Source organism: Hemiscyllium ocellatum, chromosome 20 (assembly GCF_020745735.1).
Source record: "Hemiscyllium ocellatum isolate sHemOce1 chromosome 20, sHemOce1.pat.X.cur, whole genome shotgun sequence".
NCBI lineage: Eukaryota > Metazoa > Chordata > Chondrichthyes > Orectolobiformes > Hemiscylliidae > Hemiscyllium > Hemiscyllium ocellatum.
In genome coordinates, this window is record NC_083420.1 from 1,317,030 (window position 1) to 1,461,208 (window position 144,179).

The window sequence follows — 144,179 nt, forward strand, 5'->3', positions numbered from 1 at the left end:
CTTCCTAACCTGCAATCTTCTTCCTGACCTCCTCCCCACCCCCACTCCGGCCTATCACCCTCACCTTAACCTCCTTCCACCTATCGCATTTCCAACGCTCCTCCCACAAGTCCCTCCTCCCCACCTTTTATCTTAGCCTGCTTGGCACACTCTCCTCATTCCTGAAGAAGGGCTCATGTCCGAAACGTCGATTCTCCTGCTCCTTGGATGCTGCCTGACCTGCTGCGCTTTTACAGCAACACATTTTCAGCTGTGTTTATTGAAAGTTGTGTTTCAGGTTCCTGGATATTAGAAGTCCTTTTCTGGATCTTTTGTATTTTAGAAGCCCCTGTTTCAGGATCTTGTATATATTAGAAGCCAGTGTTTCTGGGTCCTGTGTATGTTGGAAGCCCATATTTCAGGATCCTGTATATGTGATTTTTGAGACGATTTGTAACTCAGTTTGTAAGTTTGCTGAGCTGGCAGATTTGTTTTCAGACGTTTCATCACCCATGCTCGGTAACATCATCCGGTGAGCCTCCGGTGAAGCACTAGTATTCTGTCCCGCTTTCTGTTCGTGTATCTTGGTCTATATCATTTCCGGTTCTTTTGCTCAGAGGTTGGAAAATGGGGTCCAAATCAATGTGTTTATTGATGGAATTCCAGTTTGAATGCTAGGCATCTAGGAATTCCCATACATGTCTCTGTTTAGCCTGTCCTCGGATGGATGTGTTGTCCCAGTCGAAGTGATGTCCTTCTTTATCCGTCTGTAAGGATACTAGTGATAGTGGGTCATGTCTTTTGGTGGCTAGTTGGTGTTCGTGTATCCTGGTGGCGAGTTTTCTGCCTGTTTGTCCGATGTAGTGTTTGTTGCAGTCCTTGCATGGTATTTTGGAAATGACATTAGTTTTGCTGGTTGTTGGGAAAGGGTCCTTTAGGTTTCATCAGGAGCTGTTTCAGTGTGGTGGTAGGTTTGTGGACCATAATGATGCCAAGGTGTCGGAGTAGTCTGGTCATCTCTGAAATGTCTTTGATGTATGGTAGTGTGGCTAGAGGTAGTGGGCGTGTTGTGTCTACTTGTTTGGACTTGTTGTTTTAGAATCGGCGGACTTTTATCAGATATCCCTTCTTCTTGAATACGCTGTATAGGTACTTTTCTTCTGCTCGTAGTTCCTGGAAGCGGGTGTATATATTGAAATCCTGTGTTCCTGAAGCCTGTGTATATTTGAAGCATGTGTTTCTGGAACCGATGTATATTTTAATTCTGCATTTCTGAAGCCCGTGTATAGATTGGAATCCTGTGTTTCTGGAGCCTGTGTATATTTGAATCCTGTGTTTCTGGTGCCTGTGTGTATATTTGAATCGGGTGTTTCTGAAGCCGTGGTATATATTGGAATCCTGTGTTTCTGGAGCCTGTGCATATATTGGAATCTGGTGTATATTTGAAGCCTGTTCATAATGTGTTTCTAGAGCCTGTGCATACATTGGACTCCTGTATATATTTGAAACCTGTGTTTCTGGAGCCTGTGCATATATTCTAATCCTGTGTTTCTGGAGTCTGTGTATATTTGAGGCCTGTGTTTCTGGAGCTTGTGCATCTATTGGAATCCTGTGTTTCTGGAGCCTGTGTAATTTTGAATCCAGTGCGTTTCTGGTGCCTGTGTATATTTGAATCCTGCGTGTTTCTGGAGAACGTGTATATTTGAATCCTGCATGCTTCTGGAGCCTGTGTGTATTTGAATTCTGTGCATTTCTGCAGCCTGTGTATATTTGAATCCTGTGTGTTTCTGGAGCCTGTGTATATTTGAAGACTGTGTTTTTGGAGCCTGTGTAGATTTGAATCCTGTATATTTGGAGCCTGCGTATATATTAGAATCTTGTGTTTATGGAGCCTGTGTATATTTGAATTCTGTCTTTTTGGAGCCTGTGTATATTTCAAGCTTGTGTTTTTGGAGCCTGTGCATATATTGGAATCCCATGTTTCTGGAGCCTGTGTATATTTGAATCCTGTATATATTTGAAGTTTGTAATTCTGGAGCCTGTGCATATATTGGAATCCTGTGTTTTTGGAGCCTGTGTATATTTGAAGCCTGTGCATAATGTGTTTCTAGAGCCTGTGCATACATTGGAATCCTGTATATATTTGAAGCCTGTGTTTCTGGAGCCTGTGCATATATTGTAATCCTGTGTTTCTGTAACCTATGTATATTGGTATCCTGTATATGAATCATTTGTTTCTGGAGCCTGTGCATATATTGGAATCCTGTGTTTCTGGAGCCGGTGCATGTTTGGATCCTGTGTTTTTGGAGCCTGTGTATATTTGAATCCTGTGTTTCTGGAGTCTAGGTATATTCGTATCCTGTTTCTGGAGCGTGTACATATATCTGGAACCTGTGTATCTTCGAATGTTGTGTACATTTGGTTCCTGTTTGTATTTGAATCCTGTGTGATTTTGGAGCCGGTCTATATTTGAATCCTGTGTGTTTCTGGAGCCTGTGTATATTTGAATCCTGTGTGTTTTTGGAGCCCATGTATATTTGAATCCTGTGTGTTTCTGGAGCCTGTGTATATTTGAATCCTGTGTGTTTCTGGAGTCTGTGTATATTTGAATCCTATGTGTTTTTGGAACCTGTGTATATTTGAAGCCAGTGTATATTTGTACCCTGTGTTTCGGGAGCCTGTGTATATTTGAATCCTGCGTGTTTCTGGAGCCTGTGTATATTTGAATCCTGTGTGTTTCTGGAGCCTGTGTATAGTTGAATCCTGTGTGTTTCTGGAGCCTGTGTATATTTGAATCCTGTGTTTCTCGAGCCTGTGTATATTTGAAGACTGTGTTTTTGGAGCCTGTGAACATATTGGAATCCTGTATTTCTGAAGCCTGTGTATATATTAGAATCCTGTGTTTTTGGAGCCTGTGTATATTTGAATCCTGTGTTTCTGGAGCCTGTGCACATAGAACATAGAAAAATACAGCGCAGTACAGGCCCTTCGGCCCTTGATGTTGCGCCGATCCAAGCCCACCTAACCTACACTAGCCCACTATCCTCCATATGCCTATCCAATTCCCATTTAAATGCCCATAAAGAGGAAGAGTCCACCACTGCTACTGGCAGGGCATTCCATGAACTCACAACTCGCTGAGTAAAGAATCTACCCCTAACATCTGTCCTATACCTACCACCCCTTAATTTAAAGCAATGCCCCCTCATAACAGCTGACTCCATATGTGGAAAAAGGTTCTCATGGTCAACCCTATCTAAACCCCTAATCATCGTGTATATTTGAATGATATGTATTTGGAGCCTGCGTATGTATTAGAATCCTGTGTTTCTGGAGCCTGTGTATAATGGAATCATGTCTTTTTGGAGCCTGTGTATATTTGAAGCCTGCGGTTTTGGAGCCTGTGGATATATTCGAATCCTATGTTTCTGAAGCCTGTGTATATTTGAATCCTGTGTATATTAGAAGCCTGTGGTTTTGGAGCCTGTACATATATTGGAATCCTGTGTTTTTGGAGCCTGTGTATATTTGAATCCTGTGTGTTTCTGGAGTCTGTGTATATTTGAATCCTGTGTATATTAGAAGCCTGTGGTTTTGGAGCCTGTACATATATTGGAATCCTGTGTTTTTGGAGCCTGTGTATATTTGAATCCTGTGTGTTTCTGGAGTCTGTGTATATTTGAATCCTGTGTATAGTCAAATCCTGTGTTTCTGGAGCCTGTATATATTTGAATCCTGCGTGTTTCTGGAGCCTGTTTATATTTGAATCCTGTGTGTTTCTGGAACCTGTGTATATTTGAAGACTGTATTTTTGGAGCCTGTGTATATTTGAATCCTGTGTATATTTGAAGCCTGTGTTCTGGAGCCTGTACATATATTTGGGACCTGTGTATATTTGAATCTTGTGTATATTCAAATCCTGGGTATGTTTGGAGCCTGTGTATAAATTTGAATCCTGTGTGTTTTTGGAGCCTGTGTATATTTGAAGACTGTCTTTTTGGAACCTGTGTATATTTGAATCCTGTTTTTGGAGCCTGTGTATATTTGAATCCTGCGTGTTTCGGGAGTCTGTGTATATTTTAATCCTGTGTATAGTCAAATCCTGTGTTTCTGGAGCCTGTATATATTTGAATCCTGCATGTTTCTGGAGCCTGTTTATTTTTGAATCCTGTGTGTTTCTGGATCCTGTGTATTATATTTCCCTCCCCTCCCCTATCAGCATTCCGCAAGGACCACTCCCTTCGTGACTCCCTTGTCAGATCCACACCCCCCACCAACCCAACCTCCACCCCGGCACCTTCCCCTGCAACTGCAGGAAATGTAAAACTTGCGCCCACACCTCCACACTCACTTCCCTCCAAGGCCCCAAGGGATCCTTCCATATCCGCCACAAGTTCACCTGTACCTCCACACACATCATCTATTGCATCCGCTGCACCCGATGTGGCCTCCTCTATATTGGTGAGACAGGCCGCTTACTTGCGGAACGCTTCAGAGAACACCTCTGGGCCGCCCGAACCAACCAACCCAATCACCCCGTGGCTCAACACTTTAACTCCCCCTCCCACTCCACCGAGGACATGCAGGTCCTTGGACTCCTCCACCGGCAGAACACAACTACACGACGGCTGGAGGAGGAGCGCCTCATCTTCCGCCTGGGAACCCTCCAACCACAAGGTATGAATTCAGATTTCTCCAGCTTCCTCATTTCCCCTCCCCCCACCTTGTCTCAGTCGGTTCCCTCAACTCAGCACCGCCCTCCTAACCTGCAATCCTCTTCCTGACCTCTCCGCCCCCACCCCACTCCGGCCTATCACCCTCACCTTGACCTCCTTCCACCTATCCCACCTCCATCGCCCCTCCCCCTAGTCCCTCCTCCCTACCTTTTATCTCAGCCGGCTTGGCTCTCTCTCTCTTATTCCTGATGAAGGGCTTATGCTCGAAACGTCGAATTCTCTATTCCTGAGATGCTGCCTAACCTGCTGTGCTTTGACCAGCAACACATTTGCAGCTGTGATCTCCAGCATCTGCAGACCTCATTTTTTACTCGAATATTTTTGAACCCTGTGTGTTTTTGGAGCTGGTGTATATTTGAATCCTGCATGTTTCTGAAGCCTGTTTATATTTGAATCCTGTGTGTTTCTGGAGCTTGTCTATATTTGAATCCTGCGTGTTTCGGGAGTCTGTATATATTTGACTCCTACTTGTTTCTGGAGCCCGTGTATATGTGAATTCTGTGCATTTCTAGAGCCTGTGTAAATTTGAATCCTGTGTGTTTCCGGACACTGTGTATATTTGAATCCAGCGTGTTTCTGGAACCCGTGTATATATGAATCCTGTGTGTTTCTGTAGCCCGTGTATATTTGAATTCTGTGCATTTCTGGAGCCTGTGTACATTGAATCATGAGTGTTTCTGGAGCCTGTGTATATTTGAAGACTGTGTGTTTGGAGCCTGTGTATATTTGAATCCTGTGTTTTTGGAGCCTGTGTACATGTGAATCCTTTGTTTCCAGAGCCTGTGTGTATTTGAATCCTGTGTGTTTTTTGAGCCCGTGTTTATTTAAATCCTGTGTGTTTTTGGAGCCTGTGTATATTTGAATCCTGCGTGTTTCTGGAGTCTGTGTATCTTTGAATCCTGTGTGCTTCTGGAGCCCATGTATATTTGAATCCTGTGTGTTTTTGGAGCCTGTGTATTTTTTTTTGTAGATATTTTTATTGAAATTTAACATTTTTGCAAATTTACAAAATAAACAAAACTCTCAAATACAAACATTGATGTACAATTAAATCATATATACAATAGTCATAATTTAACAAAGAAAAGAGAAAGAAAGAAAACAAAAAGAGAAAAAAAAGAAACGAAAAAAGAAAAAAAAACTCAACTTTCTACTAATCTAACCTATAAGTAACCAGAGTGTATACCTAAGTCTCTTACATGCTCGGAATGTATAAACATCAAATATAATAAAACCCGTATTCGCGCAGGATTCCTCTCCCAAGGGGCCCTGGAGCAGCCCGGTCTGAAATCTTCACTAAATAAAAGCCCTTGTTAGGATAGCCAAAATATCTGCATTTATATAATTCAAAAAGGGCTGCCATATTTTATAAAATAACTCAGTCTTTCGGTGCACCATATTTGTGAGGAAGTCAAGGGGGATATATTCCATAATTAATCTGTGCCAATTTGAAAGTCCAGGGGGGCCCTCAGCCACCCAGTTCACCAAAATATTTTTCCTTGCACAGAAAGAGAGAATAGAAAATAGTCTCTTCCCATGCATATCCAGAGATGAGAGGTTCGAAAAGCCCAAAAGGAGAGATACAGGGTCCACCCTAATTTCCGTTCCTAAAATTTCTGTCAGGGTATTTGCCACTTTAGTCCAGTATCTGCGGATTTTCTGACAAGTCCACAGACAATGTGCAAGAGTATGGAGCCTGTGTATATGTGAATCCTGTGTATATTTGAGTCCTGTGTAAATTTGAATCCTGTGTGTTTCTGGAGCCTGTGTATATTTGAATCCTGTGTATATTTGAATGCTGGGTGTTGTTGGAGCCTGTGTATATTTGAATCCTGTGTGTTTTTATTTGAATTCTGTGTGTTTCTGGATTCTGTGTATATTTGAATCCTGTGTATATTTGAATCCTGGGTGTTGTTGGAGCCTGTGTATATTTGAATCCTGTGTATATTTGAATCCTGTGTATATTTGAATCCTGTGTGTTTCTGGATCCTGTGTATATTTGAATCCTGTGTGTTGTTGGATCCTGTGTATATTTGAATCCTGGGTGTTGTTGGATCCTGTGTATATTTGAATCCTGTGTATATTTGAATCCTGGGTGTTGTTGGAGCCTGTGTATATTTGAATCATGTGTGTTTTTATTTGAATCCTGTGTATATTTGAATCCTGTGTTTCTGGATCCTGTGTATATTTGAATCCTGGGTGTTGTTGGATCCTGTGTATATTTGAATCCTGGGTGTTGTTGGAGCCTGTGTATATTTGAATCCTGTGTATATTTGAATCCTGTGTATATTTGGATCCTGGGTGTTGTTGGAGCCTGTGTATATTTGAATCCTGTGTATATTTGAATCCTGTGTATATTTGAATCCTGGGTGTTGTTGGATCCTGTGTATATTTGAATCCTGGGTGTTGTTGGAGCCTGTGTATATTTGAATCCTGTGTATATTTGAATCCTGTGTGTTGTTGGATCCTGTGTATATTTGAATCCTGTGTGTTGTTGGAGCCTGTGTATATTTGAATCCTGGGTGTTGTTGGATCCTGTGTATATTTGAATCCTGGGTGTTGTTGGATCCTGTGTATATTTGAATCCTGGGTGTTGTTGGAGCCTGTGTATATTTGAATCCTGGGTGTTGTTGGAGCCTGTGTATATTTGAATCCTGGGTGTTGTTGGAGCCTGTCTCTCGGTTGCTGTGTTCTCTGAGGGGTGACTGGCTCATGGCCCCTGCCCGGGGCGATGCTCGTGAGGCGTTACCGAGTGACTGACGGCACTGACAGGAAACGGCGGCTTCAGCGGCACCAGAGTTACTCACCGAACACCGGAGCGGGAGATCGGCAGCGGCGGCAGCATGCAGTGGGATCGGTCCCCCTCTTCGAAGAGCAGGACCGCCGGTGAGTGAGAGACAGACAGCGGGGGGTGGGGGAGAGTGACTGTGGGTCCATGGCGCCTCCCGCGCCTGGCGAGGAGCCGCAGAAGGTTCTGGACTGCGGCCGCCCACCGGCCCGGGGCCTCCGAGCAGCGGCAGCGGCTTTAACAGTGTGGGACAGCCCGGCCCAGGGAGGGAAACCCGGGCTGTGATATCCCCAAAACCCCTCTCCCCTGAGTATGGTCAAACTGAGTGTTACCGACAAGGAGCTGCCTGCACTCCACTTCACATAGTACCTCAGGTCAATTATCTTTCCCTCAGTTCAGAACTACTTGGTCGATCTTCGGTTTATTTTTAAATTAAAGGAAGAGAGTAAATCAGTGTGAGACAACATGAAAGAGAGATTTTGCGGTTCGTGGTGAACACAGAACTCCCCGACACTTATCTCGAGTTTCAAACCAGTTTTACTTAAGAACGTTGTTGGAGTCAGACCAGAACAACACCCTGCTCAGGGGATCTGAAACTTGGATGGCAAACATGATTTAATTTGTTTCCACGCTGACCGTGTACGCCAGAATGTCTATATAATGCTAAATCTATATTGAATGCGAAATAAAGGCGAGGAACAAAATGTGTGATTGAAACACAAACACTTTTCTAAATCTCTGAAGATAACTAACTCCCGCACTTTTACTAAAGTTAATTTTCAGTGCCAGGTTTGGCAGTAAGAAAAACTTAACATGAGGTTGAAGTTTTGCTTAGTTGCAAACAGACAAGCTTAGGCATTTTTCGGCATGTTTAGAGTTTGTCTATTGTGTAATTACTGCAAATTCATGCCTCTTTGGGAATTGCGTGTTGAGTGTCTCAGCATGACTTTTATGGTGAACCTGGAGATGTGGACATGATTTGGAGAGGCTGGTGTTGAACTGGGGTGTACAAAATTAAAAATCACACAACACCAGGTTAGAGTCCAACAGGTTTATTTGGAAGCACTAGCTTTCAGAGCGGTGCTTCTTCATCAGGTGATTTTGAAGAATAAGATTGTAAGACACAGAATTTATATCAAAAGTTTACAGTGTGATATAACTGAAATTATATATTGAAAAAGACCTGGATTGTTTGTTAAGTCTCTCATCTTTTAGAATGACCATGCTGGTTTCAGTTCTTTTACACGTAAATCGCAAAACTTTTTAAAAATGTTACATTCTCAAGTGAACTTTAAGAATTGGTGTCATGTTGGCCCGGATAATGTATTGAAGGTGTTAACTTCCCTGTGTGAGGCTGTCTGTGCCGCAATGGTCAGACTGATTCTAATCAAAAAAACAGATTCACAGAATTTTACATGGATTCATGCAGTTTTTGAGCAAAGTAAAATGTAACTCTGCAAGTACAAATTCACCCCACAAATTTGTGTGTATGTGTACATGTGGGTATGTGTGTGGGAGCGTATGTGTGAGCGTATGAGAGAGGGTTTGCGTGAGTGTGTGTGTCTGCCCCTGTGTGTGTGTGTGTGTAGTGCACTGGGGTCACCTGTGGTGAACCCAAGGTCCCTGTTGACGCCATTCCCATGGGTACCGGACTTGGCTATCAGCCTCTGCTCGGCCACTTTTCGTTATGGCCTGCCTTGAAGTCTGCCTTGGAGGACGGTCATCCGAAGGTCCGAGGTTGTGGAGATGTGGAGCAATTTTTAACTCTGAAATGCAATAAAAAGTTTTCCATATTACTAATTAGTAACTCAGTGTTATTTGTTCCCATTTTCCCATCACAAAATTTGAATTAATCAATTGCAGTTATATGCTGTTTTGTATGCATATGATTTGGAAGAAAATGCTTTTTAGTCATAGAGTCAAACACATGGAAACAGACCCTTCGGTCCATCCAGTCCATGCCGAACATAATTGCAAATTGAACAAGTGCCACCTGCCTCTTCCTGGCCCATATCCCTCCAAATCTTTCCCATTCATGTATTTCTCCAGAAATCTTTTAAAAGTTTTAATTGTATCCACATCCACCACTTTCTCAGAAAGTTCATTAAATGTTAACAACAGTTTGATCAGGGAATTTTAGAAATTTGTAATATGGTTGCCTTTTTCAGACATTAGTTTGAAAAAGCAGTGCATTTTAAGATTTTTGCACTAAATGAACAGTACTACATGAAATGTAGTATGGAAAATTTTACTACATGCTTACAACTCAAGAAATGCACTTTTCAATCTTTTAAAATGAAAGTAAAACTCCCTCCAAACACTCCCAGTTCAGACATAGTGCTGGGCTAGGTACAGAGTAAAGCGCTTTCTACTCTTTTAACCTAGAAGTGAATGAAGGTAAATTTCCCTCGACACCATACCTGTCAAACACTGTTGGGGTAGGAACAACAAAGGGTAAAAGTACAGAGTTAACTTTCCCCTAATGTTTGAACTCAAAATAATCTAAAACTTCCCCTCAGCTCTGTCCCTTTTAATGATTTCTGAGACAGGGAGAACAAAGGGTTAAAATATAGAGAAAAAATTTCTTTTACTCAATCAAACCGAAAATAAAATTCCTCTAACATTGACGCCATCAATTATATCTGGGACAGGGACAACTGGGACTTAAAAACTCCTTGGTTCTTTCAGGGAGTCACAAGAATCGAAATGCATATTCAAAAAAGTTGAAAGGAAACTTATATAGAACAGAAACTAAATAAATTAAAATATAATTTTCTAGGCTAATGAGACACTAAAGCCCTACAGTACCCATCGGTCTCGAAAGGCCTTGACTGTGCCAGTGAACATGGTGTGCTCCCTCTCCAGGGACACCCAAACATGGACATAACCACAAAAGAGGGGCATACAGTCCGGAATGATGACGTCATCCCCGGCCCACTGCCTAGATGTGTGTTAGTAGCCTTTGCCAGGCTCAGGAGCAAAACCATGAGAAGTTCTTTAGACTTATCTGCTACTACCTGCACTGGGTACCTGTAGATCAGGAGAGCGGGGCTGAAGTAGAACTAAAGTTTAAGCAGCAGCCCCTTCAAAAAACTGAAAGAGGGCTCCAAATTCAGCATATGCATGGAAAACGGTCTCCTGCAGTCTACAGAACATCACATAATTCGGCACCCTGTGAATTTAGTCAACCTACAGTTGCATGGGACCACTGCATGAAGCACTGTCCACTCCAAATCTTTGATGTAAGAGGGGAGGGCCCTTTCATTAGAGGGTCCTCAACTTAGATCTCCGCAACTGAAGGGCAACACGGCATACCAAGGCACGTCTGTGTCCTGATGAAGAGGTAATGCTCGAAATGTTGACTCCCCTGCTCTTCGGATGCTGCCTGACGGCATGTGCTTTTTCAGTGCCACACTTTTTGACACTGACGATGTAGCAGTGGTATATGTGCAGCCACAGCCAATACCTGTAATGTCTCCATGCTGTTTGAAGGGGCACTGGGTAAAATTGACTGGGAGATGAGCCTAGCAGGAAAGATAGTAGAACAGCAATGGGAGTAATTCAGGAGACACAGCAGAGATTCATCCCAAGGAAATCGAAGCATGGTTCAAGCAGGATGTGGCAACCATGGCTAACTAGGGAAGTCAGGGACTGCATAAAATCAAAAGAGATAGCATATAATATGGCAAAGGACATTGGGAAACCAGAGGATTGGGAAGTTTACAAAGAGCAACAGAAGGCAACAAAAAATAATAAGAAGGGAGAAGATTAAATATGATTGTAAGCTAGCCGGTAATATAAAGGAAGACTGTAAGAGTCCCTTTAGATATTGGGCCCCTGGAACTGACACTGGAGAGATAGTAGTGGGGAACAAGGACATGGCTCAGAAACTGAATAATTACTTCCTGTCGGTCTTCATGGTGAAAGACACGAGTAATACCCCAAAAATTTAAGAGAGTGAAGTGACAGAGCTGAGTATGATGGCCATCACCAAGGAGCAGGTGATGGAAGAACTGAATGGCCTGAAGGTGGATAAATCATCTGGACTAGATGAACTACACCCCAGAGTTCGAAGGGAGATAGTGAAGAGACAGGGGAGGCATTAGTGGTGATCTTTCGGGAATCACTATTCTCAGGATAGGTCCCAAAGGACTGGAAAATTGCTAATGTGACACCCTGTTTAAAAAGGGAATAAGCTGAAAATGTGTTGCTGGAAAAGTGCAGCAGCACATTTTCAGCTCTGATCTCCAGCAACTGCAGTCCTCACTTTCTCCTAAAAAGGGAATAAGGCAAGCGTCAGAAAATTTCAGATTAGTCTAACCTTGGTTGTGGGTAAGATACAGGAATCCGTGGTGAAGGATGAGATTTATGAATTCTTGAAGGTATATAGTCAAATAGGGCAATGTCAGCATGGTTTCATCAAGGGCAGGTCATACCTTACAAATCTGCTGGAATTCTTTTGAGGAAGGGACAACTTTTTCACACAGAGGGTGGTACGAGTATGGAATGAGCTGCCAGAGGAAGTGGTGGAGGCTGGTACAATTGCAACATTTAAGAGGCATTTGGATGGTTATTTGAATAGGAAGGGTTTGGAGGGATATGGGCCAGGTGCTGGCAGGTGGGACTAGATTAGATTGGGATATCTGGTTGGCATAGACGGGTTGGACCGAAGGGTCTGTTTCCATGCTGTGCATCTCTATGACTCTAAGTAACGAGCAAGTTAGACCAAGGAGAGCCAATGGATGTTATCTACCTGAACTTCAAGAAGGCCTTGGACAAGATGCTACACAGGAGACTATTGAGTAAGATAAGGGCTCATGGTGTCAGAGGCAAGGTGCTAGCATTGATTGAAGCTTGGCTGTCTGCCAGAAACAGAGCGGGGACAAATGGGTCCTTCTCAGGATGGCAGCCTGTGACAAGTGGTGTTCTGCAAGGCTCAGTGTTGGGACCACAGCTTTTTACTTTATACATTAACGATCGAGATGAAGGAACTGAGGGCATTCTGGCTAAGTTTGCAGAAGATGCAAAGATAGAGGGACAGGTAATATTGAGAAGGCGGGGAGGCTGCAGAAGGACTTGGACAGGTTAGGAGAGTGGACAGGGAAGTGGCAGATGGAGTACAATGTAGGAAAGTGTGAGGTCATGCACTTTGGTAGAAAAAATAGAGGCATGGACTATTTTCTAAATGGGGAGAAAATGCAGAAGTCTGAAATGGAAAGAAATTTGTGAGGTCTAGTCCTATCAAGGTAAATTTGCAGGTTGAGTCAGTAGTTAGGAAAGCAAGAGTTAAAAAGCATGGTGCTGGAAAAGCACAGCCTGTCAGGCAGCATGCAAGGAGCAGGCGAGTCGACATTTTGAGCATAACCTGCACTGGTTTCTTTCTACACGTTAGGAAGGCAAATGCAATGATGGCATTTATTTTGAGAGGACTTGAATATGAAAGCAGGGATATACTTCTGAGGCTCTGTAAGGCTCTGGTCAGACCGCATTTGGAGTTTTGTATATAGTTTTGGGCCCCATGTTTCAGAAAGGATGAACTGGCCCAGCAGGTATTCAGAGGAGGTTCATGAGAATGCTGGCAGGAATGAAAAGCTTAACATATGAGGAATGTTTGAGGATTTTGGGTTTATACTCAATGGAATTCAGAAGGGTGAGGGTGGATCTAAGTGAAATATGCAGAGTACGGAATGGCCTGGAGAGAGTAGATGTTGGGAAAATGTTTCCATTGATAGGAGAGACAAGGACCCAAGGGCATAGCCTGGGTGTAAAGGGAAGTCTTTTTAGAACAAAGATAAGGAGAAACTTCTTCAGCCAGAGAAAGGTGAATCTGTGGAAACCATTGCCACAGAAGGTTTTGGAGGCCAGATCATTGAGTATATTGAAGATGGAGATAGATAAGTTCTAGACGGCTGAGGGGATTAAAGGCTACAAGGCAAAAGCAGGAAACTAAAGTTGCAAAACCTATCAGCTACGATTGAGGGGTGGAGCAGACTTGATGGGCTGAATGGCCTGAATTCTGTTCCTGTGTCTTATGCTGTTAGATTTCCATGAGACGGCTCAGATTGTGGGGCACTGCATCACAACCGAGAGTCCATGGTGCAGAGCCAGTGTCGAATTCCAGACAAACAGGTCACTTCATCGAGAAGCCTACCACACACCTGAGCTGCTCGGAATTTATGTGAAGTGTAAACTTTGTCCGTCAAGCTGTGTTTGGCTCTGGTCACAAACCAGATGCTGACATTCCCTTGGCCAACCATGAAGGTGTCATCCAGGCTTCTCCTCCACCATTCAGCACATCCCCGACTCTAGTCAGCCCAGTGTCCTGAGCTCTCTCCTCCCTTGGTCAGCATAACCCACACTGGAGAAGGAACCTGTCTTCGAGGAACCTCTTAGTAGAACCACCACTCTTGTAGGGAGAGAGCTTTGGTGTGAACTGACCATGCCCTTGACTTCGATCCGGTCCAAGTTGAGAGCAAGCAATTCCCGGAAAAAGATCCGAGAGCGTACCACTCGAGAACAGGAACTGCATGTCATAGTTGAGGTCATCAGATTGCGCCACCTTAGAGGAAGCTTGACATAATGGTGTTACTGAAAGGTCTGAAGGTGGAACGTTGCAACCTGTAAGGCTCACCAGCACCTGACCCCCCTCTTCAAGTGACTTGGTGTTGCCTTTTGATGCAGACAGTCCATCTGCCAAGGACTAACTAGAAGTTACGACCATTTACTCCAGTTGATCCTCATGGAGGATGCCACAGGGTAGACCTCCTGACACTCACATATCCTCCATAAGGCAGCTGGGTAGGTCAGTCATAATGCTGTTAACGGCTGAGTAGTAAAATAATTATAGGAAAACTGAAGTATTGTTTCAGTCGTTATATTTTACACAGACCTATTTTTATTTCCTGCAGTAGATAGCAGAACAACAGAATGGACTAGTCAGACATGCAGAACATTGGCATTTGAATCCTGAAAAGTGTGAAATAATGAATTTTGGCAGGACAAACGAGGCATGGAAATTAACAATGAGTGCTAATACCTTGGGAAGTACTGGAGATCAGAGGGAGCTTTGGTATACACATCCATAGAGCCAGCAGGGTTGGTGGATTGAATGGTTCAGAAGCATATAGGATACTTGCCTTTATTGGTTGAGGCATTGAATACAAGAGCAGAAAGGTTATGATGGAAGTGTTTTAGATGTTAGCTAGACCTCAAATGTAGTACTTGGTGTGGTTCTGCGTGCTGCATTATAGGAAGAATGTGTTTGCATTGGAGAGGAAGTCTTGCTTACTTCCATGCATTCAATCCCACTCTTATTCTCTCGTATTGCCCTGTATTGTCCAATGTCCAATTACATGTCATTTCTGCCATTCTTATATTTTTATCTAGGTCATCAACCCATCTGTCATTTAGGGAATGAAATCTGTTGTCAGATCTGGTCTTGCCTACACGTGACTTCAGGTCCATAGCAGTGTGGCTGGTGCTTAAATGCTGTCTGAAATGCCAAGCAAAACACAGTTATGTCAAACTACTAAAAAATTTGAAATGAAGTGAAACCAACGGACAGCCAACATTAAACTAAGCACCGGAAATGACAATGGCAAACCTAGTCCTGACAACCTTGACGTTGAGAGAGGTTCTCACACACTGGTCAAGCAACAGTCTGATATACTCATGCTCACAGAATCTTATCTTGCACATTGTGTCCCAGATGCCAGTATTCCTATCCCTGGGTATGTCAATGATGGAAGAGCCCAGCATATCAGTGCAAAGGAGGCTGAAAACATTGCAGCAATCTTCAGCCAGAAGTGCCAAATGTGCAATTGGTCTCAGCTTATTCTTGAAGTTCCCAGCATCTTTGATTGGTTTGGAATACTCTATCCCATATTAAGAAATGGCTGGAGGTACTGCATACTGCAAAGGCTATAGGACCTGACAACATTTCAGCAGCAAGACTGAAGATCTGTGCGCTCGAACTAGCCACAACCATAGCTAAACTGTTCAAGTACAGCTGAAACACTGGTATCTACCTGAGAATGTGGAAAATTGCCCACAAAGTGCAGGATAAATCTAGTGTGGTCAATTGCTACTCCATCAATCTACTCCACATAATCAACAAAACCATAGAAAGAAGACAAAACCAGAAATTGCTGGAAAAACGCTGGTCTGGTAGCTTCTGTGGAGAGAAATCAGAGTTAACATTTTGGGTTCAGTGACTCTTCCTCATAACTGATGATAGCTGGGAAAATGTCAGAACATAGGGAGGGGCTAAGGAGTAAACGATAGGTGGAGATAGAGCCCCATGGGAGAGAAGAACAGTTGGATAGAAAAAGGAGTAGATAACGATCATGCTGAAAGGTAGCCAACTGTGCTACCGAGCAGCATTTGCAAAGGTGTAACTTTTTCACTGATGCTCGGTTTGTGTTCCTTCATTGTAGCTAGGCTCAGTACATCTTGGTCTAAACATGGATGAAATTATTATACACTCATTCATTGCCAAACCTTGACCACCCGCCACCTGGAGGAAGAACACCTCATCTTCTGCCTTAGGACCCTGCAACCACCCGGTATTAACATGGATTTCACCAGTTTCCTTATTTCCCCATCCCCACCTTATCCCAGTCCCAAGCCTCCAACTGAACACTGCCCTCTTGACCAGTCCATCGTCTTTCCCATCTATCCACTCCACCCTCCTCTCTAACCTGTCACCTTCTCCCCTACCTTCGTCCACCTGTTGCATTTTCAGCTACTTCCCCACAGCCCACCCTCCCTCCCAATTATCTCTCAGCCCCCTGGCCCACAAGCCTCATTCCTGATGAAGGGCTTATGCCCAAAACATCGATTCTCCTGCTCCTCAGATGCTGCCTGACCTGCTGTGCTTTTCCAGCATCACACTCTCAACTCTGATCTCCAGCATCTGCAGTCCTCACTTTCTCCTGAGAGTATTATACTCCTGCGATGGGGTGAAAATGATTGCCCTTGGCATTGTGGCCATGTTTAATTGAGTGCAGCATCAAGTAGCTGTAGCAAAACTGGAGTCAGTGTGAATCAGTGAAAAGTATCCACCGTTTAGGGCTATACTTGGCACAAAGGTAGATGGTTGTAGTTTATCTCAGTAGCACCACATCATTGTAGAAGTTCCACAGAATAGGTATTTTCTGAACAATCTGTTCAGAGGTTTTATGACACATCTTTGGAGTCCTGGAGGCAAGTCCTGAGTGGAAGCAGCGAAGCCTTGAGTTCTGAAGCCTGGCGGCCACAAACGCAGTGGAAAAGATCTATAACTTGAGTACTTTGAAGACATACTTCAAAACTCTGTGTTCTGATGTTCGTCCTTTTATTATTACTATTTCAATTCTGCAGCAACATTTAAAGTATCTGGAGCAAACTTACATCCAGAACCTCAACCTGAAATACAAATTTTCTTAAAACTCACTAATTTAAAGGATCTATACCGTGGTGCTCTGTACCTAAGATGGTGCTGAGAGGCAATTTTACAAACCTTTCAGTGCACTCATTCAAGTGCACGTGACAATAAAATCTCCTCATATTTATTTTCTTTGAATGTCATTTCCAACTGTTACACAATGCATGACACCTGACTTCAACATCTTGGAGTTGATGTTGACCAGAAACCCAACTAGAATAGCAATGGAAATATTGTGATTCCAAGAGCAGGTCAGATGCTGGGAATTATACAGGCGCCCCGATTCATGAGGCAAGGAAGGGATGGGAGGGTGAAGGAACCTTAGATGACAAGAGATGTAGAACATCTCATCCAGAAGAGTAAGGAAGCTTACTTAAGTCTAAGGACAGGGCTCTAGAGAGTTACAAGATAGCCAAAAAGGAACTGAAGAATGGACTTTGGAGAGCTAGAAGGGGACATGAAAAAGCCTTGGCAAATAGGATTAAGGAAAATCCCAAGGCATTCTACACTTATGCGAGAAGCAGTATGATGGCCAGAATAAGGGTAGGGCTGAAAATGTGTTGCTGGAAAAGCGCAGCAGGTCAGGCAGCATCCAAGGAGCAGGAACTTCCTGAAGAAGGGCTCATGCCCGAAACGTCGATTCTCCTGCTCCTTGGATGCTGCCTGACCTGCTGCACTTTTCCAACAACACATTTTCAGCTCTGATCTCCAGCATCTGCAGTCCTCACTTTCTCCTAGAATAAGGGTAGGACCAATCGGGGATCGTGGAGGGAATTTGTGCCTGAATTTGGAGGATGTAGGGGAGATCCTTAAAGAATACTTTGCTTCGGTGTGAAACAGGCTCGATATGCTCAAACAGGTTGGTGTTAAGAAGGATGATATGCTGGAAATATTGAATAAAACTGGATAGAGAAGTCCTCTGCGCCAGACGAGATATACCCAAGGTTACTATGGGAAGTGAGGAAAGAGATTGCTGAATCTTTGGCAATGATCTTTTCGTCCTCACTGTCCAGTAGAGTAGCATCAGACAATCGGGGGGTGGCAACTGTTACTCTCTTGTTCAAGAAAGGCAGTAGGGATAACCCTGGGAATTACTGACCAGTCAGTCTTAGGTCAGTGGTGGGCAAGTTATTGGAGAGGATTCTGAGAGACAGGATTTATGATTATTTGGAAAAGCATAGTTTGATTAGAGATCATCAGCATTGCTTTGTCATGCCTCACCAGCCTTATTGAATTCGCTGAGAATGTAATGAAGGTAGAGCAGGCTTATTCAAAAGGTAAGGAAACATGGGACACAGGGAACTTTGGCTGTCTGGATACAGAATTGGTTAATCTGTAGAAAACAGAGGGAGGTAGAAGATGGAAAGTATTCAACCTGGAGCGCGGTGATCAGTGGTTATCCAAGGGATCTGTTCTGGGACCTCTGCTCTTTGTGATTTTTTTTTTAAATGACTTGGCTGAGCAAGTGGAAGGGTAGGTTACTAAGTTTGCCAATGACTTAAAGGTTGGTGGAGTTGTGGATAGTGTGGAGGGCTGTTGTAGCTTGCATTGGAACATTGACAGGATGCAGAGCTGGGCTGAGAAGAGGCTTCAGATGGACTTCAACTTGGAAAAGTGTGAAGTCATTCATTTTGGAAGGTTGAATTTGAATGCAGATTACAGGGTTAAAGGCAGGATTCTTGGCAGTGTGGAGGAATAAAAGCATCTTGGGGTCCATGTCCATAGATCCCTCAAAGTTGCCACCCAAGTTGATAAGGTTGTTAAGAAGGCATATGATGTGTTGGCTTTCATTAACAGAGGAATTGAGTTTAAGAGTTGCGAGATCATGCTGCTGCTCTCTCAAGCCCTGGTTAGACCACACTTGGAATATTGTATTCAGTTCTAGTCACCTCATTATAGGAAGGATGTGGAAGCTTTCGAGAGGGTGCAGAGGAGATTTCCCAGGATGCTGCCCGGACTGGAGGGCATATCTTATGGAGAAAGGTTGTGGTTGAGCGAGCTAAGGCTTTTCTTCTTGGAGCGAAGGAAGATGAGACGTTGCTTGATAGAGGTGTACAAGGTGATGAAAGGCATAGATAAGAGTGGATAGCCAGAAATTGTTTTTCTAGGCATTAATTTTCAGGTGATTGACGGAAGGTTAAACAGAGAATGGTGAGTGCATGGAATTCACTGCCAGCAGTGGTAGTAGAGTCCGACGCATTAGGGACATGTAAGCAACTCTTAAAGATACTAAAGTGGATGATACTAAAATGAAGGGTATATAGGTTAGTTTGATCTTAGAGTAGGATAAAAGCTCAGCACAACATTGAGGGTTGAAGTGTCTTTAGTATTCTATGTGCTATGTAACTCTCCTTTTTTCTCCTCTATCCTGTGCACTGTCTGCAAAGTACTCTTCAGAAGTTTGATGAAATATACTGCAACTGCCTGGATAGTCACAGCTCCAGTAACACTTTACAAAACAACAAACCAAAACAGTGAGAACAGCTTAGAATTTAGCTTTGAGGACAAAGGGATTAATTAATAAAAGGAAAAGAATATGAGAATAAGCTTGCAGAGAACTTAAAAACGGATTGTACATGTTTCTATAGATATGTGGAGAGAAAAATAAATTGGTGAAGACTAATGTGGGTCCCTTACTGTCAGGACCAGGAGAATTTATGATGTGGAACAAAGAAATGATTGACCAAGCAAATACAAACTTCGGTTCTGTGCTCACAAAGGAGGGTGCAAGTAACATCACTAAACTGTTGGGAAGCATTGCGTTTAGTGCAAAGGAGGAACCAATGGAAATAAGTATTTGTAGGGAAATGATGTTGGGGAAATTGATGGGATTGGAGACCGACAAATCTCTCCGCCTGATAATCTACATCAGAATACTTACTTAATGAAGTAACTGTGGCAATAGTGCATGCCTTTGTGCTTTCCTGATATCATTCATGGACAAAATGCTCAAGTCTGTGATAAAAGATTTAATAGAACATTAGGAAAACATTGCCAGGCTTGGACAGAGTCAGCATGGATTTGCAGAAGGGAAATAATGCTTGACAAATCTGCTGGAATTTTTCAAGGATGTAACTAAGAGTTGATGAGGGGAAGCCACTAGCTATTGGTTTATTTGAACTTTCAGAAGTGCCACACAACAGATTAGGTATAAAATTAGACCATAAGACCATAAGATATAGGAGCAGAAATTAGACCATTTGACCTAGCAAGTCTGCTCCACCAACCAATCGTGGCTGATAGGTTTTTTAACCTCATTTTTCTGCTTTTACCCCATAATCCTTGATCCCTTTGACAAACAATAACTTATCTATCTTTGTTTTAAATATACTCAATGACCTGGCCCCAACAGCCTTCTGTGGTAATGAATTCCACAGATTCACACTCTCTGGCTGAAGAAGTTTCTCCTTATCTCAGTTCTAAAAGGTCTTCCCTTCACTCCAAGGCTGTGCTCTTGGGACCTTGTCTCTCCTGCCAATGGAAACATCTTTCCAACTTGCATGGCATTGAGATGGATAGGAAACTGGCTGGCAAACAGGAAATATAGAGTGGAAATAAACAAGTCTTTTTCTGAACGGCTAGCAGTGACTAATGAGAGCTTGGAACCCAGGTGGTCACAATATTTATTACTGATTCAGATGAGCAAACAAAATGTAATATTTCAAAATTTGTGAATGACATAAAGCTGGGTGGGAGAGGGAGCTAGATGCAGAGATGCTTTGATGTGATTTGGACAAATTGGCTGAGGGGGGAGATGTATGGCAGATGCAGTATAATGTGTCTAAATGTGAGATTATCCACTTTGGTAGCAAAAACAGGAGGCAAGTTATATCCCATGCTGAAGGTAAGCATGCAGGTCCAGCAGGTGGAAAAGAAGGCAAACGGGTATGTTGGCCTTTGTGGTGAGAAGATTTAAGTTTTGGAGCAGGGATGTCTTACTGCAGTTATTTCGGGCCTTGGTGAGACCAGGCCGACTCTGTGCAGTTTTGGTCTCCTTATCTGAGGGAGAATACTTTTGCGATGGAGTGAGTGCAGTGAATATGCACCAGACTGTTTCCTGGGATGGCAGGATTGACATTTAAGGTGATTTGAAATCTGTTAGGATTATGTTTACTGTACTTCAGAAGAGTAAGGGGGAAATCTCATAAAAACCTATAAAATTCAAACAGGACCAGACAGAGTAAATGCAGAAAAGATGTTCCAGATGACCAGGGGAGTCTAGAACCAGGGATCACAATAAAAGGATAAGGAGTAGAGCTTTTAGGGCTGAGATAGGGAGAAATTAGATTAGATTAGATTAGATTACTTACAGTGTGGAAACAGGCCCTTCGGCCCAACAAGTCCACACCGACCCGCCGAAGCGCAACCCAACCATACCCCTACATATACCCCTTACCTAACACTACGGGCAATTTAGCATGGCCAATTCACCTGACCCAGAGGTGAATGGGTCTTGACCCAGAGAGTGGTGAGCCAATGGAATTCACTTGCACAGAGCAGTCAAGGCCAAAACATGGAATGATTTCAGGAAGGAGTGGATATACCTCTTCAAGCTGAAAGAATCAATGGATCTGGAGGGGGCGGGTTGGGGGTGGGGTGAGGGGGGCAAGCAGGAGTAAACCATTGAGTTGGATGGTTAGCCATGATCATAATGAATGGCAGAACAAGCTTGCAGCGACAAATGGCCTCTTTCTGTTCCTGTTTCCTATATTTCTAAATTGCTTAACACCATCCAGGACCAGGCAGCCTGCTTGACTGGCACCCATTCTACCAACTTGAACATTCACTTCCTTTTGGATGTAGGTTTGCTCACTGAGCTGAAAGGTTCATTTTCTGTGACATCACCAACCCAAAGAAACCTAAATGTATAAATAGAAAGCAGGAATTTTCAGCATTGCTTCACATGAAATCCACTGAAGATGTTAGCTAGCAAGGTAACAAATGTCTGCAAATGAACCTTTCAGCTCAGCGAGCAAGCCTACATCCAAAACCTCAACCTGAGCTACAAAACTTCTCAAAACTCGCTGTTCACTTCCTTCTCTGAGCATCAGTATGCCCCATTTACAAGGTGCAGTATAGAAATTCACCAAGGTTCCTTTGAGAGCACCTTTCAGACCCATGGTCACTACTACCTCAAAGGTCAAGGGCAGCAAGTACATGGGATCAGTACAACCCACAATTTTCCCTCCAAATTGCACACAATCTTGACTTGGCAGTATGCCACTGTTTCCTCACTGTTGCTCGGTCAGAATTTCAGAACACGCAGTGTTCACCTACACCACATGAGCTGCTGCAATTCAAGAATGCTGTTCTTTCCACTTCATGGATAATTAGTGATGATCAATAAATGCTACATTAAAATGCTCATATCCCATGGACAAATATGAAAAAGAAATCCAGCAAGCGTTGCAGGATATGCACATCAGAAACTTGGCTGATCGAGCACCTGGCTTAGATGTGATATACTTTTTCTTTTTCCATCTCCTCATCTATGTGATGAAATAGCTTGCTGCTGCAAATGTGTTGCTGGTCAAAGCACAGCAGGTTAGGCAGCATCTCAGGAATAGAGAATTCGACGTTTCGAGCATAAGCCCTTCATCAGGAATAGCTTGCCTATATTCGGAAACAGGAAAAACTCTGCCAGGTCTGGTAACATCTGTGGCGAGAAAGCAGAGTTAACATTTCGGGTCCAGTGATGCTTCCTCAGAACCCTGCTTCAAACAGGACTTTCAGCACTTTCAGGATTTTTTGCTGATTTTCATTGTAAGCTTGCTGACAGGTAAAATGCAAAAGGACTGTCAGCTCTGACGAAAAGTGCTTCTGAATGAAGGGAATGTTTTAGAACTATTCTTAAACTGCTTAATATTTATTTAAATTGGATTCTGGGAGCCTGGAGTTGGTGAGTGTTCAATGGCATCCATCTTTAAAACAATGTAAAAACAGGCCTTTGTGATCTTTAATATTAATGTTATCCACTTAACTGGTGTTTCACTTTGAATGAATAACTCATTGGCATCAATAAATTATCATTTTAATTTATATAATTTATTTTCTAATACATTTTGTTTTAACTTCATTGTAGGTTTCTTCCTTTCTCTCAACCCACTCTTGCGTGAATTGCCTAGTTATCAATCGCTAATTCGAAGGGCTTCAACTGGAAAAAGTTCAACCAGACGGAAAAGCAGTGCCCCCAGTTATTTGTTTACTTCACTAACTCACAGAAGAGCTGGCTCAGATGTGTGCGAACAGAACATTGGGCCATTGCGAGAAATGCCCCTTAGCATTGAGGAGAAGAAGCGAATCAGGTTAGACTGTCTAGATTGCTGCATGGAAAACATTGCATTTGAATATAGATAAAGCACTAATTAGTTAATGGACATGGTAATTTTTTTGATGCACTGAAGTCAAGCATAATAGGGAAGGTGGGACCTGTACAAGAAGAACACATCTAAAACATTGTTCCCCATCCAAAGCCCCAGCATTAAGGGTGTCCCAGTCAATATGGGTAAGTTAAAATCACCCACGACAATAATCCTGTTATTGTTACATCTGTCTAGAATGTACATATCTCTTCCTCTATCCTCCTCTGCACCTACGCTGGTGGGGCAGCAATATCTTGGCAGGGAGGTTTTGATCGTGCCACTTGGGAGGGTTGAAACTAGTGTGGCAGGGGGTGGGAACTGGAGTAGCGGATCACAGAGTCCTAGAGCTGTGCAGCATGGAAACAGAGCCTTCAGTCCATCTTGTCCATGTTGACCAGATATCCTAAATTAATCTAGTCCCATTTTCCAGAATTTGGCCCATATCCCACAAAATACTTCCTGTTCATAAACCCATCCAAATGCCTTTGAAATGTTTTAATTGTGCCAGCCTTCACCACTTCCTCTGGCAGCTCATTTCATACTCACACCACCCTCTGCATGAAAAAGTTGCTCCTTAGCTACCTTTAAATCTTTCCCCTTGCACCTTAAACCTACGCCTCTAGATTTGGATTTTCCTATCTCGGGGAAAGACCTTGGCTATTTACCCCACCAATGCCCATCATGATTTTATAATGATGGGCCTTATTCATAAGTATCCAAAAACTACAAAGGTCACCCCTCAGCCTCTGCTGCTCCAAGGAAAATAGCCCCAGCTTATTCAGCCCCTACCTATAGCTCAAAGCTTCCAACCCTGACAGCAGCTCTGTAAGTCTTTTCTGAACTCTTTCATGTTTCACAACATCCTACCTCCAGCAGGTCAGTAACTATAGATCCTGGGTAAGAGCGTGAGACTCAGGCAAGTATAGGTAAGAGTAAAAGCAGTCAGAGAGAGATTGCTGAGCTCAGCAGAACTTGAGATTTGGACTGTATTTGTTTCAATGCAACAAGTATAACAGTAAAATAGATGAATTTGGAGCCTGGATTAAGCATGCAATAATGTTGCTATCACAGAGACATGGTTGAAGGAGGGACAGGATTGCCAGCTTAACATTATGGGACATAAATGTATTTGATGAGACAGAGATGGAAGGAAAAGAGGTAGAGGAGTTGCATTACTGGTTATAGGGCATATCACAGCTGTGTTGAGGGAGCATACCCTGGAGAGATCTTTCAGCATGATATTATAGGTAGACTAAGGTATAGGAAGGGGCAATCGCAACGTTGGAATTATGTACAGACTGCCCAGCTGTCAGTGGGAGATGGAGGAAGAGATATGTAGTCAGATTCTGGAAATAACAGGATTGTTGTGGTGGGTGATTGTTAACCTCCTCCATGTTGACTACAACTCCCTTACTACTGGCCTTGAATGGGGAGCAGTTTGTTAGATGTGTCCAGGAAAACCTTTTGAAGCAGTATGTGGATATTCCGATAAGGGAGGGGGCCATACTGGACCTGGTGTTGGGAAATGAGGTTGGCCAAGTATCACTGGGGGAGGTTTTTGGGAGCAGTGACCATAATTCTATAAGTTTTTGGATACTTATGAATAAGGACAAAGCTCGACCTTGGATGAAGGGGTTAATTTGGGAGAGGGCCACCTATAATCAATTGGCATGACATAGGAGGTATAGTTGTTCGGATCTTTTACCGAGGTTTCACACATGAGATGCAATTCGCACACACCAACTTCTGCAAACAGTTAAAGTTTATTAAAGCCTGTACAAGCTAGGTGACTCCCTTTGGCCCTCTTCGCAGGCATACTAAGTCAAGTCAAAGTGAGGCCCTGAACAAACAAAACACATATCCTTTATACAGATCAGTTGGCCATACTTACAGATGCTCTGGCCACTCCCCCATAGTCACATGCCACTCAACACAACTCACAGTCACACGTTCCCCCAGGTACCACGGTAGGATGAGATCATCCTCGGAGATAATGCAAATACTAATGCCCTAATCCTGGAGAATCGTTATGCAGACGATTTCCTGACTCAGTGATTGCCCAAGACAATGCAGGTGCGACATACCTGGCTTCAGGGAATGGCTGAATGGAAGATATTGAATGACAGTTTAATTTGATAATAGTAGGAGAGTAGTAGCAAATGATGCTACTAATTGGAGTGGGGGTCATTCATGAATGTCATCTCCACCCACTTCCAGAATGTTCACTCAGTGCAGTTTAACTCTTTAATATTACATCAATGTCCAGAGGGATATTTCAATTTAATCTTTTGACATTACATAGTTAGTAATTTGTAGCTAACAGCAAAATTGAAGATCTGATTGACAGCAGAATATTGATCAGTTGGGCCAGCGGGCTGAGGAGTGACAGATGGAGTTTAATTTAGATAACTGTGAGGTGCTGCATTTTGGAAATGCAAATCAGGACAGGACTTGTACACTTAATGGTAAGATCCTCCGGAGTTTTTCTGAACAAAAAGACCTTGGAGTACAGGATCATAGTTCCTTGAAACTGGAGTCCCAGGTAGACATGATAGTGAAGAAGGCATTTGCTGTGCTTGCCTTTATTGGTCAGAGCATTGAGGATAGAACATAGAACGGTGGCACAGTGGTTAGCACTGCTGCCTCACAGCACCGGAGACCCGGGTTCAATTCCTGCCTCAGGCAACTGTCTGTGTGGAGTTTGCACATTCTCCCCGTGTCTGTGTGGGTTTCTTCCGGGTGCTCCGGTTTCCTCCCACAGTCCAAAAATGTGCAGGTTAGGTGAATTGGCCATGCTAAATTGCCCGAAGTATTAGGTGAAAGGGTAAATGTAGGGGAATGGGTCTGGGTGGGTTGCTCTTCGGAGGGTCGGTGTGGACTTGTTGTGTCAAAGGGCCTGTTTCCACACTGTAAGTAATCTAATCTAATTACAGCACAGTACATGCCCTTCGACCCTCTGTTGCGCCGACCTGCGAAACCAATCTGAAGCCCATCTAACCTACACTATTCAATTATCATCCATATATTTATCCAATGACCATTTAAATGTCCTTAAAGTTGGCAAGTCTGCTACTGTTGCAGGCAGGGTGTTCCAAGCCCCTACTAATCTGAGTAAAGAAACTACCTTTAATAATCTTTCTGGAGAAATAAACTGTATCTATCACCCCTCAATTTAAAACTATGTCCCCTCGTGATAGTCATCACTAGCTGAGGAAAAAGGCTCTCACTTTCCACCCTATCTAACCCTCTGATCATCTTATATGTCTCAATTAAGTCACCTCTCAACTTTTTTCTCTTGAACGAAAACAGCCACCAGTCCCTCAGTCTTTCCCCATAAGACAATCCGTCCATTCCAGACAACATGCTAGTAAATCTCCTCTGAACCCTTTCCAAAGCTTCCACGTCCTTCCTATAATGTAGTGACCCCAGAACTGTACGCAATATTCCAAGTGCGGCAACACTAGAGTTTTGTACAGCTACAGGATGACCTCATGGTTCCAAAACTCAATCACTCTACCAATAAAAGCTAACACACCATATGCCTTCTTAACAACCCTACCAACCAGGGATGTGTGTACATGAACACTGAGATTTCCCTGCTTATCTGCACTACCAAGAATCTTTCCATTAGCCCAGTACGATGTATTCCTGTTGCTCCTTCCTAAATTAATCACCTCACACTTTCCCGCATTAAACTCCATTTGCCACCTCTCAGCCCAGCTCTGCGGCTTATCTATGTCCCTCTGTAACCTGCGACATCCTTTGGGACTATCCAGAAATCCTGCGAACTTAGAGTTATCCACAAATTTACTAACCCATCCTCTATGCCCTCATCCAGGTCATTTATAAAAATGATGGCGAGCAGTGGACCCAAAACAGATCTTTGCAGTACACCACTAATAACCGAGCTCCAGGATGAATATTTCCCATCAACCACCACCTTCTGTCTTCTTTCAGCTAGCCAATTTCTGATCCAAACCATCAAATCACCCTCAATCCCATGCCTCTGTATGTGGTGCAATAGCCTACCGTGGGGAACCTTTACAAACCCCTTACTGAAATCCATATACACCACATCAACCACTTTACCCTCATCCACCTGTTTGATCACCTTTTCAAAGAACTCAGTAAGGTTTGTGAGGCACGATCTACTCTTCACAAAACCGTGTTGACTATCCCTAATCAAATTATTCCATTCTAGATGATTATAAATCCTACCTCTTATAATACTTTCCCAAAACTTTACCCACAACCGAAGTGAGGCTCAATGGCCTATAATTACCAGGGTTGTCTCTACACCCCTTCTTGAACAAGGGAACAACATTTGCTATCCTCCAGTCTTCTGGCACTATTCCTGTAGACAATGTCAACATAAAGATCAAAGCCAAAGGCTCTGCAATCTCCTCCCTGGCTTCCCAGAGAATCCATGGATAAATCCCATCCAGCCCAGGGGACTTATCTATTTTCACACTTTCCAGAACTGCCAACACCTTCTCCTTGCGAGCCTCAATCCTGTCTAGTCTAGTAGCTTTATCTCCGTATTCGTCTTGACAACATTGTCTTTTTCCAGTGTGAATGCTGACAAAAAATATTCATTTAGTGCCTCTCCTATCTCTTTGGACTCCGTGCACAACTTTCCACTACTGTCCTTGACAGACCCTAATCTTACTCTTGTCATTCTTTTATTCCTGACATACCTCCAGAAAGTTTTAGGGTTTTCCTTAATCCTATTCTCATGTCCCCTCCTGGCTGTCTTTAGGTCTTTCCCAGCTAACGTGTAACTCTCAAGTGCCCTAATTGAGCCTTCACGTATCATCCTTATATAAGCTTTCTCTTTCTCTTGACCAGGGATTCAACTTCCTTAGTTAACCACGGCTCCCTCATTCAACCACTTCCTTCCTGCCTGACAAGTACATACTTATAAAGGGCACGCAGTAGCTGTTCCTTAAATAAGCTCCACGTTTCAATTGTGCCTGTCCCTTACGGTTTCCTTCTCATCCTATGCATCCTAAATCTTGCCTAGTCGCATCATAATTGCCTTTCCCCCATCTACAGTTCTTGCTCTGTGGTATCCTTCGCTAAAGTAGACATAATCGAATTGTGGTCACTATCACCAAAGTGCTCACCTACCTCCAAATCTTATACCTGGCCTGGTTCATTTGCTAAATCTAATGTGGCCTTGCCCCTTGTTGGCCTGTCTACATACTGTGTCAGGAAACTCTCCTGCACATATTGGACAAGAACTGACTCATCTAAAGTACTCAAACTATAGCATTTCCAGTCAATATTTGGAAAGTTGAAGTCCCCCATAACAACTACCCTGTTACTCTTGCGCCTATCCAGAACCATTTTTGCTATCCTTTCCTCTACATCTCTGGAACTATTTGGAGTATAGGAGTTGGGAGGTCATGTTATGGCTGTACAGGATATTGGTTAGGCCACCATTGGAATACTGCCTGCAATTCTGGTTGCCTTGATATAGGAAGAATGTTGTGAAACTTGAAAGGGTTCAAAAGAAGATCTATGAGGATGTTGCAGGAGTTGGAGGGTTCTGGTTTATAGGGAGAGGCTGATTAGGCTGGGACTATTTTCCCCTGAGTTTTGGAGGCTGAGGGGTGACCATATAGAGGTTTATAAAAAGATGAGGGGCGTGGATAGGGTGAATAGTTAAGGCCTTTTCTTTAGGATAGGGGAAAAAGACTGGAGGGCTTTGGTTTAAGGTGAGAGGGGAAAGATATTTTAGGGACCTCAGGGGCAACTTTTTCATACAGAGGGTGGTGCTGTATAGAATAAGCTGCCAGAGGAAATGGTGGATATACACATAAATAGGAAGGGGTTGGAGGGATATGAGCCAAATGCTGGCAATTGGAACTAGTTTAATTTAGGATATCTAGTTGGCATGGATGAGTTGAACTGAAGTGTCTGTTTCCGTGTACAATTCTATGAGACTGTTGACCCCTTGTGGTGCAAGAAGCCTGACTGTGACTGCATTACGCTGCTATTCTGTCTGGACTGTCTGGTATTCACCCATTCCATTCTTTACTTTAGTCCCTTGAGCTGGGGTGTGACTACCTCTCAAAGTGTGTTATCCACATAACTCTCAGCCTTGAAGTTGTGCCACATGTCTCCAAGCACTATTCAAAGGGGAGGAGAGACAATGGCCTAGTGGCATTATCACAGGACTGTTAACCTTGCCGTGGCTGATGATGGAATATGAATTCGATAAATATCTGGAATTAAGAGTCTAATGATGACCATGAATCCATTGTCGATTGTTAGAAAAACCCATCTGGTTCGCTAATGTCCTTTAGGGATGAAACCTAAGGTACACAACGCAGGGGCCCCCCTCAGATCCATAGTCTCACCCACATACTGACTAGCAAAGGAACTTCACCCTAAACTGAAATACCTAGTAGAAGACTCAAGCCACTCCATCCACTCCACCCAAGAATTCCTGAACATCATCAGAGACACCAGGATAGAAGAGGACGAAGTCATGGTCTCCTCCTCCTGGCTCTATTCACATCAATTAACATCTGAATGGCCAAAGAAACACTGACCTCATACTAGACAAACCGAGAACACAAACACCAGGCAGCACCAACTCCTTCAGCAAGGACAGTATCTCAAGCTAGTAGACCTGTGCCTCACTACCCACTTCACCTTCAAGGACAAGACCTACAAACAGATAAACGGTTCACCAATGGGATCAACAATAGCAGGATTTTTAGCAGGAGCAATGATGCAGAGACTTGAACCAACAGCCCTCCCCACGCTCCGACCTAAGCTTTGGGTCCTCAATGTGGGTGTCACCTTTTTCACCACGAAACGGGACAAATTAGAGGAACAACGGGTACCTGATGAATACAGTCCACCAAATCTTAAACAACAAACCCAAGCCAGAAGACACAACATGCCCAGAGACTCTAGCCACACTACCATACATCAAAGACATCTCGGAGATGACTACCAGACTATTCTGACCCCTTGACATCATGGTAGCCCACAAACCTATCAGCACAGTAAAACAGCTGCTGATAAAACTAAAGGACCCTGTACCAACAGGAGAAAGTGAGGACTGCAGATGCTAGAGATCAGAGCTGAAAATTTGTTGCTGGAAAAGTGCAGCAGGTCAGGCAGCATCCAAAGAACAGGAGAATCGCGTTTCGGGCATAAGCCCTTCTTCAGGAATGAGGAAAGTGTGTCCAGCAGGCTAAGATAAAAGGTAGGGTAGGGAGGAGGGACTTGGGGGAGGGGCGTTGGAGATGAGATAGGTGGAAGGAGGTCAAGGTGAGGGTGATAGGCCGGAGTGGGGTGGGGGCGGAGAGGTCAGGAAGAAGATTGCAGGTTAGGAGTTGCTGAGTTTGAGGGATTTGACTGAGACAAGGTGGGGGGAGGGGAAATGAGGAAACTGGAGAAATCTGAGTTCATCCCTTGTGGTTGGAGGGTTCCCAGGCGGAAGATGAGGGGCTCTTCCTCCAACCGTCGTGTTGTTATGGTCTGGCGATGGAGGAGTCCAAGGACCTGTATGTCCTTGGTGGAGTGGGAGGGGGAGTTGAAGTGTTGAGCCACGGGGTGGTTGGGTTGGTTGGTCCGGGTGTCCCAGAGGTGTTCTCTGAAACGTTCCGCAAGTAGGTGGCCTGTCTCCCCAATATAGAGGAGGCCCATCACGTCTGGGGGGAAATTGCGGTCTTGGCCAGATGGCCTCCTTCTTCAAAGACCAACCCAGATGGCCTCCTTCTTCAAAGACCGCAATTTCCCTCCAGACGTGTAACCCAGATGGCCTCCTTCTTCAAAGACCGCAATTTCCCCCCAGACGTGATTGACGATGCCCTCCACCGCATCTCCTCCACTTCCTGCTCCTCCGCCCTTGAGCCCCGCCCTTCCAACCGCCACCAGGACAGAACCCCACTGGTTCTCACCTACCACCCCACCAACCTCCATATACAGCGTATCATCCGCCGTCATTTCTGCCACCTCCAAACAGACCCCACCACCAGGGATATATTTCCCTCCCCTCCCCTATCAGCGTTCAGAAAAGACCACTCCCTCCGTGACTCCCTCGTCAGGTCCACACACCCCACCAACCCAACCTCCACTCCCGGCACCTTCCCCTGTAACCGCAAGAAATGCAAAACTTGCGCCCACACCTCCTCCCTTACTTCTTTCCAAGGCCCCAAGGGATCCTTCCATATCCGCCACAAATTCACCTGCACCTCCACACACGCCATCTATTGCATCGCTGCACCCGATGTGGCCTCCTCTATATTGGGGAGACAGGCCGCCTACTTGCGGAACGTTTCAGAGAACACCTCTGGGACACCCGGACCAACCAACCCAACCACCCCGTGGCTCAACACTTCAACTCCCCCTCCCACTCCACCAAGGACATACAGGTCCTTGGACTCCTCCATCGTCAGACCATAACAACACGACGGTTGGAGGAAGAGCACCTCATCTTCCGCCTAGGAATCCTCCATCCACAAGGGATGAACTCAGATTTATCCAGTTTCCTCATTTCCCCTCCCCCCACCTTGTCTCAGTCAAATCCCTCAAACTCAGCCTTCCTAACCTGCAATCTTCTTCCTGACCTCTCCGCCCTCACCCCACTCTGGCCTATCACCCTCACCTTGACCTCCTTCACCTATCTTATCTCCAACGCCCCTCCCCCAAGTCCCTCCTCCCTACCCTACCTTTCATCTTAGCCTGCTGGACACACTTTCCTCATTCCTGAAGAAGGGCTTATGCCCGAAACGTCAATTCTCCTGCTCCTTGGATGCTGCCTGACCTGCGCTTTTCCAGCAACACATTTTCATTTTCGACCCTCTACTAATAACCAGAAAAACGAATGTCATTTCCAAAATACCTTGCAAAGACTGCAACAAACACTACATCCGTCAGACAGGCAGGAAACTAGCCACCAGGGTACATGAAGACCAACTAGCCACCAAAAGACATGGCCAGCTATCACTAGTATCCTTACACACAGATGAAGAAGGACACAACTTCGACTGGGATAACACATCCATCCTAGGACAGGCTAAACAGAGACATGCAAGGGAATTCCTAGATGCTTGGCATTCAAACTGGAACACCATTAATAAACACATTGATTTGGACCCCATTTACTAACCTCTGAGAAAAAGAACTGGAAATGATATCATCCACTGTAACAGACTGAAACACAAATAGAAAGCGGGACAGAATACCAGCGCTTCACCAGATGCTCACTGATGATGTTACTGAGCATGGTTATGAAATGTCTGAGAACAAACATACCATCTCATCAAACAAACTTACTATTTGCGTATGTTGTGTTGACAGCATTTACAGAGAAGTTATAATTTCAAAGGGGCGAGCTGTCAGAAGATTCTTGGATTTTAGATCTCAGCAGAGCACACAAAAGCAATATTAATTCATGATTAGTGCATGTTTAATGTTTTGGTGGGTTTTTTTTTACAAGCATTAAAGTGTGTCTAATTTAAAAGTTTTATTGTATTGATTTTTTTTAGAGCTAGTCCAGATTATCAAGCTTACATGTTAACAAAATATGATCAAGGCCGTCTGTTTAGAAAAAAGGCAAGATTTGTTCAAACTGTCAAGGAGCGTTTATCCAGCCTGTACCTTTGGAAAAAAGACATTCATGATATAGAAGGTGGGAAAATTTGAATTATCATTCAGTTAAACAGTTGAATTGCATCAGTTTGTATGATAAAATGTTAACAGCTCACTTAAAAAAATTGTTAATTTGAATCGTTAAAAAAAATTGGTATGAAATGTAAGACTAGTTTGTTTATCCAATAAGACAAAGAGCACTCAGATCATGAGTGCTGGGATTTAATTGTCAGGTTGTAATCAAATTTATTATGGAACACTGGACAATAGATACTTATTTATACTAAAGGTACAATGTAATTTATATATGCAAATTTATATATTCAAATTAGTTTAGTTTGAAGATGGCACTGCAAATTGAGAAAGTGATTAAAACTGCAGCCCAAATCCTGAACTTTAAGAATAGTGGCTGGAGTACAAATACAAACAAGTTTATAAGAACCTTTGCATAACAGTGACTTGGTTTTAACTGGCATACTGTGTCCAATTCTGGACCCTGAACTTCAGGTAGAATGCAAACACTTTAGAGCAACTGCAGAAAAGATTTAAGCAAATAGTTTCCAGGGGTGAGGAATTTCAGTTACCAGGATACAAGCTGGTGATGTTCTCTCTTTATAAAGAAAAGTTCAAGGGAAGATTTGGTAAATATTTTCAAAATCATGAGGAATCTGGAAAGTACTGAAGATCAAACTAGCCTTGTGCATATCCACAGATCCCTGAAGATGGGGCAAGTAGAGAAGGTGATTAAGAAGGCAGTTGGGATGCAATCCTTTATTAGCTGAGGCTCGTATACAAGAGCAAGGATGTTATACTGGAACTGTACAAAACAGTGTTTAGGTTATAACTGCAGTGCTGTATGCATTTCTGGTCACCACATTGTAGGAAGGATGTGGCTTAGCTCGGGAGGGTGCAAAGGAGATTTACTAGGATGCTGTGTGGGATGGAGAGTCTTGAGCTATGAGGAAGCATTGGATAGTTTGGGGTTGTTTTCCTTGGAGTAGCAGGGGACCTGGAAGAGGTACTGAAGATTATGAAAGACAGAGATAGACTGGATAAGGAGGCATTTATTCTGTTGGTAGAGAGGTTAATAACCAGAGGCCAAATATTTAACGTACAAAGTAGAAGGCAAAGAAGAGTTAGAATCATAGAATCATAGAGATGTACAGCATGGAAACAGACCCTTCAGCCCAACCCGTCCATGCCGACTAGATATCCCAACCCAATCTAGTCCCACCTGTCAGCACCCGGCCCATATCCCTCCAAACCTTTCCTATTCATATACCCATCCAGATGCCTTTTAAATGATGTAATTGTTCCAGCCTCCAACACTTTCTCTGGCAGCTCATTCATTACACGTACCACCCTTTGAGTAAAAAGTTGCCCCTTAGGTCTCTTTTATGTCTTTCCTCCTCACCCTAAACCTATGCCCTCTAGTTCTGGACTACCCCACCCCAGGGAAAACACTTTGTCTATTTATCCTATTCATGCCCCCCATGATTTTATAAACCTCTATAAGGTAACCCCTCAGCCTCCGACGCTCCAGGTGTTTTCCCTATTCAACCTCTCTCCATAGCTCAAATCCTCCAATCCCGGCAACATTCTATTTAACCTTCTATGCATTCCTTCCAGAGCAATAACATCCTTCCTGTAATGTACTGACGAGAACTGTACAGAGCACTCCAGCTGAGGCCTTACCAGTGCCTTATATGGCATAGTGGTTAGTACTCAGTGACAGAGACCCTTGAGAATTCTTTTCACTCAGAGGGTGGTAAGAATCTGGAACACACTACCTGAAAGTGATTGAGTCAGAAAGTCTTGTAATATTTAAACAGTATTTAGGTATTCACTTGTGTTACCATAGCCTTCAGTGTGAGGGGCCAAGATCTGGAAAATGGGATGAGTATAATCAGTTCTTTGTTGACCGGTCAGAAATGATGGGCTGAATGCCCCAGTCTATGCTGTAAACATCTGAGTCTGAGTAATCAAGAAGACTAATGGGATGCTAACTTTTATCATTAGATGATTTGAACATAAAAGTAAGGATGCTGTGCTTCTGTGAGCTTGGTGAGACCATATCTTGAATACTGCATGCAGTTTGGTCTCCTTCAGGAGATATGTAAGTGGTTTGGAGGCAGTTCAGGCAAGCTTTACTGAATTGATATCTGCTGCAGGTTGCCTTAATAGAAAAGAGTAGACAGAGTTTCAAAAACCAAAGTGGTATTTAATTGATATTTATAAGATTCTGAATGATCTTGACAAAGTGGATGGAGAAATGATGTCTACTCTTGTGGTGAGAACATATTGGGGACATTATTTTAAATCAGCAGTTGCTCTTTTAAGGAGATGAGCATTTTTTTCTTTCAGAGGCTTTCGCAACTTTCAACCTCTCTTTCTCAGAAAATGGTGGAGGCAATGCCATTGAATATTTTAAATGTAGAGTTGGCTCTTGTTAAATATGGGAATTGAAGGTTATTGGGGATAGATAGGATTAAGGAATTTGGAATGCCAACAAATAAGCCATAATTGTATTGAATGGTGCCCTAAAGGCTTTGTGGGTCTCCCTACAGCACATTGACTGCAGCAATTCAAGAAGGTAGCTTGTTATCACCTTCTCAAGGTCAACTAGGAACATGTAATAAATGCTGGCCCAGCCAGCTACACATATGTACCCTGAATTTTAAAGAAACAGGCTTGAAAGGCTTAATTCATAAGCTTGTACACCTGGCTGTTGAAGCTAGGTCAATTGAAAATTTAAAACTGTGATCAATTGATTTTTGTTAGGAGAATGTATTCCCCAAGCATATGAAATCAAGGGAGGTAAATTGAATTGAGGTAAATGACACCCACTATGTAATGAATGACATAATAGGTTGAAAATGGCCTTCAACTGTTTCTGTATTCCTAGCTGGTTTTTAGACCATAGATGAAGGAGCAGAGTATCCCATTAGGCCCATCGAGCTTGCTCCAGTTAGCTCCTCCAGTGCTCCCTTCATTGAAATCATGGGCTGATCTGATAATTCCGAACTCCACTTTTCTACTTAATCCCTATGATCATTTACTGATTAGGAATGTCTGTGTCAGCTTTGAATATACTTAATGACCCAACCTTGACAATCCTCCGCAATAAAAAATTCTACAATTCATTAGTCTCTGAGAGAAAGAAATTCCTCCTCATTTTTGTCTTAAAATGGGTGACCTCAGACCTCCCCACAAGAGGAAATAAACTCTCTGCATCCACCCTAAGTAATTTTATATGTTTCAATGAGATCTCCTCTCATTGAATATTGAATTATTGAATTAATTTGATTTTTCTTTGTCTTACAGGCAAATTTGGCACTGGAATCCGATCTTACTTTTCCTTTCTTCGTTTTCTGGTTTTGTTGAATTTTGTGATATTTCTGTTAATGTTTGCTCTTGTCATACTTCCAACCATCATTTCAAAGACCAGACTTGTTAACACTACGTATGCTGACATTCCCTCCTCTGTAGTAGGTAATTAATCAAATGTATTAAACTTGTGATTGCAGATTTTATTTTTGGAAACTTGTCAAAAATTGTAGTGCTCATTAGACTCTTGATCCAATCAAAAAGGAACTCGATGAATCAGGTAGTATGCAAACTACTGAATTAGTACTTTCACCTTTTGCATACAGATGACATGTTGTTAGCTTCTTGTAGGACAGTGAAATTGATGACGATCATGTTATGATGCTTTGATGCTGCTGGGATCTTTCTCACTCCAATCTATTTTTTTCCAATTGTGACCCATGCCTTTAATTATTTTTCTTGTGTTGGTACAGCTGTTTTGCATACATGAACAGAAAAATCTATTCCTCATTTAAATCTATGCAGTATAATAACTATCCATCATGGGAATATTTCTGCAACAATGTTCTTAGGCTGATCCTTACCTTGCCTTTTTTGGCATATCTTGTTATCTGTTGTTTTGGTCAATACATCTTTGGTCTCTAGTTGGTAAAAAAAATTGCAATTTAAAAATTTTGGTCACTTGCAACAAATCAATGGTTTATCTATCCCCACGAGGATCCTCATTGATAGTATCAGAACCATTTTGTGTGAAGATGCTGACTCGTGTGGGGCCTTGGAATGATATTGGGATAAATGCTAGGCGGTGATGTGGCTAATGGTAATCAGAATGTGATAGGAAGGGATAGAGTTTACAAACATCAGAGTGAGCGAGCAAAGAAGGTCAGATTGGTAAACATGCCATCAAGATAGAATTACAGACTCTAATTGTGAATACATACAGCATGTGTAAAAGATTGATTAATTGGCAGCAGTAATTGAAATAAATAAGCGTGATATCACGGGGTGATGTTAAGGATCTTTTATTGGAGATGGTCATTGCCTTGCGTGACATGCATATTACTTGCACCTTGTCAGCCCAAACCTGCATTTGGACGTGGACTACTTTGATATCTGAGGGGTCATGAATGGTGCCCTTTTGAACATTTGCAGTCCATATGTTATAAATATATCCGTAATGCTATTTGGGAGTTCCAGGATTCAGATCCAGGAATAGTAAAGTCATGGCAATATAGTTCACAGGGTGTTGCATGGCTTGGAAGGAAACTTGCTGGTGGGTGGTATTCTCAGGTTTGTGCTGCCCTGTTTGTCTGGGTGTTTCAGGTCACATTTTTGAAAGATGCTGAAGGTTTTAAAGAACCTGATGATTTGTTAATGCATATCTTGTAGGCACTGCACATCAGTAAGGGAAGGAGTGAATATTCAAGTTATTCGACGGAGTGCCTGTCAAATGAGGTACTTTGTTCCTGAAATTGCTGAGTTGGAGTATTACTCATCAGGCAGTTGGAGAATATTCCATCACATTCTTGACTTGTAAATGATGATCCAAGTTTTAAGGAGTCAGGAGTTGTGTTATTCACTGATTTATTCCTAGCTTCTGACCTGTTCTTATGTATATGGTCACAGTATTTGTATCGTTGGTCCAGCTCGGTTTCTGGTTAGTAGTAACCCCCAGAATGCTGATGGTAAAGGATTCCGAGATAGTTATACCTTTAAACATTAAGAAGAGATTATTTGATTCACTCTTGTATAAGATGATTTTTGTATGTCACTAGTTTGTCACAGTTGTTACTTGCCAATTATCAGCCTAAGCTAGAATGTTGTCCAGGTCATCATCGCACAGAAATTCCTTCAGAATCTGAGGAATTGCAAATGATACTGGACCTTGCAATTATCAGCGAACATCCCCCTTCTCACCTTACGATGGAGGAAGGTCTTTGATGAATTAGCTGAAGATAGTTGGGCCTGAATCATTATCCTGAGGAACTCCTATTGAAATGTCTTGGAGCTGACAAGGTTGACCTCCAAAAATCACAACTATCTTCCTTTGTGCTTGGTATTAATTCAACAAGCAGAGATTTCCCCCTGATTTCCATTTACTCCAGTTTTACTAGGGCTCCGTGGTATCACACTTGGTTATATGTGGCCTTGATGTTAAGGATAGAGACTTTCACCTTGAATTCAACTTCTTTGTCCATGCTTTGACTGGAATTGGATGTAATGGTATTCCAATTGAGTAAAGGTAACTGTAAAGACATGAGGGAGGAGCTGGCAGGGAAGATGGTGGAATAGCAATGGCAGGGGTTTTTGGGGGTAGCTTGGGAGGTAGCAGAAATTCATTCTAAGGAAGAAGCAGCATACTAAATGGAGGACAAGACAACCATGGCTGACATGTAAAGTCAGAGACAACATAAAAGCTAAATAAAAAGCATACCATGTGGTGAAAATTAGAGGGAAACCAGAGGACTGGGAGGCCTTCAAAAACAAGCAGAAGTTGACTGAGAAAGCATTATGGGGGAAAAGATGAAATATGAGGATAAGACAGCTAGTATTGAAAAGGAGTTTGCATATGGTTTTTCTGCATATATAAAATGTAAGAAAGAGGCAAGAATGGACTTTGGACTGCTGGAAACTTAAGATGGAGAAGTAATAATGGGGAAAAAAGAAATAGAGAAACTGAATAGGCGCTTTGCATTAGTCTTTACAGTGGAAGTAGCAGTATATCAGAATTTCAAGAGAGCAAGGGGGCAGAGATAAGTGGAGTGGCCATCACTAAGAAGAAAGTGTTGAGGAAGCTGAAAGGTCTGAAGGCAGTTAAATCACTGAGAGCAGATGGACTGCATCCCATAGTTCTGAAGGAGAAAGTGGAGGAGATTTTGGAGGCATTGGTGATGATCTTTCAGGAATTACTGGAGATAGGGACAGAGCCAGAGGACTGGAAAATGGATAATGTAACACCCTTGTTTAAAAAGGGAGGAAGGCAGAAGACAGGAAATTATTAGCCAGTTAGCCTGACCTCAGTGGTTGGTACGGTTTTTTGTGGAGTCCTTGGAAGTGCAAGGTAAAGTAGAGCAGTATCAGTACAGCTTTATCAAGGGGAAGTCAGACCTGACAAACCTGTTAGAATTCTTTGAGGAGGTGACAAGCAAGTTAAACAAAGGAGAGCCAGTGGACATGATATATCTGGATTTCCAGAAGGCTTTTGACAAGCCGCCGCAAATGCTGCTGTTAAATAAATTAAGCGGCCATGGTGTTAGGAGCAAGGTACTGGGGTGAATAGAGGATTAACTGGCAGAAGGCAGAGATTCGGGGTAAAGGGTTCGGTCTCAGAATGGCAGCAGTGATGAGTAGGGGATTACAACTATTCACAATATACATTGTGATAGGTGCTTAAGCTAGGACAAATGTTCGGCACAACATCGTGGGCCGAAGGGCCTGTTCTGTGCTGTATTGTTCTATGTTCTATGTACTAGTCTTGATGAAGGAGCTGAGGGCATTGTTGCTAAGTTTGCATATGACACAAAGATAGGTAGAGGGACAGATAGTATTGACGAAGTGGGTTGGCTGCAGAAGGACTTGGACGGGTGAGGAGAATGTCTATGTGGAGTTTGCACATTCTTTCTGTGTCTACATGGGTTTCTTTTGGGTGCTCCAGTTTCCTCCTACAGTCCAAAGATGTGCAGGTTAGATGGATTGACCATGCTAAATTGCCCCCCAGGGATGAGTAGGTTAGGTGGATTGTCCTTGGGAAATGCAGGGTTATAGGGATAGGGTAAGGGGATGGGATGCTCTTCAAAGGGTTTATGTGGACTTGATGGGCCAAATGGCCTGCATTCACACTGTATGGATTCTAATTCTAAACAAAGTGGGCAAAGAAAAGGCAGGTTGGAATACAAAATAAAAAAGTATGAGGAAGTGTACTTGTTGGGAAGAATAGAGGTGTGGACTATTGTCTAAATGGGGAAAGGTTTTGGGAATCTGAAGCACAGAGGGACATGATTCTCTTAAGGTTCAGTTGATAATTAGGAAGGCATATGAAATATTAGTATACATTTCAAGAGGGCTAGAATACAAAAGCAAGGATGTAGCATTGAGGCTGAACTAGGTTCTGGTCAGACCCCATTTGGAATACTCTGGGAGGTTTGGGCTCCATAATTAAGGAATGATGTGCTGTTCTTGGAGGGGTCCAAAGGATGATCCAGGAGAAGAAGGGCTTCTCATTTGAGGAGTTGTTGAGGACTCTGGAAATGTACTTATGGAGTTTCGAGGGATGAAGGGGAATCTAATTGAAACTTATAGAATACTTAAAGGTCTGAATAGTGGATGTTGAGATTAGTAGGGGAGATTAGGCCCTGAGGGAGCAGCCACAGAGTGAAGGGACAACCCTTTAGAACAGAAATGAGGAGGAATTTCTTCAGCCAAAGGGTGGTGAATCTGTTGAACTCATTGCTCCAGAGGGTTGTGGAGGCCAAATTATTGAGTGTACTTAAGATAACGTAGTTCTTTGAAAGGTTCTTGATTAATAAGGGGATCAAGCATTACGGGTGGAAGTCAGGAGAAAGGAGTTGAGAATTATATTCGCTATGATTGAATTGTGGAGCAGACTTAATGGGCCGAATAGGCTAATTCTGCTCCTATGTCTTATGGTCTTACCTCAAAGGCAATAAGTGCTGGCCCAGCCAGTGATGCACACGTCGCAAGACTGAATTTAAAAAATGAGCTGTTTCATGAATCTTCATGCAGTCTGCAATCAATGTTGAGGACTCCCAAGGCTACTTGCTCCTAAGTATATGCAGCTGTGATGTCCCCTTTGGTAGGCTTTTACAATTGATGGGACAAGACATACCTGGGGATAGTGATGGTTGGATCTAGGTTTTCCAGGTGATCACAAAGTTAAATTCCTTTTGTCAGACTTTGTGGTTATTAGGTACTGTTGAATGAATTGCTTAAACTTTAGAGGTTGTCAAAATTCCATCGCATTGCTATAGCTCTGGATCCATGTGTAGATTAGACCAGGTGAGGATTTTATTTAAAAATTCATTTTTGTGGGATGTGGGTGTCGCTGGCTGGCCAATATTTATTGTCCACTCCTTGTTGCCCTTGAGAATGTGGTGTTGAGCTGCCTTCTTGAATCGCTGCAGTCCACCTGCTGTGGGTTGTCCCACAATGCCATGAGGCAGGGAATTCCAGGATTTTGACCCAATGACAGTGAAGGAACTTATATTTATAAGTCAGGGTAATGAGTGGCTTTGATGTGAACTTGAAGGTGGTGGTGTTTCCATGTATCTGCTCCCCTTGTCTTTCTAGATGAAAGTGGTTGTGGGTTTGAAAGGTGCTGTCTAACGATCTTTGGTGAGTTTCTGCAGTGTATCTTGTAAGTCGTGCACACTGCTGCTACTGAGTGTCGGTAGTGGTAGAAGTGGATGGTTGTGAATATAGTGCCAATCGAGTATGCTACTTTGTCTCGGATGGTGTCAAGTTTCTTGACTGTTGTTGGAGCTGCACCCACCCAGGCAAGTTTCAGCTGCCTTTCCCCTAGGGAAACCAGATGGGTTTTTACAACAATTGAGGATGGTTTCATGGTCATTATTAAATCCAAATTTATTGAATTCACATTTCTCTGTCAGCCATGTGGATATGCTCAAGCTGTATTGTGGGTGCGTGGAATACTCATCCAGTGACATCATCACTTTGCTGATTCTCCTGCATTACCCCAATATACAGAATGGTGATGGCAAGGCATTTAGAAAATCTTAGGCACATATAAGTTCACTTAAATTTTTAATTGGTAATGAGTTGAAGAGTTATGTGGAGAAGGCAGGAAAATGGGGGTGAGGAACATATCAGCCACGATCAAATGGTGGAGCAGCCTCGATGGGCCAAATGGCTAACTTCGATCCTATATCTTATGAACTTATGAACAATCAGGCATGGTTTTATGAAAGGGAAATCATAGTTTGCAAACTTATTTCAGTGCTTTGAGGAAGTAAAAAGGAAGGGGGAAATCAAGGGGAACCTGCCTGCATAGTTTTTAACTTTGTCCCACACACTTCTGAGAGAACAAAAAAAAATTATTCATCTCTGTCCCTGTAAGTTACAGAGGGACATAGGTAAGCTGCAGAGTTGGACTGAGAGGTGGCAAATGGAGTTTAATGTGGAAACGTGTGGGGTAATTCATTTTGGAAGCGGTAACAGGAATAGAGTACTGGGTTAATAGTAAGACTCCTGGTAGTGTAGATGAGCAGAGAGATCGCAATGTCCATGTACATAGATCCCTGAAAGTTGCCACCCAGGTTGATAGGGTTATTTAGAAGGCATACGGTGTGTTAGCTTTTATTAGTAAAGGGATTGAGTTTCAGAGTCACGAGGTCATGCTGCAGCTGTACAAAACTCTGGTGTGGCCACTCTTGGAGTATTGCGTACAGTTCTGGTCACCGCATTATAGGAAGAATGTGAAACCTTTGGAAAGGATGCAGAGGAGATGTACTTGGATATTGCCTGGTATGGAGGGAAGGTCTTATGAGGAAAGGTTGAGGGACTTGAGGCTGTTTTGTTAGAGAGAAGAAGGTTGAGAGGTGACTTAATAGAGACATATCAGATAATCAAAGGGTTAGATAGGGTGGACAGGGAGAGCCTTATTCGTCAGATTGTGATGGCTAACACGAGGGAACATCACTTTAAATTGAGGGGCAATACATGTACAACAGATGTCAGAAGTAGTTTCTTTACTCAGAGTGTAGTAGTGGCATGGAACACCCTGCCTGTAACAGTAGTAGACTTTAACGACATTTAAATGGTCATTGAATAGGCATACGGATGAGAATGGAATAGTGTAGATTGGATGGATTTCAGATTGGTTTCACAGGTCAGCGCAATATCAGGGACCAAAGGGCCTGTACTGCATTGTAATGTCCTATGTTCTGTGATTTAAAGAGCACCACCAAATTTTAAAACCGGTTCCCCAGTTCTGTATTCATCCACAAGACTAAACATCCATTCCATGTCCACCTTGTCAAGGTTTCCCAATTCAAACTGAGAAGAATTTTGATGAGAGATAGGCAGGCAAGTGAAATGAAGGCTACAATCAGATCAACCATGATCTCATCCAATAGTGGAGCAGTCTATTCCTGCTTATATTTGCTATGATCTTATAACTTAAAATTAAACTGATACCAATGTACTAACAGCTAGTTTCTTTTATTATTTCATGAGTTGTGGGTATTACTGTCAAAGGCAGCATTTGTTTCCCATTTCCAATTGCCCTTAGGCTGAGCAGCTTACTATGTCATTTCAGAAGGCGGTTAAAAACTGTCATTGGATACAGAGTCAAGGCAGCCAAACTAAGAAAGAATGACAATGAATTAGGGAAGGGAAGAAATTGCAGAGATTTTTGCTTCATCTTTTAGCCACTGGTGAAATTCTAGAGGACTGGAGCGTGGATAATGTTTTTCCACTATTGAACAAAATTAAGCCAGGGAACTACAAGCCTGTGAGCCTTAAATCAGTGGTAGGCAAATTGTTGGAGAGCATACGAAGGAACAGCATTAACCAACATTTGGATAGTCAAGGTTTGATTAGGGATAGTCGTGGAAAGTCATGTCCTTACAAATCTTTGAGTATTTCAAAGAGGTAACCAAGAAGATAGGTGAGAGTTGGGTTGTGAATATAGTCTATATGGACTTTAGTGAGACCTGTGACAAGTTCCCACATGGCTGGCTGGTCATGAAGGTTAGTTGCGTGGGACCCAGAGAGAGCTAGCTAATTGGATTCAAAATTGGCTTGATAGAGGGCGGCACGGTGGCACAGTGGTTAACACTGCTGCCTCACAGCGCCTGTAGACCCGGGTTCAATTCCCGACTCAGGCGACTGACTGTGTGGAGTTTGCACGTTCTCCCCGTGTCTGCGTGGGTTTCCTCCGGGTGCTCCGGTTTCCTCCCACAGTCCAAAGATGTGCGGGTCAGGTGAATTGGCCAAGCTAAATTGCCCGTAGTGTTAGGTAAGGGGTAAATGTAGGGGTATGGGTGGGTTGCTCTTTGGCGGGTCGGTGTGGACTTGTTGGGCCGTAGGGCCTGTTTCCACACTGTAAGTCTAATCTAAAAGCAAAGGGTGATGGTTAGTCCTTGGACTGGAGGCCTGTGACTATTGGTGTGCCACAGGGGTCGGTGCTGGGACCTTTGTTATTTGTTATTTACGTAAATGATCTGGATGTCAATGTATAATCCATGGTTAGTAAGTTTGCAGATGATATAGCATTAGGAAGTATCATTGATAGCGAGGAAGGTTCTCAGAAATTGCAGATCTGGAGATGCCAGTGTTGGACTGGGGTGTACAAAGTTAAAAATCACACAACACTAGGTTATAGTCCAACAGGTTTAATTGGAAGCACACTAGCTTTCGGAGTGTCACTCCTTCATCAGGTGGTAGTCAAATGGGGAGTGTGCACTTATACAGAAATGGTAAGGTCCTGAGGAGTGTTGTGGTACAGGGGGATCTAGTAGTACAAGTACTGTCATAAGTAGACACAGTGGTAAAGAAGGAATTTAGCATGCTGGCCTTTATTGGTTGAGGCAATGAGAAGAGGAGTTGAGATTTTATGTTACAGTTGTATAAGTTGTTGGTGAGGCCACACTTGGTGTACTGTGTACAGTTTTGGTCACTCTGTTACAGAAAAGACATCGCTAAACTGGAAAGAGTGCAAAGAAAATATACGAGGATTTTTTCAGGACTAGGAGGCCTGAGTTATAGGAAGAGGTTGGCCAGGATAGACTTCACTCCTTGGAACGTAGGGGAATGACTGGTAACCTTCATGAGATGTATAGAATCATGAGGGGCATAGATACGATGAATCCATACCATCTTTTTCCCAGGGATGGGGAATTGAAAGCATTGGTTTCAGGTGAGGGGGAAAGATTTAAGAAAGACCTGAGGGGCAACTTCTTCAAGTAAAAAGTGAGGTCTGCAGATGCTGGAGATCAGAGCTGAAAATGTGTTGCTGGTTAAAGCACAGCAGGTTAGGCAGCATCCAAGGAACAGGATCCTGATGAAGGGCTCTGGCCTGAAACGTCGAATTTCCTGTTCCTTGGATGCTGCCTAACCTGCTGTGCTTTAACCAGCAACACATTTTCAGCAGGGCAATTTCTTCAGGCAGAGAGGGATGCATTTATAAACTGGGATGCCAGAGAACGTGGTTGAGGCAGATAGGATAGCTTCATTTTTAAAAAATTTGGATAGTACATGGATGGGAAGAGTTTAGAGGGATATGCGGACCAAATGCGGGCAGTTGGAACTAGCTGAGTGGGCACCATGGTGCCTGGAGCAGTTTAGACCAAAGGGCCTGTTTCCATGATCCTAACCAAGGACATTAGTGGGTAAAATAATTTTTCTGTGTAATTGATTCTTCTTTGGTCACTATTGCTAAGTTTAGTTTTTAATTCTGGCATTTATTAATTTAAATTAAATTCCACCACAGCATCTGATGTCAGGATTACGAGACCAATGATGTTACCAGATCACCGTTTCCCCAGCTAATGTGCTTTCTTTGCTTTAGGTTGAAATCTATATGAATGCCCCAATCCAAAAATTCTTATATTTTCACTTTCACGTTTTTCTTCCTTATATCTGATGCAAGCACAGAAAAATCATTTTTGAAGCTGAGGGTTGTTTTGAAATAATGGATAGGGTTATGCTTATTGTGGATGTTTCTAAAAAGTACTGTATATACAGGGTGCCCCACTACATCTGCAGGTCCAGTATCTGCGGTTTCAATTACCTATGGTTTACTGTGGCTCAAACACATTATAGGGAATATAATATCTATGCCCCTCATGATTTTATACATCTTCTGGAACCAGGAAACAGGGGTCTGCCAGGAAGGTACGTTTCTCATTTAAATGAATGGGATCACGTCTTTCTGCCGTTTCAGGCTTCCGTGGTAGGTCTTGGAATGTATACCCGCGGATCTGGGGGGAGGGGAAGGGAGCAAACGTACTCGAATAATAGTCAATCTCATGTAAAAGTAGACCTACTATTTTTGGCCAAATAACTTGGAATTTTCCATATATCTCGTGTAAAGCTTGACCCTAATTCTTCACAGATAACAGATCAAAATGGGTCAGTGTGCCTGCCATCACATCCTGCTTCAGCTTTCCAGTCTGCTGGTTGTTCCACTCTGCTCACGGTCTTCCAGTCCGCTGGCTGTTGTGTTCCGTTCTGGGTTTTCAGAATTACTATAATTCATTGTTTTGTTTTCTTTATTTGTTTGGAGATCAGTTAGGCTTCTGCTAACCATACAGTATGAATTTTGACGGGCATGAATTTCAGCCCCTCAAAATTAGTATTCATGTAATGGTCAACCCCATAAGTTTAACCTTAAAAAGTAGTCAAAACATTCAGCTATTACTCGAGTACATATGGTAGATTTTTTTCAAAGGTTTTTTTGTTCCTTATGGAATGTTGTCATCCCAGGCTAGGTCTGAAACAACCAGAAGCAGAAATGTTTGGAGAAACTCAACAGGTCTGGCAGAATCTATGAACAGAAAACAGCATTAATGTTTTGAGTCCAGTTACCCTTCATTTTTTCAAACTGTTAACTGTTTTCTCCTCACAGATATTGTCAGACCTGCTGAGTTTCTCCAAACATGATAACATCCCATAAGCAATAAAAAAATTTTGAAAAAATCTACCATATGTACTCGAGTAATAGTTGCATTTTTGACTACCTTTTAAAGTTAAATTTATGTGGTTGACCATTACATGAATACTAATATTGAGGGACTGAAAATCATGCCCATCAAAATTCATACTGTCTGAATGTGTGAGCTGCCCTCTTGATTTGGAGCTCCGTCATTGTCATCGGAACAAAATTCTGAAATTCTTGAGAAAACTTTTAACTCAGGTTGTGGATGAGGTTGTTGACTTGCTTGCTGAGCTGGTCAGTTTGGAGACGTTTCGTCACCATACTAAGTAACATCATCAGTGCACCTCTCGTGAAGTGTTAGTGTTCTGTCCAGCTTGCTATCTATGTGTGTCGGTTTGCTAAGGTAGGTAGTATCATTTCCAGTTTTATTTCTTAATGGTTAGTATATGGGGTCTAATCTACATTTTTGTTCATGGAGTTTTGGGTTGAGTACCAGGCCTCCAGGAATTCATGTGCCTGTCTTTGTTTGACTTGTCCTAGGTTGGTTACGTTGTCCCTGTTGAATTGGTGTCCTTCTTTGTCCATGTGAATGGGCTTAGGTGATTGTTGATCATGTCTCTTGGTAGCTAGTTGGTGTTCATACACCCTGTTGGCTAGTTTTCTTCCAGTTTGCCCTATGTAATGTTTGTGGTAGTCTTGACATGGTATTTTGTACAAAATGTTGCTTCTGTTAATTATGAGTATAAGGTCCTTTATATTCATCAGTAGCTGTTGATTTATGGGCTACCATGATACATAGGGACCAGAGTAGGCTGGTGGTCATTTTCAATTTGTTCTTGATGTATGGCAGGGTGACCAATGTATTTGGACATGTTATGTCTTCCTGTTGTGGTATGTTGTGTAGATACTGGCTGACTACGCTTTTTGAGTAGCCGTTGTTTTTGAAGACGCCATATAGGTGATGTTCTTCAGTTTTGTGTAGTTCAGGTGTTCTCAGTGCGTTGCGGCTCATTTGAACAGCGTTCTGATGCAGCTTCGTTTGTGGGTGTTAGGATGGTTGCTGTTGTAATTGAGTACTTGATCTGTGTGGGTGGCCTTCCTGTATACGCTTGTGTGGAGCTCACTGTTGGCCTTGTGTTCAACCATTACGAGCCGGAAGGGAAGTTGGTTGTTGTTCTCTTCCTTGGTGAATTTTACGCTGATGAGAATGTTATTTATGAATTACTAGGTTTCTCCCAGTTGGTAATGACAAAATTCTGGAACTCCCGGTCTAACAGCACTGTGGTTTTACTGGTACTCCAGCGAATGCAGCAGTTCAAGAAGGCAGCGTACCATTTTGGGCAGCACAGTGGCTCAGTGGTTAGCATGGCTGCCTCAGAGTACCAGGGTCCCAGGTTCAATTCCAGCCTCGAGCGACTGACTGTGTGGAGTTTGCACATTCTCCCCGTGTCTGCGTGGGTTTCCTCCGGGTGCTCCGGTTTCCTCCCACAATCCAAAGGTGTGCAAGTCAGGTGAATTGGCCATGCTAAATTTCTCATAGTGTTAGGTGCATTAGTCAGAATGGAAATTGGTCCGGGTGGGTTACTCTTCGGAGGGTCGGTGTGGACTGGTTGGGCCGAATGGCCTGTTTCCACACTGTAGAGATTCTAATCTAATCTAATCACATTATTAAAAGTTAATTAACATGTTTATGTTAGATTCTGTGAAACTGTAAGCAACAAATAAATGAGCATATATAAAACCTTGGATTAAATGCGAATGTCACAACCAAATTGCACGATCACCTTATTACATGTAAAAAAAAATCTAGTTCCTTTCCTATTTCCTGACTTCATAGAGTTGGCCAAAAAATCTAAGCATATAATGCGAGGGTCCAAAAATGATTAGTACATTTCTTGAGTTGTTACACAATTTGATTTTATTAATTTTCCTCTCTGAGGAAGCATCTTGTTTTGTAGCATTCACTTTCTTTGATACCTCTATGTGTTCTTAAGTACAAATTGTTGCAATTAACAATATTTCTTGGTGAAGTTTGGCCTTTCATTGGAAATCTTACCTTTTATTATGTTTCTTTTTCATAGCTCAAGAGTGCACAGTGTATGAACAGCCTAAAACCAAGCTTGTCCTTTTCTATAGTTACATGATCAATCTTTTCTCAGGAACAGTAAGTATTTTCAGATAGTCGTATGGTAGAAGTTTAGAAATGTCTTGAGAATGTAATTACCAAAGTTATCCTAACTTCCATAAGGGATATGGGAGGACAATTAGGCCAGTCAGCCCACTGAGTCTGACTGGCCATTTGATCTGATGCTCAATCCCATTCTCCGGACTTCTCCCTATAAACCTTACTAATTTAAAACCTGTCTTGCTCCGTGTTGAAGACTCTCAAAAACGTGGTCTCCACAGCCTTCTGGAGCAATGAGTTCCACAGATTCGCCAACCTTGGGTTGAAAAGATTCCTCCTCATGTCAGTTCTAAAAGATCGTCCTTTCTCTGTGAGGCTCTGACCTTGGTTTCTAGTCTCTTCCTGCTAGTGGAAACATCTTCTCCACTTGCTCTGTATCCAGGCCTGTCAATATTCTATATGTTTCGATGAAAAGCCCCCTTATCCTTCTAAACTCCATCAAGAACTGACAACAGCTACTCATATGACAGAATCTTCATTCCCTAAATAATTCTTGTAAACCTTCTCTAGACCCCTCCAAGGCCAGTACATCTGTCCTCAGTTAAAGGACCCAAACCTACTCTCAGTACAGAGGAGCCTCAATTATCCGGCATTTGATTATCCGAATATTGGATTATGATGCAAGATTGCAAGGCCCTGAAGCTTGGCTAAACAATATTATCTGGCATTCGATTATCTGGAATTCGATTAACCAAACAAAATACTCCCTGCCCATGTCCTTCGGATTATTGAGGTTCCTCTGTATTCCAAATGCGATCTGTCCAAAACCTAATACAGCATCAGCAGCATATCACTGCTCTTATATTGTAGCCCTCTGGAAATGAATGCTAACATTACATTTGCCTTAGTGATTTTTGAGAAGATTTGTAGTTCAGGTTGATGATAAGTATGTAAGTTAGCTCGCTGAGCTTGAAGGTTTGTTTTCAGACGTTTTGTCACCACACTAGGTAACATCATCAGTGAGAGTCTCTGGCGAAGCGCTGGTGGTATGTCCCATGCCTCTATTTATAGCTCTTGGTTTCTCTCACTGATGATATTACCGAGTATGGTGACGAAACGTCTGAAAACAAGCCTTCAAGCTCAGTGAAATAACTTACATATTTATTGCATTTGCTTTCCTAACTGCCTGCTGAACTTGTTTGTTAACCTTAAGGGAATCCTAAATTAGGAATCCCAGTCCTTTTGTGTTTGACTTCTGAAGCCTTTCCCTATTTAGAAAATAGTCTTCCCTTCTATTCCTCTGACCGAAATGCATAATCTCTCACTTTCCTACTTTGCATTCTATCTGCCACTTCTTTGTACCTTCTCCCAGCTTGCCAAGTCCTTCTGCAACCTACCTCCTTCGTCAGCACTGCCTAACCTTCCACTACCTTATGTCATCTGCAGACTTAGTGCCCTCAGCTCCTTTTTCCAGATTGTTAAGGTGTAACGTGAATAAAGTCATAGAGTCAGTGTCGTACAGCATGGTAACAGACCATTCAGTCCAATTAGTCCACGCTGACCATGTTCCCGAACTAATCTAGTCCCACTTGCCTGATCCTGGCCCATATCTTTCCAAACCTTTATTCTTGTACTTATCCAAATGTCTTTTAAATGTTGTAACTGTACCTGCATCCATCATTTCCTCTGGCAGTTCAGTCCACACACAAATCACTCTGTGTAAAAAAGAGGTTGCCCCTCATGTCAATGTCAGCTGATTTTGAACTCCCACCCAGTGAAAGGACCCTTGCTATTCACCTTATCTATACCCCTCATGATTTTATAAATGTCTAAGGTCACCACTCACCTTCCTGTGATCCAGTGAAAGACATTACAGCCCATCCAGCTTATTTTTGTAACTCAAACCCTCCATTCCCGGCAACATTCTGGTAAATATTTTCTGAACCTTCTCCAATTTAATAATATCCTTCCTGTAGCAGGGCGACCAGAACTATACACAGTGCTCCAGTAGAGGCGTCACCAACGTCCTGTACAACCTCAACATGTTCGTTGTGGTCCCAAAATGAGCCCTTGTGGAACTCCACAATTGATCAGCCATCTAGGTGATTGGTGAATCAGCCAATCCTGTCTTGTTTAGCAGGGTCCTGTGTAGTACCTTGTCAAAAACCTTCTGAAAATCCAAATAGATGATGTCCACTGACTGTCCTTTGTCTATTCATCTTGTTACAATTATAATTATAATAGTTATAATTATTATGAAACAATCTGGTACTGACAATTTATTTTTAAAAGCATAAAATCTAATTTCTCCAGATTTAATGATTGTGGGGAAAAATATCAAAGAGGAGTCTTGAGTTCTATGTTCAGCAGTACAAGTGATCTTTATTCAAAGCTCTATTAGCGCACATGTAGAAGATGCCAGAAACCACTGAATCTGGCTTTCAGGTGGGACCCAGTTGCCCTCTTAATTACAACTTAGATCAATGACACTCTAACTTTCCCCAGGTGAATACAACATTGTTATATCATTCGCATTATAGTAATTGCATGCAACATTGATGTCATTGTTAACCATATCCCCCTACAGGGGGAGACAATGGTCTGATGGTATTATTGCTGGACCGTTAATCCAGAATCCCAAATAATGTTCTGGGGAGCTGAGTTTGAATCCCGTCATGACAGATGGTGAGATTTGAACTCAATAAAAATCTGGAATTAAGAGTGTAATGATGACCATGAACTCATTGTCAGAAAAACCCATCTGATTCACTAATGTCCTTTAGGGAAGGAAACTGCCTTCCTTACCTGATCTGGCCTGTGTGACTCCAGACCCACAGCAATGTGGTTGACTTTTAATTGCTCTCTGGGCAATTAGTGATGGGCAATAAATGCTGCCTAGCCAGCACTGCTCTCATCCTGTGAATGAAGAAAGAATCTGTACATCCAACCCAGTAAACATGCAATCAGTGATGGATAACACTATGGACAGCACCAGGTCCTCCCGTAATCTCATGCTGTCTACTAGATACCTCCATCATCTGTCTTTCGGATTTTACAATACTTCTGATAGTTATACTACTCCCCAAACATTTTTCAGCTATGCTCCATTATTTGCTAATAACCTAAACACTTGCTTGTCACTAAAAAGTCTTCCAAATTCTCTAATAACTTTATTATGGAAGATAAGGAAGAATATTAATTTCTTCCAATAGCTAAAAAGTCTTTAAAAGCAATTCTAATATAAAGTTAGAATTAGGTTTATTGTCACATGTACTGAAGCACAGAAACACCGTGAAGTGTACTTCAGTAAGGCATTTGATAAGGTTCCACATGGTAGACTATAGCACAAAATACGGAGTTTCGGGATTGAAGGTGATTTAGCAGTTTGGATTAGAAATTGGCTAGCTGAAATTTCTTTACCTAGAGTAGTAGGAGCGTGGAACAGCCTGCCTGCCTGCAACAGTAGTAGACTTGCTGATGGCAAGGGCATTTAAATGGGCATTGGACATACATATGTTGAGTGTAGTGCTGGAAAGGCACAGCAAGTCAGGCAGCATCCGGGGACCTGGAGAATCAACGTTTCGGGCATAAGCCCTCGAAGGGCTTTGCAGATGAAGGGCTTATGCCTGAAACGTCAATTCTCCTGCTCCTCGGATGCTGCCTGATCTGCTGTGCCTTTCCAGCATTACACTGTTGAATCTGATCTCCAGCATCTGCAGTCCTCACTTTTTCCTTGGACACACGTATGGACAGTGATGGAACGGTGTAGGTTAGATGGGCATCAGATTAATTTCATAGGCTGACGCAAGATTGAGGGCCGAATGGCCCATACTATACTGTAACGTTCTATGTTTACAGTGTTGCCCATCATTGCGCCATAGGACATAAGAGCAGAAATTAGGCCATTTGGCCCATCAAGTCTGCTCCACCATTCAATCCATGGCTGATAAGTTTTTTTCAAAGCCATTCTCCTGCTTTCTCCCAGTAACCTTCAATCTCTTGGTAATCATGAACAATGGAATTGTAGCAGATGATTGGAGGGTGGCAAATCTAATTCCCTTGTTCAAGAAAGGGGAGAGGGATAAACCTGGGAATTACATACCAGTCAGTCTTAGGTCAGTGGTGGGGAAATTATTTAAGAGGATTCTGAGAGAAAGGATTTATGGTTATTTGAAAATACGCAGCTTGATTGGAGATAGTCAGCATGGCTTTGTCAGGTCATGCCTCACAAGCCTTATTAAATTCTTTGAGGATGGGACAAAACACATTGTTGAAGGTAGAGCAGTTGATGTGGTGTATATAGATTTTAGCAAGGCATTTGATAAGGTTCCTCATGGAAGACGCATTCAAAAAGTGAGAAGACATGGGAGACAGGGACATTTGTCTCCCTGGATACAGAATTTGCTGGCTCATAGAAGACAGAGGGTGGTCGTACCAGTACCAGTGACCAGTGGTGTTCCGCAGGGATCTGTTCAGGGACCTCTGCTCTTTGTGATTTTTATAAATTACTTGGATGAGAAAGAGGAAGGGTGGGTTAGTAAATTTGTCAATGACACAAAGTTTGGTGGAGTTGTGGATAGTGTGGATGGCTGTTGTAGGTTGCGACAGGACATTAACAGGATACAGAGCTGGGCAGATAAGTGGCAGATGGAGTTCAGCCTGGAAAAGTGTGAAGTGATTCAGTTTGGAAGTTTGAATTTGAATGTAGAATACAGGGTTAAAGGCGGGATTAGATTCCCTACATTGCGGAAACAGGCCCTTCGGTCCAACTAGTCCACACCAATCCTCCGAAGAGCAACTGACCCAGACCCATTCCCCTACATTTACCCCTGACTAATGCACCTAACACTACGGGCAATTTAGCTTGGCCAATTCACCTAACCTGCACATCTTTGGACTGTGGGAGAAACCCACGCAGACACAGGGAGAATGTGCAAACTCCACACAGACAGTCACCTGAAACTGGGACCTTGGTGCTGTGAGGTAGTAGTGCTAACCACTGAGCCACAGTGCAGTCCCCAAATTCTTGTCAGTGTAGAGGATCAGAGGGATCTTGGGGTCTATGTCCATAGATCCCTCCAAGTTGCCACCCAAGTTGGTAGAGTTGTTAAGAAGGCATATGGTATGTTGGGTTTCTTTATCAAGGGGATTAAGTTTAAGAGTCGCGAGATTATGCTGCAGCTCTATAGAGTCCCGTTTAGACCACACTTGGAGTACTGTGTGCAGTTCTAGTCGCTTCATTATAAGAGGGTGCAGAGGAAATTTACCAAGATGGAGAGGACATGTGTTATGAAGAAAGGTTAATGGAGCTAGGGCTTTTCTCATTGGAGCAAAGAAAGATGAGAGATGACTTTATAGAGATGTACAAGATGATGTGAGGCATAGAGTCAATAGCGAGAGACTCTTTCCGAGGGCAGAAATGGCTATCACGAGGGGGCGTTTAAGGTGCTTGGAGGAAGGTGTTAAGGGGAGATGTCAGAGGTCGGTTCTTTACACACAGTGTGGTAGGTATATGGAATGCACTACCAGTGCTGATAGTAGAGTCAATACATTAGGGACATTTAAGTGACTCTTGGATAGGCACATGGATGATAGTTACAGTAAGGGTTTGTCGGTTAATTTGGTCTTGGAATAGGATAAAACCAGTTAGTAGTTTGTGTCTGAACAAATAATCTTGAAAAATTTAGCATGTTGTGCAGTGACTTTGTCAAGAAATTGTTTATGTTTCAAAATATTGAGCTTTCAGAACCGAACTGGTCTTATAACTGTTTTCTTTAGAACAGAGAAATCTGATAGAGATGTATAAGATTATGAGAAGTATAAACAGGGTGCTTGGAAAGCAACAATTCCTTTTAGTTGAAGAACAACTAACAAGGAAGGTCGGGGGGCATTCGTTTAAAATGAAAAGCTGGAGGTTTGAGGAGATTTGACCTGAAGAATGTTGGGAATCTGGAATGCAAGGCTGGGGTGGTGTCGTTGAGGTGGAAAAACTCATATCCTTTAAAATGTATTTGGATGAGCACTTGAAATGACAGAGTCAAGAATGTGTTGCTGGAAAAGCATAGCAGGTCAGGCAGCTTCTGAGGAGCAGGAGAATCACCGTTTCAGGCAAAACCCCTTCAGGCTAATTGCGGGAAAGTTCAACTAATATAGATTTAGAGTAGCTTTTGCCCATGCAGAATTGGTTGGCCAAAGGGACACTTTTCAAGTAAAAAGTGAGGTCTGGAGATCAGAGCTGAAAATGTGTTGCTGGTTAAAGCGCAGCAGGTCAGGCAGCATCCAAGGAGCAGGAAATTCGACATTTATTGTTGTCTCATAGACCGACCACATATCATGGGGAAACAAAGATGCCCTTCGGCTACTGCCCATCTGTTGTAGAGTTGTCGCAAACACTACCTTAACCAATATAATGATAATTTTATATACCACCAACATTCAAAATATATGACTTACTTGCGGTGGCGAATCGTCTTCAGTGGCCAGTGGGCAGTGGCTAATTGTCAGCGGTGAATCTGCTGTGGAATGGTCCCATCCCACCTCATACAGTTGTAGTTTTCTTTAAATTCCAGACCCTAGTGTCAGAATCAACTACATCACAATCCATCTTTCTGATTACACAGAAACCAGTCTCAGATGGCCTATTCTTTAAGAAACAGAAATTGCTGGAGAAACTCAGCAGGTCTAGTAGCATCTGTGAAGAGAAAACAGAATTAACATTTCAAGTCTAGTGACTCTTCGGAATTGAATTATCGTCAACTCTGATTTCTCTCCACAGATGTTGCCAGACCTGCTGAGTTTCTCCAGCAATTTCTGTTTTTGCATGTTTCAGATTTCCAGCATCTGCAGTTCTTTGTTTTAGAACATAGAACATAGAAGGATACAGCGCAGTACAGGCCCTTCGGCCCTCGATGTTGCGCCGACCGAATCCTACCTAACCTATACTAGCCCAATAACTTCCAAATGCCTATCCAATGCCCGCTTAAATGACCATAAAGAAGGAGAGTTCACCACTGATACGGGCAGGGCATTCCATGAACTCACAACCCGCTGTGTGAAGAATCTACCCCTAACATCTGTCCTATACCTACCACCCCTTAATTTAAAGCTATGTCCCCTAGTAACACCTGACTCCATTAGCGGTAAAAGGTTCTTAGTATCTACCCTATCTAAACCCCTAATCATCTTATACACTTCTATCAGATCTCCCCTAAACCTTCTCTTCTCCAATGAGAACAGCCCCAAGTGCCTCAGCCTTTCCTCATAAGATTTTCCTACCATTCCAGGCAACATCCTGGTAAACCTCCTCTGCACTCGTTCTAAAGCTTCCACATCCTTCCTATAGTATGGCGACCAAAACTGCACACAATACTCCAGATGAGACCTCACCAGAGTCTTATACAACTGCAACATGACCTCAGGACTCCGGAACTCAATTCCTCTGCCAATAAAGCCCAGTACACCATATGCCTTCCTCACAGCACTATTTACCTGGGTGGCAACTTTCAGAGATCTGTGTACATGGACACCAAGATCCCTCTGCTCATCCACACTACCAAGTAGCCTACCATTAGCCCAGTAATCCATCATCTTGTTATTCCTACCAAAGTGAACGACTTCGCACTTAGCTACATTGAATTCCATTTGCCACATTTCCGCCCAGCTCTGCAACTTATCTATATCCCGCTGTAACCTACCACTTCCTTCCTCACTATCCACAACTCCACCGACTTTTGTGTCATCCGCAAACTTGCTTACCCAGCTTTCAAGTCCTTCCTCTAGATCATTTATAAAGATAACAAAAAGCAATGGTCCCAAAACAGATCCTTGTGGTACACCGCTAGTAACTGCGCTCCAAGATGAACATAATCCATCAACTACTACCCTCTGTCTCCTTCCAGCCAGCCAATTCCTAATCCAAACCTCTAATGTATCCTCAATGCCATACCTCCGTAGTTTTAACATTAGCCTACCATGGGGAACCTTATCGAACGCCTTACTAAAATCCATATACACAACATCTACTGCTTTACCCTCGTCCACTTCCTTAGTCACCTTCTCAAAGAACTCAATAAGGTTTGTGAGGCACGACCTGCCCTTCACAAAACCATGCTGGCTATCCCTGATCACGTTATTCCTACCCAGATGTTCATAAATCTTATCCCTTACCATTCTCTCTAAGACTTTGCCCACCACTGAAGTCAGACTCACTGGCCTATAGTTACTAGGGCTATCCCTACTCCCTTTCTTGAACAATGGGACCACATTCGCTATCCTCCAGTCCTCTGGTACTATTCCCGTTGACAATGACGACATAAAAATCCAGGCCAATGGCTCTGCTATCTCCTCCCTAGCTTCCCATAGGATCCTGGGGTAAATGCCATCAGGCCCAGGAGACTTATCTATATTCATCCTTTCCAATATTCCCAAAACCTCTTCCCTGCATATTTCCAGGGCATCCATTCTAATTATTTGTGATTCCATATTCACATCAGCAACAGTGTCCTGTTCCTGAGTGAATACTGATGAAAAGTACTGATTTAATGTCTCTCCAATCTCCTCCGCCTCCACACACAACTTCCCACTACTATCCTTGACTGGACCGATACCTACCCTAGTCATCCTTTTATTCTTGACATACCTATAGAAAGCCTTTGGGTTTTTCCTAATCCTACCAGCTAAAGACTTTTCATGTCCCCTTCTCGCTTCTCTTAGCTCCCTCTTTAGCTCCTTCCTGGCTACCTTATAACTCTCAATCGCCCCTACTGAACCTTCACGCCTCATCTTTACATATGCCGCCTTCTTCCCTTTCACAAGGGACTCCAATTCCTTACTAAACCACGGCTGCCTCACAAGGCCCTTTACACCATGCCTGACTGGTACATACCTATCGAGGACACGCAGTAGGTGCTCCTTGAACAATCCCCACATCTCATTAGTGTTCTTCTCTTGAAGCCTGTTTTTCCAATCCACACATCCTAAGTCATGCCTCACTGCATCATAATTTCCCTGCCCCCAGCTATAACTCTTGCCCTGCGGCGCACGATTATCCCTCTCCATCACTAAAGTAAAAGTCACCGAGTTGTGGTCACTGTCCCCGAAGTGCTCACCTAACACCTGGCCTGGTTCATTACCTAGAACCAAATCCAATATAGCCTCCCCTCTTGTTGGCCTGTCGACATATTGTGTCAGGAAACCCTCCTGCACACATTGTACAAACACCGACCCATCTAATGAACTCGAGCTATAGCTCTCCCAGTCAATATCTGGGAAGTTAAAGTCCCCCATAACAACCACCCTGCTACCTTCACTCTTTTCCTGAATCATCCTCGCAATATTATCCTCTACTTCTCTAGGACTATTAGGAGGCCTGTAGAAAACACCTAACAGGGTGACCTCACCTTTCTTATTTCTAACCTCAGCCCAAACTACCTCAGATGGCAAGTCCTCTTCCATCGTCCATTCCACTGCTGTGATACTATCTTTGACAAGTAATGCCACGCCTCCCCCTTTTTTACCCCCATGTCTGATCCTACTAAAACATTTGAACCCTGGAACGTGCAACAGCCATTCTTGTCCCTGTTCTACCCACGTCTCTGTAATGGCCACAACATCGAAGTCCCAGGTACCAACCCACGCTGCAAGTTCTTATGTTGACCTGTTTTCTAGTTGGTTCTTTACTATATTGATCCTCAAAATCATCCTGTACACACTCCAGGAATTCCTCTTTTATAGTATTGTTACTGATTTGATTCGCCCAATGTATATCTAGATTGAAGATCAAAATTATAGAAATACCTTCATTGCTTTGTCTCTAATTTCCTGTTCATTACCTATCTCAACATTCCCACCACTGTTTGGGAGTCTGTATACAGCTGCCATTATTGCTATCTGGCTCTTGGTGAATCTAAGCTTGACCTAGGCAGATTTCACTTCACCAGTATTGTTAATATGCTTTTGTTTTTAATATGATTTCCTCTTTAACCAGATATGGTACCTCACTTCTTTTTTTCCTGTTTTGTCTATCCTTCTCAAAAATTAAAAACTCCTGCTTTTCTGTTTTCCATCCTTGCTCGCTATGCAGTCGTCATCCCAACGATAAAAAAAATTTAAATCAACTAATTCATCCACTTCATTACAATTGCTCCATGCACAGTTTTTGTTTACATTTGAAATTTCAAACACCTGATGTATTTTACTTTTGCAAGAAATTATTTGGTATTATACAACTTAACACTGTGAACTAAAAATAATTTTAAAGTATTTGCTAACAGAGAGACCACGTAAAATGCCTTCCTAATTTGTGTAGCTCATCACCTGCATCTCCCAATTCCACATGAAACTGTAAGTGCTACATTTGAAATGCATATTTAAGGCATTTTGTTTCTATGAATGGCCTAATTTTGAGTATCTCTTCTCCATTTATTGTTTATTTTCTGCTTTTTTTTAGGGATTTTTGGAGCAGACATATCTATTTTATGGATTTTATAGAATTGATTATTTGAGTTCTGGCCATTTTCACTATAACCTATCACTTGCATACTTCATGGCAACCTGCTTCTATATCCTACTGAGTTTATTCTGGGTAGTGAAAAGGTAATTGTTTCAGTTCCTCTTCCAGCTCTAAATTTGATATTCAATCCTTGTGTAAAATAGCAATCTGCATTGTACTCCCATGTGTTCAATTTTTAAGTAATATCCAGTAGAAGTCCTGACCATTTGCCTTTGGCATTACTGTTTACTCTCAACTGTTTTATTAATCTTCTATGTTCTTGTTTACAGATAGGTGTCTTGATTAAATGATGATTTGTTTTACATTACCTTGGAGTGAACCTTCCTCAATTTGACCATATTTAAATTAATCAGTTTAGTAAATGTGACAGAATCTTTTGGGTATTTACTTTTTAATAACTGGATGATTTAGAATAAAATAGATTTTCCTCTTCTAACTGCCATAAGTTGCCTAGTATCTATAGTAAAGTAATAAGCCCTGTGCATGTAACAATCAATCATTACGCAAAAGTTAAACACGAAATAGGAGCAAGAGTAGACCATACAGCCCATCAAGGCTGCTGTGCCATTCAACAAAGTCATGGATGATTTTGCGCTTTAGCTCCATTTTGCCGATGGATCCCATATCCCTTGATTCCCTGAGAGATCAGAAATCTGTCTAACTGAGCCTTAAATATTTTCAACAAGGAGACACCACAGTCCTTTGGGCTGAGAATTTCAAAGTTTCACAACTCTCTCAGTGAAGATGCTTCTCAGTGTGAAGATATTTCTTCTCGTCCCAGTCCTCAATGTTCAGCTGTTTCCCCTGAGTTTGTAGCCCCCTAGTTTTAGATACCTGACCAGCAGAAACAATCTCTAGCATCAAGCCCCTTCAATATCTTGTACATCTTAATGAATATTATTCTGAAAATAAATAACTAACATTTTTATAAAGCATATTGCAGAAAACTCTATGTAAAAATGGAATTGGATAGAATAGTTTAATCTCTTGATCAGTTGCAGTAGAATTTCTGCGCAATATATAATGTATCATCAGATTCCATTTTCCATTTAAATAACAGTATTCAAAATTAAATATTTTATATTTTAAATTGCCCTTTTCCAATTAGATTGGAGTTGAAATTTAACAGTTTGACTATATTTTGCCAGCTGCAAATATTATTTTAAATGTTAGTTTTCAACACATGCTTATTACTCTTCTACTTTTATGGGCCATGGGGCACACGTTTCTGGTACAGAGTCTGTCTCTCTCACTCAGAGGGGAAGGGGGAAGAGGAGCAGAGTTTTAGTTATTGGGGACTGCATAGTTAGGGGGGCAGATAGGAGGTTTTGTGGGAAGGAGAGAGAACCATGATTGGTGTGTTGCCTCCCAGGTGCCAGGGCTCGTGATGTCTCTGATTGTGTTTTTGGGATCCTAGAGGGGGAGTAGCCCCAGGTCGTGATCCACATCAGCACCAACAACTGAGGCAGGAGGAAAGGTGAGGATCTAAGGCAGAAATTCAGGGAGCTAGGATGGACGCTTAGAGCTAGAACAAACAATTGTTACTGCTCCTCAGATGCTGCCTGAATTGCTATGCTTTTCCAGCACCACTAATCCAGAATCTGGTTTCCTGCATCTGCAGTCATTGTTTTTATCTAGTTGTTATCTCTAGTTTGTTGCCTATGGCAATTATGATGCAATTAGGCAAGATTTAGAAGGCATAGGATGGGTAAGAAAACTTCACGGGATGGGCACAATTGAAATGTGAAGCTTATTCAAGGAACAGCTACTGCGGCTCCTTGATAAGTATATATCTATCAGGCAGAGAGGGAGTTTTCGAGAGAGGGAGTCATGGTTTACTAAAGAAGTTGAAGCTCTTGTCATGTGAAAGAAGTAGGCTTATGTGAGGATGAGGCATGAAGGCTCAGTTAGGGGGCTTGAGAATTATAAGTTAGCCAGAAAAGATGTAAAGTGAGGGCTAAGAAGAGCCAGGAGGGGACATGAGAAGCTGTTGGTGGATAGGATCAAGGAAAACCCTAAAGCTTTCTCTAGGAATATCAGGAATAAAAGAAGAGTAAGATGAGGGCCAATCAAAGGTAGTCGTGGGAGGTTGTGTGTGGAGTGTGAGGACATAGGAGAAGCGCTTAATGAATACTTTTCGTCAGTATTCACATTGGAAAAGGGCAATGTTAGTGAAAATATGATGATGCAGGCTCCAAGATTAGATGGGATTGAGGTTGACAAAGTGGAGGTTTCAGCAATTTTTGAAGATCTGAAAATAAATAAGACCCCTGGTCTGGATGGGATTTATCCTCGGATTCTCTTGGAAGCCAGGGAGGAAATTGCAGACCCTTTGGCTTTGATCTTTATGTCATCATTGTCGGCAGGGGTGGTGTCAGAAGACGGAGGATAGCAAATGTTGTTCCCTTGTTTAAGACGGGGAGTCAGGCCAACTCCAGTAATTATACACCAGTGAGCCTTACTTCAGTTGTGGGTAAGGTGTTGGAAAAGTTTATAAGAGGTAGGATTTATAATCATCTGGAATGGAATAATTTGATTTGGGGTATTCAGCACGGATTTGTGAAGGGTAGGTCGTGCCTCATTAACCTTACTGAGTTCTCTGAGAAGTTGACAAAACAAGTGGATGAAAGTAAAGCGGTTGATGTGGTGCTTATAGACTTCAGTAAAGCACATGGTTCCACATGGTAGGCTATTGCAGAAAATACGGAGACATGGGCTTGAGGGTGATTTAGTGGTTTGGATCAGAAATTGGCTAGCTGAAAAAAGACAGAGGGTGGTGGTTGATTGGAAATGCTCATCCTGGAGCTCAGTTACCAGTGGTGTGCTGCAAGGATCTGTTTTGGGCCACTGCTATTTGTTATTTTTACAAATGATCTGGATGTCGGTGTAGTAGAAGGATGGGTTAGTAAATTTGCAGAAGATACTAAAGTTGGCAGAGTTGTGGTTGGTAGTGTAGATCTCAGTGTCCATATGCATAAATCCCTGGAAGTTGCCACCCAGGTTGGTAGGGTTGTTAAGAAAGCACATGGTGTGTCGGTGTTTATTGGTGGTGGTGGGGGGTAGGAGGGGGTGAGTTTGGGAGCCACGAGGTCATGCTTCAGCTGTACAAAACACTGGTAAGGCCGCACCCGGAGTATTGTGTACAGTTCTGGTCACTGCATCATAGGAAGATGTGGAAGCTTTGGAAAGGGTTCAGAGGAGATTTACTAGGATGATGCCTGGTATGGAGGGAAGCTCTTAAGAGGAAAGGCTAAGGGACTGAGGCTGTTTTCGTTGGAGAGAAGAAGGCTGAGAGGTGACTTAATAGAGACATATAAGATAATTGCAGAGTTAGATAGGGTGGACAGTGAGAGCCTTTTTCCTTGGATGGTGAAGGCTAACACAAGGGTACATAGCTTTAAATTGAGGGGTGATAGATTTAGGACAGCTGTCAGAGGTAGTTTCTTTACTCAGAGAGTATTAGGGGGTGGAATGGCCTGCCTGCAACAGGAGTAGAGTCGCTGACATTAAGGGATATTTAAATGAGTGTAGGACATACATATGGATAATAATGGAACGCTGTAGGTTAGATGGGCATCAGATTGGTTTCACAGGTTGGTGCATCATCGAGGGCCGAAGGGCCTGTACTGTACTGTAACATTCTATGTTTTTGTGTCAATTTCTTAGGGCTGTGGAAGGTTTCAAACAAAGCTTCATAAGATCTGAAGATCGATTTCAAAGTTTCTGTAATAAGATTTTTGCTGGCTGGGACTTTTGCATCACTGATCAGCATGCTGCAGAGCTGAAGCATAGCAGTCTCCAGTATGAACTGAAAGTAAGTTTTTTTTTGTAGTTTGTTATAGAATAAGGAGAAAATAAGAAAATGATGGTCTGTTGAAAAGGGTTTGGATTGGGAAAAGTCCAATGTAGACTTGGAACTTTCAGGAAAATCTACAGCAAAACAGTGGCTGATCATCCTGTTCCCACTTTCTCCCCATACCCCTTGATCTCTTTAACTGTAGAAAAAGCAATCTAACTCCTTAGCAACATTCAGTGTGATAGGGTCAGGGTGAGGAAACAGAAATTGCTTTCTGTGGCAGAAACTTCCACAGGCTCCCCACTCTGTAATGAAGAAATTTCTCCTCAAACCTAAATGGTGTAGCCCTGATCCTGGACTCCCCAGTCTCAGGAGCATCCTTCCTGCTTTTATCCTTTATAGGCTTGATAGAATTTCATACATTTTTATGAAATTCTTTCTCATTCCTCTAAACAGGTGAATGTAGTCCTAAATGATCAAGTCTGTCTTCAGTTACACCTCAAATACTGTGTAGTTATGCTCTCTTTATCTAAGAAAAGATGTAAGTGCTTTGGAAGCAGTTCAGAGAAAGTTTACAAGATTGATACATGGAGTGAGTAGGTTGCCTTAAGAGGAAAGACTGGACAGACTGGGCTTGATTTCATAGGATTGTAGAAGAGTGAAAGGTGACTTCATTGGTGGGTATAAGATCCTGAAAGTTGACTTGACAAGGTGAATGTGGAAAGGATGTTTTCTTGTGTGGGTGAGGCTAGAACTAAGGATTACAGTTTTAGAATTGAGGGTTCCCCTTTCAAGTCAAAATGAAGGTTTTATTTCTCTCGGAAGTTTGTGCAGCTCTGCCTCACAAAGTGAAGCAAGTGAAGTTATTGAATATGTTGAATATGTAGATTGTTGTTAGGCAAGGGGATTAAAGGTTATTGAGGAGAGATGGAAATATAGACTCTCAAACATGTAACGCATCACCCTTGATTTTATTGAATGGTAGATTAGACTTGAAGGGTTGCATGATCTACATTGGTTCTAATTTGTGTATAAGTTAATGATTCAAGCAGGTCTGCTGCTTCACAAGATGTTAAGACCACACAGAGTGCTCGACTCTGTAATTATGGCTTCCTGTGAGAATCTCTGATCATCATGTTACATAAATCACATGCAATTCTCTAAGTATAACCAATCATGACCAATAATTTTGAGACTCCAAAGGGAATTTTATGGTGTACCAAAATAATAAATGTTAGAAAACAAGAGGAAGAGAGTTATTTTGTTGAACTTCAGACTTAGCAATGATGCCCTCTCTTTCCCACAACAAGCAACCTTGACTGGAAGATTCAATGAGCTATCATAACATAACAGTTCAGAACTCAATTACACCTGATATTTGCATTAGTACGTTTCTTGTATTTTGTGCTAGGATTCCTGAATTTTATGAAAATAATCTGATTGACTAACTGGAATGTGAATGAATGATAGAATAGATTAGATTCCCTACAGTATGGAAACAGTCCCTTCGGCCCAACAAATCCACACCACCCCTCTGAAGAGCAACCCACCAAGACCCATTCCCCTACATTTACCCCTGACTAATGCACCTAACACTACGGGCAATTTAGCATGGCCAATTCACCTGACCTGCCCATCTTTGGACTGTGGGAGGAAACCGGAGCACACGGCAGAAACCCATGCAGACATAGGGAGAACGTGCAAACTCCACACAGACAGTTGCCCGAGACGGGAATTGAACCCGGGTGCCTGGCGCTGTGAGGCAGCAGTGCTAACCACTGAGCCATCATGTCCCCCTTTGTCTTGCAGTTAATGTTCATTTTAAGATAAACTATATCCTATTGGGATAGAGCAAGCATTTTTCCAAAAGAGTGCTGCTAAATAAAATTAAAGGAAGAATTGCACATACTAAACCAGGCTTAAATAATAAACCTAATAAATAAATAAAACAGCAAAAGTTTAATTAAAACAAAAGTTCCATGTACTGTAATGTAAAAGGGAAAGATGCTAAAACAATCCAGCCGTGCCATGTTATCACGTGTTTGAATGGATGTTAATCATGTATTTCAGCAAGTTGCACTGATATTGTACAGATCAGTATTGAGGTTCATTCTACAGTCAGCAATGGGTTATTAAACACTTTATCTTAAATAATCAAAGAAAGGGTGTAGAGAAGACTAATATAATTTCAGACAATTTTGAAATAAGTTATGAAGAAATGTTTGTATGGAAATCACAACTGTAGGGAGTCATGACACAGGACACAAATATTTGAATAGCAGGGAGGGGAAATAGCTTGAGAAGGAAGTAATTTAGAGGTGCTTGAAAATTTGATGGAGTTGAGTAAATTAGGTACATAAATGGAGGACTGATGCAGCAGGTCTGGCACACTGCCTGATTTTCCATAGCCATCAATGGAAGAGTTCAGGAGTGCAGGAGCCTCAGCCCTTGACCTTGTCCAACAAGTATGAGATTCTTGCTCCCTGTACGGATGAGGAAAAGGGCTCTGGACAGGATGAGCCAGCTGACCACGGCACCATGGTGCAGAAGGCCATTCAAGAGGGGGGAGCAAATAGACAAGTAGTTGTTATAGGGGATTCTATAATTAGGGGGACAGATAGTATCCTTTGCAAGCCGGATCGGGAGTCTGGCATGGTGTGTTGCCTGCCCGGTGCCAGGGTGCGGGACATCTCCGACCGGCTTGAAAGGATATTGGAGCGGGAGGGGGAGGATCCAGTTGTTGTGGTCCACGTTGGTACTAACAACATATGCAAAACTAGGGTGGAGGACCTGTTTGGGGATTACGAAGCATTAGGAAGGAAATTGAAGTACATGTCCTCAAGGGTCATAATCTCCGGATTACTGCCCGAGCCACGTGCCAATTGGCATAGGGATAAGAAAATTATGGAAGTAAACACGTGGCTAAGGGATTGGTGTGGGAAAGAGGGATTCCACTTCATGGGGCATTGGCATCAGTTTTGGAACCGGGGGGATCTGTACCGTTGGGACGGTCTCCACCTGAACCGATCAGCTACCAATGTTCTAGCGAAGAGGATAAATAGGGTGGTCAGTAGGACTTTAAACTTCTGAGTTGGGGGGAAGGGAAAGTGAAAGCGACAGGGAGTATGGAGTTAAATGGAAAGCAGCAGGATAGCATGTGTGCAGGCGGATTTAAACTCGAGGCAGACTGGGAATGCAGCAAAAAGGAAGGATAACTTAGGACATCTTATGACTTCCAATATCTCTAAAGATAAGAAAGTTAGCATTAATTTACCTGAATTCTCGTAGCATTCATAACAAAGCAGATGAACTGTTGGCACAGATCATAGTGAATGATTATGATGTGATAGGACAGAGACTATGGCACTGAATGACATAGGGTCGGATGATGTGGAGTCTGTGTGGGTGGAATTGAGGAACCACAAAGGCAAAAAAACCACAATGGGAGTTATGTACAGACCTCCTAACAGTGGTCAGGACCAGGGACGCAACATGTACCGGGAAATAGAGAAGGCATGTCAGAAAGGCAAGGTCACGGTGATCATGGGAGACTTCAATATGCAGGTGGACTGGGTAAATAATGTTGCCGGTGGATCCAAAGAAAGGGAATTCATGGAATGCTTACAGGATGGCTTTTTGGAACAGCTTGTCATGGAGCCCACAAGGGAGCAGGCTATTCTAGACCTAGTGCTATGTAATGAACCAGATTTTATAAAAGATCTGCAGGTCATGCAGCATCCAAGGAACAGGAGAATCGACGTTTCGGGCATAAGCCCTCCTGAAGAAGGGCTTATGCCCGAAACGTCGATTCTCCTGTTCCTTGGATGCTGCCTGACCTGCTGTGCTTTTCCAGCAACACATTTTCAGCTCTGATCCCCAGCATCTGCAGTCCTCACTTTCTCCTCCTTTATAAAAGATCTTAAAGCAAGGGAACCCTTAGGAAGCAATGATCATAATATGGTAGAGTTCAGTCTGCAGTTTGAAACAGAGAAGGCAAAATCGGATGTAATGGTGTTACAGTTAAATAAAAGTAATTATGAGGGCATGAGAGAGGAACTGACAAAAATAGACTGGAAGCAGAGCCTAGCGGGAAAGACAGTAGAGCAAAAATGGCAGGAATTTGTGGGTATAATTGAGGACACTGTACAGAGGTTCATCCCCAAGAAAAGAAATATTATCCAGGAAGGGATTAGACAGCCATGGCTGACAAAGGAAGTCAGGAAATGTATTAAAGAAAAAGAGAGATCCTATGAAGTGGCCAAGAACACTGGGAAATCAGAAAATTGGGAAGGCTACAAAAACAGAGGATAACAAAGAGAGAAATAAGGAAGGAGAGGATCTAATATGAAGGTAGGCTAGCCAGTAATATTAGAAATCATAGTAAAAGTTTCTTTCAATACATAAGAAACAAACGACAGGCAAAAGTAGACATTGGGCCACTTCAAACTGATGCTGGAAGCCTAGTGATGGGAGATAAGGAAATAGCAGGAGAACTTAACAAGTACTTTGCGTCAGTCTTCACAGTGGAAGACATGAGTAATATCCCAACAATTAAAGGGAATCAGGGGGCTGAGTTGTGTATGGTTGCCATTACAAAAGAGAAAGTGCTAGAAAAACTAAAAGGTCTTAAAATTGATAAATCTCCTGGCCCTGATGGGTTACACCCTAGAGTTCTAAGGGAGGTGGCTGAGGAAATAGCGGAGGCATTGGTTGAGATCTTTCAAAAGGCACTGGAGTCAGGAAGATTGGATGATTGGAAGATCGCTGTTGTAACCCCATTGTTCAAGAAAGGATCAAGACAAAAGATGGAAAATTATAGGCCAATTAACCTAACCTCAGTTGTTGGTAAAATTCTAGAATCCATCATTAAGGATGAGGTTTCTAAATTCTTAGAAGAGCAGAGTCTGATTGGAACAAGTCAACATGGATTTAGTAAGGGGAGGTTGTGTCTGACAAACCTGTTGGAATTCTTTGAAGAGGTGACAAGTAGGTTAAACCAGGGAAACCCTGTGGATGTGGTCTATCTAGACTTCCAAAAGGCCTTTGATAAGGTGCCACATGGGAGGCTGCTGAGTAAGGTGAGGGCCCATGGTGTTCGAGGTGAGCTACTGGTATGGATTGAGGATTGGCTGTCTGACAGAAGGCAGAGAGTTGGGATAAAAGGTTCTTTTTCGGAATGGCAGCCGGTGACAAGGGGTGTCCCGCAGGGTTCAGTGTTGGGGTCGCAGCTGTTCACATTATATATTAATGATCTGGATGAAGGGACTGGGGGCATTCTAGCGAAGTTTGCCGATGATACGAAGTTAGGTGACAGGCAGGTAGTACTGAGGAAGTGGGGAGGCTGCAGAAGGATTTAGACAGTTTGGGAGAGTGGTCCAGGAAATGGCTGATGGAATTTAACGTGAGCAAGTGCGTGGTCTTGCACTTTGGCAAAAAGAATAAAAGCATAGAATACTTTCGAAACGGTGAGAAAATTCGTAAAGCCACAGTACAAAGGGATCTGGGAGTGCTAGTCGAGGATTCTCTAAAGGTAAACATGCAGGTTGAGTCCGTGATTAAGAAAGTGAATGCAGTGTTGCCATTTATCTCAAGAGGGTTGGAATATAAAAGCACCATTGTGCTACTGAGACTTTATAAAGCTCTGGTTCGGCCCCGTTTGGAGTACTGTATCCAGTTTTGGTCCCCACACCTCAGGAAGGACATACTGGCACTGGAGCGTGTCCAGCGGAGATTCACACGGATGATCCCTGGAATGGTAGGTCAAACATACGAGGAACGGCTGAGGATCCTGGGATTGTATTCACTGGAGTTTAGAAGATTAAGGGGAGACTTAATAGAAACTTACAAGATAATACATGGCTTGGAAAGGGTGGACGCTAGGAAATTGTTTCCGTTAGGCGAAGAGACCAAGACCCATGGACACAGCCTTAGAATTAGAGGGGGTCAATTCAGAACAGAAATGCGGAGACATTTCTTCAGCCAGAGAGTGGTGGGCCTGTGGAATTCATTGCCGCAGAGTGCAGTGGAGGCTGGGACGCTAAATGTCTTCAAGGCAGAGATTGATAGGTTCTTGATGTCACGAGGAATTAAGGGCTACGGGGAGAATGCTGGTAAGTGGAGTTGAAATGCCCATCAGCCATGATTAAATGGCGGAGTGGACTCGATGGGCCGAATGGCCTTACTTCCACTCCTATATCTTATGGTCTTAAGAGTGGGATGTATAATGTGTGACTTAACTTCAGCCAGCAAGTTGATGCCACTGTTTAAATTAGAGTGGTGCTGGAAAAGCACAGCAGGTCAGGCAGCATCTGAGGGCACGGAAATCGATGTTTCGGGCAAAAGCCCTTCATCAGGAATGAAGGCAGGGACCCTCCAGGGTGGAGAGATGGTGGGGGTGGGGGTGGGTGGGGGGGGGGGGGGGTGGGGGGCTGGTGGGGGGCACGGGGGCGGGGGTGGTGGGGGATGCGGGGGGGAGTTGGGAAGAAAGTAGCAAAGAGTACAATGGGGGTGGGGTTGGAGGTGATGCATAAATGGCAGTTATCCATTAGTGCATGAATTTTTCAAAAATCTGTAACTATATTTTCAAGCCTTTCGAAGTTGTCAAATACCCCGTCACTTCGTATCTGTATTTCTGCCATTATTAAATTTGTTCAGGAATTTTTAATCTTGGGCTTTGGTCAATAAAAGTTTCTCTTTCTGTGTTTCAATGTTTCAGTGCTGTTTCTGCCATTTTGATGCCCCTCATATGTTCTCTCGCAAAGACCAGTTTCTGGGCTGAATTGTCAGGTTAACTGCATTTTTCTCCTTCAAAATAATGGAGTGTCAGTTCAGAGGATGATTCAGCTACAAAACCTGTCCAACATACTTAATTTATTTCACAAGCCAATGTGGGCAGCCAGTGAGGCAATCTGGGAAGATGCAAATCAGGCCATAAAATTAGAATCCTGACCATATGAGGCATTTCCAAAGCTTGTGTTTTAATTGATACAGAATTGTCTGTGGTATCACTAAGGTTAAATTTATATTGGATTAATAAGTTATTGCTTGAGTGCAATCTAACATTTTAAAATTCTCACTTTCTGACAATTTAGCTTTGACAAACCAATGTCAGTTATTTCTATTTTATCAGGATTTGAAGAATTAAACCAGTTTTTTTTTGGCAATAGACTGACTTGAACGAAGAGAGAATCAAACAGAAGATTGCAGATAGGACGAAGAAGGAGAAGTTCAGAATCTACCTCTTGAGAGTTTTTTTGAATTTGGTAGTTGTAATGATATTGGTCACTTGCTTTTACTGCATTTACAGAACTACTGTTTACTCTCAACGAGCTCATAAAAATGTGAGTATTCATTTCATTATTTGAAATAATGTCTGTGATGTTATGTAAATACTACTTTTGCAATGAAGAGTTGAATTTAAGAATGCTACTGTGGGATAAGGTGCACCTTTAATCACATGCAAAGTACTTGTTGTTACAGTGCAGTGGTGAAGTTTCCGGATGCGATGTAACATTTACATAACGTTTTGAGAACTGCATGCATTCTTTAAATTCAAATACTTACATCCAGGATTAGATTGTTAAATTAGATTTTGTTCCTGCATTTTGAAGCCAAGGAAACAGTAATCCCTATAGACTCCCTGAACCCAGTCATTTCATTGACTCTGACCCCACCTGCTGAGGCTGTGAAAGATTCATAGATTCATAAACTGCAGGAAAGGCTCTTTTACACATCAAGTATGCACCAACGTAACTACCACAAAGTGTTTGGTCATCCCAATTTCCTGCACTTGTGACATTTCCTTGAATGTTATGCTATTTTAAGTGCCCATCTAAATATCTTTAAAAAGTTTGTAAGTTTTTCGGCTTTCATTGCCTTCTCAAGTAGTGCATTCCAGATTCTTCACTGCATGAACAAAATTTATTTTCTGAATCTCCTGTCCCTCAGATAAAACTATGCCCCTTCATATTGACCCCTCAGCCAAGGGGAACAGCTGCTCTCTATTTACCATGTCCATGCCCTTTGTAATGTTATACATCTTAATTATGACCCCCCTCGGTCTTCTCTGCTCTAAAGAAAACAATCCAAGCCCATCCAGTCTCTCCTTATAGCTCAGTTTCTCCATCCCAGGCAACATCCTCATGAACCTCTGGTGCTATCATATCCTTCCTGTATTAAGTTGATGAGAACTGCACACAGACTGTGTTTTTCCAGCACCACATTTTTCAACTCTGATCTCCAGCATCTGCATTCCTCACTTTCTCCTAGTTGATCTTAACCTGCTGCAAATCCTCTTGCAAGGATGCCTTACTTGAAGAAGCTGTCCTCCTCCCTCTACAAGGATCTCAGTGAGTCCCTCTCTCACTGCACCCCCCCAGGTCATCTCCTCTGCCCTGAAGATTCCCAGCATCCCTCCCCCCTACCTTTTATCTCAGCCCGCTTGGCACACCAGCCTCATTCCTGAAGAAGGGCTTATGCCCTAAACGTTGATTCTCCTGCTCCTCGGATGCTGCCTGGCCTGCTGTGTTTTTCCAGCACCACATTTTTCAACTCTGGTACTCCAGCATCTGCAGTCCTTACTTTCTCCCAGAACTGCACACAGTATTGCAGCTATGGCCTGATCAACACTGTGTACAATTCCAACATTACTTCCTCACTTTTATAGTCTACACCACATTTGATGAAAGCAAGTGTCCCATATGCCTATTTAAGTATCTTGTTCATGTGCTCTGCTGACCTCAGGGACCTGTGAATAATTACCCCAAGATCCCTCTGAGCTGCAATTCATTAAATACTATCTCATTTTGTTCTTTCTTTCAAAGTGCATCACCTCATACTTATCTGGGTTAAGTACCATCTGCCACTGATCTGCCCATCTAACTAACCCATTTATATCTTCCTATATCTGTGTCAGAGTGGTGCTGGAGAAGCACAGCAGATCAGGCACCTGCTGTGCTTTTCCAGCACCACTCTAATCCAGACTCGGGTTTCCAGCATCTGCAGTCCTTGTTTTTATTTATATCCTCCTATGACCTACACCCATCTTCATTGTTAACCACCTTGTCAATCTTGGTGTCATCTGCAAATTTGCTTAACATTCTCCCAACATTTTCATCTATATCATTTATGTATATGACAAATAATAAGGATCCCTATAGTGATCCTTGTGATACACTGCAGCCAGTTTCTGATCCATCTTGCCAAGTTTCCCTGAATTCCATGTGTTTTAACCTTCTCAATAAATCTCTCATGTGGGAGACGGTCAAAATCTTTGCTAAAATCCTTATAAACTACATCAACTGAACTTCCCTCATCCCTACATTGGATCACATTTGTTAGAAATTCGAACAAATTTATTGGGCATTATCTCTCTCTGACAAAGCCATGTTGATTATTCCTAATTAACCCATTCCTTTCCAAGTGGGTATTAATTCGCTTCTTCAGGGATTTCTCTAATAGTTTCTCTACCACTGACGTGAGACTCATCGGTCTGTAATTTCCTGGTTCATCTTTACCACTCCTTAAAAAGAGGAAGTACGTTAGCCATCCTCAGGCACCCTCTGTACTACCACCACAGACCCCCAACAACCAAAATGCCCTGGTAGCCAGAGAGGACATAGACATTTGTGTCAGAGCCCCTGCAATTTCCTGTCTCACTTATCGCAGCAGCCTGGGATGCAATTCATCTAGGCCAGGGAAGTTGTCTCTTTTTAAGACTGACAGAGCCTCCAATACCTCTCCATTTCCTGTGTCAAACTGTGCAAGTTTCTCAGTCTCTCTTTCTGAATTATGTACCTACATTTGCCTTTTCCAGAATGAAGTCTGGAGAGAATGTTCATTCAAACCCCTTCCAATATCCTGCAGCTTCAAACACAAATTGCCCTCTTTGTCCATAATGGGCCCTAATATTTTCCTGGTTAACTTCTTCTCTTTAATGCACTTATAAAATATCTATGGATTCTGCCTACTCCTATTTGCGAGTACTTTCAGGTGCCCCCTTTTTGCTCTTCTAATTGTTTTCTTAAATTCTCTCCCACACTTCTTGCATTCCTTTCGGGCTCAATTGCTCCATTTGGACTTGTTAAAATCCCTACTCTTCTTCTTTATCCAGTCTTAAATTGTCCTAGACATCCAGGATTTTCTGAACTTACTGCTCCTTCATTTCCCTTTAAAGATACATGTTGGATCTACACCCTTTTTGAATGCCCCCTATTGCTCTGCTGTAGACTCATTCAGAAGGGGCTGTTCCCAGTCTACCGTGGCCAGATCCTGCTTTATTTTCCCCAATCCAAAACCATCTTTTCCTTGTCCAGAATAAATTTGAACCCTAAGTGTTGTAGTCACTATTGCTAAAATGTTCCCTCACCACCACATCGAACACTTGTCCGGTTTCTTTCCCCAGCAGCAGCTTCCTGAAGAAGGGCTTATGCCCGAAACGTTGATTCTCCTGTTCCTTGGATGCTGCCTGACCTGCTGCGCATTTCCAGCAACACATTTTCAGTTCCCCAGCAACAGATCCAGCACTGCACCGTACCTAGTTGTGCCTTCTACCTGTCGATACAAAAAACTCCCCTTGGTGCATTTCAAGAAATCTGCTCCCTCTAAACCCTTTACAGTATAACTATCCCAATTTATGTTGGGAATGTTGAAATCCCCCAGTGTACTTACTTGATTATTTTACTTCCACACCTCTGTGAACCATCTAAATATTTGCTCCTCTATTTCCTGCTGACTCTTTGAGGGTCTATAATGCACTCCCAGTAGAGTGGCTGCATCCTTAACATTCCTAAATTTTACTCACAAAACCTAATTTAAGGACCCTTCTAAATACTTACCAGGATGTTGCAGAGTGTGAAAGATTTGAGTTATAAAGGAAGGCTGGGAGTGTTTTTGCTGGAGCATAGGCGGTTGAGAAGTGACCTTATAAAAGTGTATAAAACAATGAGCACTATGGATTGGGTTAATAGTAGTTGTCTTTTCCTTAGGATGGGAGATTTCAAGACTAAGGGGTGTATTTTTAAGGTGAGAGGAGAGAGAGTTACAAAGGACATAAGTGGCAACTTGTTTCCACAGAGATATGTTCGCGTGTGGCATGAACTGGCTGAGGAAGTGGTACAATGTTTAAAAGAAATTTGGATAAGTACATGAATAGGAAAGATTTGGAGAGATATGGGCCAGGAGCAAGAAAGTGGGATGAGTTTAGTTTGGGATTATGTTTGGTATGGACTCGTTGGACCGAAAGGTCTGTTTCTGTGCTGTACGATTCTATGAGTGGGCGGCACGGTGGCACAGTGGTTAGCACTGCTGCCTCACAGCGCCTGTAGACCCGGGTTCAATTCCCGACTCAGGCGACTGACTGTGTGGAGTTTGCACGTTCTCCCCGTGTCTGCGTGGGTTTCCTCCGGGTGCTCCGGTTTCCTCCCATAGTCACAAAGATGTGCGGGTCAGGTGAATTGGCCATGCTAAATTGCCCGTAGTGGTAGGTAAGGGGTAAATGTAGGGGTATGGGTGGGTTGCGCTTCGGCGGGTCGGTGTGGACTTGTTGGGCCGAAGGGCCTGTTTCCACACTGTAAGTCTAATCTAATCTAATCTAATCTAATCTATGACTATATTATCTCTCCTAATTGTAGTAATTTACTTCTTAATTAATAGTGCTACACCATCACCATTTTTACACCCTCCTCTGCCTTGTGTAAAAATCCATTAGCCCAGAATGTTGAGTTGCCAGTCCAGCCCTTCCCTCACCTAGTGTATATGTGATGTTAAGAATATTAATCTGTGAATCAATCCACACCATTAATTCGTCAGTTTCACTTATTAAACTCCTAGCATTATAGACCATCCAGCCTTGCCATACTCTCTTGACATTCACCATAGCTGAACTCATTGTACCTTGCTTACTTTGCTGTAGAAAGATCTGTGTCTGTTTCATCAATATTCTGTGCCTCCTCCCTCTGCCAGACTAATTTAAACTCCTTCTAATAGCACTAACAAAGACGTTGGTGCCAGTGTGGTTCAAGTGCAGACCATCCTGTTGTACCTGTCCTACCTTCCCTAAAAAGTTTTCCTGTGATCCATGAATCTAAAACCTTCCCTCTTGCACCAGCTTTTGAACCATGCATTCATCTGTCCTATTTCTAAACTCGCTAACATGTGGCACTGGAAATAATTCAGAGTTTACAACCATTGAGGTCCTTTTTATACTACTACCAAACTCCCTTAATTCTTGATTCAAGATCTCATTCCTCACTTTGCCCATTTTGTTGGGACCAACGTGTACCTCAACCTCCAGCTCATCAACCTCTCCTTTCAGGATACCCTGAAAGGCAAAATAGTATGTGACTTATTCTTTTAAACAATGTGTTTTTAATCGATTGATTGATTTATTGTTGCCACCTGTACCAAGAAACAGTGAAAAGTGTTGCTTTGCCTGCTATACGGGCAGATCATACCATGCAAACTGCATTAGGGTAGCAGAAACAGAGTGTAGAACGCAGTGTTACAGGTGCAGAGACAGAGGTCAGAATTAACATTTCAGAGGTCCATTCAAAAGTCTGAAAGCAGTTGGGGAAGGAGCTGTTCTTGAATCAATTCATGTATTCAAACTTTTATATCTTCGCACCTATAGAACAGGTTGGAAGAGAGTATCACCAGGCTGGATGGGATCTTTGCTTATGTTGGCTGCTTTCCTGAAGCAGCAGGATGTATAGGGGATTAGATTCGATTCCCTACAGTGTGGAAACAGGCCCTTCGGCCCAACAAGTCCACACCGACCCGCCGAAGCGCAACCTACCCATACCCCTACATTTACCCCTTACCTAACACTACGGGCAATTTAGCATAGCCAATTCACCTGACCCACACATCTTTGGACTGTGGGAGGAAACCGGAGCACCCGGAGGAGTCATTGAATGGAATGCTGGCTTCTGTGATGGACTGTTGACGACTCTGCAGTTTCTTGGTGTCTTGGGAAAAGCAGTTCCATACGAAGCTAGGATGCATCTGGATAGGATGCATTCTTTGGCACATCCATAAAAATTAGTAAAAATCCTTGTTGACATGCCAAATTTCCTTGCCCGCCTGAGGGATTGTTGTGCTTTCTTGACTGTCATTTTAGCTTGGGTGGACCAGGTCAGAGTGTTAGTGATCATCACTCCCTGGAACTTGCCACATTCAACCATCTCCACCTCAGCACCTTTGATGCAGCCAGGGCATGTCCTCCACCCTGCTACCTGAAAGTCAATGACCAGCTCCTTCATTTTGCTGATGTTGGCTGGAGAGATTGTTGTCTTTACACCATCTGCTGAGCACTCAGTCTCTTTCCTGTACTCTGTCTCATTGTTGAGATCTAACCTACAACAGTGATGGTGTCAGCCAATTTGTAAATGAAATTTGTCCACATTTGATGAGTTTATAAGTAGTATAGTAGGAGACTGAGTTTGCAACCATACTGGCACTAATGATGAGGATTATGGTGGATGATTGCGGTTGGTGGGTCAGGAAATCAAGGATCCAGTTGCACAGGGGGTACCCGGGACCTCAGTCTCAGAGTTTAGAAATGGGTTTGTTTGGAACTGTGGTGTTGGAGGTGGAATTGTAGTCAATATGTAGTGCCTGACATAGGTTTCCCTGTTGTTTAAATGTTCCAGGGATGAGTGTAGGGCCAGGGAGATGGCATCTTCTGTGGACCTGTTGCGCTACTAGAGGAATTGCAGGGGATCAAGGCAGTTGGTAGGCTGGAGTTTATTCCTGATGAAGGGCTTATGCTCGAAACGTCGAATTCTCTATTCCTGAGATGCTGCCTAACCTGCTGTGCTTTGACCAGCAACACATTTGCAGTTGATGTGAGCCATGTCTAATCTCTCTAAGGATTTCATAATGATGAAGATCAGAGCCAGTGGATGGTAGTCATTGAGGCACAATGCATGAATTTGTTTTTGGCACCAGGACGATGGTGGTCTTCTTAAGTGTGTGAGGACTTCCAATCACAGTAGGTGAAATTAAGAATTTCTGCAAATACTCCCACCAGCAAGTCTGCACAGGATCTGAGTGCATGGTTGGGGACACCATCTAGGCCAGTCACTTGCCATGGTTGTTAAGAAGTACAGATTATGTTTAACCACGAGCCAACTCCATATATTCTGTTGTTTCCTTAGCTTTATTTAAGTATTACATTCTAAATTGTGTGCCATAATGTGGAGGAGCTGGTGTTGGACTGGGGTGGAAAAGTTATAAGGACTAGCTTTTGCAGCGCTGCTTCTTCATCAGGTAGGACCTGTGGCGCAGGACCATGAGCCACAGAATTTATAGCTGCTATACTTTCTCTGTCTTATGGTCCTGTTCCTAGGTGCTACCCGGTGAGGGAGCAACATTCCGAAAGCTAGTGCTTCCAAGTAAACCTGTTAGACTATAACCTGGTGTCGTGTGATTTTTAACATTCTAAATTGTGTGAAATGGCTTAAATGTGATTGATTTTACTTCTATCAGGCAGATAATGTTGAAGCCTTCACATCTGATCTAATCATTGAGTACCTACCATCTATTGTTATCACAGCAGCTAACTTTATCACACCACGCCTGTTTGAATGTATAATTCAATTTGAAGACTATTCACCAGCCTTTGAGATAAAGTTTATGCTTATCAGGTATGTACCGACGTATTGCCAATGCAGTGTATTTTTATAGTTGAGATTAATATATTTTCTGCCATAAATTTGAGGTGGCAAACTATCCAAAAGGTACAACGGATTGCAAAAGTAATGTTTTATGCTTGTTGGCTTAATTATTTAAACTTGTCTGATGAGGTACTATTTAAATACACATTGGTGAATTCATGATTTTGTCAAAATACGATTTTTGAAAAGATCTGTGGATGATTTCATGAAAAATCAGTTGTGATAAATTTACATTGTTTTGTGAAGATTCTCCTATAAGCATGATGTTACGCACCAAATGACTCCTAGTTATTGAAATCTACAGCAAAGAAAAAGGCCCTTTGGCCCATGTTATGAGAGTTTCTACCTCTTCAAACCTTGTAGGCAATGATTCCTATCCCTCTCTGGGAGAAAGGGTAATTCGTCTCAAATCCTCTCAACTTTCTGCACTTTACCTTAAATCTATATCCACTAGTAATTGAACCCTCCATCTAGGGGAGAGGTTACTCTTGTCTACCCTATCTATGCCACTTATATTTTTATACTTTTCAATCTTGTGATTTCTCAATCCTCTCTGCTCTGATAAAAACAACCCCAATGTTTTCTCATAACTAAAACTCTCCAGCCTTGGCAACATCCTGGTAAATCTCTGCACCATCCTTTTCAAGACAAGCTAGGAATGGGCGATAAATGCTGACCAGCCAATGACAACCATGTCCCACAAAGAGAGTTTTTTTCAAAATAAAATCTGATTGAAGATTTGTAGCTCGGGTATCCGTTGTTGTGGTTCTGCTCGCCGAGCTGGAAGTTTTTGCTGCAAACGTTTCGTTCCCTGGCTATTTTTTAAAATAGGCTAGAGTTTGCCACGCTCAGACATGAAAAGTTGCCAGGTGACCTCAGATTAATCCAGAAGGGTAAGATATTTCAGAAGTGTAAGTAACTAGCAGTTTCATACTGCTGCTATGCACCGGGAACACAAGTGGTGTTTGCTACTTAGGGTGCTGCCGCCAAGTCAAAAAAACCTGTCTACCAAACAATTACGTAGTGTGTATGAGTATCAGTGCTGGTGTAGGCTGAATGTCACAGAGTCAGACAGATCACAGGAGACAGTGTGTTCCTTCACTTTTCACAATAGGCAAAGTACTAATCACACTCCAGTCAAACTTTGCAAACCTGAAACACTGAATTTTATTACATTAATTCCTGGAATGGCAGGTTGCCTTATGAGGAAAGGTTCGATAAGCTTGACTTGTACCCCATGGAAGTTACTGGAGTAAAAGACAATTTGGTTTAAGTGTATAAAATCTTGAGGAGCCTTGACAGGATAAATTTAGAAAGAACACTTCCTCTTATGGAAAATTCTGAAACTGTGGGTTATTGGTCATCACTGGACCCGAAATGTTAACTCTGATTTCTCCCACAGATGCTGTCAGACCTGCTGAGTTTTTCCAGCAATTTCTGTTGTTAAAACAGATAAGGTGATTTTTTTTATTTCTCTAAGTGTTGTGGATCTTTGGAACTCCTTAATCTGAAAGCAGAGTTCTTGAATAATTTTAAAGTAGATAGTGTTCCAAGACCTGTTTAATCAGAATCTATCAGAATCGAGTGCTGAATGACCAACTCCTAATTGATATGTTAGTAATATAACTGTTAGTTGTGATTTTGTGATTGGATAGTATTTGCTAACTGCATCTTCAGCTGCTTCACCAATGACCTTCCTTCCATCATAAAGTCAAAAGTGGGAATGTTCATCGGTGATTGCACAGTGTTCACCATTCGCGACTTCTCAGATACTGAAACAATCCATGTTCAAATGCAACAAGATCTGGGCTGACAAGTGACAAGTAAAGACCACAATTTCCCCTCAGACGTGGTTGACGATGCCCTCCACTTCATCTCCTCCACTTCCGGCTCCTCCGCCCTTGAGCCCCACCCCTCCAATCGCCACCAGGACAGAACCCCACTGGTCATCACCTACCACCCCACCAACCTCTAGATACATCGTATCATCCTTCGTCATTTCCGCCACCTCCAAACAGACCCCACCACCAAGGATATATTTCCTTCCCCTCCCCTATCAGCGTTCCGGAAAGACCATTCCCCCCGCGACTCCCTTGTCAGGTCCACACCCCCCCCCAACCCAACCTCCACTCCCGGCACCTTCCCCTGCAACCGCAAGAAATGCAAACCTTGCACCCACACCTCCCCCCCTCACTTCCCTCCAAGGCCCCAAGGGATCCTTCCATATCCACCACAAATTCACCTGCACCTCCACACACATCATTTACTGCATCCGCTGCACCCGATGTGGCCTCCTCTATATTGGGGAGACAGGCCTACTTGCGGAACGTTTCAGAGAACACCTCTGGGACACCCGGACCAACCAACCCAACCGCCCCGTGGCTGATCACTTTATCTCCCCCTCTCACTCCGCCAAGGACATGCAGGTCCTTGGCTTCCTCCATCGCCAGACCATGGTAACACGACGCCTGGAGGAAGAGCATCTCATCTTCTGCCTAGGAACCCTCCAACCACAAGGGATGAATGCAGATTTCTCCAGCTTCCTCATTTCCCCTCCCCCACCTTATCTCAGTCCCAACCCTCAGACTCAGCACCGCCTTCTTGACCTGCAATCTTCTTCCCGACCTCTTCAGCCTATCACCCTCACTTGAACCTCCTTCCACCTATCGCATTCCCAATGCCCCTCCCCAAGTCCCTCCTCCCTACCTTTTATCTTAGCCTGCTTGGCACACCCTCCTCATTCCTGAAGAAGGGCTTATGCCCAAAACGTCGATTCTTCTGCTCCTTGGATGCTGCCTGACTTGCTGCGCTTTTCCAGCAACACATTTTTCAGCTCTGATCTCCAACATCTGCAGTCTTCACTTTCTCGTAAGTAACATTTGTGCCACACAAATGCCAGGCCAAGACCATCATAAATAAGAGACAGTCTAGTCACTGTCCCTTGACATTAAATGTCTTACCATCACCGAATCCCCCGCTATCAACATCCTGGGGGTTATCATTGACCAGAAACTCAACTAAGCTCACCACATAAACACAGCTGGTACAAGAGCTGATCGGAGGCTAAGGATACTATGCTGAGGAATTCACCTCCTGACTTCCCAAAGCCTGTCCATTATCCATAAGGCATAAATCAGGAGTGTGATGAATATTTCCCACTTGCCTGGATACATACAGCTTCAACAAAACCAAGCTTGACACGATCCAGGACAAAGCAGCCCACTTGGTTGGCATGACATCACAGCATTCACTCCCTGCATCATCAATGCTCAGTAGCAGCAGTGTGTGCTATCTACAAGATGTGCTGCTGAACTTCACCAAATATCCTCAGACATCACCTTCCAACTCCACAATCACTTCCATCCAGAAGGATAAGGGAAGCAGATATGTGGGAACACTAACCCATCTTCCTTCGTATAATCCAAAGAAAGCGATGGGACATGTGCAGATCAACTGGCAGAGGTCTTCTGACATCTTCAACCTCTCCCTGTTTCAAGAGGGCCAACATCATCCCCGTGTCTGAGAGGGCTCATGCAGCATGTCTCAATGACTACCGCCCAGTGGCCCTAACATCGGTGGTTATGAAGTGCTTTGAAAGGCTGGTCATGGCATTAATCAACTCCAGCCTCCCCACTACTCTTGACCCACTCCAATTTGCCTACCGGATCAACAGATCCCTGTCAGATGGCATATCACTTGCCCTTCACTCCTCCCTAGAACATCTTGACACCAAGAACCTATAAGAATTGTATGTAAGAATCCTGCTCATTGCCTACAGTTCAACCTTCAACACGATTATTCCCTCGAGACTGATTACTAAACTTAGGGATCTCGGACTAAGCGCCACTCTCTGCAACTGGATCCTCAGTTTCCTGACCCACAGGCCACAATCAGTGAAGATTGGGGACAATATTTCATCTTCACCAACACTCAACACTGGAGCACCCCAGGCGGTGCGCATTCAACCCCCTACTGTACTCGCTGTATACCCCTGACTGTGTCGCCAAATACCAGACTAATGCCATTTACAAGTTCGCTGATGACACCACCATAGTCGGTCGAATCTCAGATGGCGACAAACAGACTACAGTCGGGAGGTAGAAGACCTGGAAAAATGGTGCACTGAGAGCAACCTAGCTCTCAATGTCAGCAAAACCAAGGAACCCATTATTGACTTTCAGCGGGATGGTAGTCATGCCCCCCCCACCTTACACATTAACAGTACAGAGGTGGAACGAGTGGAGAGTGTCAAGCTGCTGGGAGTGGTCATCCACAACAAGCTTTCTTGGACTCTTCATGTGGATGCACTGGTTACAAAGGCCCAACAACGTCTCTTCTCACTCAGGCAGCTGAGGAAATTTGCCATGACGGTGAATACCCTTACCAACTTTTATAGGTGCGCCATCGAGAGCACTCTGTCTGGGTGTACCACTACCTGGTATGGCATCTGTACCATTCAAGATCGGAGACGGTTACAGAGAGTGGTGAACTCGGCCCGGACAATCACAAAGGCCAACCTCCCATCTATAGAATCCATCTACCAGGCCCGCTGTCAAGGAAAGGCCGCCAGCATTCTCAAAGATCCATCCCACCCTGGCAATGTTTTTCTACATTGGGGAGACGGTACAGAAGCCTGAACACATGCACCAGCCGGTTTCAAAACAGTTTCTACCCCACTGTTGTTAGAATACTGAATAGACTCTCAAATTCTTTGCATTCGCTTGTACCTGTGCTTTTTGCTTTTGCCAATGTTTACCTACAATTTACTTAGCTATGTTACTTAAACTCTGTGATCTGCCTGTATTGCTCGCAAGACAAAGCTTTTCACTGTGCCTCGGCACACATGACAATAAATTCAATTCAATTCAATTCAAATTCCCCTCCAAGGAACTCACCATCCTGACTTGGAAATATATTGCCGTTTCTTCACTGTTACTGGGTCAAGATTTTGGAACTCCTTCCCTAATGGTATTGTGGATCTACCCACAGCAAGTGGTATGCAGAGGTTCAGCACCACCTTCTCAAGGGTAATGGCAATAAATGCTGGTCAGCTAGTGATGCCCATATCCAACCAATGAATGCATTTTTTAATACTGATTGTGTTAAGAATGAGACTGACAATCAAGTTAAGGTTGTTGGACTGACTCGCAATGTCGTGCATTTGTGCATTCTGGAAAATAGTTATTTGCTGACAGAAAGAAGAAGTACACAAATAGTGCTGATTTCAACTTAACGAAATAGGCAAAAATTATTCTTTGGCTCATCTGGTTCATTTCTCAGGGCAAAACCTTTACTCGCTAGATGTCACCAAATCTTGGCAGTTAACTGCTAGTCATTTGTCTGAGGGAGAGTTACCCGACCCGAAACATTAACTCTGATTTCTCTTCACAGATGCTGTCAGATCTGCTGAGCGTTTCCAACAACTTCTGTTTTTGTTTTTGACTTACAGCAGTTCTTTCGGTTTTTATTTTAACTGCTCATCGTTATCTAACAAGTGCATTTTTAAGGGGACCACATCTAGAAAAGTTCACATGAGAAAATATAAAAATTAGGAATCTTTTAATTATCCCCAAATTAAGTACAAAAGATAAAAAGAATTTAGGTAGGAATAGCAAGACACATATTGAAAAGGAACAGAAATCAAAATACAATTTTTTTGTTTAAGTGGACGGCACGGTGGCTCAGTGGTTAGCACTGCTGCCTTTCAGTGTCAGGGACCTGGGTTCGATTCCAGCCTCGAGCGACTGTGGGGAGTTTGCGCATTCTCTTCGTGTCTGCGTGGGTTTCCTCTGAATGCTCCAGTTTCCTTCCACAATCCAAAAGTAGGCAGGTCAGGTGGATTAGCCATTCTAAATTGCCCATAGTGTTAGGTACATTAGTCAGGGGTAAATGTAGGGGACTGGGTCTGGGTAGGTCACTCTTTGGAGAGTCGGTGTGGACTTGTTGGGCCGAAGGGCCTGTTTCCATACTGTAGGGAATAATTACCTAATTAAGTGAACTGGATATTTTAAAATCCAATGCTATTCCATGCTGTCTCATATCCTCATTATGTTCTTCGTAGAATACAGTGAAACCAAAGCTTACTAACTGAATATTTCTCTAGGTCTGTGTTTGTGCGATTGGCTAATATTATTGTTCTTTTGGTGAGCTTGTGGTCACAAATCACGACTTGTACTGGTGATGACGAGTGTAAACCGTGTGGCTACAACAACAAATTGTATCCAGTGAGTACAAAGTTTTTTTTAAAATGTGCAAATATCTGTAATTAGCTTGAAATGGGTTTAAAATGCTCTGGTGATGAGAATTTCAGTTTGCATGGACCATAAACAGAATGCAATAAAATGTGTAGTCATCAAGAAATAAGAATCTTTCATGTTTAGTTCTGATACAGAAAAGGTGCATTCTAACGTAATATCAATACTTTCACATTAAGTGAAATCAATGGACAGGTTTGCAAAACGGTTTCATAGAATCTTAAAATCCCTACAGTGTGGAAACAGACCATTTGGCCCAACAAGTCCGCACGACCCTCTGAAGAGTAACTCACACAGACCCATTCATTCCCCTGCCCTATTCTTCTATATTTTCCCTAACTAATGCACCTGACCTACACACCCCTGAACACTACGGGCAATTTAGCATGGCCAATTAACCTAACCTGCACATCTTTGGACTGTGGGAGGAAACCGGAGCACCCGGAGGAAACCCACACAGACACAGGGAAAATGTACAAACTCCACTCAGACAGTTGCCTACAGCTGGAATCAAACTCGGATCCCTGGCGCTATGGGGCAGCAGAGCTATTATTCTGGTCTCCACATTACAGGAAGGATGTGGGAGGCAATGGAGAGGGTGCAGAAGAGGTTTACTGGATGCTGCCTGGTTTAGACGGTATGAACTACTGGAAGAAACGGGCATGCATTTAAGGCGAGGGATAAAGTTCAAAGGAGATGTGAGGGACAAGTATTTTACACAGAGAGTGATAGGAGGCTGGAATGTGCTCCCAGGATAGTGGCAGAGGCAGATACATTGGGGTGTTTAAGGGAATTTTAGAAAGCACATGAATGTACAAGGAATGGAGGGATATGGACCAAAGTCAGGCAGAAGGGATCAGCTTAATTTGGTTCCATGGTTCAACTCATCCATGCTGACCAAGTGTCCCAAAGTTACCTAGTCTCACTTGTCTGCATTTGTCCCATATTCCTCTGAACCTTTTCTATTCATGTGCTTATCCAAATGTTGTAGCTGTAAGAATATCTACATTTCCTCTGTCAGTTCATTCTAAATATGAACCACCCACTGTGTAAACAAAAAATAGGTTGCCACTCATGTCCCTTTTAAATCTTTCTCCTCATCTTTTCACATGTTCCTTATGATTTTATAAACGTTTATGAGGTCACCCCTCAACCTCATACACTCCAGTGAAAAGGCCGTGGGTGGCACAGTGGTTTGCACTTCTGCCTCACAGCGCCAGAGACCCGGGTTCAATCCCCGCCTTAGGTGACTGACTGTGGGGAGTTTGCACATTCTCCCCGTGTCTGTGTGGGTTTCCTCTGGGTGCTCTGGTTTTCTCCCACTGTCCGAAAATGTGCAGATTAGGTAAACTGGCCATGCTAAATTGCTCATAGTGTTAGGTGAAGGGGTAAATGTAGGGGAATGGGTCTGGATGGGTTGTGCTTCGGCGGGTCGGTGTGGACTTGTTGGGCCGAAGGGCCTGTTTCCACACGGTAAGTAAGTAATCTATCCAGGCTCTCCTTGTAATTGAAACTAGAACATGAGGACATTGCCTCAAAATGAGGGAGAGAAGATTTAGAAATGAACTGAGGAGGAATTCCTTCATCCAGAGGGTTCAGAATCTGTGGAATTCCCTGACCAGTGAAGTATTTGATGCTTCCTCGTTGAATGTTTTTAAAGCTAAGATGAGAAGCTTTTTGAACAATGAAGTAATTAAGGGTTATGGTGAGAGGATGGATTAGTGGATCTGAGGCCATGGAAAGATCAGCCACGATCTAATTGAATGGTAGAGTGGGCTTGAAGGGCCAAATACCCAACTCCTTATGTTCTTACATATTAAACCATTCAGTCCTGGCAACATCTTTGAAAATCTTTTCTGAACTATCTCCAATTTAATAATACCTTTCATATAGCAAGGCAACTAGAACTTCACACAGTGATTTAAATATGACCTCACAATATCCTTTGCAACCTCAACAGTCTGAGCAGGCATGCTGAGTGCCTTCTTTATCACTTTGTCTACCTGTAATGCAACTTACAAAGAATTTACCTGAACCCTCAGGTCTCTTTTGGCTGCTTCTATGCAGTTCTAAGTTTTCTTTTCCCTTTCTTACTCTGCGGCTTTTTTCCTGCTGTTTCATTTTGAAGCAGTTTTTAATTTAATTTGCTTTTGCTTTGTTATGTACATTTTTTCATGCAAGTCCTGCAATCCTTTTGAAATATTTAGCTCATTCATGAGCTCAACTATGGCAACATGTAATAGGATTTTTAACTTGTCAGTGTAGCAAATGAATTTATGCTGTCAACATAATTTCAAAACCATGAGTGATCCAAATACTCAGAGTTGCTTAATTATGCAATTACAGTGAGGGATACTCAGCATTCAAAAATAAATTCAATGAGGCAGAATAGGTACATCCTTCAAAAATATTGCAGGGAAAAGTGCATAAAAGTAGCGACAGGAAATTAAATAAAAGTTGCTCCAAAATGTAAACATAGAAAAATGTTGTTTAGGAAAAGGGAAGAGAAAAATTAATGCTAATATACAAGGAGTGAAATTACATCATAAGTATGCATACTGTAAAAACCTAGAAAATAACTGCAAAGTAAAGTAACAGAATGTCTTAAATTATTGTAATAGAAGTATAGTAGCCAGGGCATAAGTTAAACCCGATCCAAATGGAGTCAAACTTGAGAACAAATTTGAGATGAATAATCCAATAATATATTGCTATTTTCAGGTTTCTTTCTGGGAGGGTGCAAAGAAAATATAATCAGGTATTCATGACATACATATAGTAAACCTGTGCTTTAAGGGATGGAAACTAATAAGCCTCTCTGTTTGAAATCTACTCAAGAATAATATGAAAGACTAGGGAAAAGCATATGGACGTACATGGAATTGTGTAGGTTAGATGGGCTTCAGATTGGTATGACTAGTCGGCACAACATCAAGGACCGAAGGGCCTGTACTGTGCTGTAATGTTCTATGTTCTATATGTTCTAAATTTCGGTCTTAGCAAGATTTAACGACACAAGAAATAAATTGATTCTAGATTTTAAAAGGACTCCAGACCAAAACTGTCAATCTGATATTGCAGACTCATTTGCTTTTGCATTTCATTTCACTGATCTCTTGCCTCATATGGTTATATATTTCAGTGCTGGGAAACCCGAATAGGACAAGAAATGTACAAGTTAATGATATTTGACTTAATAATAATTTCATCAGTTACATTGTTTGTGGAATTCCCCAGAAAGTAAGTAATATTTATGTTCCCACCCTTTCCCATTTCATATCTTCAGAGATTGTGAATTGGTACAGGATTTGATACTTTAAGATTCATGATTATTTTATGATCAGTAAGGTCATCTATGTGTGGAACCACAGGACTTGGGGAGATACTAAACAAGTTTTTTGCATCAGTGTTTACTGGGGAGAAGGATCTGGAAGGTAGAGAACATGGAAAAATAAATAGAGACAGCTTGAAAAATGTTCATATTACAGAGGAGGAAGTGCTGGATGTCTTAAAACGCATAAAGGTGGTTAAATCCCCAGGATCTGATCAGGTGTACCTGAGACCTCTGTTGGAAGCTATGGAAGTGATTGCACAGCCCTTTGCTGAGATATTTGTATCATTGATAGCCACAGGTGAGGTGTCAGAAGACTGGAGATTGGCTGAGGTGGTGCCACTATTTAAGAAAGCTGGTAAGGAAAAGCCAGGGAACTATAGACAGGTGAGCCCGACATTGGTGTTAAGCAAATTGTTGGAGGGAATCCTGAGGGACAGGATTTACACATATTTGGAAAGGTAAGGACTAATTAGGGATAGTCACCATGGTGTTGTGCGTGGGAAATTGTGTCTTTTGATTTGTGTTTTTTGAAGAAGTAACAAAGACGATTTATGAGGGCGAGTGATGGACGGGATCTCTATGGACTTCAATAAGGCATTTGACATGGTTCCCCATGGTAGACTGGTTAGCAAGGTTAGAAAGGTTAGATCAGACCAAATAAAGGGAGAACCAGATGTTTGGATACAGAACTGGCTTGAAGGTAGAAGACAGAATGGTCGTAGAGGGTTGCTTTTCAGACTGATGGTTTGTGACCAGCAGTGTGCCACAAAGATCGGTGCTGGATCCACTGCTTTTTGTCATTTATATAAATGATTTGGATGTGAACATAGGAGATGTGGATAGTAAATTTGCCGATGACACCAAAATTGGAGGGGTAGTGGACAGTGAAGAAGGTTACCTCAAAATACAACGGGATCTTGATCAGATGGGCCAATCGGTTGAGGAGTGGCAGATGGAGTTTAATTTAGATAAATGCAAGGTGCTGCATTTTGAAAAGGCAAATCGGGCAGGACTTATACACTTAATGGTAACGTCCTGGGCAATGTTGCTGAACAAAGAGACCTTGGAGTGCCGGTTCATAGTTCCTTGAAATTGTAGTCGCAGATAGATATGATAGTGAAGAAGGCATTTGATATGCTGTCCTTTATTGGTCAGAACATTAAGTAGAGGATTGGAAGGATGGTGCATGTATGGAATGAGCTGCCAGACAAAGTGGTGGAGGCTGGTACAATTACAGGATTTAGAAGGCATCTGGAAGAAAGAGGTTAGAGGGACATGGGCCAAAGGCAAAAGTGAGGACTGCAGATGCTGGAAACCAGAGTCTAGATCAGAGTGGTGCTGGAAAAGCACAGCAGGTCAGGCAGCATCCAAGGAGCAGGCAAATCGACATTTCGGGCAAAAGCCCTTCATCAGAAATAGAGGATATGGGCCAAATGCTGGCAAATGGGACTGGATTTATTTAAGATATCTGGTTGGCATGGATGAGTTGGACTGCAGGGTCTATTTCCATGCTATATATCTGTGACTCTAATAAGTCTGTGTTGTTTTCAAAAATAAATTAGTTGACTAACTTTCAAGGTACATTTATGACTTTTGGTACCCTCAGCATATTTTGGCTGCAAAATCTAGTAACATTATTTCTATAATTGCAGCTCTCCTGGTGCTGTTTAGATTCAAAATGGCATTCATGCCATATGCAGATATGTCTGTTTCAAGCTGCAGTAGACTCCATGCGGGTACTGGCCCAGAGCGGCCTCACAGCAGCGATGTTGTCGGTAGAGGCAAGATGGTGCCAAAGAATGGCAACATGGTTGTGTGGCAGCACAGTGAGGGGACTCATACTGGTGATGGTCTTAACGTTGGGGTGTAAGAACACAGATCCAGGCTCATTGCTAAGCACTTAAGAAGTACTGTAATGCTAAACTTGTAAACTTTATTTATTTGTTGTTGACTTTATATCTAAGATTTTGTTCTTAAGTACTTTTGTATTTAAGAAGACGCCAGAGAATGATGATGTTGTATACTTTTCACTGTACTGCTGTATCCCTGTACTTGAATAGGCTGTAGTGAGGGGAGAGGGGTTTTGTTATGGTTTGATTATTTTTGAAAAGGAACAAACTTAATACATTAGTGAAAGCACAAACTATTTTTGAATATATTTCTATTTCTTTTATTTAATGATTTTAAGATTATCAAAAAGTTCAGTTTAATAAAGAATGCCACATTTTCTAAGAGCATAATTATATCTTTTATATTTTTATCTTTCAGGTTAATTGTAACCTATTGCACGTGGGCCCCATTCAAGTGGTGGGGTCAACAGCAGTTTTCAGTTCCTCAAAACGTATTAGAAATTGTATATGGTCAGACTATCTGCTGGATAGGAACATTTTACTCACCATTGCTCCCTGGAATAGCAACCATCAAATACTTCATCATATTTTATATCAAAAAGGTGAGTAATCTTACTGAATAAACCAATGAAAAAAAAGACTTTCCTTCATTGATATAAGGCGACCAGATGAATGCATTCACCCTTTAAATTTTACTTCATTATTTTTGACTGATGGATGTGATCATTCATAAAATATTCAATCGTTAGGAGCAATCAAATCTGAATTCTGTCTTAGACTTCTTGATATTTAATTTGTTTTCCGCTGAGGTTCCCACAGTGACCGAGTGGGTTACATCAGTACGTAGCTAAGTAGTAGACTAAATGCATAAAACTGCATTTATGGAGTACTTTTAAACATTTCGAATATTCTATGGTATTTTACTCATAGTGAAGAAAGTGTAATTTGAGTAATGAAATTGACAGATTTTGTTATCTGCTTGTGGTGAATTACCTAATCTCAGCTTAGTAAATGCTTATAGGGTGCTTAGGACAATGATGACAAGCCTATCCAAATGTAGGAAATATCAGTTATTCATTTGATAGTACTGAACTTGAATATTGCTGAAGAAGACACATTTTCTCAAAGCCTTTTGTTGACTTTGCACGTGTTTTGAAAGAATGCCATTTCAGGAGGAATATCAATTGAGTTGTAGAGATGTACAGTTCGGAAACAGACCCTTCAGTCCAACTCATCCATGCTGACCAGATATCCTAAATTAATCAAGTCCCATTTGCCAGCACTTGGCCCGTATCCCTTTAAACCCTTCCTATTCATGTACCCATTCAGATGCCTTTTAAATGTTATAATTGTACTAAATCCACCACTTCCTCTGGAAGGTCATTCCATACATGCATCACCCTTTGTGTGAAAACGTTGCCCCTTAGGTCCCTTTTAAATCTTTCCCCTCTCACCCTAAGCCTATGCCCTTGAGTTTTGGACTCCCTCCAATCCAGGGAAAAGATCTTGTCTATTTACCCTATCTATGCCCCTCATGATTTTATAAACATTGATAAGGTCACCCCTGAAACTCCGCACTCCAGGGAAAACAGCCCCTGTCTGTTCAGCCTCTCCCTATAGCTCAAGCCCTCTCACCCTGGCACCATCTTTGTAAATCTTTTCTGAACCCTTTCAAGTTCCACAACATCCTACCTATAGGTGGGCGACCAGAAATTCACACAGTACTTATGCTGTCTGAGAGAAGCGTGCTGATTGATTGGCAAATGGATTCTGATTGGTCGAGGTTGCCATGGAGAATGCACCTTTCAATAATGATTTGGAAGTGCAGGTGTTGGACTGGGGTGTACAAAGTTAAAAATCACACAACACCAGGTTATTTGGAAGCACTAGCTTTCAGAATGCTGATCCTTCTTCAGGTGGAACCCTAACGCTGAGCCATAACAACCCGATGGAGGAGCAGCACTTCAAAAGCTAGTGCTTCCAAATAAACCTGTTGGACTATAACCTGGTGTTGTGTGATTTGCAACCTTTTAATAATGGTTATTTGCTAGCAATGTACAGATATTGGAAAAGAAGAAATCTGGTTTGGCTCTGATGCCCCATTGTTGAAATATCTTACCCATCTATAATCTACAAGAAGATGTCACAAGGAATTAAGGGCTACGGGGAGAATGTTGGTAATGGAGTTGAAATGCCCATCAGCCATGATTGAATGGCGGAGTGGACTCGATGGGCCGAATGGCCTTACTTCCACTCCTATGTCTTATGGTCTAACAAGTAATAGCCATTTGGAAGTGTGATCGAAGGTCATATTGGCAGGAGAGGAAGGAAAATAGAGCCTGTGGAAATGCAACAATGTCTTCTGAACCTTCCAGATATCTCTGATGAACAACTGCCGTCCTTCCACCAGACCTTTTCGAGCATCAAGCTCTAACTTCTTCTTTCTGGCCGTGCTGTTAATTGGACTTCCTCTAGCCTGTGTGCCTATTGCTTTTAGTGTTGGAGTGTGAGTATTGACTATTATGGACTTTTTTTCTTGTTGTATTGCACAAATTGATGTTTCACCATCATGAATGAGTTACTTACTGAGGTGATGGAATCATTTATGAAAGAGAGAGAGGTCATTTAGTTTACTGAGTCCAAACCGGCTCCTTCCAGAACAATTCAACCTGACCTACACCCTTACTCATTCCTGCAGTCTTGCAGGTTTATTTCCTTCAAACATCTGTCCAGTTTCTTCTATGAACAAGCCCATCATTTCCAACCTAACATTGTAACTAAACTGAACTTCATATTCCCCCCAGTCCGTGGAACTATTATGGTAAATCTATTCTAATCCTTCTGAAAGACCTTTGTATCTTTTTGACAGTGTGAACCACCAGAACTGGATCCAGTACTCTGGTTGGATCTTGCCAGATCTGTGAAAGGTTCGGCATAACTTTCCTGCTTTTGTCTGCAGTGCCTCTATTTATGAAGCCCAAGATACCAAATGCTTTGTTAACTTTCTTAGTATCACCTGCCACCTTCAAAGATTGTGCTGCTGGAACTGCAGATTGACTAGTAACTCCAGGGATGGGACACACATCCACTGATGGGCAAGAGTCCCACTTTCCGTTTTAGGAGTAGGAGTTGGTGATTTCACACTTCAGGTCTGCTCTGATATTCAGTATGATCATGGCTGATCATCCAACTCAGTACCCTATTCTCGCTTTCTCCCCATACCCTTTGATCTCTTTATCCTAAGAGTTTTCTTTATGTCTTGAAAGTCTTTAATGTTTTGACCTAAATTGTTTTCTGTTGCAGAGAATTCCACAGGCTCACCACTCTCTGGGTGAAAAAAATTGTCCTAATTTCTGTCCTAAAAGGCCTATCCTTTATCCTTAGACTGTGACTCCCGGTTCTAGACTCCCCAGTCATTGAAAACATTCCTCCTGCATCTACTCTGTCCCATCCTGTTAAATTATTATAGGTCTCTGTGAGATCGACTGAATCTTCTAAACTCCAGTGAACCAATCCATTTTCTATTCATACGTCAGTCGTACCAGTAATCAGTCTGTTAAATCTTTATTGTCTTCCCTCCATAACCAGAACATCATTCCACAGATAAAGAGACCAAAAATGCACATAATGTTCCTGATGTGGTCTCAGTAAGGCCCTGTGCAGTTGCAGCAAAACATCCCTGCTCCTGTATTTGAATCATATTGCTATTAAGGCCACCATACTATTAGATTTCCTTATCATCTATTGCAGCTGCATACTTACTTTCAGCATGTGAGGATACCCAGGTCTCATTGCACCTCCCCTTTCCAAATCTATCCCCATTCATAACCTGCTTGTCTGATTTTGCTACTGAGGTGGATAATGTTAAAAATCGCACAACACCAGGTTATAGTCCAACAGGTTTATTGGAAGCGCTAATTTTCAGAGCGCTGCTCCTTCATCAGGTAGTCTTCACAGGGCCTTACTGTACACCCCAGTCCAATACAATCATATGTGGATAATCTCACATTTATCCTCTGACAGCTTGTTCACCCAATAAAAGTCCAATTTATTTCTGTTTCCAGTTAGCTAACTAATCCTTTGCCTATGCTAACATGTGATCCCTACACTCTGAGCTCTTACTTTTGATGTGGCACCTTCTCTAATGCCTTTTTGGAGATCCCAGTACATCACATCTACAAGTTCATCTATATCCAATTCATTGTTACTTTGTCAAAGCACTCTCACAAATTAATTAATACAATTTACATTTCACAAAACTATGTAGCCTCTGCTTAATCATATTGATTTTCTAAGTTAAAAATCACACAACACCAGGTTATAGTCCAACAGGTTTAATTGGAAGCACACTAGCTTTCGGAGCGACGCTCCTTCATCAGGTGATTGTGGAAGGCTCGATCGTAACACAGAATTTATAGCAAAAATTTGCAGTGTGATGTAACTAAAATTATACATTGAAAAATTGATTGTCTGTTAAGCCTTTCATCTGTTAGAATACAGTGATAGTTTCACTTCTTTCATGAGTAAATCACAAAACCTTTTTTTAAAAGTTGCATTCTTGAATTAGCTGTTAACAATGGTGATAGCTAGACAATATGGTGAAGGTGTTAGCCCCCTGTGTTCTCTGTCTATGACCTGATAGATTCTAATCTAAAAAGTGAGATAACAGAGTTTTACATAAATTCATGCAGTTTTTGAGCTGAGTTCTACATGAATGTGTGCAGTTTTTGAGCAAAGTACAAGTAACTCTGCAAGTACAAATTCACCCCACAAAATATATGTGTGCATGTGTGTGTGTGTGTGTGTGTGTGTGTGTGTGTGTGTGTGTGTGTGTGTGTCTGTCTGGGTGGGGGGGGGTTGTGAGTGTGAGAATGTGTGTGTGTGTGTAGTGAGTGCAGAGTGTCTTAAGTCTGTGAGGGGATGCATGTGTGAGTGTGGGAGTGTGTGTGTGCCTTATAAGGGTGTGTGTGGGTGTCTGTGTGCGCGCGCGTGTGTGTGTGTGTGTGTGTGTGTGTGTGTGTGTGTGTGTGTGTGTGTAGGAATATCTGTGTGTGTGTGTGTACAGTGCAATGGTGATCACCTGTAATGTGACATGAACCCAAGGTCCAATTGAGGCCCTCCCTATGGGTACCGAACTTAGCTATCAGCCTCTGCTCGGCCACTTTCCTCTGCTGCCTGTCCCGAAATCCACCTTGGAGGATGGTCACCCGAAGGTCTGAGGCTGAATATCCTGGACCACTGAAGTGTTCCCCAACTGGGAGGGAACCTTCCTGTCTGGTGATTGTTGTGCGGTGCCCATTCATCCGTTGTCATAGCCTTTGCTCGGTTTCCCCAATGTACCATGCCTCAGGGCATCCTTGCCTGCAACGTATAAGATAGACAACGTTGGCTGAGTCACGTGAGTACTTGCCATGTACAAGGCGGGAAGTGTCCCCACGCTTAATGGTGGTATCTATGTCCACAATCTGACACTTCCCACCTTGTACGTGGCAGGTACTCATGTGACTCACTATGGCTGAGCAGAGGCGGATAGCTAAGTTCGGTCCCCATAGGGAGGGCCTCAACCGGGACCTTGGGTTCATGTCACATTACAGGTGATCACCATTGCACTATACACACACACAGACATTCCTACACACACTCTCACATACACAAGGACACAGGTACACACAGACGCACGCACACACCCTTATAGACACACACACTCACACATGCATCCCCTCACAGACTTAAGACACTCTGCACTCACTACACACATACACACACACACACTCTTTCTCACACTCACAACCCCGACCCCAGACAGACAGACCCGCGCGCGCGCACACACACACACACACACACACACACACACACAGAGTCAAAGACCCACATGCACACATATATTGTGTGGGGTGAATTTGTACTTGCAGAGTTACATTGTACTTTGCTCAAAAACTGCACACATTCATGTAGAACTCAGCTCAAAAACTGCATGAATTTATGTAAAACTCTGTTATCTCACTTTTTAGATTAGCATCTATCAGGTCATAGACAGAGAACACAGGGGGCTAACACCTTCACCATATTGTCTAGCTATCACCATTGTTAACAGCTAATTCAAGAATGCAACTTTAAAAAAAAGGTTTTGTAACTTACACATGAAAGAAGTGAAACTATCACTGTATTCTAACAGATGAAAGGCTTAACAGACAATCAATTTTTCAATGTAAAATTTTAGTTACATCACACTGCAAATTTTTGCTATAAATTCTGTGTTACGATCGAGCCCTCCACAATCACCTGATGAAGGAGCATCGCTCCGAAAGCTAGTGTGCTTCCAATTAAACCTGTTGGACTATAACCTGGTGTTGTGTGATTTTTAACTTTGTACACCCCAGTCCAACACCAACATCTCCAAATCATTGATTTTCTAAGTATCCTGCTATATTGTAGTTTAATGCAGCTCACGCAACCTGCTATATAATTAATGCGTGTATATTTATTTACATGCAATCATACATAATTGTTAAGTATCTAAGTCCTCTGAGCTTATCAGTTGACTTTTAGTATTGACAACTGCTGAGTCTCTAAAATATAAAAGACACTTGGCTTCAAACCAAAAATTCAATCATTTATCAAAGCTGCACAAATGTTGATGTTGAAAATTTCCACATTTTTAAAAGGAATCCTGCTGAGAAAAATGACAGAAAATGGACTTGTGAAGTAGGTTGGTTGTTATTATATTAGAGACAAAATAATTTTTTTTTGCTTCCAATCAGGATCAAATCATCTAAATCCTGTGGGCCATTTGTTAAATACAATATATCGTGGCATGTCATACCAGCAACCATCGACCGTTTCCCCAAGGTCTTTAACAAGCTTCTGTATGGTTTGGCATCTGAGGCTTTTGCAGTGCCATTCTTTTTATTTGTATGGTAAGAAGTGTTTTATGGTAAAATTAATGACCAACAAATAGTTCATAATCTTTCAAAAGAAACCATTAAATTTACCTCTGTTAAACAACATGCTGAATTGTTCATAGTTTTTTGGTGTTCTAATACACTAATTAAATAAAATTCTAGAGTCAGAGTTTTACAGCAAAGGCTATTCAGCCCACTGTGCCAAGATCAATCATCAAAGACCGATTTTGTTTTAATTCTGACTTACAGCACTACGCTTGTAGCGTGATATACTGTCGTGTTTCAAGTATTTCTCTAAATCCTTCTCAAATGTTGGAAGTGTTGTGCCTTTCAGGTGGTGAGTTTTTGTGGAAGAGAAACTTTCTTCAAATCCCCTAAGCTTCCTCTCCAAACCTGAAATTGATGTCCACTGGCATTGACACCTCCACGAAGGGGAAATTTTTCCAGATCCACCCTATGTATGTTCCTCATAATTTTACACCCCTCAATCAGATTGTCTCTGTCTTCTCAGCTCTTTAAACAAAACATTAACCAATCCAGTCTCTCTCCATAGGGGAACACCCTGATGAATCTCCTCTGCACCCTTTCCAGTGCAATCATATCCTTCCTATAGTACAGTGACCAGAGCTGCACACAGTACTTTTGTACAGCTTGATTATAACTTCCATGCTCTTGTATTCCATGTCTCACCTAATAAAGGCAAGTATCTCATGCCACCTTAATCTACCTATCCTGCTGCCTTCAATAATCAATGGCCATGCACACCAAAGTCTCTCTGTACCTTTGTGCTGCCTAGGATTCTACCATTAAATGTATATTTTCTTGGTGTGTTAGTCTTCTGACCAGCTCACCTGTATCATCCTGTAGTCCAAAGCTTTCCTTTCTCCCTATTTACCACCATTTTCATGTTTGCTGTGATCGTTCTGATCATTCCTGCTATATTCATGTCTTGAAATTATACTATTAAACATTACATAATTAATAAATCATTTTATATCACCTTATACATGTACACGTTTACCCATAATCCTATTTATTTAGCTCAATTCGTGTAAAAACAATTATTTCCAAAGATGTTTTCACAGAGCCTGAAGAAAGCATATTGAGCTAAGGAGGGAGCTAGAGGTAATGAATGGGGTGAAAAGTGATGAGCAGTATGTATTGGCAAGGCTGGCTTTGATTAGGGAAGGTAAATAGCTTGGTCCAAATGGTTTATATTCCAGATGACCAAAGGAATGGGTGTGAAGATAACAGAACGGCTTACCATCACGTTCCAATCTTCTCTCGATAAGGGGGATGGGCTAGAGGATCGGAAATAGCAAATGTAATTCCTTTGTTTGAGAAAAGATCCAAGGCCATTCCTCATAAGTACTGCTCAGTCAATCAAATAAGCAGCTAATGGAATAGGACAGTCAGTATCAGTTTGGATAAGAAGCTTGCTGAAGGACAGGAAATTCAGAGCTGAGGAAATGGTTGTTTTCTGGACTGGAGGCTGGTTGATTCTGAGGTTCTGTAAGAGTCAGTGCAGTAAATACTGTTTTCCAATAAATACAAAGGATATTATGAAATTAGAGAGGGTTCAGAAGAAATTTACAAAGGTGCTGTCGGGACTGGAGAATTTGAGTTATAAGGAGAGTCTGGGACGTTTTTCACTGTAGCGTCAGAGGTTGAGTGGTAACCTTATCGATGTTTTAAAAGTCATGAGGAGCATGCACAAGCTGAATAGTGAAGGACATTTCTCCAGGGTAGGTGAGTTCAAAACTAGAGAGCACATTTTTAAGATAAGAGGAGGAAAATTTAAAAGGTACCTGAGGGGCAGCTTTTTCACACAGAGGGTGGTTTGTATGTAGAACAAACTGCCAGAGAAAGTGATAGAAGCAAGTACATTTGCAACATTTAAAAGACATTTGGACAGATACATGAATAGAGTCATTGAGTCATAGAGATGTACAGCATGGAAACAGACCCTTCAGTCCACCTCATCCATGCTTCCCAAATATCCTCAATAATCTAGTCCCATTTGCCAGCACTTGGCCCATATCCCGCTAAACCCTTCCTACTCATATACTAATCCAGATGCCTTTTAAATTTTGTGATTGTCCCAGCCTCCACCACTTCCTCTGGTAGCTCATTCCAAGCACATACCAACCTTTGCATGAAAACATTGCCCCTTAGGCCCCTTTTAAATCTTTCCCTTCTCACCCTAAATCTATGCCCTCTAGTTCTGAACTCCCACACCCTAGGGAAAAGACTTTGTCTATTTACCATATCCATGCCCCTCATGATTTTATCAACCTCTATAAGGTCACCCCTCAGCCTCCGACGCTCCAGGGAAAACTGCCCCAGCCTATTCAGCCTCGCCCTATAGCTCAAACCCTCCCACCCTGGCATCATCCTTGTTGGAAATATTTAGAGGTATAGGGCCAAGCACAGCCAAATAGAACTGGGTTAGTTTGAGAAACTTGGTCAACATGGACAAGTTGGACTGATGGGTCTGTTTCCATGCTGTGTGACTCTGACTATGACTTCATAAATGACTTGAATATTGGAATACAACATAAAATTTTAAACTTTTTCTGATGGTAAAGGATTCTGGGTAATCCAAGATGGAGAACATGAAAAATTTCTGGCTGCAACAGCTGCTCCTTTTTTGAGGTATTTTAGCTGCTGGAGGTGATTTCCTTGAATTCCAGGAGCAGCAATTACCATTTTATATGCTGTTGCATTGTTTTTGAACTTTGGAAAAAGATAAGTCAAAACAAAAGCAGTTTTAAAAGGGAGAAGAACAGACAAAGAAAGCACATGGTGAGGTTGGTACAGGAGAGAAAGAAACTGACACTGCCTTTGCTGCTTGAATTCATGTATTGCTGGACATCGGTGTGCTTTTCACACAGAGGGTGGCGTGTGTATGGAATGAGCTGCCAGAGGAAGTGGTGGAGGCTGGTACAATTGCAACATTTAAGATGCATTTAGATGAGTATATGAATAGGAAGAGTTTGGAGGGATATGGGCTGGGTGCTGGCAGGTGGGACTAGATTGGGTTAGGATATCTGGTTGGCATGGACGGGTTGGACAGAAGGGTCTGTTTCCATGCTGTACATCTCTATGACTATATGAAATGTTGTGGTGTTGCTGATAGTGAGGATACCAACCAGTTAAAAGAGGACATGGGTAGGATAGCAGAATGGCCAGGAAAGTGACAGATGGAATTTAATACAGAGAAGTTTGAGATAATGCAGCTTGGCAGAAGAGATAGGAAGAGGCAATTATAGACTTCATGACAGTTCTAAAGAGAGTAGGGACAGAAGGACTAAGGGCTTCATGCACTTAGATCTTTGAAGGTTGCAGGTCATATTGAGAAAGTAGCTAGAGTCAAGTGTGTGGTGTTGGAAATGCACAGCAGGTCAGGCAGCATCCGAGGATCAGGAAAATGCTTATTCCTAATGAAGGGTTGTGCCTGAAATGTAGATTTTCTTGCTGCTCAGATGCTGCCTGACTTGCTGTGCTCTTCCTCTTGACTCTAATCTCTAACATCTGCAATGCTAACTTTTCCCTGAGAAAGTAGCTAGCAGAGCATATGGGATCTTGGGCTTCATAAGGAGATTATGCTGAACATTTTTAAAGCTATGCTTAGGCTACAACTAGAGGATAGTGTTCAATTCTTGTCACTACACTTTAGAATGAGTGTAAGTATCCTAGAGACAGGTTAGAGGAGATTTACCAGATTAGTTCTAGGCTTGAGGCTTTTTTTAGTTTACAAGGTTTAAGTTGGAAAGGCTGGGTTGCTGACGGTCAAGGAAAGGAGGTTGCTGGGCCATGTAGTTAGAGATCACCAAACATTTTAACATGTTCAGGTAGACAGGGGAAGGCTGTTCACATTAACATGATGGTAAGCTGCAGGCAGAGATTTAAATCACAGACAAGACGTTTGAGGGGGATTTGAGATAAGAACCTTTTACACAATGGCTGGTAGTGGTCTAGAACTTGCTGGCTACATAATGGCAGAGATTAAAACCTCTTCTTTGCGCAATATGCTGACCATTGTTCTGAATTCTCCAGCTGTATCTCCCACCCACTCTGGAAGGAATTTTAAAAAACAGTGTTCAAAACAAATGATGTAAACTTTATCCCAGGCAAAAGAGAAAAATAATTGAAAACAAAAGTGTAGTTTTGAACAGCGCGCACAAAATCTGTAAAGAATGTACACAAATCAGAAGAGAGTTTCTGACAGCTTAATTGATCAGTATCCTTTGCATAATATTATGAGCATCGTAAGTAGCCTGCTCCTATATTCCCTTTCAAGTTAACAAAACAGGAGGATCATATTGTTTGCGAATGTATCCTTAAGGAATAGTATCACCAATTATAAAGAATAAATTATTAGTTATGAGCTTTGTGCCAACTATAATAACTTGAAATTTTAACTTCCAGAGGTGCAAGTATACCTAACTTAATCCTTACTCCATTATCAACAACAAAAAAAGCAATTGCTTTGTGTGGAGCCACAGAAAATGGGGGAGATACTAAATGAATATTTTGCATCAGTATTTACTGTAGTAAAGGATATGGAAGATACAGACTGTAGGGAATTAGTTGGTGACATCTTGCAAAATGTCCAGATTACAGAGGAAGAAGTGCTGGATGTTTTGAAATGGTTAAAGGTGGATAAATCCCCAGGACCTGATCAGGTGTACCTGAGAACTCTGTGGGAAGCTAGAGAAGTGATTGCTGGGCCACTTGCTGAGATATTTGTATCATCGATAATCACAGGTGAAGTGCCAGAAGACTGCAGGTTGGCTAATGTGGTGCCACTGTTTAAGAAGGGCGGTAAAGACAAGCCAGGGAACTATAGACCAGTGAGCCTGACCTCGGTGATGGGCAAGTTGTTGGAGGGAATCCTGAGGGACAGGATGTACATGTATTTGGAAAGGCAAGGACTGATTCAGGATAGTCAACATGGCTTTGTGCGTGGGAAACCATGTCTCACAAACTTGATTGAGTTTTTTGAAGAAGTAACAAAGAAGATTGATGAGGGCAGAGCAGTAGATGTGATCTATATGGTCTTCAGTAAGGCGTTCGCCAAGGATGTGGTGGAGGCTGGTACAATTGCAACATTTAAGAGGCATTTGGATGGATGTATGAATCAGAAGGGTTTGGAGGGATATGGGCCGAGTGCTGGCAGGTGGGACTAGATTGTGTTGAGATATCTAGTTGGCATGGACGGGTTGGACCGAAGGGTCTGTTTCCGTGCTGTACATCTCTGTGACTCTATGACTCTAAACCGAGCAGGTCTTGCAGCATCAGGGCAGGGAAAGCAAGAGGATGTTTTGGGTCCAGTGACCCGTCTTCAGAACTGTTCTACTCTTCTCACTCCATTAAAATAAGGAAAGGCAAGTAAGCCACATATCTTTTGAAAGTATACATATAGATTTCCTTTCAGTCATAACTTGCATTTAAAAAGCATTATATCATCATTATATGTAATATAATGCATTGCTGAGCATTTTAATGGCCTACTTAAAACCACAACAAATAAGCAAAACTCGAATGGCAAGCAATGAAGTGATATGGTCTGAAAATGCTGTATCACTGTGGGCTAGGGACAGGGGTTCGGGCACAATCTGTACTCCTTTTCTATACTGAAGTGAATACATCATTCAATTTTCATTCTTTCAGCCTTATCCTTTTCTATCTGGTTGCGTTGGCTGGAGCACATAAACGAGTTGTTGATCAGTTAAGGGAACAACTGGCTATGGTAAGTGAGTTGGATTCCATAATAATTATCTCAATTTTCAACAATATTCATCTGATTAATTACCAGTTTAGCAGATGGTCCATAGCTTTTGATAGTATGTATATGATGCATTGTAAAGTTTAGGAGTTTCTTTAAAGTCGTTTTTTAAAATACAGTTCCTTTTCACAGATGTGGTATTGTGAATTTGCCTAGGGATTTACTATGTGACGATGCAAAGAACACGATAAGAATTTAAACCACCCTTCCCAGTGAGAATAGTACATGAGTGGTAAAATTTAAGAACGTTTCCTGCCTGCCCCGTTCCCAGCCTTTGTCATTTCCATGGATGATGCCTCAAACTATTGATGAAACATCAGCTACTGATGAGACAGCCAGGGACTTGCTTCACATTCAGACATCATAGTGTGGTGTTTTGCAGTACACTGTCTGCTTTACCTTGGGAATACCAGACAGTCTGCAAGCCAAAGGCTGATCTATGGTGGAGACAAGGTAAATTTACAAAATTGGCTTCTTTTAGAGCTCAGTGTAGGTCAAGAGGAACAGGAGTATTCTCCATTAGGCCTTGCAAGGACCCTAGGGCTTCTCCTCAGCCATGTCCTTCAGAGTTCTCCTCCTAAAGATTCCGGAGACTATTCTCAGGGGTCCTTTTTGACCTCCTTTTGGTAAATTCCCACACCTGTCAACCTGACTAGGTAATGGAAATTGCTGGAAAAAGCTCAGCAGCATCTGTGAAGAGGAATCAGAGTTAACGTTTTGGGTCCGGTGACCTCCGATTACAACAAGATCTGGACCAGATGGATCTTTGGGCTGAGAAGTGGCAGATGGAGTTTAATTCAGATAAATGTGAGGTGCTGCATTTTGGAAAAGCAAATCTTAGCAGGACTTAGACACTTAATGGTAAGGTCCTGGGGAGTGTTGCTAAACAAAGAGACCTTGGAGTGCAGGTTCATAGCTCCTTGAAAGTGGAGTCGTAGGTGGATAGGATAGTGAAGAAGACATTTGGTATGCTTTCCCTTATTGGTCAGGGTATTGAGTACTGGAGTAGGAAGGTCATATTGTAGCTGTACAAAACATTGGTTAGGCCACTGTTGGAACAGTGCGTGCAATTCTGGTCTCCTTCCTATCGGAAAGACGTTGTGAAACTTGAAAGGGTTCATAAAAGATTTACAAGGATGTTGCCAGTGTTGGAGGATTTGAGCTACAGGGAAAGGCTGAACAGGCTGGGGCTGTTTTCCCTGAAGCGTCGGAGGTTGAGGGTGACCTTATAGAGGTTTACAAAATTATGAGGGGCATGGATAGGATAATTAGGTAAAGTCTTTTCCCTGGGGTTGGAGAGTCCAGAACTAGAGGACATAGGTTTAGGGTGAGAGGGGAAAGATATAAAAGAGACCTAAGGAGCAACCTTTTCACGCAGAGGGTGGTACATGTATGGAATGAGCTGCCAGAGAAAGTGGTGAAGGCTGGTACAATTGCAACATTTAAGAGGCATTTGGATGGGTATATGAATCGGAAGGGTTTAGAGGGATATGGGCCGGGTGCTGGCAGGTGGGACTAGATTGGGTTGGGATACATGGACGGGGTGGACCAAAGTGCCTCTTTCCATGCTGTACATCTCTATGACTCTATGACCCTTCCTAAGGGATCTAGCTGGATACCAGATGGAACTCCAGAAATTTCTCCTTAAATGTGGCTTTGTTGTTAGTGCCTTCACATCCCCAAAATCTGTCATGCCTATTACCGGGCATACTGTTCCACACAAGTGCCAGGCAATGACCATCTCCAACCAGAGAGAATCTAACCATCACTCCTGGACAGTTAGTGGCTGAATCTACCATTGTCAACATCATGGGGTTTACCATTGACCAAGAACTGAACTAGTCATATAAATACTGTGGTTACAAGAGCAGATCAGTGGCAAGAGCTTCTGTGGTGAACAACTCATCTGCCACCCCAAAATCTGTCCACCATCTACAAGGCAGAGATCAGAAGTATGATCAAATATTCCCACTTGGGTGCAGCTCCAACAACACTGAAAACACCATCCGGGACAAAGCAGCCTGCTTGATTGGCACCACATCCACAAACATTCGCTTTCTCCACCACCGACACTCAGTAGTGGTAGTATCGATCATCTACTGCAGAAATTCACCAAACCTCCTTTGACAGAATCTACCAAATCCGCAACCACTACCATCCTGACAGATAAGAATAGAAAATACGTGGAAATATCACCACCTACAAATTCCCACTTAAGCCAATAACTATTTGGCTAAGTCAAAAGAGATTCTTTAATTATTTAAAAGAAAAAGAATAAGTAGGAGAGACTAAGACTCCTCAAGGATCAAAGTGGGCGTGTATGTGTGGAACTGCAGGTGAGGTCTTCAATATTTCACTTCTGTGTATACCATGGAGAAAGACATGAAGATTTTGGGAAGTTAGTTGTGATACCATGGGGACAGTCCATATCACAGTAGAGGAGATGTTGGACGTATTAGAATGTATGATGATTAGATTCGATTAGATTACTTACAGTATGGAAACAGGCCCTTCGGCCCAACAAGACCATACCGACCCTCTGAAGAGCAACCCACCCAGACCCATTCCCCTACGTTTACCCCTTCACCTAACATTATGGGCAATTTAACATGGCCAATTCATATTTTTGGACTGTGGGAGGAAACCAGAGGAAACCCACGCAGACACAGGGAAAATGTGCAAACTCCACACAGTTGCCTGAGGCAGGAAATGAACCCGGGTTTCTGGCACCTGTGAGGCAGCAGTGCTAACCACTGTACCACCGTGGTGGATTAATCTCCTGGTCCTGACCAGATATATCCAAGAACCCTGCAAGAGGCTAGAGAAGAAATTGCGGGGGTCTTGGCTGATACTTTTGCATCATCATTAGCCACGGATGTGGGCCTGGAAGACTGAAGGATAATAAATATTGTGTCATTATTCAAGAAGGGCTGCAAATAAAAGTCTGAGAATTATAGACCAGTCAGCCTAACATCTGTGATAGATAAATTACTTGAGAGGATTCTGAGAGATAAGATATTTGGAAAGACCGGGTTAAGTTAGGAGTAGGAGAAAGTGAGGACTGCAGATGCTGGAGATCAAAGCTGAAAATATGTTGCTGGAAAAGCGCAGCAGGTCAGACAGCATCCAGGGCACATGCCCAAAACGTCAACTCTCCTGCTCCTTGGATGCTGCCTGACCTGCTGCGCTTTTCCAGCAACACTTTTTCAGCTTGGATTAGGAGTAGTCAGCATGACTTTATGCAGGGGAGATCATGCCTCACAAATTTGTTAGAGTTCTTTAATGAAGGTTGATGAGAATGTAGTCACTGGGGATTGCATAGTTAGGGGGACAGATAGGAGGTTCTGTGGGAACGAGAATGATTCATGTGTGTTGCCTCCCAGTTACCAGGGTTCGTGATGTCTTGGATCGTGTTTTCAGGATCCTTAAGGGGGAGGGGGAGCAGCCCCAAGTCATGGTCCAAATAGGTAACAATGACATAAGTAGGAAAAGGGATGGGGATTTAAAGAAGAAATTCAGGGAGCTAGGATGGAAGCTTAGAGCTAGAACATACAGAGTTGTTATCTCTGGTTTGTTGCCCGTGCTACGTGCTAGCGAGGCAAGGAATGGAGAGAGAGAGAGGAGTTGAACATGTAGCTACAGGAATGGTACTGGAGGGAGGGTTTCAGATATCTGGGTAACTGGGGCTGGTTCTGGTGTAGGTGGGTACTCTACAAACAGGATGGTTTTCACCTAAACAAGAAGGGCACCAATATCCTGGGAGGAAGTTTGCTAATGCTGTTTGATAGGGTTTAAACTAATTCAGCACAGGGATGGGAGCATAATTTGTAGCTCCAGTGTCCAGGAGGTTGAGAGTAGTGAGGTCAGTAATAAGGTTTCAATGTCGCAAGAGTGCACCAGCAAGCAGGAAGGTGGTTTCAAGTCTGTCTATTTCAACACCAGGAGCATCCAGAAGAAGGTGGGTAAACCTGCAGCATGGGTTGGTACCAGGGACTTTGATGTTTTTGGCCATTTTGAAGACTTGGATAGAGCAGGGACAGGAATGGTTGATGCAGGTTCTGGCATTTAGATGTTTCAATAAGAACAGGGAAGGTGGTAAAAGAGGGGGAGGATGTGGCATTGTTAGCCAAGGGTAGTATTACGGTGTCAGAATGGACATTTGAAAGCTTGTCTACTGAGGTAGTATGAGCTGAGGTTAGAAACAGGAAAGGAGGGGTCACCCTGTTGGGACTTTTCTTTAGACCTCCAAATAGTTTCAGAGATGTGCAGAAAAGGATTGCAAAGATGATTCTGGATAGGAGTGAGAGTAACAGGGTAGTTGTTATAGGGGACTTTAACTTCCCAAATATTGACTGGAAATGCTATAGTTCGAGTACTTTAGATGGATCAATTTTTGTCCAATGTGTGCAGGAGGGTTTCCTGGCACAGTATGTAGACAGGCCAACAAGGGCTAGGCCACATTGGGTTTGGTACTGGGTAATGAACCAGGCAAGGTGTTGTATTTGGAGGTAGGTGAGCACTTTGGTGGTAGTGACCACAATTCGGTTATGTTTACTTAACGATGGAAAGGGATAGATATATACTGCAGGGCAAGAGTTATAGCTAGGGGAAAGGCAATTACAATGCAATTAGACAAGATTTAGGATGCATAGGATGGGGAACGAAACTGCAGGAGATGGACTCAAGTGAAATGTGGAGCTTATTCAAGGAACAACTACAGCCTGTCTTGATAAGTATGTACCGGTCAGGCAGGGAAGAAGTGGTGGAGCGAGGGAGCAGTAGTTTATAAGGAAATTGAATTTCTTGTCAGGAGGAAGGAGGTGATTTGTGTTAGGATGAGATGTGAAGGCTCAGTTAGGGCACTTGAGAGTTACAGGTTACCCAGAAAAGACCTAAGCAGAGAGCTAAGATGAGCCAGGAAGGGACATGAGAAGTTGTTGGATCGAGGAAAATCTTAAAACTTTCTATAGGTTGTCAGGAATAAAAGAACGATGAGAGTAAGGTTAGGGTGTACAGGTTGTGTTGGAGACTTTACATTGGTTTGAGTGGAAACTCAACCACGTAAAAACCTGTTGCATGTTGCATGGAAACTCAACCATAATGATCAACATCATTTATAACTAACACCCAGCTGACCACATAATGATTACTTATAATGAGATGCTAACAACTTAGTAGCAAGACAATGGAATGTTTTGATTTTACATTTATTGAATATAGAATAATTAGCTGCATATATCAAGGCAGCGTTTGTTGTTTGAATACTCAGTTCTCCAAATTATTTTCAAATGGATAACTCACAGAATATCTACTTACAGTTGTGACTATTCTTTGCAGCAAAGCCGTGACAAACAGTATCTTATCAAAAAACTGACAAGAGATTCGCTCCTTTTGAAGAAGAGGTCCACCACATCAACCATTCAGGAAAACTGAAGGGAGACCATTTCCAAGGCAGTATTACCTCGGTAAGAGACCTATGCTGTCTGTTGTGATAACCCTCTATTTCAAGATTTTTTTCTTGCATTGCACATTTTTATTGAAAATCCTTCCTGAATGTTTTGTTGCTGATCAAAGTAAATGATCACTTGGAAATATTTTTGGAGGTATTTCTCATGAAATTTCTGAAATTGTACCTTTGCTGTATTAAAAACCATATTGTAATTGTGTTGCATGGAAACTTTTATGGGCACAAGATCTTGCAAATATTCATTTTTTGTAAATCATTTGGGAAACCTTTTTTCAATAAAATAGCGTATTTCTGATCTACTTCTGTCTCTTCTTGTACTTCTCACTGTTAATTCCTATTTATTAACATGATGCATTTAATATTTGTCTATGTAGGAGTGGAAGCATGTCTTAATACTGTGAAAGAAACACAATATTTGCCATCCGGATGCATCATTACAAACTGCTGTCCAGTTCCACAACATCGAAGACAGAAACAAAACCAGAAAGTGCTGGAGAAACACAGCATGTCTGGCAGCATCGGTGGAGAGAGAAACAGACTTAGCATTTTGAATACACCTTCTTCAAAACTGTCATACAGTTACCGTTTTGAGTCCAGTATGACAGTTTCAAAGAAGAATTATGCTGAACTTGAAATGTTAAGTCTGATTCTCTCTCCACAGATGCTACCAGACATGCTGGGGTTCTCCAGCACTTGTCTCAGATTTGCAGCATCTGCAGGATTTGTCTTTAAGTTGTGTACCAACCAGTGTGGTGTTGACAGCTTTGCTGCAGAACTTCTAATGATTGTTCATTTGAATGTAATGTCTCCTTTCCTGTGTCATAGTTTTTTCAGATTCCACTTGTTTGTGAAATTTATTTTAATGCTACTACATAGTAGACAACTGGTAGAAATTTTACAATCCCACATCCACATTAGGGATATTTGAACTTGAGCACCCTTAGTGAAACCTTGTTGTTGCAAGCATAACTAGTATTGCACTTAGCACCCAATCTAAATCACAATCAATATAACCTAATCTGCAATTACTTGCTACTCACATCAATCCTATCAACTTTATAGATCTATCTGTGCCTTTAGTAAATTATCTAGATGTCCTTACAGTTTCTGTTTAAAATCAGTAAGCAAAACCAGCTGTCAAACTACTCTGTTTACAGCACACTGTAGCTGGATAATTTCGCTCAACAGCCTTGGTTTCTAAAAAAATAGCAATTAAGGGAATGTTTGCCACAATTTTGTAAATATTTACCATGTACTTCTTGCATTTTCATTGTCTACTCTAACCTCAACAAACAATCAGGAGAACCTTCATTACCTACATTAGTAACATCCTTGTAAAACAAACTGAGTTATGAAGAGGTGTCCATTTATCCATCAATTTAATTAGTATATCCTATTTTAGATTGATAGAATCTTGTTCTAGGTTCAAGATTGCTTATAGTTTGTACTTGTGGTGTCCTCTTGTTTCCTTTAATATAGTTCCCATCACAGTTTGTTGCTAACATGTGTTATTGTGAATTAGCATGTTCTCCAACTCAAAGGTACCAACAGTCCAGGAAATCTGCTGGTAGCTTGCTAGAAAATGTTGCTGTGTTACCACCACAGACCATTATTTACACGCTATTCAACCAGCAAATTCAAGATTGCTCAGCGAGTTCCAAATCTCCAGAATTTGCTGATCAATTAATGCAACTTTTCAGAAATAGCATCTTACTCTTTGATATTCTGTTTGTTTTTAAATGATACAAACCTAGCAAGTTTTGAATGAAATGCCACCTAAGGGCAAGATGCTATTTGTGCATAGATAGTGGTGTTAATTAGCAGGAAGACAAATCTGCTCTTTATGATGTGACTTTTATAACACTAACAGATGTTAATGTAATGGTACATCAATATCAGAAATGAATCAATTTGAAGTGTTCAGGCTCATTAATGCGTGCAACCAATTGTTGAAAGTTTTTTTAAACTTTATTTTCTTTCCATTTCTTGTTCTAGTAATCATCTTAATCTCATAATTTATTCTCTGTTCTATTTCTTTAGAACATTTAACTCTTACTTACAAGCCTTCTCTCTTTTCAATGCTGTTTCTTCCTTGTTCCTAAAATCTCATTGGATCACTAGTGTTGGTCTCACTAAGATGTCTGAGGGCCTCACTGCTCCATTATCAGATTGCAGCAAGTCATAGTGTGAAAATGTTTTAATCTAGGAAACGTCTTAACTGTTGACTCATGCCTCAAACTTCCCCACTCCAGTGAAATATATCCCATCACATCAGGTTTCAATACAAATCAAAAATAATTGAAGAAAAAAAAATGACAAAAAATGTTGTCTAATACTGTGTACTTCTGAAATGGAGCAGAAAATGCCCTAAGTAAACAATATTTAAACCTTAACTGATGTGAGAATATTTTCACTTAACAATTGCACTTGTTGCCCAAGAGGGGCACATCACTTTCACCGAATAATGCAAAATATTCCATTGATGCTGTTGTCAAAACTGTGTGTTTATACTGCAATATTTGTGAAGACTATCAAATCATTTTGATATAAATGCTAAATTTTACTATAAAAAATTTGTGGTTCTCTCTATAATTCCACAAACAGTGAATTGTCAAATAATTGTTTGGTATTCAGAACTTTAATATTGCTAGAAAGAAGAGACAATTTGATGAAACTTTTTGCTTTATTTGCTTCTTTAATTGGTATTCTTGTGAAATGTCCTGATGAGTTCAAGACAAAACGCCTTGACAAAATGTGTTTTTTCAGCGATAATGAACTTTGTCAATGACAGAAAATAAAATTGGAGCAACAACGGTTACACTTGTATTGGTCAACTTGGGTGCTTTAGCAGAAAACTAAGAAAAGTCTCCAGTTCTATTATTAATCTGAGTAGGAGTTTAAAGAACAGATTGCATCAGAAGCTCTGGATTAACATGCTCACATTTGGGATTTTCTTTTTAGCTTTAGGAAGTGAATTTTGATTCCATTCTCTCCAACTGATCTTTTGACTAATGCTTTCTTAACACAACCACATACTCATAGACTAAATATTTTAGTTCACAATATATCCATCTGTAATAAACATGGGGCCAAATCTTCATACAGCATTTGAACTGCTGTGTCTGAAACTGATCAGTCATAAAACTGTGCATTTCCCTGGTTATATCTTAAATATCGATGAGTACAAAAGCCCTGTCAGAGATCTGTGATAAGGGCCTGCAGAAAATATCCCCCATCACCCCCTCCTCCCAACTTTCTATGCCACCGGGATCTGTGAATGATGACTGAAGGTGTATAGGGGGGTGGGTTGACATGTGAGGTACTTAGGTGGTTCTGAGAGTAGTTAGAGTGGGTTAGTAGGGCCTGTTGGGTTTAGGGTTGACCAGGTTAGGTCAGAAAGGTAATCATGTCTAGTTGGATCACAGTCATGTTGAATTGTCATTGGTAGTCAGCTTGCAGCTAGCCTTGCCAGGTTATGAAGGATAGCATGGTTAGGAAGGGTTGTTAGGTTGGTGGAGGCCAAGATGTGTCAGTGTGGGTCACACTTGGATAGTTGAGTAGAGGGTTTGTCAGGAGGTGTCAACATGAGTAATTGGGGAAGGAAGGGAATCAGTTCTGAAGTTACTGAGGAGTGAGACTAGTTCTTGATGTTTAATATTTCCTGGGTTACTGTTCAGATTGGGACCATGGGTCTGTTTGAAGTCAGTGACTCTTAATCTGAATTTTTTTTCTAAAGGCTCCCAGGATGACTTTTAAACCTTCTGCAGTCTGAATATTGAAAGAGTCCTGACGTATATCTTGGATTGCTCGTCTGATCTCAAATGTTCTGGAGTGGGGAGACTGTTTGGGTCATATTATATATGTTTGCTTACAAGATTTGTAAAATTATTAACTTTTTATCTACTAACTGCATTATTTCATATTATATCTTCAGTATAACAGCTTCTCCAGAAAACTTACTCTGTCAAAGAATGCTGCTATTATTATCGCAGTACTGTCTTATTGAATTATGTTTTGTTGCTTCATTTTTGGGTATTTATTTACAAAGTTTCTTTAGGACACATATTTATGAGTTTTCATAGCTTCAGGTGGAGTAATGGATTATTAACAAATGCATATTGCAAGTTATTGCATGAAATGTTCCTCAAGTGTTTCTATTTCAAGTGTATGCATACAAATATGTATATATGTCTGTAAAAATATTAAATAATTAACTTTGCACAAATAACTTTTTCAAACAATTTATCGTAATATGAAGTTTGATTATCCTATTCTGAAAATTGCTTACATTAAACCAAATATTTCAAAGTAATCAAAAAGGTAGAAAATCTTGCAGGACCAGTAACAATGTTGATATAATCTTTATTCTGAATTTGGAATGTAATTACACCAACATTTCTCACAAAGTATTCTTAAGTAAACACTCTACTTCCAGATTTTTAGTTCTGTTACTTTATGTCCAAAAAAAAGCTTTCTATATTTTACGAAGATATCGAGGGGCAAAATGGTGCAAAATAAACCTTCCCAGTTAAGGACAGGCAAAACAATAATTAAACGGACATGTGGAAAAGGTGATGGTGCGGCAGTGGTAGCAAAATCATTATGGAAAATAATGTTATTGTTCCTCATAACAGAGTACTTGTCATACTCAACCAGTCCACATCTGCAAAATTCAAACTACACATCTGCAATTGTCATCATCTACTGAACAAACCTGACTGCTAGAAATCTACACGAACAACCAATGTACGACCAGCATTCGAGCTTACAATGTGGCTCATTTACTGGAACTGAGATATGCAGATACTCATCCTCTGTAAGCAAAAGGAATATGTTGAAATTTTCCACCTTTATTGAATTACCCTTAAGCTTATGTATATGAATTGGAATAGCAGTAGGCCACACAATCCCATGGAGAAAGTGAGGACTGCAGATGCTGGAGATCAGAGCTGAAAAATGTGTTGCTGGAAAAGCACAGCAGGTCAGGCAGCATCCAAGGAGCAGGAAAGTTGACGTTTCAGGCATAAGCCCTTCTTCAGGAATGAGGAGGGTGTGCCAAGCGGGCTAAGATAAAAGGTAGGGAGGAGGGACTTGGGGGAGGGGCGTTGGGAATGCAATAGGTAGAAGGAGGTTAAGGTGAGGGTGATAGGCTGGAGAGGGGGTGGGGGCGGAGAGGTCGGGAAGAAGATTGCAGGTTAGGAGGGCGGTGCTGAGTCTGAGGGTTGGGACTGAGATAAGGTGGGGGAGGGGAAATGAGGAAGCTGGAGAAATCTGCGCTTTTCCAGCAACACATTTTTCAGCACACAATCCCAAGGGCTTGTTCTGTCATTCAGTCAGATCGTTTGTGATCTGATTATACTGCATTCTTGAGAAATCCCGATAATCTTTCACCTCTTGCTTATTAAGAATTTATCTAATCTTGCCACAAAAATATTCAACGTTTCTCCCACTGATGTTTGAGGAAGTGTTCCAACAAGCCATGGCCCTCTTGAGAAAACAAAAGCATCTGACCTGCCTTATTATTTATTGTTATTGAAAAAAGGAGTGCTAAATGTTTTACATTGAACTTGTATGTCCCTTTTTGATCTTTGAGTTAATGACACTAAGCTACTCAACAGTTAAATTGTAAACAGTGCTTGGATAAGATATGAAATTGTGTATTTAGCTGAAGAGCTGCAAATGTGTTGCTGGTCAAAGCACAGCAGGTTAGGCAGCAACTCAGGAATAGAGAATTCAACGTTTCGAGCATAAGTCCTTCATCAGGAACTATTTAGCTGAAGAGTAAAGTCAGCACACAGGGTGGAAATACTTTGTATGAACTCTAACTTATAAAATTTGTACTTATGGATATTTGTTGTTGACCTGCTCAGATATCAGAAATTATTCTGTACTTATGTCTACATTCCCATTCATGATGCTTGTGTTATTTCTCTCCAATCAAAATGGGTGGATGTAAAATTTTGAGTTAAAAGTTCTGAAATTTGGAGCTGTTTGAAAGAATTTATTTGGTACAGTTTTGTATTGTACTCTCCTATGATTGACAAGATTGAAGGTCTGTGCTGTATTATCTGATATTTCATTATTCCATATTCCATCTGTCAATTTCTTCATATTGCAGACAGAATAGGATCCATAAGATTGTTGACATTTAGCCTGTGGGAACTTACTGCTTCACTGCTTCCTGTAATATTGTAGCTGATCAGGAATTATATCACAGTGACAATACTGTGTTGCAGTTTCAATTCAAATGGTTTGAGGAAAAGTGTTTTGAAAATGTTAGATCAGTCAATGTAAATAATTTGAGAGAGGAGCCTTGTTTGTGCATATTAGTATTGTCTGTTCTTTCATTGGGCACAAGGTCCCTAGGCTAAAGCATTACAATTACAAAGAGACAATAAATACACAGAGGTTGACTTTCTTAGAGCAGAGAAGGCTGAATAGAGAATTTGACTGAGGTGTATAAAATTATGAATAACATATAGGTTGGATGGGAAGAAGTTTTTCCATTCAGAGAGGGGTGGAAACCAGGAAACTTAAAATTACAGTAAAGGACAGGAGGCTTGGTGGGGATTTAAGGAAGACTTTTATTCATTGAGAGTAATGGGCATCCTGAACTCTGCCTGAAATAGTGGTACAGGTAACCATCACAACATTTAGAAATAATGTCATATGCTCTGGCCTGGAGATCCAAGTTCAGGTCCATCTGCTCTTGAAGTGTATCCTTACTCATCTGAACAGATTATTGGAAAGAAATGACAAGGTTACAGGATATGTACTGGAAAATGGACTCGAAGTAGATAGGTACTTGGTGACTGTGGGCCAGAGGGATGCTTCTGTGCAATTAAAATTTCATTCAATAACTTGACTGCTAAACTCATGACCTCGACCACACAGAAGGAGGGTAGCAGCTACATGGGAACACCATACCTGCAAGTTCCCCTTCAAGCCGCTCACCATCCTGACTGGACTGGAATGATTTTTAAAAAAAGGCAGTTCACCATCACCTTCTCCAAAGAACTTGGAATGGGCATTAAATTCTGATACATACAAGCCAAAAATTTAAAAACGTAAAATTAATGCCCATTTTATATGAGATATGGACCAGACCAAACTCCCTCAAACTATTTAGAAGGTAGTCTCGATGCTATAACTTTCTTATTTTAACGGTGATATGTTCCAGGTATCTTGCAAAATGTCCATATTACAGAGGAGGAAGTGCTGGAGGTCTTGAAACGGTTAAATGTGAATAAATCCCCAGGACCTGATCAGGTGTACCCGAGAAGTCTGTGGGAAGCTAGAGAAGTGATTGCTGGGCCTCTTGCTGAGATATTTGTATCATCGATAGTCACAGGTGAGGTGCTGGAAGACTGGATGTTGGCAAACGTGGTGCCATTGTTTAATAAGGGTGGTAAAGACAAGCCAGGAAACTATAGACCGGTGAGCCTGACCTTGGTGGTGGGCAAGTTGTTGGAGGGAATCCTGAGGGACAGGATGGACATGCATTTGGAAAGGCTAGGACTGATTCGGGATTGTCAACATGGCTTTGTGTGTGGGAAATCATGTCTCACAAACTTGATTGAGTTTTTTGAAGAAGTAACAAAGAAGATTGATGAGGACAGAGCAGTAGATATGATCTATATGGATTTCAGTAAGGCATTCGACGAGGTTCCCCATGGGAGACTGGTCAGCAAGGTTAGATCTCATGGAATACAGGGAAAACTAGCCATTTGGATACAGAACTAGCTCAAAGGTAGAAGGCAGAGGGTGGTGGTGGAGGGTTGTTTTTCAGACTGGAGGCCTGTGACCAGTGGAATGCCACAAGGATCGGTGCTGGGCCCTCTACTTTTTGTCATTTACATAAATGATTTGGATGCGAGTATAAGAGGTACAGTTAGTAAGTTTGCAGATGACACCAAAATTGGAGGTGTAGTGGGCAGCAAAGAGAGTTACCTCAGATTAACAGGATCTGGACCAGATGGGCCAATGGGCTGAGAAGTGGCAGATGTAGTTTAGAGATAAATGCGAGGTGCTGCATTTTGGGAAGGCAAATCTTAGCAAGACTTATACACTTAATGGTGAGGTCCTAGGGAGTGTCGCTGAACAAAGAGACCTTGGAGTGCAGGTTCATAGCTCCTTGAAAGTGGAGTCACAGGTAGATATGATAGTGAAGAAGGCGTTTGGTATGCTTTCCTTTATTGGTCAGAGTATTAAGTACAGGAGTTGGGAGGTCATGTTGCAGCTGTACAGGACATTGGTTAGGCCACTGTTGGAATATTGCATGCAATTCTGGTCTCCTTCCTATCGGAAACATGTTGTGAAACTTGAAAGGGTTCAGAAAAGATTTACAAGGATGTTGCCAGGGTTGGAGGATTTGAGCTATAGGGAGAGGCTGAACAGGCTGAGACTGTTTTCCCTGAAGCGTCGGAGGCTGAGGGGTGACCTTATAGAGGTTTACAAAATTATGAGGGGCATGGATAGGGTAAATAGACAAAGTCTTTTCCCTGGGGTTGGGGAGTCCAGAACTAGAGGGTATAGGTTTAGGGTGAGAGGAGAAAGATATAAAAGAGACCTAAGGGACAATTTTTTCATGCAGAGGGTGGTACGTGTATGGAATGAGCTGCCAGAGGATGTGGTGGAGGCTGGTACAATTGCAACATTTAAGAGACATTTGGGTGGATATATAAATAGGAAGGGTTTGGAGGGATATGGGTTGGGTGCTGGCAGGTGGGACAAGATTGGGTTGGGATATGTGGTCGGCATGGAGGTGTTGGACCGAAGTGTCTGTTTCCATGCTGTCCATCTCTATGACTCTATGGGATGTAATTCCATTAGTCAAACTACCAGATTAAAAGCAAAACATACTTTATTCATCTGCTATAGTTAAAATGCAATAAAGGAAAGAAGGAACTGGATGTAATGTAAAACGTAATGGATACAGTAACTATGACTAATTAACGTCCAATGTAGCAACATCCCATAAACACACCCTTGACAAAAGGTAGATTCACAAAACAGGTTGTCTCATATGCAGTTCTCCAATCCAGGAGGAAACAACATCAAAAGACAATTCTGAGAGAGAACTGTAGCAATATGATGTGGCAGCTTTTCATACCCCCAGCAACTTCTGCTGAAACCTAAACAATAGATCTAGTTCTGCTGAAAGCTAAACCCTTTCAAGTTTCACAATATCTAGTTCTGTGGGGGTTTGACCACACCCATTCAGGCTACTTCTATTATTCCAACCCTTTTTTAAAAACCCAAGGCCTCACAAGCTGTTTAGTGGCTTTCCAACTAGATAACTTGCTGCCTCTGTCTTAAAACCTCTCCTAAAAAAATTACCTCATAAAGTCATAGTATTGTCACAGATATGCTGTTTCACTATAACAAATTGTTAAAACATAAAAGTACAATTAAAGCAAATAAGAGGAAAGCTTTCAGTGTAAAAGCACAGAAGTTACTAATTGATTAGCTGTACTTAAGCTGCAGAAGCAGCAGCTGGTTCCTCAATTAATTTATATCAATTCCTCTATCTCTCCAACCTTTAGAAAGCAATGGCTTGGAATTTGAGGAGTTTTTTTTAAACAGTGAAGAGTCAGTGTTTGGCATCTTTATGTCTCTGAATCCACATGTAACTTTTAAGATTGAATACAAGTTTAAATTAATGGTCCACACATACATTCAGGATATCCCCTACGCCCTCCACCTCTTCCATCACTTTCGTTTCCCTGGCCCCCAATGCCTCGTCTTCATCATGGACATCCAGTTCCCGTACACATCCATATGAAGGCCTCCAAGCCCTCCATTTCTTCCTCTTCCTCTCCCTCTGACCCAACCAGTACCCTTTCACTAACACCTTCATTCGATTGGCTGAACTGGTCCTCACCCTCAACAATTTCTCCTTCAAATCCTCCAAATTCCTCCAGACCAAAGGGGCAGCCATGTGCCCCCAGCTCTACCTGCCTCATCGTTGGGTACTTGGAACAATCCATCTGCAGCTACACCAGCACTATTCCCCAATTTTACCTCCGTTACATCAATGATTGTATAGGCGCCACCTCGTGCTCCCATGTGTTCATCAACTTCACAAACACCTTCAACCTCAAGTTCACCTGGACCTTTTCGGACTCCTCCCTCCACTTCCTGAATCTCTACATCTCCATTTCTGGCAATCGACTCAACACAGACATCTACTTCAAACCCACCGACTCCCACAACTACCTGGACTACACCTCCTCCCAACCTGCCTCCTGTAAAAACACTATTCCTTATTCCCAATTCCTCTGCCTCCACTGCATCTGTTCCCAGGATGACCAGTTCTACCATAGAACATCACAGATGGCCTTCCATGTGGTGAACAATGCATCTCCTCCACTTGCTGCTCCTGTGCCCTTGAACCCCACCCCTCCAATCGCAACAAGGACAGAACCCCCCTGCTTCCATCTCACCAGTGCATCATCCTCTGCCATTTCTGTCACCTAAAAATAGACCCTATCACCAGGGACATATTTCTTCCCCACCCCTATCTGCGACCATTCCCTCCATGTCTCCCTTGTTAGGTCCGTGTCCCCTACCAACCTACCCTCTCCTCCCAGCACCTTCCCCTGCCACTGCAAAAATGCGAAACATGTGCCCTCAACTTTATCCAAGGTCCCAAAGGATCCTTCCACATTTGACAGAGATTTACCTGTACTCCCACACACATCATTTACTGCATCTGTTGCTCTTGATGTGGTCTCCTCTACGTTGGGAGACAGGATGCTGACTTGCAGAATATTTCAGAGAACATCTCTGGGACACCCGCACCAACCAACCTTACTGCCCTGTGGCTGAACACTTCAACTCCCCCTCCACCAAGAGCATGCAGATCCTGGGCTACCTTCACCTCCAAACCCTAATCACCCGACACCTGGAGGGAGAATGCCTCATCTTCCAGCTTGGGACCCTCCAACCACATGGGATCAATGTGGATTTCACCGGTTTCCTCATTAACACACCCCACACACCCCCATCCCAGATCTAACCTTCCAACTTGGCACCGCCCTCTTGACCTGTCCACCTTCCTTCCTACCTGTCCACTCCACCCTCTGTCTGACCTATCGCCTTCACCCGCTAATCTTCATCTACCAACCCCCATTTATCTCTCATCTCCCTTGGGCCACCCCTCAATCCTAATGTAGAGCTTCTGCTCAAAACGTCGACTCTGCTGCTCCTCGGATGCTGCCTGACCGGCTGTTTTCCAGCACCACACTCTTGTGCCCCAACATTGAAAGAATAAGAATGACCAAGAATAATAAGTGAGGGATTACAGGGATAGGGTGGAAGGCTGAGTTTGACGAGATGGTCTTTGGAGGGTTGGTACACACTTGATTGGTTGAAAGACCTCTTTCCAAGTTGTAGGGATTCTATGATTCGGGGACCAATTTTAACTCTGTAATTGTACATGAGTTTTAAATAAGTTAAAAATCTCAATTTTTTTTTCTTAGAGGCACCAAAGCAATGCTGACAGAAAATAATTTTCCAAAAGCTTTGTGACTACGTAGACAAATAATTTATGTAGCTGTGAGATATGAAGAAAACAATTTACTTTGTCTACACATGGGAGATGAGAAAAACCATTTACTTTCTTGGTAACAAAAGACAACACTTATTTCACTAACCCTAAACAAAACTCTTGCCAAGTATTTCATATTTAGTTCATATCTAGATCGCTACTCATTTCATAGCACGATATCCTCTGCTTTTCAACAGTAGATCTTTCTTTTAATTGGAAGATCTATTGTTGCACAATAATAAAAACTTTTTAATCTTTCTGTATGAGCAGCATCACAGGAAAATAAGACCCTGTTACAAAACAAAACAACTCCTAACATTTTATCCGAAATGCAAAAAGGAAACAAATTTCTGCAATGACCCGGAACCCATGGATGTCAAAGCATTAACTGCTGATGATTTCTTTATTGATGTTATTCAAAGCCAGATCCAGTGCTGTTTCTAAATTATCAGGAATATCAGACTGTGCACCATTATTTATTGGTCACTTGATATCTTGCAGAATTTCACAGTGGAAGACTGATCTGCTTTCTTTGTCTTACCCGTTTAATTGTTTCTGCACACCAGCATTTTGTAATAATACCTGAAAAATGTGACTTGATTTTAAAAGTACATTAAAACAATTTTTTATTCACAATTCTTAGGGTGCACAAGGAGGCCATTTAGCCTATTGTGCCTGTGCTAGCTCTGAGTGTTGTGACTTACTGCCAAACTCTTACCTATTACACATAACCCTGACTCCACCATATTTCAAGGCAGTGCATTCTAAACCCAGACCATTCACTTGTGAATGAACAGTGTTAACATTGTTCTGGATCAGTGGTGCTGGAAGAGCACAGCAGTTCAGGCAGCATCCAACGAGCAGCGAAGTCGACATTTCGGGCAAAAGCCCTTCATCAGGAATAAAAGCAGAGAGACTGAAGCGTGGAGAGATAAGCTAGAGGAAGGTGGGGATGGGGAGAGAGTAGCATAGAGTACAATGGGTGAGTTGGGGGAGGGGATGAAGGTGATAGGTCAGGGAGGAGAGGGTGGAGTGGTTAGGTGGAAAAGGAGCTAGGCAGGTAGGACAAGTCCGGACAAGTCATGGGGACAGTGCTGAGCTGGGAGTTTGGAACTAGGGTGAGGTGGGGGAAGGGGAAATGAGGAAACTGTTGAAGTCCACATTGATGCCCTGGGGTTGAAGTGTTCCGAGGCAGAAGATGAGGCGTTCTTCCTCCAGGCGTCTGGTGGTGAGGGAGCGGCGGTGAAGGAGGCCCAGGACCTCCATGTCCTCGGCAGAGTGGGAGGGGGAGTTGAAATGTTGGGCCATGGGACAGTGTGGTTGATTGGTGCGGGTGTCCCAAAGATGTTCCCTAAAGCGCTCTGCTAGGAGGCCCCGTGGCCCAACCACACCACCCCATGGCCCAACATTTCAACTCCCCCTCCCACTCTGCCGAGGACATGGAGGTCCTGGGCCTCCTTCACCACCGGTCCCTCACCACCAGACACCTGGAGGAAGAACATCATCCATTGGTCGCTATTTTAGGATGAATCGCCAAGACCTTAAGATTTAAAAGGGATGTAAGGAGTAACGTTTCCATTCAGAGGGTGGTACATGTATGGAATGAGCTGCCAGAGGAAATGGCGGAGGCTGATACAAATTACAGCATTTAAAAGACATCTGGATGGGTATATGAATAGGAAGGGCTTAGAGGGCCATGGAGTCTTAGATGCGTACAGGAATGAAACAGATTCTTTGGTTCAACACGTCCATGCCAACCAATGATCCTAAAGTAATGTAGCCCATTTCTCAGTATTTGGCCCATATTGCTCCAACAGGGCTGGTTGGAGTGGATGCAGGGAAGATGCGACTCCTGGTCAGGGATTCTAGAATCACAGGACACAGTCTCAGGATGTGGGGTAGACCATTTCAGATCTATATGAGGGAACATTTCTTCACTCAGAGGGTAATCAACCTGTGGAATTCTCTATCACTATGGGTGGCATGGTGGCTCAGTGGTTAGCACTGCTGCCTTGTAGCGTCAGAGACCTGGGTTCAATTCCCGCCTCAGGCAACTGTCTGTGTGGAGTTTGCACATTCTCCCTGTGTCTGCTTGGGTTTCCTCCGGGTGCTCTGGTTTCCTCCCACAGTCCAAAGATGTGCAGGTTAGGTAAATTGGCCATGCTAAATTAGGTGTTAGGTGAAGGGGTAAATGTGGGTCTGGGTGGTTTGCTCTTCGGCGGGTCGGTGTGGATTTGTTGGGCCGAAGTGCCTGTTTCCACACTGTAAGTAATCTAATCTAATCTATCACAGAAGGTTGTGGAGGCCAGGTCAGAGAGAACATTCATGAAAGAGATTTTAGATTTTGTATGCATCGAGAGGTAAGGCGAGGAAGTAGGAATATGGCATTGAGATACAGAATCAGCTATGATTATATTGAACAGCCGAGTAGGTTCAATGGGCTGAATGGCCTACTCTTGTTCCTAGTGTCTAATCTGGTCTGGCCTACATTTGACTCCTGATCCATGGTAATGTCATTGACACTTAACTGCTCTGAAATGGCTCAGTTCAGAAGCAAGCAGGGATGGGCAACAGAAGCCAGCCCACCCAATGATGCCCACATCCTGTGAAAGAATAAAGGAAAAGTAATCCTGAATGCACTAATAACACGTTAACAGCCAATTTCAGATCATCAGGCAAGTTCATAATGTGGTTTTTTTTAATGCCTGATAGAAGTGATGTATATTTATGCTCAGGAAACCACTCTCTGCAAACAATAGAAATATCTTCAAGCCTTGTGTTTTTATGAATTGCCCAGGAGCATGGGGGGCAAGTGGAATGTTAAATTCAATGCAGCAAAGTATTAGATGGTTCATCTTGGCCGTTTGGAATATTGGCCTCAGTTTCTCAGATCCCCTTTTCTGGCAGAATTGGGTGAGCTCACTCATTTGGTGTGGGCAGTAGGAATTCTTACATTCTAACATCATTCAGCCCCTATATACATCTGCTGAGCTTTTACCACAGGCACGTGCTGGCTGTGCTCTCCCACCTTCACCACCTTACATTCAAACACCTTTCCACAATCTGGCCACAGCAAATATACCTCAAAAGGTGCTGTAACCTTTCACTAAAGTTCTAGTAACTGCTCAGGTTTTCACTTACTCAGCCAGGTCACTGTAATTCTGACACAGATTCTCCAACTGACAAATGTTCTCCATATGTTTGTGGCTTTTATGACATTTTTGAAAATATCACAAAGATTTATACCATCCATGCTAATATAATTTCTAGTTATTTCATTTTCCATAGTGGGACACAAACTTATTATCCTATGAAAGCACATTAACAAAATGGGAGTAAATAATTTTCATAAAGACTCGTACAAGTAACTTTAACATTTTTGCTTCTATTTGATGAGTTTGAAGAGGAATACGTTTTGAGTCCACGCTGTGGATGGGTGTTTTTCCAGCTCCCCAACATGCATTGCAATAACCTCTCAAGCCACTGAATGAATGGCAACACAGACTTGGAAATAACTTTGCTACATAAATATACTAAAAAAGGCTATTTACAGATCGCAGTGAGAAGCACAATATTAGGTTAAAAAATGCACAGGTGGCTAGAATGAGAATTCTTGTGATACAGTATTTATTACAGGTTGCCTTCAGATACACATCTGACCAACTGGGAGTTGGAGTTGTGCCTTCAGCTTTGCTACTGTCTTTTCCTGTAAGTTTTGACCATGTATTAGATTTAGTTGTGTTTATATTCACTAGCTGCAGGATGAGCAGATGCAGCATAATCCAGACATATTTACGTGTAGGTTATTAATTTTGAACACTGCACAGTGAAATATTTTATTGGATCAGAGGTTGGTACTACTGCTTTTAAAGATGATAAACCTTCCACAGAATTTTTTAACAGATGTTTCTAGTAATCAGGATTAGCAAGATCATATGGAAATGATTCCCAAAAATATCCTGATTGTAATGGTGCTACTATCCTGACTGAAATATTCAAATTACCACCAACATTCATTAGCATCATCCTGAACTTTAAATGTGTCCATACAACAGACCAAAGAGCAAAGAACAAAAAACATTTACAGCCCAGGAACAGGCCCTTCGGCCCTCCAAGCCTGAGCTGATCCAAATGTACTCTCGAAACCTGTCAGTCAATTCCTGAGCATCTGTATCCCTCTGCTCCCCACCTACTCATGCATCTGTCCAGACTCATCTTAAATGAATATACCGTGCCTGCCTCTACCATCTCTGCTGGCACCACGTTCCAGATGCCCACCACCCTCTGTGTGAAGTACTTGCCGTGTGTATCCCCCTTAAACTTTCCACCTCTCACCTTGAAAGCGTGACCTCTCGTTATTGAATCCTTCACCCTGGGAAAAAGCTTGTCTCTATCCCCCCTGTCTATACCCTTCATGATTTTGTAAACCTCAGTCAGGTCCCCCCTCAATCTCCTTTTTTCTAATGAAAACAAACCTAACCTACTCAACCTCTCTTCATAGCTAGCACCTTCCATACCAGGCAACATCCTCGTAAACCTTCTCTGCACCCTCTCCAAAGCGTCCACATCGTTATGGTAATGTGGCGACCAGAACTGTACACAGTATTCCAAATGAGGCCGAACCAATGTCTTGTACAATTTTAACATGACCTGCCAGCTCTTATACTCAATACCCCATCCAATGAAGGTAAGCATACTATATGCCTTCTTGACCACTCTATCCACCTGAGCAGCAACCTTCAGGTTTCTATGACCTGCACTCCCAGATCTCTCTGCTCATTAACCTTTCCCAAGGCTCTTCCATTCATTGTATAATTCACTCTAGAATTAGATTTGCCTAAATGCATTTGTCCAGATTGAACTTCATCTGCCACTTCTCCGCCCAACTCTCCAGTCTATCTATATCCTCCTGTATTCTCTGAGAGTCCCTTATGCTTTCTGCTACTCCACCAATCTTCGTGTCACCTGCAAACTTGCTGATCATACCCACAGTGCCCTCTTCCAGATCATTTATGTATATTACAAACAACAGTGGCCCCTACACTGACCCCTGTGGAACACCACTGGTCACCTTTCTCCATTTTGAGAAACTCCCTTCAATTACTACTCTCTGTCTCCTGTTGCTCAGCCAGTTCTTTATCCACCTGCTAGAACACCCTGCACACCATGTGACTTCACTGTCTCTATTAGTCTATCAAACGCCTTGCTAAAGTCCATGTATATGACAACAACCGCCCTTCCTTCATCCATCAACTTGGTCACTTCCTCGAAGAACTCTATTAAATTGGTAAGGCACGATCTCCCCCGCACAAAACCATGTTGCCTATCACTGATAAACCCATTCTTTTCTAAACATAAACAGATCCTATCCCTCAGTACCTTCTCCAGCAACTTTCCCATCACTGACGTCAGGCTCACTGGTCTGTAGTTACCTGGAATATCCCTACTACCCTCTTGTACAGGGGGACAACATGAGCAACCCTCCAGTCCTCCGGCACCTCACCTGTGTTTAAGGATGCTACAAAGATATCTGTCAGGGCCCCAGCTATTTCCTCTCTCACCTCCTTCAGCAACCTGAGATAGATCCCATCCAGTCCTGGGGATTTGTCCACCTTAATAACCTCTAGCCTACCCAACACATCTTCCCTACTTATGTCAACGTGATCCAGACTAATTAAACTTCAGTCTCTAATCTCAACATTCATCATGTTCCTCTCCTCAGTGAACACTGATGCAAAGTAATCATTCAGAATCTCACCCATTTTGTCAGGTTTGACACACAGCCTTCCTTCCTTATCCTTTAGTGGACCAATCCTTTCTCTAGATACCCACTTACTTCTTATATAAGAATAAAATGTTTTGGGATTCTCCTTAATTCTCACTAAAGCTACCTCATGACCCATTTAGCCCGCTTGATTCCTTGTTTAAGACTTTTCCCACTCTTCTGATATTCCTCCAGGGTCCGTTCTGTTCTTAGCTGCCTGGACCTTATGTACGCTTCCCTTTTCCTCTTGGCTAGTCGTACAATTTGTCCTATCATCCTGGCCTAGCTCATTCCCCATCACCACCTCCAATATGGACACTTCTTACAAATTCTACCCCATCCAGATCTCTGATACTAAGTGTATCCCAGTCAATGTTGAGAAAATTAAAATCTCCCATCACCACCACCCTGTTGCCTCTCCATCTGTCCATAATGTGTTTACCTCTTTGTTCTTGTACCTCACGCTCACTGTTGGGAGGTCTGTAATACAGCCCCAACAATGTCACTGCACCCTTATTTCTCAGCTCCAGACCAGTGTAAATGAGTGAAGGTTTCAGTGACTGGCAGAGTCACTGCTGCAAACACTATTGAAAAGAGAGCTCCTTCACAAATGAGGGTGAAAAGGGAAACTCTGCCTTGACAAACGTCTCATTGCCATGAGCCTTAATTTGAAGAATATTTCCCTTAATCATGGAAATGTCAGTACTGGCCAAATTGAATGAGTGACTCTTACATTTTTGTTCAGCTAATACCATCCTGAATGCATTGATATAAGTCAATCCACACATGTCAGCTAATTACAAAATACTCAACATAATACGGAAGAAATCGTGGCTCTTTCCTCCCGCTAACTTATATCCCCTTGTATCCCAGGTATTGCCTTCACAGTCTGAGCTCTTCACAGTTCTGCAACTGGAATCCCTTTTTGTTTAGTGGGATATCGGCAGGTAGACTAGGACCCATGGGCACAGCCTTAGAATTAGAGGGGGTCAACTTAAAACAGAAATGAGGAGACATTTCTTCAGCAGAGATTGGTGGGCCTGTGGAATTCATTGCCACGGAGCGCAGTGGAGACCAGAATGTTAAATGTCTTCAACACAAAGATTGATAAATTCTTGATCTGGCAAGGAATTAAGGGATAGGGGAGAGTGCGGGTAAGTGGAATTGAAATGCTCATCAGCCATGATTAAATGGCAGAGTGGACTGATGGGCCGAACGGCCTTACTTCCAGCCATCCGAATGGCCGAATGGCTGCTCGTTGGATGCTGCCTGAACTGCTGTGCTCTTCCAGCACCGTTGATCCAGAGTCTGGTTTCCAGCATCTGCAGTCACTGTTTTTACCTTTTTACTTCCACTCCTATCTCTTATGGTCTTATTTACCGGGATTTCAGTCAGGTTCAGGGTAGTGGAATATTTCTGCCACACAGTCACAGTATAATTCAGGATTTGATGCACTTTGCAGGATTGCAAGGTCAGTCATAATGAATGTTATATATCCTTCCCTCAGGATTGTTTTCTTTGGAAGTTCAATATTTTTAACAATATTTGAATAGAGTTTATGGATCTCTGCCTTATCTTTACCAAATTATTGTCATCTTCAGCAGGAGCAGCAGCATTTCCATGTGGGGATTGTGTCCCTGAAGTCTGTGAAGTAGATTCAGTAATTTTCAATAACCCTAAACAGAATGTGGCCATCCAGTTGTGTGCTGTGCACCATCTTGTTGGAGGCATTGGGTTTCAGAGCCATGAGGCCATGCAGCAGCTGTACAAAACTCTGGTGCGGCCGCACTTGGAGTATTGTGTACAGTTCTGGTTGCCACATTATAGGAATGATGTGGAAGGTATGGAAAGGGTTCAGAGGAGATTTATGAGGATGTTGCCTGGTCTGAGGCTTGTAGCGATGGAGAAAGGTTGGATAGACTGGGTTTGGTTTCACTGGAACGCAGGAGGTTGAGGGGCGACCTGATAGAAGTTTATAAGATTGTGAATGGTGTGGATAGAGTGGGAAATATGAAGCATTTTCCCAGTGTGGAGGGGTCAGTTACTAGGGGACACAAGTTCAGGGTGTGAGGGGGGATATTTAAAAGAGATGTGTGAGGTAAGATTTACACACAAAGGGTGGTGAGTGCCTGGAACATGCTGCCAGAGGAGATGGTGGGAGCAGACACAATAGCAGCATTCAAGAAACACCTGGACAAACACAGGAATAGGAAGTCATGATGTGGAGATGACGGTGTTGGACTGGGGTGAACAAAGTTAAAAATCACACAATGCCAGGTTATAGTCCAACAGGTTTAATTGGAAGTACTAGCTTTCGGAGCAACGCTCCTTCATCAGCCATGAAGGAACGGCATTCCGAAAGCTAGTGTTTCCAATTAAACCTGTTGGACTATAACCTGGTGTTGTGTGATTTGTAACAATGAATAGGAAGGAAATAAAGGGATATGGATCCTGTAAGGGAAGGCAGTATTAGTCTGGAAGGGCAAAATGTGTTGGCACGGGCTTGGAGGGCTGAAGGGCCTGTTCCCAAGCTGTACTGTTCTTTGTTTGTGTTAATGTTTGTACGAAGCTGGCTCTTTGTTTCCTTCCTGACAACTCCTTTGGTACCTGCCTGTGTTTTTATCCAGTTTGACTTTTAAAATAAAACAATAACATAAGAAAACACATCACAATTTTTGAAATACTCTATAAATTTTGAGGTTACTTTCAGAAATAACTTTTCATTTTGTACAATCAGATTAAACCCTACTTTGAGCAACTTTAAATTATACTCAACAATTATATGATCAATAATCACTGATATTTAAATTATACTCAACAATTATATGATCAATAATCACTGATATTTAAATGATTATAAATTAGTGACCATCTACTAATATGGTCATTGACCAATCACAATTTTATTTTCTGATTTGCAAAAACATAATGTGGAAAAGTGTGTTGCTAGAAAAGCACAGCAGGTCAGGCGGCATCCAAGGAGCAGGGGAATCGACATTTCAGGCATAAGCCCTTCATTAGAAACATAAGGTGGAAAAGAAGAAAATATAATATAATCAATAATATATTGTAATTTATGATATGTAATCAATACTTTAATCAATAACACATATTGTAATATCAACTGTTCTCTAGAAAACTGTCCAGCAAAATCAAATGCAGCCAATGTCGAAAAAATTCAAAACTCAACGTTTTCTCCTTAAATATGTGACATTATATATGATTTGGAGATGTTTCCAATTAAACCTGTCGCACTATATCCTGGTGTGGTGTGACTTTTGACATTATATGTGGAAGAGACAACTTTTATTCTTCCTGCCAATAGATGTCAACATTGCGCCTTATAACACAAAGTTTACAAAACAGTTACACTTCAGAAAAATGTAACTTCTGGTGTCTAAAATGTACTTTTCCACACTATAAAATACAACATTTGATGAGCAATAAATCAGGTGATTTAAAAATCATGAGTGGAACATAAAGGATTACACACTCAGTTCAAAACACTGATATTGTGAGTAAATGTTGAAAACAAATGATTATTTTCCCGAAGCATGAAAACAATGGTTTTTATTTTAATAAAATAATTAGGAAGTATTGAATACAGCCATTTATTTACAATGAAACTGTTCCTTGTAAGGCACTTATGAAAGCAACTATCTTATTTTAGAGGGAGAAGATTTAGCAGTTACTGTCTTTTGTAGAGGAAATAAAGGTCTGAAGGTATTCCTGGGTTTGGTTATTATTTAATGTTGGTGCTGTGGTATAACTGAAATATTGACACTGCAGGTCAGGAACTGTTGGTGGAGAAAGAGGAGTCTAAAATCCTAATTCTATCATCTTCAGAATGGGTCACTGGACTTGACACAGATACCAAGTGAGTGAGATTTTGGACAAATATGATCTGATTGAGGAGACACAGCATGGATTTGTGAAAGCAAAGTTAAATTAGATTAATGTGGCGAAAAGCTTTAAGTTCAATGACAAGGTGCACTGGGATATGTCAATGGATATTATCTTTATGAACTTCCACAAGCATCAATAAGAACCTGCACCAGAAATTGTTTCCAAAACTACTAGAGAGAATGCTAGCTTTTTTGCAGGAGCAGACAGAGAGCTGGATCAAGTATATAAAGAAAGTAGCAGGGAACCTAAGCAAGAAAAGCTAAAAGGGGTCATGAAATGTTGTTAGCAAACAGGATTATGGCTTTATATATATATTAAAAGCAAGAAGTTAACCAGGGAAAGGGTTGGCCCACTCAGGAACACAAGAGGGAATCTATGTGTGGGGCCAGAAGAGGGAGGTAAGGTCACTAATTGTTGCACCAGAGCGCCACCTTGGTCACATGGATCAACATCTTAGAGCAAGCTCCTGGGAATGGCCAGCACACCCCTCTATAGTTTACAGTTGCTGATATAGCTTATCTCCGATCTGCTTACAGTGCACCTCTGCATTGTAATGCCACACTGTGGGGCGCATTGGCACCTTGTATTGCAATGCTTTTGCAAGGACATTTTCTGCATAGGGATGGGCACCCAGCTCATGGACCAGATTACATTTCAGGATTGTTCGCTAATTCTCCCACCACTCACTCACCTGACACCTGTGGCCATGCTCTCAGCGTTTCTGCTTGGCCATGCCTTGCCTTTACATGAAGACTCAAAGCCCAGCAGCTTGTCCTGGTTGTCAGCAGTCACCATCAAGGGGTGGACATGTTGTTGCATGTCCCCATGCTCCATCAGTGTTATAACTGCACCATACATAGCAGGGAATAGTGTATGTGCATCAATAAATGGCTATGGCCACAGTCAGACGGAAGCAGAGCTCAGTCATGTCAAGGGAGACACCAGTTAATGCAGATGTAAGAAAGGTGATGAGGTGTGCTGTGCAGAGGGCATGCAGGATAGCCAGTGTGGGGAGTTGGAGGGAGTGAGTATGAGGGACACTGGAACACAGTGCCACACAATGTCCAATATTAGATATAAATCTGCAACTGAACATCATTAAGTTGGTAATCCTGAGTGTGTGAAGGACTTTGCTGACAGCAAATTTAGGATTGTCAGTGGGGCTCACACTGCAGTACATTGGAGGCAACATAGGTTAATACAGAGTGCCCTGTTGCAGACAGAAAGAATATGTGCATATCAACACAATAAAATAGCTGGTTCATTTTTCAGGGCAATGCCTGCTTTTTAAAATGTAAACAAAGTCTGGCAGTTAACTGTCAATCTGTATTAATAGGTACATTCTCCATTGCAACACTTTTTGTCAACCAATCAAAACTCTCCTCTCATGCACTAAAATGTTGGTGTTGTTGATGAATCAGCGTTCTGGTGAATTATCCCGACTGAGTGGAAGACAAAACCCCTGACAAAATGGTGTCTTCATTCTGCAATACAGTTGGTTCTGATCTAACACCATAGTTCTGTTCTCATGCAATCTCGCATTATAAGAAAGTCACACAATAGCCACGCCATTTAAACTAATGGAATTGTATTATAGCTAATCAGATAAGGAAAGTTCACATCTTGCAAAAATGGTCTCAACTCTTCAATCACATTAAAGCCAGTTTGTGTTATTGCAGAACAGACAGTACTCAGGTATCTATGGTCTGTTGAATCTAAACTTTTGTGCTGACTCTGTTCACTTAAAATATGAAATAAAGTTCCTCTTTATATTAGTCTATAAATATCTATGAGGAAAGTAAACCTTAGAAGCTCTTTATTTAGTTCCTTTTATATGTAAAAGGACAATGGCCTTCAGTTACTGTGTGCCATGAATGACCACTAGAGGCATCTTCAGCAACAAACATTGCTGATAGCTGGTGGTGAAATGAGGCATGGCTCTGAGCACTCACATGTCTCAGGTATCAGCAGCACGTGCTACCTCTGTCAGAACAATTTACTGTTTCACCTTTGTTTGTCACAGACCCACATTTAACACGTGGCTGACTATCTGTCAGCTATCGGGCAAACAATTCGGCAAAAAGTGAAAGGTATTACACATTTACTTCTGCAACATTACACTGAACATATTCCATTTAAACATTCTCTCCTGAAGAACAGATGCCATGTTAATGTTCACTTTTTATAAGATAATTTTAAAAACAATTAAGGATAGTTTTAACAATGAGACCTTGATCAGATCAGCCACGGAGGCAGACAGAGGATCATTGAGATAAGTGTTGAATTTTTGGTACGGTAAATCAGGAAGGACAGGACTCGTACAGTTAATGGCAGGGCATTGGGCAGTGTTGCTGAACAAAGAGACATTTGGATGTAGGTGAATAGTTCTTTGGAAGTGGAGTCAGGGTGGTGAAAAAGGCATTTGGCACACTTGCCTTCATTGGTCAGTGCCTTGAGTCTCGGAATGTGGATGTCCTGTTGTGCCTGTACAGGAGGTCGGTTAGGCCACTTTTAGAATACTGTGTTGAAGTCTGATTAACTCTAGTTCAAGGAGCTAGCCACACTAGCTAGCACTTTCACCTCCCATGTGCTTATCTGGAATTCCGAAATGCATCCATGCCTCTTCCCCTCAACTGTTACTTGTGGTTATAGTCACACATTAAAACCATTCTCTGGTAAAATAAGACCTAAATTCTCCACTGGATTTATTCATCATTATTTTTATGGTCCTTAGTTTTAGTCTCCTCCCAATTTTGTGAAAGATGAAAGCTATGGGACTTTCAGAATACCTGTAACAAAGCATTCTAAGTAACTCAGTGAAATAAGGAGCTAAGATCCCCAACAAAGTTGGATAAACTGCTTCAAAATACAACAGCAGGCATTCTTCAAGACTATTTCTATTTGTTTCAACTTGCAACAATAAGCTGTGCATCGGTGTGTTTATGACGATATCTTATTCCATAATTAGTGCTGAGCAATTCACATGGAAGTTCCATTGATCGAAATTGGGAAACTGATGAGTAAGAACAACACAAGAAACAGGACCACAGGAGATCACATGACCCTCAAGGCTGCCTTCAATTCAATATAATCAATGCCTGATCTGCCTTATCAATTTCACTTTTCTGCCCTCTCTCTATATATATCCATTGATGCCATGATGGATTAAATATTTATCTAACCCAATTTTGAAAGTACTAAATGATGGAACATACTCAACCCTCTGGCATACAGAAATCCAAATAAACTTTCAATCCAAATCCTAAATGATCAGCTCATTATCCCAAGACATTGGCCCCTTGTTCTTGATTTCATGTCCAATGGAAATAGCCTTTCAGTGTCTTATTCTGTCAAAGACCCATGTTTCAGGGAGATCACCTCTTATTCTTCAAAATCCCAGAGAGTAAAGACCCAATTTACTCAGCCTCTCGTCATTAAGTAACTTTCTCATCCTAACAGCATATTTAGTGATCCTTCCCTGTATCGTATCCAAGTAAAAGCTCTCTTTCCCCAGTTAGAGAGACCAGACTGCACGGTTGTGAACTCATCAAAACCCTTTAAAATTCTAGCAAAACTTTCTTGACCTCCAACCTCCTTACATTAAAGGCCAGTGTGCCTTCTGTCTTCCCAATTAATTGCTGTACCTACATGTTAACTTTTTCTGTTCATTATGAGAATACATCCAATTCTTTATGAACATAAACATTTCAAATAAAAGCCCATGCCTTTTAAACAATGTAATTATTTCTCCTTTCTAATTACCCAAGTGAATAACCTCAGCTTTCCCCTGTGTCTATGTCACTTGACAACAGACCAGGAAAATTCCATGGCGCTCTGTACCCAGAGTAGCTGATGTCTGCCTATTTCTCATTGGTTATGTCGATTTGATGTTTGTTTATCAATATAGTCAGCAGGTGATACTTGCATCCAATGGATATGGACAACATGCTTCACCCAAACCCCAACCCATTGTAAGGGGAGATGAGGTTCTTCAGCCTTGACTGCAGTTACATTCAGAAAAATCTGAAGATAAAAATGGAGACAAAGGCACCTCAGGAATCTATTGTGAGACTCTGGTAGGATCAGTCCGAGAGAAGAACATCACAGATGCATGGATCACCACCGTTCATTTTGTTCTGTTTGCTGAAAAATCATTGCCTTTTTGTGTTTAAACTGAGCCTCTCTCCATAATTAAACTACAAAAGGGAATTGAGATTAGAAATACATTTTCTTTTTCTGTAAGACTATTAAACCAGCAAATACAAAAATCAGAGGTTTTATGTATGAACAAAATTGGAAGCTTTTAACAAAATTTTACATGAAAGCGTTTCAGTTATATTTAACAACATTTGAATTGTTTCATCCATTTTTCACAAGCAATTCTGGCTAAGAATAAAAATGGGAGATTCAGCCGGATGACACATGAGTTTGGCAAAGGTTTGTCAAATTTACAGATTTTGTTTCATACATAACTTCTGCCAAGCGCCACGATAACGTAAATGTTTTACAATCGGTATTTTTACTGAAATGTTGTGTTTGCTGAAGTATAGCGGTTGTACTTGTTCGGTAAACGTACTGAACTGAGAATCCATTTGTTACACCTAACACCTGAAACTGCATTCTCTATGTTTCAATGTGTGGGGAGGGGGACCCCCTTACCAGAGGGCAGTGTGGGGAGGGGGTGTTCCAGACCAGAGGGCAGTGTGGGGAGGGGGAGCTCCTTACCAGAGGGCAGTGTGGGGAGGGGGAGCCCCTTACCAGAGGGCAGTGTGGGGAGGGGGTGTTCCAGACCAGAGGGCAGTGTGGGGAGGGGGTGTTCCAGACCAGAGGGCAGTGTGGGGAGGGGGTGTCCCAGACCAGAGGGCAGTGTGGGAGGGGTATTCCAGACCAGAGGGCAGTGTGGGGAGGGCAGTCCCAGACCAGAGGGCAGTGTGGTGAGGGGATGTTCCAGACCAGAGGGCAGTGTGGGGAGGGGGTGTCCCAGACCAGAGGGCAGTGTGGGGAAGGTGTGTCCCAGACCAGAGGACAGTGTGGGGAGGGGATGTTCCAGACCAGAGGGCAGTGTGGGGAGGGGGAGCCCCAGACCAGAGGGCAGTGTGGGAGGGCAGTCCCATACCAGAGGGCAGTGTGGGGAGGGGGTGTCCCAGACCAGAGGGCAGTGTGGGGAGGGTGTGTCCCAGACCAGAGGACAGTGTGGGGAGGGGATGTTCCAGACCAGAGGGCAGTGTGGGGAGGGGGTGTCCCTGACCAGAGAGCAGTGTGGGGAGGGGGTGTCCCAGACCAGAGGGCAGTGTGGGGAGGGTGTGTCCCAGACCAGAGGACAGTGTGGGGAGGGGATGTTCCAGACCAGAGGGCAGTGTGGGGAGGGGGTGTCCCAGACCAGAGGGCAGTGTGGGGAGGGGGTGTCCCAGACCAGAGGGCAGTGTGGGAGGGCAGTCCCATACCAGAGGGCAGTGTGGGGAGGGGGTGTCCCTGACCAGAGAGCAGTGTGGGGAGGGGGTGTCCCAGACCAGAGGGCAGTGTGGGGAGGGGGAGCCCAAGACCAGAGGGCAGTGTGGGGAGGGGGTGTCCCAGACCAGAGGGCAGTGTGGGGAGGGGGAGCCCCAGACCAGAGGGCAGTGTGGGGAGGGGGTGTCCCAGACCAGAGGGCAGTGTGGGGAGGGGGTGTCCCAGACCAGAAGGCAGTGTGGGGAGGGGGTGTCCCAGACCAGAGGGCAGTGTGGGGAGGGGGTGTCCCAGACCAGAGGGCAGTGTGGGGAGGGGGTGTCCTGGAGTTGAGGTCTTGAGTTTTGAAGCCTGGCATGGTCTGGAGATGAAAGGACTGTATTTGAGGTATTTTTTCTTTTTATTCTTATGCTGGAGTATTTGTTATTTTTCTTTCAATATTGTATCAAACACTTACACATCTGTTCCTTCGGTATCTTGACTTAAGGTGGAGCGGTAAGCGGCGACATTGCAAATGTTTCACTGCACACACCTGTCAGTAATGCTCATTCAGGATCAGTGGTGCTGGAAGAGCACAGCAGTTCAGGCAGCATCCAACGAGCAGCGAAATCGACGTGATCCAGAATCTGGTTTCCAGCATCTGCAGTCATTGTTTTTACCTAGTAATGCTCATTCAGTCAAGCAGAGTGTAACCATAACTTCAACCTGTTTCCCGAAATAATTCATTCCCGAGAACCAAATCCAAAGAAAGTATACCCCCTCTCTCTCAACATTTTTGGGTGACATAACTGATTCCTGACAGCTTCTCTCTACGGACAGTGGAGTGTGATATTTCTTTTCCAATCTGTGGATTTGAACTCTTCCACACTTCTCAGTCCTAATAACTTACCAATGTTTGACTAAACCCTCCTGTTTGGGAAAGTCTTTTGTATTCACTTGAAGTGTGTGTGTGTGTGTGTGTGTGTGTGTGTGTGTGTGGTGTGTGTGTGGTTGTGTCCGTATGGGTGTGTGTGTGTGTAGGGTGTGTGTGGGTGTGTGTGTCCGTGTGTGTGTGTGTAGGGTGTGTGTGTTTGTGTGTGCGTGTGTGTGTAGTGTGTGTGTGTGTGTGGTTGTGTGGGTGTGTGTAGGGGGTGTTTGTGAGTCACTGACTGACCAGCATCCTTTGCCTATTCCTAGTTGCCCTTTTATCAACTAAACTTGACCATGGAGCGATGGTGCTGACCTTGAACACCCCAAGGTATCAACGAGCCATAGAAAAATTAGAGTCAATTGGAATTGGGGAAAATTCTTCACTGTTTAGGGACATGCACAAGGTAAATGGTTGTGGGTTTTGGAGGTGAGTTACCTCCACCACTGACGCTCAGTAGCAGCAGTGTGCAGTCAGTTCTTCTATAACGGATGGTTGTGTTCATGCCTCAGCCTCTGACGCTCCAGGGAAAACAGTCCCAGCCTGTACAGCCTCTCCCTGTAGCTCAAATCCTCCAACCCTGGCAACATCCTTGTAAATCTTTTCTGAACCCTTTCAAGTTTCACAAAATCTTTCCAGCAGGAAGGAGACCAGACTTGCACGCACTATTCCAACAGTGGCCTAACCAATGTCCTGTACGGCGTACATGGTATTTTAAAAAAATATTTTAAAGTGTGCACTAATAATTCTCTGCCATGAAATTAGGGGCCAGATGTTCGCAGGTAAAGGGATGGCTGGAAAATGGGAAGCCTTCAGAAATGAGATAACGAGAATCCAGAGACAGTGTATTCCTGTCAGGGTGAAAGGGAAGGCTGGTAGGTATTGGGAATGCTGGATGACTAAAGAAATTGAGGGTTTAGTTAAGAAAAAGAAGGAAGCATATGTCAGGTACAGACAGGATAGATCGAGTGAGCCCTTAGAAGAGTATAAAGGAAGTAGGAGTATACTTAAGAGGGAAATCAGGAGGGTAAAATGGGAAAATGAGATAGCTTTGGCAAATAGAATTAAGGAGAATCCAAAGTGTTTTTACAAATACATTAAGGACAAAAGGGTAACTAGGCAGAGAATAGGGCCCCTCAAAGATCAGCAAGGCGGCCTTTGTGTGGAGCTACAGGAGATGAGGGAGTTACTAAATGAATATTTTGCATTAGTATTTACTGTGGAAAAGGATATGGAAGATATTGACTATAGGGAAATAGACGGTGACATCTTGCAAAATGTCCAGATTACAGAGGAGGAAGTGCTGGATGTTTTGAAACGGTTAAAGGTGGATAAATCCCCAGGACCTGATCAGGTGTACCCTAGGACTCTGTGGGAAGCTAAAGAAGTGATTGCTGGGCCTCTTGCTGAGATATTTGTATCATCGATAGTCACAGGTGAGGTGCCGGAAGACTAGAGGTTGGCAAACATGGTGCCACTGTTTAAGAAGGACGATAAGAACAAGTCAGGGACCAAAGACCAGTGAGCCTGACGTCAGTGATGGGCAAGTTGTTGGAGAGAATCCTGAGGGTCAGGATGTACATATATTTGGAAAGGTAGGGACTGATTCGGAATAGTCAACATGGCTTTGTGCGTAGGAAATCATGTCTCACAAACTTGATTGTGTTTTTTAAAGAAGTAACAAAGAGGATTGATTAGATTACTTACAGAGTGGAAACAGGCCCTTCGGCCCAACAGGTCCACACCGACCCGCTGAAGTACAACCCACCCATACCCCGACATTTACCCCTTACCCAACACTACGGGCAATTTAGCATGGCCAATTCACCTGACCCGCACATCTTTGGACTGTTGATGAGGGCAGAGTGGTAGATGTGATCTATGATTCTCCATAGGAGACTGGTTAGGAAGGTTAGATCTCATGGAATACAGGGAGAACACGCCATTTGGATACAGAACTGGCTCAATGGTAGAAGACAGAGGGTGGTGGTGGAGGGTTGTTTTTCAGACTGGAGGCCTGTGACCAGTGGAGTGCCACAAGGATCGGTGCTGGGCCCTCTACTTTTTGTCATTTACATAAATGATTTGGATGTGAGCATAAGAGGTACAGTTAGTAAGTCTGCAGATGACACCAAAATTGGAGGTGTAGTGGACAGCGAAGAGGCTTACCTCAGATTACGACAGGATCTGGATCAGATGGGCCAATGGGCTGAGAAGTGGCAGATGTAGTTTAATTCAGATAAATGTGAGGTGCTACTTTTTGAGAAAGCAAATGTTAGCAGGACTTATACACTTAATGGTAAGGTCCTCAAGAGTATTGCTGAACAAAGAGACCTTGGAGTGCAGGTTCATAGCTCCTTGAAAGTGGAGTCGCAGGTAGATGGGATAGTGAAGAAGGCGTTTGGTATGCTTTCCCTTATTGGTCAGAGTATTGCGTACAGGAGTTGGGAGGTCATGTTGCGGCTGTACAAGTCATTGGTTAGGCCACTGTTGGAATATTGTGTGCAATTCTGGTCTCCTTCCTATCGGAAAGATGTTGTGAAACTTGAAAGGATTTCAGAAAAGATTTACAAGGATATTGCCAGGGTTGGAGGGTTTGAGCTATAGGGAGAGGCTGAACAGGCTGGGGCTGTTTTCCCTGGAGTGTCGGAGGCTGAGGGGTGACCTTATAGAGGTTTACAAAATCATGAGGGGCTTGGATAAGGTAAATAGACAAAGTCTTTTCTCTGGAGTGGGGGAGTCCAGAGCTAGAGGGCATAGGTTTAAGGTGAGAGGGGCAAGATATAAAAGAGACCTAAGGGGCAACCTTTTCACGCAGAGGATGGTACGTGTATGGAATGAGCTGCCAGAGGAAGTGGTGGAGGCTGGTACAATTCCAACATTTAAGAGGCATTTGGATGGGTATATGAATAGGAAGGGTTTGGAGGGATATGGGCCGGGTGCTGGCAGGTGGGACTAGATTGGGTTGGGATATCTGGTCGGCAGGGACAGGTTGGACTGAATATCCATGCTGTATATTTCTGTGACTATGCCTCATTACAAACAAAAACACGTACAAGACCGTTATTTCCAATCTTTTGATAAAAAAATGTGAATCTTACACATTCTCTTATTAACATTTATCTTGAATCACCTTTTTAAGTGGAGAAGGGTAGACCTCACTTCTTTCAAGAAATACAGAAAAACAGCAATGACTGTAGAATAATAACACATTTATTCTATTTCTGTATGTGTAAAGCACAAGAAATAATTTCTCAAATATGATTTGAATTTTAACACCCTGATGGATACAAACATAATAGAAGAATGAATATTTCTGGTTTGCCAAATTGGTATAAAGTTACATTTTAAATAATAATGCTATTGATGAATTCTGCAATGAATGTTAAACAATAAAAAACAAATATCTGCAGATGCTTGAAATCAGAAACAGAAACACAAATTGGTGCAAAAGCTTTGCAGGTCTGGCAGCATCTATGGAGAGAAAGCAGAGTTGATGTTTCGGGTCCGGTAATTCTTCTGCAGAACATTAACTCTGCTTTTTCTCTACAGATGCTGCCAGACCTGCTCAGTTTTTCCAATGATTTCTTGTTACAGAATTACAGTCATGTTCAAAAGAAGTAAATATGATGTCAATTTTTGTTTCCCTGCAGTTAGTGGTTCGAGTTTGAAATGTACTGTCAGGATATGAGATGCTGACAGGTTCAGTTGAGGCATTCAAAAAATCATCGAATGTGCAGGATTCCGGGAAAGGATGGGAGATAGGCACTAAACCATGATGCTTATTCAGAGAGCTGGTGCATACATAACGCGCTGAATGTTCTTCTTCTGCACGTAACAATTCTGTGAAATTCGATTTTTTATCCCACTGCAAGCCTACTGTTGCTTTCGTTCGATATATTTCAGAAAGTGTATTCAACTGCAAAAGGACATATCTTTAATTTTAGCAAATGTCAGAGGATGTTATTAAACTAGAAAGGGTGCAAGAAAGGACTTACAAAGATGACAGTGAGACTGGAGGGTCTGAGTTATAAGGATATGGCTGGGACTTCTTTCTCTGGAGCGTCGGATGCTGAGGGGTGATCTTATAAAGGTTTATAAAATCACAAGGAGTGTGGATAGGATAAATAGACAAGGTCTATTCCCTGGGCTGGGGGAGTCCAGAACTAGAGGGCACAGGTTTAGGGTGAGAGGGGAAAGATATAAAAGAGACCTAAGGAGCAACTTTTTTACGGAGAGCGTGGGATGCGTGTGGAATGAGCTGCCAGAGGAAGTGGTGGAGGCTGGTACAATTACAACATTTAAAAGGCATTTGGACAGACACAAGGATAGGAAGGGTTTAGAGGGATATGGGCCAAATGCTGGCAAGTGGGACTAGTTCAGTCGGCATGGACACTCTGGGGCAAGAAATAGATCAGTACAGAGAGAAAAGCAGGAAACAAGTTGTGACTGGGGAGAACCCTGGTTAAGTCACCTGTCTTAGAAAGAGCAAGTGACAGCAACAGTGGATGTCAGAATAAAGGTCGGTGACTGGGAAGGGTGTCACTGAGCACTGTTTTTATGCTGAAAATGTGTTGCTGGAAAAGTGCAGCTGGTCAGGCAGCATCCAAGGAGCAGGAGAGTCCTTCTTCAGAAAGGGCTCATGCCTGAAACGTCGAATTTCCTGCTCCTTGGATGCTGCCTGACCTGCTGCGCTTTTCCAGCAACACATTTTCAGCTCTGATCTCTAGCATCTGCATACCTCACTTTCTCCTAGACTGTTTTTATGCTGCACTGTGTGCTATATCGATGTGCAGCTCACATGTTGTCTGAGCTGCTGCTCATGATGGCGTTTGCCACATCCACTTTAAATGCAAGAGACAGCAGGGTCTGATGCTGATCCTGAAATTGAGAGATTCCACCCACAGAGAGTGTAGAACCAAAGAGGTCCTGATAGGAGAAACAGAGAAACACAAAGATAAGTGAGAGAGGCCAAGGGAGACTTACTAGTGACATACTAAAACTTTTATGACTTAATTGACTTCATAATATCACAATTAGTTCCTGAATCACAATTTTTAACTCTTCTGTGATGTTTTGAAATAATTGGATAACTCCTTGGATATAATGCTTCGGATACAAATGGACCTCACCACCAGGGATATATTTCCCTCCCCACCCCTTTCTGCTTTCCACAAAGACCGTTCCCTCCGTGACTACCTGGTCAGGTCCACGCCCCCCTACAACCCACCCTCCCTTCCTGGCACCTACCCCTGCCACCGCAGGAACTGTAAAACCTGTGCCCACACCTCCTCCCTCACCTCTATCCAAGGCCCTAAAGGAGCCTTCCACATCCATCAAAGTTTTACCTGCACATTCACTAATATCATTTATTGTATCCGTTGTTCCCAATGCGGTCTCCTCTACATTGGGGAGACTGGACGCCTCCTAGCAGAGCGCTTTAGGGAACATCTCTGGGACACCCGCACCAATCAACCACACTGCCCTGTGGCCCAACATTTCAACTCCCCTTCCCACTCTGCCGAGGACATGGAGGTCCTGGGCCTCCTTCACCGCCGCTCCCTCACCACCAGACGCCTGGAGGAAGAACGCCTCATCTTCCGCCTCGGAACACTTCAACCCCAGGGCATCAATGTGGACTTCAACAGTTTCCTCATTTCCCCTCCCCCCACCTTGCCCCAGTTCCAAATTTCCAGCTCAGCACCGTCCGCATGTCAATCTTCCATCCCACCAATCCGCTCCACCCTCCTCTCCGACCTATCTCCTTCATCCCCACCTCCATCCACCTATCGTACTTGCAGCTTCCTTCTCCCCAGCTCCACCCCTCCCATTTATCTCTCCACCCTGGAGGCTTCCAGCCGCATTCTCGATGAAGGGCTCTTGCCCGAAATGTTGATTTTCCTGCACCTCAGATGCTGCCTGACCTGCTGTGCTTTTCCAGCACCACTCTAATCTTGCCTTGGATAGTCAATGGGCAGCTTACTTCATTTTTACAGTACATGCCCTCTAAAGGTACCTGGACATGTTCCACCTGTACTATCCATCTCCTCGCTCACTCAATACCAATAGTGGTTTCAAACTGATGTTTGGGAGGCTGGAAGGTTTAGGAAACCAAAAGAGAAAATGCTGGAAAATCTCAGCAGGTCTGGCAGCATCTGTAAGGAGAGAAAAGAGCTTACGTTTCAAGTCAGTTAGACTCAAAATGTCAGCTCTTTTCTCTCCTTACAGATGCTGCCAGAGCTGCTGAGATTTTCCAGCATTTTCTCTTTTGGTTTCAGATTCCAGCATCTGCAGTAATTTGCTTTTATCCTAGATATAGGGGATGCTGGATGACTAAAGAAATTGAGGGTTTGGTTAAGAAAAGGAAGGAAGCATATGTCAGGTACAGACAGGATAGATCGAGTGAATCCTTAGAAGAGTATAAAAGACAAACCCCAGGAACCCCATCCAGGAGAAAGATATAAATAGAAAGCAGGAGGCAACAGCTTCGCTTCACTTGGAGGTCCCCACTGATGATGTTCCCTAGCCAGGTAATGAAGTGTCTGGATATCAAACCTACAGCTCAGCGAGCAAACCTACACCCTAAACCTCAACCTAAGCTACAAACCTTCACAAACCTTACAAAAACATACTAAATGAATATTTTGCATCAGTATTTACTGTGGAAAAGGATATGGAAGATATAGACTGTTGGGAAATAGATGGTGACATCTTACAAAATTACAGAGGAGGAAGTGCTGGATGTCTTGAAATGGTTAAAGGTGGATAAATCCCCAGGACCTGATCAGGTGTACCCGAGAACTCTGTGGGAAGCTAGAGAAGTGATTGCCGGGCCTCTTGCTGAGATATTTGTATCATCGATAGTCACAGGTGAGGTGCCGGAAGACTGGAGGTTGGCAAACGTGGTGCGACTGTTTAAGAAGGACGATAAAGACAAGCCAGGGAACTATAGACCAGTGAGCCTGACCTCAGTGGTGGGCAAGTTGTTGGATGGAATTCTGAGGGACAGGATGTACATGTACTTGGAAAGGCAAGGACTGATTCGGGATAGTCAACGTGGCTTTGTGCGTGGGAAATCATGTCTCACAAACTTGATTGAATTTTTTGAAGAAGTAACAAAGAGGATTGATGAGGGCAGAACAGTAGATGCGATCTATATGGACATCAGTAAGGCATTCGACAAGGTTCCCCATGGGAGACTGATTAGCAAGGTTAGATCTCATGGAATACAGGGAAAACTAGCCATTTGGATACAGAATTTGCTCAAAGGTAGAAGACAGAGGGTGGTGGTGGAGGGTTGTTTTTCAGACTGGAGGCCTGTGACCAGTGGAGTGCCACAAGGATCGGTGTTGGGTCCTCTACTTTTTGTCATTTACATAAATGATTTGGATGCAAGCATAAGAGGTACAGTTAGTAAGTTTGCAGATGACGCCAAAATTGGAGTTGTAGTAGATAGTGAAGAGGGTTACCTCAGATTACAACAGGATCTGGACCAGATGGGCCAATGGGCTGAGAAGTGGCAGATGGAGTTTAATTCAGATAAATGTGAGGTGCTGTATTTTGGGCAAGCAAATCTTAGCAGGACTTATACACTTAATGGTAAGATCCTAGGGAGTGTTGCTGAACAAAGAGACCTTGGAGTGCAGGTTCATAACTCCTTGAAAGTAGAGTCGCAGGTAGATAGGATAGTGAGTCAGGCAGCATCCAAGGAGCAGGAGAATCGACGTTTTGGGTATGAGCCCCTCTTCAGGAATTCTGAAGTTTCCAGCAACACATTTTCAGCTCTGATCTCCAGCATCTGCAGTCCTCACTTTCTCCTCGATAGGATAGTGAAGGCAGCGTTTGGTATGCTTTCCTTTATTGGTCAGAGTATTGAGTACAGGGGTTGGGAGGTCATGTTGCGGCTGTACAGGACATTGGTTAGGGCCACTGTTGGAATAGTGCGTGCAATTCTGGCCTCCTTCCTATCGGAAAGATGTTGTGAAACTTGAAAGGATTCAAAACTGAAACTAGCATTTCCCATCCTAAAAGACGAAAGGCTTAATCTATATGAGTTGAATATGTCCTCACAGCTCCATGACAGTGTAACCCTTTTACTATAAACCAGCCCCCAACCCAACACAGGCCCCTCCAAATCATCTCAGCTCGGCCACACTCAGCACTAACATTAATAATTAACTTTGCAAATGCAAAATAAATTAGAGTAACGTACAGATTCTTCACAACAGAGTAAATCACATCCCTGGGTGAGACAAACATCAACTCAGGGACTGCTGCTGGTGGGGTGCCTTTATCACCATGGAAACCCACTCCGCTGGGGAGGGCGGGGACACACTCTGATTGACACACGTAATCTGCAATTACAGCGCAGCCCCATACATGTTCAGCCAATGGAGGGGGACGATTGAGGGATGGGGTGGGGTCACTTGGAGGGAGCGCGGTCGGGGTTGTGAAGGGGCGGGACTGGGATGGAGCGTGCGCGGTCAGTAAGGGGCGGGGAAAGGGAAAGGCAGGAACCCAGGTAGAGGGGCGCGGCCAGGGAAATGAGCGGGGCGGGGCCCAGAGGGCGGGGCGTGACCCTGGCGGCAAGGGGCAGGGTCCATACAGTGGGCGCGTCATGTCACATGATGGGCGTGGCCTAGTTGTGGGCGGGCGCCTGTGTCCCCGCCCCTGATCGCCCCACTGCCCCGCCCCCACCTCTTGCCCCTCCCCTTCCCCCCATCCCCTTCCCATCACATGCCCCGCCCCCTGCCCCGCCCCCACCCCTTGCCCCTCCCCTTTCCCCTTATACCCCGCCCCCTGCCACGCCCCCTCCTTCCCCCCCGCCCATCATCGTGTGGCCTGCGGAATGGCGATGGCGGCCCGAGCACGGGTCTGGGTTGCAGTGTGTGCCTTCCACCCGCCGCCGTTCCTGAGGCATGGCCGGCCTCTCCTGCAGCCGAGCGCCTGGGTTGGGCTCCCGGGCGCCAGGGCCCTGAGTGTCTCGGCCGAGAAGGCGATGCTGGATCGGATCATCCGGGTGGATCACGCCGGGG

At 42.7% G+C, this 144,179-nt stretch overlaps 2 protein-coding genes across 2 annotated transcripts in view; both read left to right on the forward strand.

Annotated features, from left to right (window-relative positions):
* The first annotated feature begins 7,291 nt into the window (after positions 1 to 7,291).
* On the forward strand, positions 7,292 to 111,799 carry LOC132825310 (transmembrane channel-like protein 7). Its single transcript, XM_060840417.1, has 17 exons — positions 7,292 to 7,601; positions 23,010 to 23,232; positions 32,802 to 32,944; positions 36,229 to 36,396; positions 48,949 to 49,031; positions 59,440 to 59,585; positions 63,169 to 63,316; positions 70,465 to 70,638; positions 77,786 to 77,943; positions 84,077 to 84,197; positions 87,370 to 87,467; positions 89,830 to 90,013; positions 91,787 to 91,917; positions 96,173 to 96,328; positions 101,990 to 102,068; positions 107,442 to 107,569; positions 107,946 to 111,799. The coding sequence occupies exons 1-16, from the start codon at positions 7,559 to 7,561 to the stop codon at positions 107,535 to 107,537; spliced, it is 2,151 nt and encodes a 716-aa protein (XP_060696400.1). The 5' UTR covers positions 7,292 to 7,558; the 3' UTR covers positions 107,538 to 107,569; positions 107,946 to 111,799.
* A 32,177-nt stretch (positions 111,800 to 143,976) lies between these two features.
* The window catches only part of coq7 (coenzyme Q7 homolog, ubiquinone (yeast)), a 16,376-nt gene continuing 16,173 nt past the window's right edge, over positions 143,977 to 144,179 (forward strand). The window contains exon 1 of the mRNA XM_060840092.1: positions 143,977 to 144,179. This exon is cut by the window's right edge and continues 74 nt beyond it. Within this exon, the coding sequence (XP_060696075.1) occupies positions 143,993 to 144,179 (187 nt within the window). The 5' untranslated portion in view covers positions 143,977 to 143,992.

Excerpts from the sequence above, each read along its gene's own strand:
- LOC132825310 (XM_060840417.1), top strand. The coding sequence starts at position 7,559 with ATGCAGTGGGATCGGTCCCCCTCTTCGAAGAGCAGGACCGCCG. Across the intron at positions 7,602-23,009 it reads TTCGAAGAGCAGGACCGCCG|GTTTCTTCCTTTCTCTCAAC; the intron begins GTGAGTGAGAGA and ends ACTTCATTGTAG. Across the intron at positions 70,639-77,785 it reads CTCAACGAGCTCATAAAAAT|GCAGATAATGTTGAAGCCTT; the intron begins GTGAGTATTCAT and ends TACTTCTATCAG.